A 119,614-nucleotide genomic window follows, 5' to 3' on the forward strand; every position below is an offset into this window, starting at 1 on the left:
TTACAGCAATGATCTTTTTCTTTGCTGCTTTAGCAATGAACATTCCTTTACTCTGTTTACTGTTTATGACCTAAAAGAAATACACAATTGGTTGTACTAAGTACACAACCTTTTACTCAAACTACATTTCTAGCTGAACTAAAGGAGCTTAAATTCTTTATTTTACCAATTATGAAAAGGACTTGTGCTTTAACTAGGGATGCACGATATTGGATTTTTTGCCGATATCCGATAAGCCGATATTTTACAACTCATTTAGCCGATTACCGATACCGATATTTTTTTCCCGCACACGTAATTGCAGAGATCATCAACTCTCTTCTGTATTGGAATTAGCGTACAGTATAATGGTGATACTCTTATCACATTTGTTACAACGGTCGGGGTGACGGGTCTTGAGATGGTTAATCAAGTTTGTAGTGTTGAAAGACTTTGCCTTGGCTCCTCCTCGCATCACCGAAGCCGAGCAGTCATTGCAAACAGCAGTTTTGCTTTCTATTTCGGACACTTTGAAAAACTTCCACACCATGCACATTTTGGCTTCTAACTCTCTCATGCTGCAGGTAGACACACGTGACGTCATCACGCTGCGCCGCGCAGGTCTTCTTTGTGCCGGGGACATTGCGCTGAGGTCGGGCATTTAATCAAGTATGCAGCAGCCCATTATTTTATCGGTTAATTATATCGGCGGATATCGGCGTGTTGGCCGATGTCCGATAACGTGCCGATAATATCGTGCATCCCTAGCTTTAACACTTGAAATTGATGCTAAACATCCTACATCATAAATTGTATTCTTTCCAGTACATGTATGCACAGTTTTTTTTAAGTTATAAAATGGCAGACTTTTAAATAATCCCATTTTTTCTTTATCTTCTCTTCATGAAGTTTGATGCAAATGTTAGAGCTGCATAAATGTTGCTAATAAAACTCCTCCTGCATCAGTGGTATTGATTATAACATATATATTGCACGGCCTCTAAAATGGCACGTATGTTTATTTGTAGAGCAATTTTTCAGAGCCAAACTAACACAAACAAATGAAAGATCTATTAAAACAAGTAGGTCAATCAACAAATCAATCAATTTCTGCGTTCTTAGACTGTTTTATGGAAGGCTCCTGAGTTTATTTAATGAACAAAGGCTCTTCAGGTGGAGGCTGGCTTATAGAAAATCATGCTTTTGGCAGCAAAATAAACGAGCTGGATCAGATTTTTTTTATCTTACACAATACGATGGGAAAAGCTAGACGTGACCCATGATCATGAAGTCACTCAAAGCACTGATTCATTCTCATGTTCACTTTAAATACACTGTAAGTGGTGGGTAACTCCAGCCTGCCAGTCAAACCCAAATCAAGATAAGCGTGTCAAAGATTCTCGTTCTAATAGTGCCACCTTTAACGGAAACTTAATGTTTGTACTTCCTCCCTGGGCATTAGTTGGAAAGGAAAGGAGAGTTCTGAGCAGTAAGAGGTGGAACCCAGAAATACATCAGTGTATTGTTCTATATGCTGAGTCACATCAGGAAATGTTGATAAAGGCGACTGGTTCGGGGTTGTAAAACCCTGGTACATGTTGCGAAACATTACTCGCACGTTTTTCAGGTTAGGAATTAAACGTTTCTCATTAAGCCGAACAGCAGAAGCCAGAAAAATTAACTTCTTAGCAATTACAGTCAGCTGTACTTATGGTGAAGCAATCTCGGATCCCATTGGCTGTAGTCTGACGACGCCTCTGGGCACAACCGTGAACATGCCAGGGCGTGTAGCCAGCAGTTGGCGACAAACAACTTCCAGTCAAGATATCTTTTTCCGCGTGCTGCATAACCCGTTTTTCTTTTGATTGATTTAATTAACGGGTGTTACCTGCTCAAATTTCAACATCATGATGCAGATTAGTAAAAAGTAAAACTGAAGCTTTGTCAGGTCTGTGCTGAGGAGGAGAAGAAAACTACTTTTAAAATGCGAAGCTAAATCGTTATCAGATCATGCTGGTGGGAGCCGGGCTGTCATTGCGGCAGATTACGTTCCGCCTGCTTTTGCTCTCCTCATGAACTGTTGTTCCTGCATACGCTGTAGCCTGCTGATACGTGATTGGTCAATATTACTCTGCAAGCGTAGTACAAACGGAAACCAGAACACTTGCCGCCCCTAATGTCCACACCCCTGCCTACAGATTCTATATTTCTATGTAGAAAAGAGGTTATTGGTGAAGTAACCAACCCCAAGTGGCAGTGGTTCCTAAACTAAAGGAAATATCTGGAGGGACGTTAAACAAATTGGGATATTAGTCAACATTTTTCTTTTTGTTTGTAAAATATTGTACAATTTTTTAGGTTCCCAGAACTCCTTTCAATAAAATGAGGAATAAAAATCCTGAGCTTGAACTACCAAAAACTGTCAGAAGCAGATATTGCTACATTAAACGTTCCACAAGATTAAAATGTTTAAACCCACTGCTTTGTAGAATATTTGATTCACCAAACATAGTATTTACACCTCTATAAGTACCAAAAAGCACTGTTTAATTGCCTCATAAGACATCGTTCGGAAACATATTCCATCCATTTGTAAGTTTTCAACAGGCCTTTTGGCAGAGAGCTCGTAGATGTACCTGGTGAAGCAGTTCCAGTGTCTCCCATTTCAGCCACTAAACCACCAGCTCCACCACAGTTATCACAAATCTCTTTGTGGCACAGACACTGAGTATTATTCTGCAGTTATAAAAACAATGGTAGCAACTATAGTTTGCATTCTATATTTAAACTTTAAATAGGACACAGTATCTGTTATATATTATATGATAAGAGAGATGCAACTCCCATGGGTGTTGTCTGTGTATGTTTTCATACCGCAGCACACCTAACTTCTGATAGGATCTCTGTCGTGCTCAGTTCATAATAAACAGCCAGTTTACACAAGCTATGGCAAAGCTGTAACGTTCTTATTTTCCCATCACAATATGTTTTATAAGCCATGGGCCGACATGGTTCAAGAAGCATGAAGGGCAACTCCCATTGCCCAGTTGCAGAAATAGGCGGTGATATTCACATTGCACTGGCACTGCGCCGCATTTCTGGTCCGTCAACGGCGCGAGCCCTCGCCCACAGGATGCGTGTCTGGTCCGCAGCGCAGCGCTGGCCCAAGCAGCTGGATTCGCGAGATCACAAGATCGCGGGAGAGCTACATTATCGCGCGAGAATTGAGAAAGCACGCAATAACAATGTAATCAATGTTAGCAGAGCAACACGCAAACGACAGTTCAGTTTGCACATCTGCTCATTTGGAAATCATTCCGTGATTTCAAGTAGTACTAGTAGTAGTAGTAGTAGTAGTAGTAGTAGTAGTTCAAGTATCTCAGGGTCTTGTTCACGAGTGAGGGTAAAATGGATCGTGAGATTGACAGGCGTATCGGTGCAGCATCAGCAGTAATGCAGGCATTGTACCGGACTGTGGTGGTGAAGAGGGAGCTGAGCCTGAAGGCAAAGCTTTCGATTTACCAGTCAATCTACGTTCCAACCCTAACCTATGGTCATGAGCTTTGGGTAGTGACCAAAAGAATGAGATCGCGGATACAAGTGGCCGAAATTTTCCTTCGGAGGGTGTCTGGGCTCAGCCTTAGAGATAGGGTCAGGAGCTCGGAGATCCGGGGGGAGCTCGGAGTAGAGCCGCTTCTCCTTCGCGTCGAAAGGAGCCAGTTGAGGTGGTTCGGGCATCTGGTTAGGATGCCTCCTGGGCGCCTCCCTTTGGAGGTTTTCTGGGTATGTCTAACTGGGAGGAGACCCCGGGGCAGACCCAGAGCTCACTGGAGGGATTATATATCCTGTCTGGCCTGGGAATGCCTCGGAATCCCCCAGGAGGAACTGGAAAATGTTGCTGGGGAAAGGGACGCTTGGGTCACCTTGCTGAGTAGGCTGCCACCGCGACCCGGCCCTGGATAAGCGGAAGATAATGGATGGATGGATGGATGGATGGATGGAACTTTGTCCCAAACGGTTGTGTCTATGTCACCAGCAGCTGGCAAGGTCCAGGTGTGAGGGGCACTCACTTTGGCCAGTCATTAAGCTTGGCAGAGGGATCATTAAAGAGCAGAGTCAGGTGTGTGTGTGTGTGCCTGATTGCTCTTGATTGAGAGCAGGTGGTGGGAGCTTAAATATACCCTCTGAATCCAGCACCCAGTGCTGACTCATTGTCTCACCTCCAGAGATAGTGAGAGCTTGTAGAAATCAAAATAGCAAACTTTGTTGGGCTTATTATCTCAAAAGCCTTTGTGCTTCTACCATGGAGGAGTATACTACTTAATTAAAAGTGTTCTTTTTTCCAAGATTTCAGTGTGTTGGTCTTAAAATAAACGGGAAAAAACGGGAGTCTGTACCGGTCTGAACATGGTGTTTTATTTTGAAATGACCGGATGCTGTATGCTGCTTTCGTGTGTGACTTCCTGTTTGGAACGATCTGCTCTGTTGAGCTTGACACGTGTTCCGCGTGCCGGAGACGGACCGCAGCGCGTGCTGTGGAATCACGAGCATTGACTTGAATGGCCGTGAACGACTCCGGAGGTCGCGGCGCAGACGGAACGCGCCAGAGACGGCGCCACAGATCCTGTGGAATCGAAGGGTGATGGCTATCTCTTCAGGAGCAATTTGGGGTTCAGTGTCTTGCCCAAGCACACTTCAACATGTGGACTGTAGCAGTCAGGGATCGAATCAATGCAACCTTCCAATTTAGAGACGACCGGACCTAACACTGAGCCACAGCCACCCCATGTATCACATATTTGTGTAGGTCAGAAATAGCTGAGAATTTACACCTGAAAAAATACATCGCATGTTTGGCACATGAATTCATTCTGAAGTGCAGCTGAGGCATATAAAGCTTCAGCAATCTGAGTTTGAGGAATCATAGTGTTGTGCTCCGTTCCAGCATTGTGTTACTTGCCTCCTGCCATTTGTCTCGCACAGGGGTCAGGAACCTTTTCTATTAAAGGAGCCATTTTTACCCGCCCCTCCCCCCGAAAAATCTGTCTGGAGCTGGAACTTTACACTTTACAATTTTACAATAAAAGTAAAGCAGCCTATTAGGTCTAAGCTTGTTAACATTATAACAGATCTCAATGAGCATTCAAGTTTGACGCCAATTTTATGATTGTTACTTTAACGTGGCATTTCCATTACAAGAACACCATATTTTGTTGCGTTTATGAAATTAGAACTACCATAAAGAAAGCAGTTTACGTGTTTGTTATTTCCATTGGGGAATGCTATTATCAGCATAACACAAAACTGAACATTGGTGAGGGGATAAGTCCACTGGAATGCCTACGATAGATGCACGATAGAACGACAATGAAGAGCTGCATGCATACTTTGGGTTGTCTTTTGTGCAGAAGATAAATAAGATGTAGTTGTTTGCTAATCTCTCGTCGCAGATCTAGCATACCGGTAAGCCAGCAGCGTTGGGGCTAAAAATGAACAAATCTGTTTTCAGTTTTCATATGAGACTTTTCTTTTTTCTTTACTCAAGCTAGTGAGACTCATAACTAGCCACCGGTAAGACTGGAAAGGTGCCAGGATATTACGCACATTAAGGCTGACAAAATATGAATAATTAAGTGTGTAGGCTGCACATGTTAGAGAATGTAAAAACACTTTGCTGCAACACTGACAAATGAAAATGTAAAAAAAGTATTTTTTTTCTGGCAAAGCCACAGGGAGCCTGCGGAGAGGGGCAAAAGAGCTGCGGCTTCCCGACCCCTGGTCTAGCAAGAAAACACTGTCCATTAATTTTGTCTGACATTGCTTAAAAAAAGAATTGTTTTGCAGCCAGAATGGACATTAGCATTTACCCACAAACCGTTTCAATGTGGGCACATGGAGCCATTTTTGTTCTGTTGAGACACACTTCAGTTACTGTCATAATTCACACCTGGTAAAGGGTGTGTCAGTGCAATGAGAACAATGATGACTTACTGGTCACAAGTCCATTCGTCAGTCTATTGTTCGAGTTGCTCAACCTTTTTTTTTTTTACCTTATTGAAAGGAAAGTACCATTTACGTGCTCTCGCTCACAATCCAGTGGAAAGATCTCAAGTTCTTCAAACGCTGTATTAAGAATCAGATAACATAGTGAGGGTAAATAAGGATTTTGGCTAGCTGCCACGGCTTTTTGTCACGTAGCCAAAAACTTGTGTGTATAATCAAGTCGTATTGTCTGAAATGGTTGTTGGCAAAGATGTGACACGGAGGTATTCATGAACCGGGGCTTTGAAAGCCAGACAGGCGCGATTATCAACATTTTTCTGCCATCAGTGCATCACTCTGAGAGCACGAGGTGATCACACTGCAGCAGACCTCAGATGGCCGTCAAAAAACTAAAAGGGGATTTGGCTCTGCTGCTTTGTTAGTTCTGAGGCACTGACACAAAAAAGACAAATATGCACGTGTCACCTTTTATTGCTAAGAAACTTTTTACATTATTACAATAACACTATGGGACTAGCTAAGCACATATCATTAAAATTTCTACTTTAAATAATATAAATATTTAGATTTACAAACAGCTCTTAATAAAAATAAAGTAATTGATCCAGTTCTGCGAAAACTAGAAATAGTTTTTATGTTGTAACAATTAAGACAGTGAGGCTTTGGTTTGGTTTCCTAACCACTGTCCCTCATTCTTCAAGCTCAATAAGTTTCTTCAGATCAGACTTCAACAGCTCTTCATCCACTTCCCCCTCCTCGACCTCCACCTCTACCCCATCCATGGTTTTCTGCAGCTCTTCCTTGATGCGGTTCAGCTCCAGCAGCCCGTCCTGCAGGTCCTTACAAACCTCTCGGATCTTAGCCGCGAACTCTGTCTTTGCTCCCTTTTTGAGCTCCACTGAATCCTTCGCCAGGAAGAAGACGTCCAGAGCGAGGAAGAGACCGGACATGACTCCTGTCGTGATGCTCATCACCTGAACGGCTTTGGCGGCACTCCCTGCAGCGCCGAGGACCTGAACGGTGCCGATCAGGCTCTCGGTGTTGATGACTAAAGCCTTGCCAGCCCGGCCGCCCTCCTTCATCACATGTTTGACGTTTTGGTTCAGGTGCTTCTTGGAGATGCTCTCAGCATACTTCTCAAAGTTCCACTCCTCGAGCGCCTCCATTCCTTCCTGTCAGGTAAGTAAGAGACAGGTTTGGTGCCAAACCACGGCCGTCAGTTTTGAGTGCTAACATGGCTGTGTTTGAAGATTGTCATTTCAAGTTAATGCTGTATATTTTGATTGCCATTAAAATGTGCTATGAGCTATAAAATCAAAAGTTAAATGATCATTAGCTTATCTATAAGTTGTACGTTTTCACTGGTTGAAAACCTGTCTTGCATCTCCTCACCTGCAAAAACTCAAGGCACTCCTTGATGTCCTTCATCTCCTCCTCGTAGTCTTGGATCATCTTCTCCACCTTCTTGCGGTCCGTCTTTGAATGCACCGTGTCTGTGATGTTGGCTGAAGCAGACGTCACCCCTCCTGCTGTAGCTACACCAATGCCTACAGCCACTACGATGAGCGATGTTCCTGCCGTGAAGGGCGCCAGAATGAGGCCTGTGATAGTCGTGATGGACCCTGCAACGCTGGCCACCCCGCCGCCAATACTGGCACTGACTGTTTTCTTATGGAAAACGTCGGCCTGGTCGGCCAAGGAGAGCAGCTCCAGGATACGCTGCTGCAGCGAGGAGCCGCGCTGGTTGAAAAAGCGGACAAAAAGACGAGCGGCCATGAAGACACGGTCAGCTGCTTGTTCCACCACTCTGAGACAAGAAACGAGGAAAATGTTATATTTCAATGCATTGGTTTTTATTCAGAAGTCTGAAGAAAGGAACTGAATAGGTATCAACTAAGAACCATTGATATCAAACTACACTGTCAGGAATGTTAACTTTTAAACTGTGTTGCAGTAATATGGTTGTGTATTTATCGTATTATTTTCCAAGTACTTTGAATAAATATGCTACTTACTCTTCAGCTTCATCATCCTGATTTGCTTCACTCCACTCTTCCCATCCTAACACACAGAAAAGCCACTTTAAAAATACAATAAGCAGCATCAACAACAAACCAACAAAATACAATCCATATCACGCATACCCTCTACTGTTCTCCACCAAGCTACAAGTCCTTCCTCATCCTGGAAGATAACAAGTTCACACAGATTCAAATAAGTATGAGAAACGAGCATCGTGTGACGTAACGTTATAAAACAGATATATGAGCTTACATCTAGAGGGTCCAGTTCTGCTCCTTCACTGGGTACTGGTATGTCGGCCAACTCTAGTGTCTGAACTTCCACTGTTTCCTGCAACAACTGAATAAAAGAAGTAGAGCACACTGTTCACAATCTTTGGACACAATTTCTTCAGAGCCGTTCGATGGCACTACAACGCAAATATAACATGCTGGGAAACAATGGGTGGGACTCGCAGCATCCGTTGGTAGCCTTTAATATGGAAGAGGATTAGGGCCACTGGGGAAAAAAAAAAATTAAGGTCCAATAAAAAAATTTTTTATTTTATTCTGACTTTTCTCAGAATAATTTTTTTTTTTTTTTTTTAAATGTATTGGACCATAATTTTTTTTTTTTTCAGTGGCCCTAATCCTCTTCCATACTTTAACAACAGGAACAACATATTCTACTATTAAACATTCGTAAGGACTACAGATACTGCTTACTGGATTTCAGGCATGTGACATAACTTATTGTACTTTTTACATACTCTTTGGAGTTTTACGTAAGCAGTTAAGATTGGATAATGATCCTCCTCCTGACATAATAAAACATTGAACAACAATTTTCTGACTGTAAAAAATTAAACTGCTTCTTACATCGCCCGTATATAATAAACTTGTAAACATGTCAACATCTATTGTTGGCTTACTAAGTGCAGTTTCAGTGAAATGGAACAACTCCACAGCGGAGGTAATGTAAGGTGTTTACATAAGGGCCTCAAACACACAGGCCTTCCACAGCTGAATGAGAAACGAGGCATTACAACTTTTTAATAACTGACATTACATGTGGTTTGCACACACAGATCCTATTACTAATGGATGGAACACAATTACATGTGTTGGATTTATTGCATTTTAACACAATTAGTCATCTTTGTTTACCAACTTGTATCACCCCTGTGACCTTTGGCCCCGAGGAGTGTAATGATGTTTCCACCTTCTTCATAATGATGACACCCTGAGGTAGCCAACTCTGCAGTAAAGTTTGATAATGAATTGGGCCAAAATGTTTATGAACAAATTCTATTCTTTACCACCATTGGACTTCTTATGCCACACATTATCAAAAGATGTAAACACATTTACTTCCTCTCAATTTACTTCTGACTTTGTAAGATTGTGAGTGAAAATACAAGTTTCATTTGCAACATCGAAAGTCTACAGCAAGCGTTCAGAACAGACTAATCATTGTGGAATGTGTCTTTAAAATTATTTATGATGGCATGAAAAGCAGGCGTAATTTCATACTCCATTGTTCTTTTAAAAGGTTGGCGCGTCATTTAAGGTGACAGTTGCAATGGAAAGTTGATGGGCTTGCCAACAGGAAATTTAGAGAGACGGGAAACCGCACACAAGAATTCACCTGTGGAACCAGAGGATGCTGCGTTACTGCTGGGTTTAAAGGGGACCAGATATTTTCCACAAAGGGACTCTTGCATGAATAGTAATTGCACGGGCAAATATGACCTATCCCATCTCCACACACCTTTTATAAACATGTTAGCCTGCATGGGTTATTAAGAAGCCATGACGTGCCACGTATAGTTTTATTTGCATGGTTTCATAATGCAACAGCAAAGTGACTTGCATGCGAGTAAAAGATTCCTTGACAAGCAGTGGCTGTAAATTGCACTGTGGGAAAAAACAACAATTCTGCAGCTTTTCTTTATTGAATGTGGGTTAATATCAATATATAGACTGTATATTGTGCCTTCTGTTTAGTTAGATTTATTTGACTTTAATCTATTAAAATAGTGCCGTTTGTTTTAGATTAGAGACACCTCATGTTAGAAAAGACTGCTGGCTTTCTGACTCACCTGGGTCTGTGCCTGAGTGTCAGATGATGCAGAGTCCTGTGAAGCAAAAAAAACAGCACATTCAAATAATGACGGAGAAAACAGTCCCATACATAAAAATATATAACCAAAAAGAAGTAAAAATATACTGCTATACAATATTGTACTTTCACAAAGCCATGGCACCTGGTTATAGAATGATTGTTAATAAACTGCTAAATGAAGGAACACAAAATGCAGATGTTGACTGGTACCTTTGTTCCAGACCCAAACAATGCACTGGGCAGAATTCTCTTTATTCTGAAAGTCTAGAGAGGAAATAAAGGATGCAAACATTACTCACATCTGCAACGCAATAAAATAAAACGGTGCTCGTGTAACACAAAAGTTTTAGTAGCATACCATAGTTCTTTTCTTTGGTGCCTCTGCAGGCGGGCTTTTCACCTCACTGCTGGTGTCAGCATCAGTGTACCAAATAGACTGTGGAGACAGGTTAGTTTGACTACAGTTAGAAAGCTGTGATGATGATGCATTTTTAAAATACTGACATGCTGATAAGGTATTAATCTTGTGCCCCAAAATAACTGCAAGTTCTATTTGCTGTTTCCCAGTGAGTCAAAGATCAGAACAAAGATTCTTTTCTTACACTATTTGTTATGATAAAACTGTAATCCGGGGCTAGACTGATACTTTAGATAATCTTTGTCTCAAACTGACTCATGTCAGATGGTGAAAAACAACCTCCAAGAAAAATGAACAATCATTGTGTTCTTGTTTGCACATCATGTGATTCTCCCTTGGCAGTTGGTGTGCGTTTTTCTGGCTGGACTGCATACCTCCTGTGTATGATAAACCTCCTTTAAATCAAAATGGATGTAGAGTCAACTTTCTGTACAGAGAGTCCTTTAAGGCAGCTGGTCTAGCCTCAGTACACTCCACCACCTCCTTAATGACTAATCGCCACCCAAATTTCTGAAACTGTTCAACCGTTCAAATGTATTTAATGAAAAATGGTGCAGTTTGGATCAGAGACAGAACGAAGCATCACGGTATGTCAACAAAACACAACAGAATCTGTGACTAGGGCTGGGTATCAGACAGCTTATGAACTTTTTGTCCAGTTTCAGATTTTAAGTCTGTTTTGATTAAACGAACTGGGGTTCAACTTGCGCAAGATCTAATAGCACAAAGAACAAAACCACACGAGACTAAAGGTGCTTCTCGACCAAAAGTACCAGGAACTTCTCTAAGGAACTAAATGTTTCCTGTGGCCCGTTGTTGTCTGTGTTTCCACAGTGGCCTAAAGTCCCAGGAAGATTATGCAAATCAGGCCAATGGCGTATGCAGATGCAATAAAAGTAACTGCACTACACCGCTAGTTAGGTAGGTGGCGGTAAGAAAAAGATGAAGGCCATACAACAAAAATGACGCCATAAAACGCGACGAAGGGGCAAGTATCATTGTTTTATCAGTGCAATGTTGGCACACACAACATCACGCCCTGTGTGTGCTGCGGGTGTAACAGCTAAAAGCACGCCCGCTCCATGAAGTTTCCTGTAACAGCGGCACCTCGTGCCAGTACCTGTTAATGCTGTGGCTACAAAAACGGACAGTTCACGGAGCGGTGTTTACTCTTAGAGGTTACACCCGCAGCGCACACATGGCGTGAGGTTGTTTATGCCAACAGTTAGTCAGAGACGTTTTCTTAAGTTACTTACCGTACATACATACATAGACATACCGTATAAATAACACAACAGCCGCCCACGGGTCTATTCTTATTTATTTTATAAGGAAACATGTCGCTCCACCTGAACTATCCTACTTTTTCATAAGCGTCTCTGAACTAAGAGTGGTAAAAGTAGAAGGCAGAGTTGTTATGTTAAAGGAAAATAGACTTAAAAGTCCCAAATTATAAGAAATATGTATGTTAATTGTTTATATGGACGTGAAAACACACTGCATTAATCTGGTATAATTTCCTGTATTTTTACCATAAAGATTGCAGAACAAACAAAAGAAATTGCTGTATGTTTTTGTCCAATGTTGTGCATCCCTTGCGGGTGAAATAAAACGCTTCTCGACCAATCAGAAATGATGAGCACCGCAGGCACCGCCCTGAAAGTTCCTGGACCTTTGGAAATTACAACCCCCTGAGGAGGGACTTTTCACGGTGCACTAGCCTAGCCAGAGGGCACGTTTGGTTTTTTAAAGATTTTAGGTAGAAAACTGGATTCATTTAAGAAATTCAGAAGGAATAGTCAACAAAAAGAGTTTTAATAATACATAAGGTGAATCTTACGTGTCTCTCTATGGTGCTGTCATCCAAGCTTTCAGTGCTGGTGGAGCGCTCTCTTCGTATAACTTTTTGTTCCTGAAAAGAAATAAGAAAAGTTTGGTTCAATTCAACAAGACTGCAAGTTAGCTACTGCCATCCAAAGAACAAACAACACTGATGTCATTGTTAGCATTAAGGGATGTGGTACAAGTCTAGCATCTTCAAGCTATGATTAAGAGTGTACTGTTGTTATTCATAGGAGTGAAGCTTCAACAATGAAAAGTAAGACATTATCAAAGGGTTAGATGATGTTGGAGATTATTGAATCCTATGATTTATGCAAAAAAACACCGCACATCTGGGTCACAACATTCCCCTTCCCCCAAAACAAAGCACCTTATTCACCTGCGTCTTCAATGAGGAAGCTGTGTCAGGAACTGTTGAGTCAGTTGGACATTCCACCTCTGGCATCTGTATCAAGACAAAATATAACCATCCAAGTGTAAGTCTCATGAATAGTCCAACATAGACAAGACAGTGATCTCTTTAAGTCTGCGTGTTCAGTTTCAGTCGGCTAAATTAAAGTCATGCTTCTGTACTGTACCTGAGTGTAAGACCTGAAGGGGTTTACTTTCTGCATCATCCCTTTGAACACCCCAGGGTTCTATAAGAAATTACACAAATACAGACCAAAAAAAAGCAAAGAAGTTATTACATTTTCTTCATCAAAGTCTCTTAACTGTGATACAGCAGTAAAGGTATCATTGTATCTAAGAGGGCAAAAGTAGGAGGTTAGGAGGATCAGTCTCATTTCTTATCTCTGGCGCCATCTAGTGGTGGTTGCAAGTATAACATTCTATGCACGTTGCTCAATGTTTTTTCTGTGTGCTGCTATTAGTTACTGTTGTTTGTTCATATAAAAAAAAAGAAGCAAATGCCCTTGCTGCATGCAAATGATGCTGATTTGCACAGAACCTAAATCAGGACTGGTTAACTCCAAGACTTCTGGTCAAGTCTAAGTCTAATAGTAGTGTTCATTACAAAATGTAAGCTAATCAAACGGCTGAGGGTTTGCTTTACTCCACATTAAAGATAAACCTTGAGGTTATATATGGCGTACACTTTTTGACTAAATGATAAGGTGCACAGCTCTACCTGCTTCTCTGGCAAGTTGTTATTGTCTGTCAAGCTTCCAGTGCTGGAGGAGAGGTCACCTTTGAGAGACTGGGTGTCCTTAAAAAGTCAACATGCAAGGCAGAGAAAAACAAATTGAGGATGCAAAGAAAGGAAGAGGTCCAAAACAGTAACAGAACAAGCGCAGATAAGAACGAGCAGTTTTACATTCTGGTACCTTTGGCTGTGAGGATTTGAATGGGTTGACCTTCTGCATCATTCCTGCCATCACCCCTGGATTCTAAATAATAAGAACAAGTGCTCTCTGAACCAGTTGCAGATTTGCAAGTCAGTAGGACTTTATATCTACTCAGAGAAGAGCACGTTTACCTCTTTGGCTTGAGGTTCTTTTCCAGACTGGGGTGGATCTGCAGATTCATTCTGAGCATCACTCTTTGGCACCTGCAGGCGAGGAAGATAGTCAGAGGGAAGCAGGAGTGCCGAGCTAAGCGGCTGCTTTTCCGCTCTCTGCAAGTGTTGCGAGTAAACAGTAATCTACTACGGCTGAACAAACAAAGAAAAGATGGATGACTACAGATACAACTTCTAAAATAAGTGAAAATCCCAAGACAAAGGAACAAATTGGCGCTCAGATGAAGCAAACAGTCTTACAGAGTTACAACCGAAACCAACCTGGGAGCTATGCTCCTGCAATTACCGTAGGTGCCACCAAAGAGAACCAAACTGAGATCTGCAAGATGTTAAATGTGCAACGAAGATACCTGTGTTGAGTGCTTGAATGGGTTGACCTTCTGCATCATTCCTGCAAACGTCCCTGGATTCTAAATAACAAACACAATTGGACAGTTGCTCTCAAACAACTGGCAGATTTGCAAATTTGTATGATCTTAAGATCCATTGAATTTGTACAGTAGAGCAGAGCGTGTTTGCCTCTTTGGCAGGTAGAGGTTCTTTTCCAGTCTCAGGTGGATCTGCAGATTCATTTTGAGCATCGCTTTTTGGCACCTACAGCCAAGAGAATTGTAAGAGAGGGGAGAACATACAAAATGCTCAAAATAAAACTTAATATCAAGTATCTAGAGAGAGAAGATACCTGTGTGAAGGGCTTGAAGGGGTTGACTTTGTGCATCATGTCTTTAAACGTACCAGGATTCTGAAACACACCCCACACACAATAAAGACCTGACGAATTGGCCATGAACATAAAGATGATTCTCAAATCTCTCATCCTCATCTTTGACCCACCTGTTTAGTGTCTGAGACTCGTCCTTGTTCCAGTGACTCTGCAGATGGAGCTTTAGAAACCTGCATTAGAAAACAAGCTGGGTAAACACCTTGCTGTCTGACACAGATCCTCCATGACCATTGTTACTGTTACAACTTGCATACAATGCTGTGGCTACCTGGGAGGTGGACTTGAATGGGTTGACCTTCTGCATGACTCCTCTCAGCACACCAGGATTCTGAGATACAAGTTTCAAACAGAATAAATGGGGTTATTCATCTTCCCAAGTAAACTGTAGCAGCCCTGATCAGTTACCTTGTAGGTAAAGGAATTTAAAGCTGGTTCAGGCCGCTGATCACCTCCGCATGGTGGAAAACCATTCATACTGTGGCATAGTTGGCACGACTAAGACCCTAAAACTTAGTTTCCAAATCTGGCTCTTGAATGCTTCAGGGTGATTTTACACCAAGTTGCGACAGCGACGGCTTCCTGTGTGGGGCTGTCTTTTCCTTTGTTAGGAGAGAACCAGGAAGTGCAATCGGCTAATCATTGCACCTGTGTCTGCTGCTCCTCAGCTATATGAGCTGCTGGATTCAGCCAGTCTCACGCTCTCTTTCTGGGCATATGGTTTGTTGTTTGGGTTTCCTGACCGTTTCCTGATTTAGTTTCTCACATTACATTCACACTCATTCAACACACTAGCCCAAAAATGTTTACTGCCGGCACAGCTGCCGACGGACTTGACCGTCCTGTAGATTCATTTCAATTTTTTTTTTGGATGATTGTTGATAAATTTGTGTGGCTTAGAGTTAAACAGTATGTCTTAAATCTCATCTACACTTCAAGTGTTAATGGGCCTAAAACACAAGCAGCCTTATAACAGCTTCACATGGTGCTGGTTCATGCATTAAACTGAACAGTTCACAGTGCAGTTTAACTAATATATCTTGGCTTTTGCCACTTTTCCTTTAGTTTCCCACTGGAGTCAAATTTTTATTTAAACTGTTATAACATGGTGTGTTGCCTTGTTTAAGGTTTAAATATAAAGAAGCACAAATAAGTGGCTAAATGACAGAAGCATTACCTAAAACATCTCAACACTTCATGTTCAATACAATTTAATCAGGCCTACTTCCTAAAACCAAAGTAAAATTGGGTTGGATAACCCAACAACAACAGTAAGGCAACAATAGTTTTACCAAATGTCCTGTACAGTTCCAGCATGTGTTTATATTTGAGTTGTTATTCTGACTTCTTCTCACCTGTGTGGAGTCTGTTCCCTGTTCCAGTGACTCTGAGGAGGAAGTTTTGCTGACTGTGGAGGGGGCCTGCATTAAGAACGAATCATTAAGTAGCATTATTGTCATTAATTATAATTCATCAAATTTGCTTTTTAATGGTGTCGAGTTTCACCTGTGACGTATACTTGAACGGGTTGACCTTGTTCATAACTCCCATCACGCCGGTCCTCTAATATTTATACAAAACACAGATTAAACATACCAAAACATACAGTCAGTTGTTGAGATATTACCAATTTACTTAGTTCACTTTTGGCCTCACTGTTGTTTTCCTACAAGAAGTAAATACAGTCAAAATTTGGGAGGAGAACTTTTGTTTGTGTAAGTGCAAGTTTGTATATTCACCCGTGAGGCCTCGGCCATTTCTGCATCCTGTCTGCCCAGGCTGTGTGGGATGGGGTTGTCAAGATCCTGGTGATGAATGAAGGCTCAATTAATGGAACAAACACATGTAAACAAACTATAGCTACTCTCTCTTACATTCTTCTTACCTCTTGGCTTGGTCTTGGTGGGACCACTGGAGTTGGGGCTGTTGAGCCCTTATCTCTTCTGAAAATATTCATGCTGAAATACAAGTGTTTTAATAATAAGAAGGTGATTACACTTGAAAAAACAGCTTAAATAAACATAACCTCTGACAGCCACGCGGGCCATGTTTTATGTAGCTGTTTAAAGCCATCATAAGCTACCAAGGTCGTTCCTGTCCTCCTCTTACAATTGACCCACAAACCAAATTCCATTCAAATATTTTACTATTTTAGATGTAATGTGGAAGTGCCACATTACGTACAAACGTCGTTCAGTATGAGTTGGTTGCTTTCGTGATAAATAACCTTTAGTGGGGAAACAAAAGTTTTATTTTAAGAATCGGTTAGTTCCACTTTGTTTACATCACGTCACATGATTACTTACGTCAGTAAAGCCTCCGCGTGAAAGTAGAGCAAGCCAACAAGAAAAGTTACAAGTATCGGTTCAGGTGAAGTTTTGCTGAACATGATGTAGCCGAATTGAAAAATAGGTCCATCTTAGTAGTGGTAAGTCTCGATAGCTTTATACAACGCGTAAGTGTGCTAAAAGACAACACACCTTTAAATCGGCAGAACTTTAAACACAGTTTGGCTTGTGTCGTTCTCGCTCTAAACAACGTCACATACGCTTCCAAAACAGCATCGTTCATTGTGTCAGAGGAATGTTTGACACCACAAAACGCCGGCAACAACACAATGAAATGAGCAGGGTTCCTACCTCAGTGCTGACACAGATAAAAAATGAATTAATGAAAAATAAAACGCCGAACAACAGAAGAGTAAACGAGTATAAAAGTTGTTCGACAGTCCTTCACTTCCCCTTCATCACGGAGAGACGTCAAACTGGTTTGGCCAATATTTAAGCGGACCTCATTGGAGTTAGATCACCGACAATAGTGCCACTCCTGCCTGCCCTGATTTCAGGTGTAGTTTTAGCTGAAAAGCGAACAATGGAGAGTATCTGTGGGAAGTAGTTCTCTCCGCCCTCCAGCCATACAAAGTTTGAGAGAAGAGCGTCCCGTGTCCTCATTTGAATCACCTGCGTTACCTTAAACGGGGCGTGGCCTCTTTCCTCTGGGATTTAATTTGGATCTTGTACTGATGCCAAAGCATACTGTATTGCCTTCCATTTAATCAACACAGCATTATTAAAATTCTGTCATGTAAAAAAAGGCACCAGTGCTAATCTTTAACCCCTTTTTAATATATTCCTTAATATTGTTTATTGACAGGCTTTATATTGTTACTTTAACAAATGGTTACAACAGCATGGAAGCAAAAAAAAAGTAAATAAAAGGCAGTAAAAGCAAGTTACATTTGAGGTTGGGACTGAATAGTTCATGCAGAAACACAATTTAAAATGACACAATGAGATACAAACATTAGAAGTAAATAAAGTGCTTTACATTTTGTAGTATTTAAATTAATCTGTAGTATTTTTCATTTTGGTTTTGCTTTTATTAACGATCCTTTAAATTTCCTTTGTCTTTTAGATCTTGATAATAGTTTTAATTTGAAGGTCAACAACAATATAAAGAGTCTCCTCAGTTTAAAGTGACATAAACAGTCTTTATTCACAGATTCTGTTTGACATTAGAATATCTGAATATACTGAAATACTATATTTTAACAGGTATATTCTGTTCAGGTTAAAATAATGCAGGAGGATATACTGACAGTTTGTCACCTACAAAATAAAGGCATAAGCAGTCAGAGCACAAGAGGTCCCTAAACATTTGATATTTAAGACATATTAATAGAAATCTTTCTGTATTTACATCATATTAACATCTGCATATTTAGCGCTGAGTGTGATTGGTAAATATAATATCACAGATATGATTTATACATGTTAAAATCATTCAGGTTGGCACACCATAACAGTTTCTGCACATATGCATAAACACACGATAAGCGAAAAAGTGTAACAAGTTTGAATAGAGTATAAAATATATTCTTCATGTAACTTTTTATAAAATGTTGTTATACTTCATTCAGGACAGTGACGATGTGTTTTTGTGCAATATTTTTACGTGGTGATGTGCGGCTTTAAACGCCCCACAGATCCACAAACAACAAACTGTGATAGAAACAGTGGAAGCTTCTGTAACTGAAGCGCCATCAAACGACAACCGACAGTTCAACATTAGCAAATCTTTCATTACTCAGGTGTAAAGTGAACTGGTGTTTTGTCATACAGTGATGAAGCAAAAATAAATCACCATACATACATTCGTTTTTGTGAAGATGGAACATCTTATGTTTTATGTTTAAACGGAATATCCTTCTAAGTGAGCAGAAAGTGACTATTTACAAACATAAACCTGTGTAAACTAAATAATGTAACTTTAACTATTTACATGCCAACTTTAACGCATTCAAACTCCCAAAGGTAATTCTGATACTTATTGGCTGCAGAGTTTCCTCTTTTTAAGTCTCATTGTAGATTCACATGTAACATATATACTTACATCCAATACAGGGATAAAGAAATATATACAATATACAAATTGTGTTGAAACCGAGTCAGAACGTTGGTGTGTAACTAGAGAATTAATTTGTAGCATTAGATTGTCAGGTGTTCCTGTTTATAATTTGTCCTCAGTGTTTATATTTGACTCAAAATCTGTTGAAAGTGTCAAAAAGTGTCGAAAGTAATCCAACTTAACAACTTATATTTAAACCTTTACCTAAAGAATAATGCCTGGCCGAACACGGGTGTATGTTTTCCTTTTTTGTAAACAAGTACAACAACACAACGGGCATTAGAAGCCTCACCGTTGTTGCAATTTAGCAGAACTTTTGCAATTTATTGGATCTAATTGACAAGTGCCTAAATTCTTCTAATATCCAGATTCTGTTTGTAGCAAACTGCTGTTTGTAAAAATGTGTCCTACTGTGGCCATGCGTTCCTTTAAACCAACAGTTCCCTTCTTTAGCCAGTAGAGGGGGCTGTTGATCCATGATTGTCAAAGTGGAATCATGCAGGAAGTTGCTCACAAGCTCCCAGTAGCATCCTGCAGCTCCTCTCTGATAGCATTAAGCTCCACTATTCCATCATTGAGCACAGTTGCCACCTCTTTAATCTGAGCCACCACCTCTTTCTTGCATCCTTTCTTCAGCTCTCGGGAGTCCTTGACGAAGTACTTGTCCATGCCTCCGAAGAGTCCTTGGACAGCGGCGACCGCTGTGTCTGTTACGTCCTTCGCTCGCATGATGGGCGAGTCCACCAAGCTGATCATCTGGACGGCCCTGCGGATCTCCCAGTCCTTTGAGTAGTGCTGGGTGCCCGACCGAAGGAAGGGATGGCCACGGAGTTTGTACAAACCCTGGTTGACAAAGTGGAGGATCTTCCCGATGACCAGTAGGTGACCCTCATACTCCTCCAGTACTATCTCCACCTAGACGGGAGAAGGAAAGACCGTAATCTTTGGTTAAACTTGGAAAACGGCAACAGTAAGTTCAAGTATAATACAGGAAAGGATGTCGGCCTAGTCAAAGTGTTTTAAAGAGTTAAACGGAATTCTACAACTATAGAATCTTTCTGCTATTGATTTCAATAACCAATAACAAACTAAGGAAATATTGATCTGTAATATTAGGTGAGGCAAAGTCTGGCAAAGGGTATAAATGAATCTCAGGAGATGAAATCTTAGAGTGAGATGAACTTCAGTACAAGTGTTTATTTTATGGTATTGTCCTCAATTATTTTTATTCAGTTTTAGGCAGAAAAGCTTTTTTTCCTCCTTGATTTTAGCTCATGGCTTAAGCTAGTCTTCAGCCGTTTTCCCACTGGTCAAAAAACCCGCTAACACACGGCTTTTTAGCTTAGTGGGAAAGGTTACAATTGGCATTCAGACCCGGCTCCAATGATTTTGCAGTAGACCCGGGTAATCATCGCCTTGGCTCTGATCGACACAAAACCTTTGTCAACACGATAATCTCCGCCCCCTTTCCGGCTCGATGCTGTGACGCACAGCAACACTGGCAAGACAGCGAGGTGAGAGAGCTTCTTCTATTCTATTCTTCTATTGTTTAGGAATCCTGTTTCCGGCGAGTTTGTGACGTCAGACGGTGACGCAGCAGAAAAGAGACTGAAAGGAGGATACTCCACTGGCAATGGGAAAAGAGACAATCTGCATTTATAATGCACAGTTACGTTATGGCAATTAGATCTACCTCCTGCATGGAAAACAAAAATCGCTAAATAAACCTTCCCATTCTGTATTTGATGTGAACTGTTGCCCGTAAACATCCCTCTCTATAGGAGACATTGCACGCATCGTCATTATTCAGCTTACCTTCTTGCGGTCGTGCATGTTGTTGACGTTATCCGAGATGGCCGCCGAGGCCGAAGCGATCCCGCCAGCCGTTGCCACTCCGACGCCGACAGCGGTTATTACCAGAGAGACACCCAACGTAAGGGGTGCCAGAGCCAGACCGGCGATGGCCGTCACGCCCCCCACAGCTGTGGTGGTGCCACCGGTGATGCCGGCGATCTTTGCCTTGTGGTGGAAAGTGCTGATGTCGTCGGCGATGGTGTTGAGCCTGATGATGGACTGCCACAGGACCTCGGCTCGCTCTGTGAAGACCTTGTTGTAGACGCGTAGGCCGCGGTGAACCTTGTCGGCCAAGATGCTGAATGACCTGCGATTTATTTGGGAGAGAAAGAATGGTAAGTACAATTTGGTTTAATATAGAAAGGGCCAAACAGAGACGTTATGCAGTATTTGGTGTATAAGCAGTAATATGGTGACAAATACAAGCTAAAGTCAAATTGCTTATTTAGTCTAACCAACAGTCCCAAGACCAGGATATACTCAGTTCAGTGTCAGATATGACCAAGAAAAGCATCAAATCCTGCCTCTTGAGGAGCAACAAGTACAAAATGACAGACATACTTAGACTCATCCTCCCTTAAGACTTTGTCCTCTTCGTCTGATGGCACCTCATCCCATTCTGAAACACAGTCAAGCAACAGGTTTAAATAAAGTTTTTAATTCAAAGTGTTTAATTCTGCTACTCAGCTTCAGTCGTTAGAGTTTAGTGTTTGATCTGATTGTGACTCACGTTCCACCGTGTTCCACCACTCCATCAAACTGTCAGTGTCCTGTGACGAAACACAACAAAAGCATGATGGTCCACACCCGAGCAACACATTTTCACTTGCATACAAATGAATGGCATGGTGGGATATTTCAGTTTTAAGAGAAACCGACCCCTTCGTCATCCTCGTCCTCCAGACCTGCTAGAGCTCGCTCGTCCATCTGAGCAGCCAGCCACTCGGCCTGACCGAGAGAGGACAACAACAAGTCAGGAAGTATGTCAGTAGGTCTGTGCTTTTAAATATTCTAACTGTTCATCATCAAAGCGGGTTTTATTTAGCCAAGACCTTTGGATATATTAAGCTTTCTCAGCACTAGCTGGTGTGTCAGCTAGCATGTCTGCTATGCTGCTGAACCGGCTCAGTCACATGTTAAAGGAATGCGTCCCATCAGGAACAAAGACATGGAGATAACTAAGACAACAGTGGAAAACAACAACATTTCGTTAAGTTTCTCGGTTGTCAGTTGAAGTCAACATTGTTCATATTGTATGAATGATGCAGGTTGAGTTTTTTCTGTCAAATCCTTATTAAAATATGACTCTCAGCTTAAACACCAATGCTGATTGAGAACACTAAAATCATGGGTAACGTTAGCATTCTGTGAGTGGACAATAGTAAAATAATAAATGCTAAAGACAGTCACACTAAGCTCAAAATGATCTCAACAAGAAAGGCATCCTTGTTGGACAGGCACTGTAAATAAAACAGTATTATGCTGTAAATTTGATCCATGTTGTAATTTTCCATAAAGCTCGCCAAGTTGAGAACAAAAATATGTGTCACGTTGTCCAACTTCCACGTTGTGTTGCTTCATAATGAGTTACACCTGCATGATTGTTTATGTAAACAAGACCAAGCTGTGGGTTGGACAAATACTGAAATCTGGGTCATTGTCATGTTTGATTACCGGTTTAAGCCAAAGAATTAAAGACATGCCATTTTGATACTCATCACGACCAAAACAATCCATGTTTGATGCCACGTACGCTGAACGCTGACACACTTTGAAAGGTGTGATGTTACCTTGGCTGCCTCTGACATGAAGTCACTCGACGTAGCTCCTGGTGGATCTTCGAACTCAAAAGGGATCTCTTTGCTCTGGCAAGACAAAGACATAATGAAAAGTGAGCGAGCTATCTCTTTTAGAGTTCTGGCAGCAATAAGAGCTAAAGTAAGTTTGAAGGCAGTATTTCACCTTAGCCTTGTGTTTTTTGAAGACTTTCAGTTTCGACGACTTCTTCTGTTAAAAAGAAATCATTTTTGAGATCTGTGTATTGAATATCTTCCAAGCAAAGCAGTAAGTGAACATCCGAGTATGAAAAATACCGGTTTGCAGCTGTCCAGTTCATCTTGGTCACTGGGGTACATCTCTTCGGGACTCATGAAACCACTTCCTGTTTGTGTCACGTCATCCTCATCGAAGGCATACTGCAAAAAAAGTCTAAGTAAGTAAAGAAGCAATACCAGGAGAAAACAATTACAAGTTCATGTGCTGATGTTGTGCATTTTACCAAGGTACAACATACATTGGATGCTTGCTGCTGCATGTGGTAGCCGTGTCCAATCGGTTCACTCTGTCCATTGGCTGTCTTAGATTTGCGCGGGACGGGAACAGGGCCTTTATGTTTGGACTTTTTCTGCCAAAGGAACCAAATATATTGTCTTCAGTAAAGATTTGGACACCATGTGCTGATGGGTTCAATAGAATCAACAGCAAAAACAAGCATTTTGTTGGAGAAGTATCACTTTCTCTCCAGCATACAGTCATTATAATCAACAATTGGGATGCATTGTCTTCCATTATCAGCCTCTTTAAAACGGTCTGATGCAACACCCGTGTTTAGTGAAGTGTTTACTCGTTAATTCAGAGATTCAAAGGGATCATCTGCTGTGAAATTAGACATTCAGCTCAGTGATGCATTCAGCAGCACAAGCAGCTTTGATAACTTCCTCTGTTGTTGCTAATCTAGTCAGTCAAAGCGATCGGTGCCTTGATTGTTAGTTCTCCTGCATCACAGGGTGTTTCTACAAAGAAATCACACTGTGCTTATACAACCAGCTTCTTATTGTTGTCATAGTTACAAAGATACTGGTTTAACATGGAAAAAGTACCAGTTTATCCATCCCGTATAGTTCGTCATCGTCCAACTCCTCTGCGGAGAAGCTGCTCTTCTTTCTCTGAGGACTGGTGTACTCGAGCTTGTCCTCCTAATTAAAAAACAAAACAGATTTACGTTAAACTTCAATTTATTATTTCTCTACCTCTCATCGCCTTGCTTCCAAACATTTCACAACATATTTACCTTAGAGCTTCGACGACCCACGTGCAGCAGTTTCATCTTGGTTGGTTTCTTCTTTAAATTAAGGAAAAAAGACCGTTAAGTGTCAACAGGCGCCAAAATGTTCAATGAAAATTGAGAAAATTGAGATAAAAACAAAAGAAAGTTACAGGTTTGACGTCTTCCATTCCATACGGGTCTATATCCCCATTCAGTTCAGCAGACAGATAGAGTGCTCTCTGTAATTCCTCGTCCTCCATGACATCAGCCTAAGTAGCAAAATAAAAACACGTATTCTAAGAAGGTAAGTCAAGAATGTGCAGACAGGTACGGGGAAAACTAGGTTTTATAAAAGCTGGTAAAAAACATGGATATTTGGTATTTTCAATTCTAAATTAATTCGGCAAAGAAGAATAGTACCTTGCTAGTTGAATGAAGACTTTGGCTTTTCATCTCCTCTACGTCGTCAAAAGTGTCATCCTAAGGATAAAGGTAATAAAACATTAGATGGAGTAATTTTATGTTATGGAAAATTGTTCAGTTTTTATACAAGCAGGTTGTACCAAAATCTATTCTAAAACTGCTACGCTAACTGAAAGCTAAACCTAAAACCAGAAATAAATCAGGTCATTTCCAAAAATAACTTAAACAGGAAACATTCAGACAATTCACTCTTCTATTAGGGAAATGAATGAGTCATTGCCCTACAGCTTACCTGGGACTTCTTACGAGGTGTGTATCCATAAGCACCTAAAACCTCATCTTGGGATTTATCCTGAGTTGGGGGGGGGGGGGGGGGGGGAATTCATCAGACATGTTGCACTTAAAACAAAAACATTGTATGAACAAAAACACAAACACACTGTCCAAACCAGACATATTTGCACATGTATAGTCCTACCTTTGAGCCTTTACGAGCTGTGTAACCATGTGCACCTAAAACCTCATCTTGGGATTTATCCTGAGTTGGGGGGAAAAAATTCCAAACATGTTCCACTGCTTAGACATCATCATACGACATAAACATAGTATGAGCAAAGCACAAACACGCTGTTTAAATGTGTGTAGTCCTACCTTTGAGCCTTTGCGAGATGTGTAACCATGCACTCCCTTCGGTTCATCGTCCTGGAGACAAAAAGTATTAACATGAAACGTGTGTTCATTATGGTGTAAAAATACGCTGTGAAATAGCAAAGCATGAGGTGAAACTGATGCGTGAAACCTTTTCTACAGTGATGGCAAATCCCCTCTGCGGCACAAACTTGATCTTCATCTTCTTTTTCCTCTTCTGGGGAGAGAAAAGGTGAGATTACCCAAATTAGTGCATGTGAGAATATTCACATGTCGACCTTAAAATGCTCAGTCTGAAATCTTACAATGGAAAAGCATTTGAGTCTAGATAATACATCTTTGAAGCTAAATACTCATAAATTGAGCCAAGTTTTCCAACCTCTTGGTGATGGGCGTCCGCTCCCTCCTCTTCCTCACCAGTGCTGCCATCCAAAACTGTCCCCTGTTGACAATAAAAGACTGCTTCAAAAACATAAAATTGAAATTATCTTATGCACCATTTGCTTTCATTCCAGTGCATTTTTGTCAAGGGCTTAGGCACGTAAAAAAGAGAAAATCTTAACCTTCAGGAAGAAAAAAGATTTCCTCTTGCACCTTACTGCAGCAGACAATTTAAGGACAAACTACTTTGAAACATATCGGGGAGACTGCTGGTTTCTTACCTCTGACCATCTGCGTATGATGGAGTTTTTCTTGCTGACACTTTTCTTATCATCATCCTGTTGTGGAATCACAGAAAAGTCAGCAGGATTAATGTTCGAACGAGGATCAACGTCCTTCCGTAAAATTGCACATTTTTACTTCAGATATCTAACCTTTGATTCTTGGGGTAAGTGTCCGTTCATGTGCTTTCCGTCTGGCACAGAGGAATTAGTGGATGCTCTTCTAAGCAGCTGATTGACTTTGGTCTTCAGTTGTTTCTTCTGTTAACAAACGAAGATTTAACCAGCACTGATTTAGTAATACTGTTCATTAATGCACCTAAGATAGTTTTAAAAAAAGAAAACATACTCTGTAGTCCATCCCATTCAGTTCCTCCTCTTCATTCTCTCCTGCTGACATGTTCAATTCTGAAAAATAATCCTGAAACAGAAGCACTCATTTAAACGAAGCGTCATACTAAACTTATTTACAGTTCAAATGTTTTATTACAAATATACATATTGTACACACTTAATTGAGAGACTAGGCTTATTGACACATGCTTATAGGATTTATATGTGATTCTTGCCACCCTGATTGTTACCTTTGAAGATTTTCGTGAAATGGGTAGTGTCTTGCTCTCCCCCTCTTTTGTGTCATCAGGAAACTTATCCTACAAAGAGATCTCCATTACTGATAAGACAAACAATCAAAGCAGTACAACTGTCATTTGAAGTGCTTCATTTACCTTTGACCCTCTTCTGGAAAGTAGAGACATTCTGAGTTTTCTATCCTTTTTCTGTAAGAAGAAAAGAACATCAAAGTATGTACTGAAAAATATATAGATAACCACAGACCACTGCTATGTCATACCTTGGCGTGACTGCCTGAGCCGTCCTGATCTTCACCACTTCCTCCATCAGAGTCCCCCTTCATCTAGATGAAAGGTTAACCTTTATTAGTGTCGTCTTTCTGCTTACAAACAACCAATGCTGACAACTGAATTAACTTGTGTCTTACTTTATATGATTCTCGTCGCAGTCTCAATGTTCCAGACTTGAAGTAATGAGAAAAAAAAGTCATGTTTTTTTATAGTAACCATTGCTTTAGTCTGAAGTATGCCAATATATTTCCAGAAAATGAGGTAAGAGAATTGAGGTTAAATTTAAAAATGTTCTCTTACTGGTTTGAAGTCGGGGTCAAGCTCAGGGCTGTCTTCAGGCCAGTCCTCAACGCACTTTTCCTGTTTGGGGATTAGGTAAAGCAAACATGTATATAAACAGTTATACTTCTCCTAAAATGTCATCATATTGAACTTACTAAGTAAATTAATTATCCCCAGAAAAACCCTTTGTCTTGCGCCAATGCCAGGCACAATATCTGAAAATCTAATCGGCATAATGCCATCACATTTGCTGACGATTCATACACCCAGAGGTAAATTAATTTAAAAGACCACACAGTCTTTTTTTTCACCACTATCCTTAAGTAAAACTGTACATTAGTAGCCTTACATCGCAAAAAATTATGAAACAAATTGAAACAATTTGTATTCAATATTAAAGACCACTTTCCCGTAAAACACACCTGTCCAATAAGCAGGATGTTCTCAAAGACAGCATTGTTTTCAGCGTCTGTCTCTTTGCTTTCCTGTAACGAAAATAAATACTTGAAACATTACAATGGAAAAATGAAGTGTTATGCTGAGTATATCCTAACAGCTATACAAACAACCCAATCACAAAAGGTCATTATAATAAGGCCAAAGTCAACAGCATGCCTACCGGAGTTTTTGGCTTATGCCGAATAACTGGTTTTGGGAGTCCTTTGAGGGATAGTTTGGGAGATGTTTTTGGCACTGGTGGTTCAGGTTCAATCTAAACACAAACCAAAAAAGTAAAACAACCTAATTAACAGTACAGAAGTTGCAGTAGCACATAAATGAGTGAGTTAAACAAGCAGAGTGTGTTCCGCCAAACTGCACTTTGCATACAAGGTTTGCTGGTGTGGGTGGCTTTTCTGGCCTGGGTGGCTTATCTGGTTTTGGTGGCTTTTCTGGCCTGGGTGGCTTTTCGGTCCTCTGTGGTCTTGTTCGAGGAAGCGGCTTTGGTGGACGTTTGAAGGTCTGCACCTGAAAATTTGATTATAAAGGGTTTAAGGTACATTACATGTAAATCAGAATATGTCTTACAGTAATTTGTTGACTACATGCATGTAGCACACTGCACTGGCTTTAAATATTGTTTGCCCAAATATCAAATTGTACATGTTACATACATGAGTCATTTGAGCTTTAGATTGGCTCGGAGACATGGACAGATTCCTAGCCCGACTGAAGGGAGAGGGCTGAAGAATATCATGTTTTGTACCCTCAGGAGTTGTCAAGACAATATCTTGTGGCTGATCTGAAGTCTTTGGTTGGATTAGATTGGATTTGGATGGCATAGCCTTGAAAAGATCTGGCGACGATGTCACATCCAACTTTGTTTCCCATGAACCATTCTTGTCGTTAGCCTTTGAGGGAAGTGGTTGGAAGATGTCTGAAGTACCATTAGAAACATCTTGGAATGGGTCATATTGTTTTGAGGGAGTAGTACCAAAGGGGTCATCAAAACTGTCTTGGAATAAATTCATTGTAATTGGACTTGGGAATGGGTCGTTTGCAGATGTGGATGAAGGTGAAAATACATCCACAACTTCCTTGGAAGACCTTTTAAGATGGTCCTCTTGGTTGGAGAGTTCCCTTCTCTTAGTTGGAATTGGTTGAAAAAAATCAACCTCATTGGTTGTGGCAGTAGAAAAGGGGTTCGCCACCAAAGGCTGAGTAGACTGGAACGGATTATCCTTGTTGTTGGAAGGAGATTTGAATGGGTTATCAGATTTATAACCCACGCTCTTAGATTTATCAGAGACGTTCGACTCCCAACTTCCTTGGGCATGGGGTATATCATGTCCTTTAGCAGCCTGGAGAAGATCAACCCCTTCGTCTTCAAATAGGTCAGACCCTTTTGATTGCAAGCTCTTGGACTGGTTCTGTGTTTGGGTGGACATTGGCTTAAAAAAGTCTGGCGAGCTTGTGGTTACATCATGAAAATGACCATTGGTAGTTGTGTTTTGGGCAAATGTCAGTTCCTGGGAAAGGCCTTGCAGATGATTTGGCTTAATGGCCTTCTGAGGTTTCCAAAATTCAGCTCCATTTTCCACAGACTTAGTTTGTAGATCCAGAGGTGAACTCTGGAAGTCAGGTGGAGGGACAAAGACTGAATCGAGGTTTAGTTCTTCTGGGGATTTCCTCCCTGCGTCCTCCTTTAAATTACCTTTGCTGCCCGATTCCTGATAACAGAACATAGGTCATTAGGAAGATGTTCTATGGAAATGATGGTACTTAAGGTGATACTGGCTTTAGAAACAGAAAGCCTTTCACTCACCAAATAATATGAATAAAAAGGGTTACTTCGGGCCAAATCTCCATTGACTCCATCCTGTTCAAAAAACGGAAGGGAAAGGAGACAGAAGAAGTGTTGGATTTCACTTTTGACCTTCTTACCATACTTGAGGGCCTAAATGGAGCATTTCCCACAGTTCAATCTATAAAAATTGAACAGCGACGCAGCATAAATTTTACATGTTGAACGACTATTGGGAAGGGGGTGCATGTAAATTCACTTTTTGTGTCAAGGACTACTCGAGACAAAATGTCTTCCAATATAATAAACGTTATAATTTTTTAAAACAATAAGCCAACATTTTGAGAACTTTGAACTTTGATTAATACATTCTAATCACTTACAAATAGTACAGGTGCACTGTAAAGACTAAAAAAAGTTTAGAATGACTCCTCAAGTCTTTTTCAGTCAGTTACCAAAAAAGGGGGCAGATGATGCAGCTTTAGAGCACCATTTGTTGATTTAGAACTCATAACTCAGAAAAGCATAGTCCGACTGCCAGACACGCCTACACATTGAGGAGATCTCATGAGAACAGGGAGACATTGTACTTCAAAAAACAAAACAAGATAAGGGTGTGTAACCTGTGCCGCAGCAGGAGAAAGATCATTATCCTCCGTCTTCAAACCGTTCTGAGGACAAAAATAGTTTGTGTTTGAAAACACGAAGAGTAGTTTCTACAAATTTGTTATAAATGTTCGTCTAAACTACCCCTCAAAACTGATCAATTTTATGTGGAGACTTTGAGGCATTTCAGCTAAATTGTGGTAGTAATTTCCTTTAATTGTATCATACACTACCAGTCAAAAGTTAAGACACATTTTCTTATACAAGTGAATGGGAAAGTGTGTCCAAACTTATGTATGTCATCTGAGTTTGCTATGTAGATGTTTATTAACACCTGTGCTCAGTGTAGCTTGTGTCTGTCCGTCACATCTGTAGGATTAACTGAGAGATCGGAACTCCACATCCAGTCAGCGACAAAAAATGCACAACAGAACGTTGGCGTACAGGGAGGGTTAAGCGTGGGAAGTCATGTGTCATGCCTTTATTTGTACTCTGAACAGCTAAGATAAGAAAGTGGCGTCACTTTTCAGAAATGTAAACAAGAATTTGTCAACACCGGATGTTCTTACAAAACAACAAGCATGTTACAGTTGCTGTTGGTTTTTGTTGGTTAATGTTTCTGCTGTTACCTCGGTGGAGACAATAATAGGAGCGTCTCAACAATGCTTTGGGAAATATGCATGTTAAGTTTTTCTTTACAGTTATCTCCAACGTGCATTATTCTGTCCAGCTTAATTCGGCTGTTATCAGCGTTCCCTTACCTGTGTGTGCAGAGACTCGTTCCCACTGGAGTCAGAGGTTGACGAAACAAGAGTCTGAGTAAGAGTTCAGATAAATTACATTAGATTAGAATTGGGAAGCAAATTGCTTATTTAAAAAAAAAAATCATCCACTAATTGGAAAAAAGAGGCATAATTGTTGGAAGGTAAGAAGTTAATAGTAACTCCAATTGTACTTGATGAGGTGGTATTAGTGAAGTGTAGTCACTCACTTGGTATTGATTGTGGAAAGGGCTTTGGGAAACTTTCTTTAGCATATGTTGTAGCTTTACAAGACTCTGAAGAAAAGGCACAAAAAATAATCAACATATTTGCACAGTTTCCTTTGCTGCAAAAAAAAAACATATGTTGTAAAAGTAAACGCCTTAATAAAATGACAATTTTTGGACTGCAGCAAAACTTATGTTGACTACCTCCATAACTCATTCACCAAAATTATATCCAACAGAAATAAATAAAAATGACTGCTTATATTTAGAATGACAAGCTAGGATTGACTCATATATAAATGTAGCTAAAAATAACTCATTATGGAACCAACAACATCAACATGAACTGTAATTCCGCGACAGGGCCTTTTGTGAAATATCTTAAATTAGACATTAATTAGTTTCACTAATTGTGATACTTATTACCTAATCCTGCAACCTAAACTGTTGTTTCTTTGATTGTTCCCTTCTCCAGAGGTGAACACGTACAGTAAGCCTGTTATTTTGAGCCAGAGGTTGTATCCCATTTTGTGACACAGAGTGTCAACCTGTAGTAGTTTTTGTTCAGCTGTATTTATCTGAAGGCTGCGGATCATACTTTCTTTAAGCAGTCTCGTAAAGCCCCAGGATGCAAAGTGTGGTGTGTCAAGAGCAGATTCTTTCTGTTGTACTTGAACAATAACAGCCATCAGTCACAGATATGACAGTGCACAATACATTCAGAACAGCTGACATCATAATACTCTGGGCTTGGCCACCCGGTGTGTTTTCATTGACAAAATACATGCAAGTCATCGATGCCAATAAACAGCAGTACAGGGAAACACACTGTCCCGCATGTCTTGATTACAAGTTTGATGATAGAAGTGATGCATAACAACGTGGACGATTGGAACTAAGGCAGTGATTGCAGAGTTCGCTGGCTTTTTTCTAACACTCAAACGACTAAAGCAACAACACGCCACATTTCTTACTTTATTTAAATAAAAGTACTCACGGGTCGTCTTTCCCCAGATGCAGCGTCTGTTGCTGCTGCATCTTCTCCATTATCGTCCGCCCCCACGTCATTATCCTTAAAAGCATTTAAATTAGACTTACAGCAGAAATAAATGCTAAAAGAAATGTTCAAACTACTTTCACAAGACACTAAAATTAGCTCGCTCCAATCCCGTTGCTCATTCGTGATTAAATTAATAAAGACTTACCGTAGCTGTGTCTCCCCTCATTGCCAGAACATATGTTTTATTTAAGTTTTTTGGATTAATAGCGAGTTACTTTCCCACGGTTGACTGCGCTGAAGTTGCATTGAAACGCGTCGGTGCGTCGGAGGGATTGACAAGACCAACTAATTATCTTATAGCTTGATGCACCTGTGCAAAGTCAGCGACGTCAGTGACGAATACCCAAGCATCCGGATTTCAAAATAAAATAAAAATAAAAGCTTTACGTGCGCATCCTGACGTGAGACGTTGTGATTAGAAGTCTTATGTTGTTTTGGAAATCAGTGCAAACAATCAACACGTATTGATTTCCAATGAAATTGACGCTAAATGACTTATTCATGGAGATGTGTGCAGTTTTGCCAAATTCTAGTCAATATACAGCCCTACTTATGGAACAATAAAAATGACTTATAAAAGGCAGTACAGAACTTCACAACTCACATAACCAGGATAGGATGTCATGGTGCAAATGCAGAATAAAGAAATTTGAAAGTTTCAAAGGGTAATTTCCCAGGAGCTATTTTTATGTAACTAGTTTCACAATAAATAGAAATAGTTACAGTTTATGAGAATGTTATTTGGTTCGGTTTTACAAATCGTCTTTTTTATATTTGTTCATTATTTTCCATTTCTTAGCCTACTTTTACTTTGAAGGCAACTTCCGGACTATTTCCAAATGCGATGCCTTGATGCGAAATTGTTGCCCTTCCACCGACTAACGTCTCAATGCAAACCGACCGGTTGTCCTCGCCCAGCTACACCGGGCGGTGTGGTGCAGGTGTGTTGACGTGCTGAAGCTCTGTGTTGTTGAGAAAACTCTACCAAATAAGTGAAGATATTGGACACATCTTCTTTATTTTAAACACTAACATAAGAAAGAATACAGACTGGAAGATTTCAGTGATCAATTCAGCAATGCAGTGTGCTAAAAAAGTCATCTTTTAGGAAGCACATCCAACAATAAGGCAAAAGTTTGTCCCTTAAATTATTTATTATTATTTACAATCATTTTATCATCCATAATAAAACTAGTGACATAAAAATAATAAATAAAGGAATAAAAATTCCATTTACTAAAGATTAAATTTTATGCCAAAACTGAAAATGATAAACATTCAAGGCAGATGATAATCAAGCAAAGCAAATGAAAGTGAAGTGTACTTGATCAGGTTTATCTCGTTCATACCAGAGGTGTAAGCGTTGGGAGGATCACCTGATGTAGAGCATTTTAAAAACAAGCTTCTATTACAAGCATAAAACATACTTTCATTTTCATGTCCATCTACATTTTCAAGTGTAGATGGACGGCAGGTAGACAGTCAGTTAGAGAAACAAAGCCTGAGTTTATAGTTTAGTTAAACATTCCAGTACACTTAAAGTGAAAGCATATTATAGAAAAATGCTCATAACTTAATAACTGTACCATGCAAACAGTCTTTAAATGTTTTTCACAGCTGCTGACGTCAGTAAAGAGACAGACTTGCAACATTTGTCCAGTAGATGGCACAAGCTCGTCAAAGACTGATTCATCTTTTGGTGGTTACTGTTAAAATATAATACAGTTACTGGTTATAGCACCTCATCAATAATATTTCAAGCAATGCAAACCAATGCTCAACTCTACAATATAGTCGTCATATTTAGATTATTGCATTATCATAAGAAAAATACTTCCCTTACAGACTGTTCAGATAGTTTTATACATAATAGTACATGGTGGAGGTGTATGGGAAAGACTCATTAGATCAGTGCGAAAGGTTCTCAATTCCACCCTCAGTGTGCAAAAAAGTCTTGACGAGGAGGGTCTCCACACAGTTTATGTGAAGCTGAGGCTATTCTCAACAGTTGTTCAATCTGCAAGGCTTCTACAGATCCAAATGACCTTGAAGCACTTCCCCCGAACCACCTTCTGCTTCTTCAGACTAAGCCATTCCTGCCACCAGGATAGTTTCAGAAGGAAGGCATACATGCTCGCCGCAGGTGGAGGCAAGTTTAATATATGACAGATCTGTTCTGGAAAAGATGGATTAAGGAATATCATCCAACTGCAGGAACGACAGAAATGGTCCAACATCAGACGCAACTTTACACCAGGAGACATCATGATCATCGTTAATAATTCAACGCCTCGAAACTCCTGGCCAACTGGAAAAATTGTTGAGACCATCTGGCTTTCTGAACAGCCCCATCAACAAAGTCTGCCTTCTTCAGGAGGCAGAGGTTCTTTGTCAAATCCAAACTGACTTTCTTTAGTTGTTTTTGGCTTTGCCCCTCAACCACTGCACTCATCCAATACTACACAGACTAAGACTTAACTGATCCGGAGTGGTGGTAAAGATCACTCTGTTATTAGACTGAGAAATTAAACTATGCACTGAATAATGAAGGAAGAAGATCTCCGTACTATTGGAATACACTGTGTTTGATTGTCATTAATAATTGTGTAATTATTATTTGAGACGTGATAATTATTACACAAAATACACATTTTGGCTCCTACACATAATATTTGATAGTTTCAGTATTGAAGGAATAAAGTTAAACCTCTTCATATAGTAGAGAGGAATGCTGTTGTGATTCGTGTCGTATACTGTGCAACAGCCTGTGTAAAACTGAGTATGGCGCACACCATAACGCTACCAAGAAATCATGTGACTTTCAAGAAAGGTAAATACTTGGTTCTCTGTTGGTGTAAGATGTAATCTAGGGTGTGACTTTTGCCATACAGCCTTTCGCACGACATTTCTATTCATGGCTGTCTTGTAAAAGTCCAATCCAAGTGCCAAGGTAGAGAGCAATAAGGCTATTTTTACACTGATAACTTTTAAATCTTTGATTCCACACCTTTGTAATCTGATTTCTTTACACACAAAAATTAAAAGGATATATTATCCTACTCTAAAGCAACTACTCTACTTTACCTTTATACTAAATTAATAGAATATAAAGAGTGTATCTATAAAACCCAAAAGTTTTAGACATCTTGAGCTGTTTATTTGAAGATTGTTTTTCTAAATATTGAAATTCTACAACCTACGTTATGGGGATTTTTTGTATCTGTCTACTAATTATATTTAATGAAACAGATAAAATATATATTAAATATAAGGGGAAGTGTAACTGTACCAAATTTGATGAAAAGCTTTGTTCTGTGTGCAAAGCTAGGAGTTACTAATACAGTTAAATACAAGGTGATAAAGTATATTTAGTTTTTTTCTGGTTTGTGGTGCTTTGGGGTTTCAGCATCAATACCCCTATAGGACAGCATTGTTCTCTTTTGTAAGAGAAGCGTAATAATGGGTCACATTGAAAAGGGACATTGAATAAGAAATACTTATCTTTGGAAGGGGGTAATATTAATTGCAATGGAACTGCATATGAGCATAATATTTCATTGCCATCTGCAAGCAAGTCACTCGGTTTACAAGAAGTCAGATGTGTAAATAAAAATGACTGGAGGAATTTCCCTGCGGGCGGAACCTGGGCAAGGCTGACGATAAACAAACAACACCGAAAGATTTAAAAGAAAGATGCCAATGCTCTGGCTGCAGATCATCACAGGTGTGCTTGAGACACACATCACTCCTCATCTTTTTTATTCTGTTAATAGGTGAGTATCAGACGATTATTACTATTCCTATTTATGTGTTTGATGCATTTGTGAACAATTGCTTGAGTATTTCTGTGCCATGTGGAGAATAAAAATTAATTAATATAAATAAGAAAATTACTACAAATATGTTTTGTAGGCAGTAGTTGACTACTACATTCATCATATACAAGGATTTTATACTAATCGCTAAAGGAAGTACACATAAGGTTATGGTCACATTACAAGTGAATTACAGATATTGAACTGTGTACAAATTGTGTAATGGTTGAAAGAAGCAATCTGAAAAAATCCTTATTGTTTGTTTATGTTTTGACCAGATTGACAGTTTTTCCTCAAAATGGATGAATCTGACTCGGACGTCGAAGACTTTTTTAACATCTTTCAAACTTTACTTATTGGTCACAGTCAGCTGACTCCCAACAATAATGAACAGCTTCTTCTCACCAAGCTGCAAGGATTGGTTAAAAACATCAAATGGAGCCCGACAGATGCTGCTGACTTGTTCGAAGCTCTCCTGAAGCGTTTTGAGTCAACAAGAAAAGACCGCTCACATCTCCTCTCATGGATGTTGGAAATAATGCACTGCATTGAGATCAATTATATCAATCCCACATGGAGATGTCAGAACAAAAAGACAGTAATTGAGCTTGTCCAAGACGAGACTGTAACAGGTGAAGAGCTTAAGGCATGTCTAAACAATGACAAAGAAAAGCAACTGGATGAAATTCTTGAGGAAATACGTCAACAAAAGTTAGACCAAATTGATGGACAGCTTTTAGATGACGTGAAAGACATTGTTAAAGCAGTTTGTGAGGCTCTCAAGGACAAGGATGCATCTCTGCCAAATGGCCTTAAAAAAGAACTGCTGAGGCTCTGTCAGGCAGTAGAAAAAACGGGGGAGAAATTCCGACCACGCCTGACCCAGATGGTGAGCTGGTGTATTATGGCTCTTTCCAAAACAGGACAGCTAATTCAGGTTGGCACTGGGGAGGGAAAGTCATGTATCGTGGCGATGTTTGCTGCTTATCGAGCTAGGAGAGGGGAAAAGGTAGACATAATGTCCAGCTCTTCAGTTCTTGCAGAAAGAGATATGAAAGAATGGAAAGACTTTTATAAAGAATTGAATATCAGCGTCAACTGCAACACCAACAAACTAAGCAAAGACTTAAAACCGTGCTATAAGTGTCAGGTTGTTTATGGTACAGTGGAGGAGTTTGCAGGAGACTGGCTTCTTCACCACTTTCACAGGAAGGACATCTTCGGGGAAAGAAAATTTCAATGTGCAATAGTGGATGAAGTAGATTCCTTGATGCTAGATAAAGGTCTTCATGTGGTCTATTTAAGTAGTGACATGCCTGCTTTGCAACACCTCAATCCTCTCCTGGCGTTCATATGGGCAACTGTTAATCAGTACAGTAAGATTGGCAGAGCAACTATGGGGCGGAAATACCCCTTTCATCATGTTGTGCTTGAAAAAATAAAAAAGGGCAAAGATGTTGATGAGTTCACCATCCTTCAAATGGCTGAGGATACAGGTTTACTGGCACAAGGTTCAGTCAGGGACCTTAGAAAGAACATGAGCCTTTTAACCAAAAAAACTACACATGTGACTGTTCATCAGTTGGTCAAGTTCTTTGAGAGAGTAGAGAGGAGATTCCCATCATGCCAGTTTGCTCTGCACTGCATGAATGAAGATGGAGCAATTGAGGAACTGAACAAAGGATCACACACAGAAACTGCTGAAAGACAGAGAGTGCCACTGGTTTTAATCAATGGAGGCTTCTGTCAGTACATGTATCCTGATCAAGAGAGTGTACAGAGAGCTGCAGAAGCAGAAATAGAAAGTGCTCTGCGTTTTACGCCATGTGATCTGAGCCAAGATAAATGTACCTGCTACATTCCAGGCTTCCTCTCCGATCTGGTCAAATCGAAACTCAGAGTTTGGATTGAAAATGCATTCTTGGCACAAACCATGACAACAGATCATGAATATATCATTGAGCAACATGGGGTGGTGCCTGTCGACTACAGCTGCACAGGTGTTGTTGAAAACAACATGAAATGGACGGATGGGCTTCAGCAGTTCCTTGAAATGAAGCACGGGTCCAAGCTGAGTGATATGACAGCTATCACAAACTATATGTCGAATGTTGGCTTGCTTCAAAAGTATGGAGATCAGATCTTTGGAATCTCTGGGACTCTTGGCCAACAAGCAGAAACTGACACCTTGCAAAAAATCTACAAAGGAATCAAGACCTGTCAGATACCATATTTCAAGCGCAGAAAGCTGTTTGAGGTTGAGGGAGTGATTGTAGATCATGAAAAAGAATGGATTGAGAAAATTTGTGATGTTGTCACTACACAAAGCAATCCTACTTTATTTAGGAGTCAAAGAGCTGTGTTGGTCATCTGCGAGACCATCAGCCGAGCAAAGGATCTCTACCATGCTCTCGGAGATCAAGTCCCAAACAAAAAGCTTTACATTAGCAACAACATGGACAATAGGGCAATCTTTGCTCAGAAGCTTGAAGCAGGAGAGGTCATTATAGCAACTAACCTTGCAGGTCGTGGAACAGATCTTCAAGTCTCTGAACCAGTAAAGGCAGCGGGAGGCTTGTTGGTTGTGCAGACCTTCCTGCCCAAAAATGCTCGTGTTGAAGCGCAGGCGTTTGGCCGTACTGCTCGACAAGGAGCTCCAGGGTCTGCTCAGCTGATTGTCTGCTCGAGCCATCTGTCTGAACTACTTCAGTTGCTTATTTTTACACAGGAAGTGCGATCCTTAATGGAGAATATATTAGATGTGACTCCACTTTATCAAAATCTTTTCGTGAGGCAATTGAAGTTGTATCAAAAGAGACACAGGGTTGAACAATCTCAAGTAATGTCTCGAATGCTGTCACGTATTTTGTCTGAAAAATCAGATTCAGGAATAAAGACAGTTAAAAAGATCAGAGATGACTCAGTGGCTAAAAGACTAGCTAGCTTCTTGGAGTGTGACATCCCAGAGATAAAGAAGAAGGAAGAACTCTTCAGTCAGTATCTGGGCATACTTGATGAAGTGTACAAAAGCAGTAACAACAAACCAGATGAGTCATATTTGTCTGCACTGAATGAATTCTGGGGTATGTGGCTCCTCATGAAGTTCAATGCAAGTGAAGCAATCATGGACTTACAAAACAAACTAACTGAAGACCTGAAAACAGCCAGGCAAAAACTCAGACAGAGAGAATCACCCTTATCAAACCTGCACTACTACACTGCAGCTGGCAATGAGCTGCGGGAAAAGGGACATCTTGCACAGAGTATCGAGATGTACACGAAGACCATCGAAGAAGACCCCTGTTGGGCAGCAGTTGCATATTACAACCGTGCTTTTGCATCTTTAACCCAGCAGGACAGGCGTCAGGATCCAAACTGCATCTATCAAGCCCTTCAAGATTTGCAAAATGCATTGAAGTCAGTTGAGCTCTACTGTGAGCAAAATGAGGTCACCTATAGATACTCAAAGCAAACAAGCGAGGACCTCGGCAGCGATTCAGTCACCAGATTTGACTGTCACATGAAAGCCAGAGAAAATGTCTGGTTGTTTTTCAAGGCAAATATTATTGAGGCCATAAAGAAGGTAGACAGGGCCAGAGATTTGGGTGGAACTGTAAAAGTGGAAGAGACTCTTGTCTACTTCCTGGTTCCACTGGTTCACTTTTTGCCCTTGGCAGTACTCTCAACACAATCATTGACTCAAATCCACACCAGAGATCCTTTGATGATCCTAAAGCTCACCAGTCATCCCTTCTTTGACATTTTCATTGAACTTGGATGTCTTGAATCTCTGGGCCTGACTCATGTCTATACTTTAGACACACTGGTCTCTGTGGGTGGCTTTTTTTCAAAGATACATAGGATCATTAGCCGAGCTTTTGATTAGGTGTTCGGTATATAGCACTTCAGGCAACCAGTAGAATAATGTTGTAAGAAAATCTTTTCAGCCACAGACTATCAGTGACAAAGGAACACGAGGTAGTTCCACCATCCTGTGGCTTTATAACTTCATCTTTTTGGTTTTTAAATTGCCTTGTCAGTTTTGGGTAATTTCCTCACCCTTTAGAAAATCACATGATGCCAAATGGACCAAAAAAGAGGAAGAAAAAGTTTAAGGTGCTGCATTTTTTTTATATGATGTCTCTCAGCGCAGGATCTCAGTCTATTTCTGTGGTAAATATAACATATATTTTTAGGAATTGTCAGTTTAAATGAACAATTATTATTCAAATACCTTAATATAGATATGGTTTTTATTGTACTTTTAACATGTATGAATATACTGTGCAATTTTAAATGGTTTCTGCTCTTTTGTGCCAGTTTTTTGTATTTACCTGTATTTTGGTTTTGAAATCCAGTTTGACCAGTTTGGTTTACTTACAGAAAGCATTGCTGTGATACTGACTTTTCACAGATATTGTATCTAAAGTTTAATATTTGGAACATAGACCTTAGAAAACAGTTTCTTTCAAGGAATTAATTTACTGTCTTCACTGATGATTCATGTTTTTGTAGCACTATAAAAACAAATATATTTTTGTAACATGATAAAGGCATTTTGATTCTGTTCAATAAAAATCAAACTAATCTGAAACCATGATAAACCATCGTCATTTGAAATACATATTTCTGCCCCGTATTGAATTATTTATGCAACATAAAAATCAATTGTAAGATAAAACTGATTTGAACCTGAACAAAACATCATAAAGGCTGAGCAGTGGATTAATGTTATCACGTCAATACTGCCACTGTGTGGTGTAATGTGGTAGAAGTCTGTCTGCAATGGAGACTGCAGTCATTTTTGGTTGTTGCAGTCATTTTGTTAACCTTTAAAATATTTTGTAAGTTCTATAGATACTGGAAAACAGTATTTGTAACTGTGTTAATTTAATACCTCTAAACAACAGAGAAAAAATACTTTTTGACGAGTCCATTGTTGGACTCATCAAAAACACTGCATTTCTTCCAGGAGCCTTACATCCTGCAGCACACAGAGGGTTGAGTGTCTAGGGGGGTTCTTCTTGGCTCACTTTGGGTCATCACAACACCTCGTGGATAAGCTCGAAAAATCATAACCTAAAAGTTGTTTACTTACCGAACTTTGCCCTAACCCCAATATTGGAAATACAGTAGAACTTAGCCTACTTTAAACTTTTTAAACAAAGATGATTTTTTTAATGATGTCATTTTAAAGAGATACACTTTGATTTTTTTTTTTTTAAATGACTGTAACTTGACTGCTGTTAAATTCTAAAACACTGTCAATTCATACAACTAAATTGTATTTTAATATGCTAACTTTTAAATGGACTAAATAGGTCAAACAACAAAAATCTACTTAGATGTGGGGCTGTCTTGTGATCATAATGTATTTGGCCTTTAGATTATTGTGAAAGCCAAATCCATGATCCTACTTAACTACCCATGTAAGTTGTTTTGGTGCCAGAACTTAGATTGTTTCACGTTGTTGAAGGACTCAAAGGTGTCCTGCTTGAAAAAAGTACACTGTAGTGGTGCTCAGTAGCATTACACTCAATGCTGCCACTAGTGGTTTGAACCTGTAAACTATCTAATACAGGTTATTTTGTTTCCCCTCAACATGTGCATATTCTGTCATTTATTTAAAAACAATTATGTGCAGGAATGTGGATGGTTTGGGTAAATGAACTAAAATACTGCAGAGACTAAATTTATTAAAATACAGGTAACATACACACCATTCTCTTTACATTAAAACCTCTTGAAAATGCAAGACAGGAGACAGGATTTTTCTCATAAGCTTTTAATTAATATGTAAGTTTCTTTTTTTAGGATGTCCATTGTTTTACACAGAGAAATTAGCCACACAAGTAAATTTGATTGTATTCTCTTTACCTTTTATCTTTTATTGTTAATTATATTATTCTCCCTTATCAGCTCTAATGCTAAAAAAGTTACACAAGAACTATCACACGGTTAACTAACTTGTGAGCACATTGGGACGGTAAAACTAACACTTCACAGAGGTAAAACAAACAACAAAAATAAAATTCCAAAACATAGAGGGCAAAGTAAAATATGATGAAAAAAAAAGAAAGAGACAAACAAAAGACAAGTTGGACAAGCATTTACAATCACACAGCCTCGCTCAACTCTCTACAAAGAAGTACCGCTCCTTTTCCTTATTTGGCCATTTTAATTTCAAGGCTCCACCCATTTTCCCTTATTTGGTAGATGTTCCCATGCCCTATGTTTCAGTTTAAATTTAAGTCTGGTAGGAGCCAAACATTTACATTCTACACTTCAGCTCTCTGGAAAATGACCAGAGTTCCTTAAATATGGCAGCATCTTGGTTTTACATTGCATTTTGCACTTACACCCTAAAGCACAAATCATCGAGACGTCAGGATTTGCCTTATTAAATGCAACAGTTGTTAGCGGTTCAAAGGCTGGTTGTGAATTGCACTATGTGATGGGCCAGAGGGTAACTGACTTAAAACAGATTACTGTTGTCATCATCACTACCATCAGTAATACTTACCAAGAAGCGGCTTATTCAGAAGCTCAAATCAGAGGCTCTCCACCCTACTTTCCTGTCACTGTCGCCAAAATCATAGCTCCATCTCTGCTTCATCAAACAGGTTTGGAAGAGGAGCACCAGACAGCATATGAAAGAAACAGGCAACCTCCAACTAAATTATGATACTGCTTATTAAAGAAAGAAAAAACAGATGCAACGCTGCATCAGAAACAGGTGGCACGCTTACAAACGCACATGCACTCCAAGGATATCAGATTAGGTGCAAATAAGGGTCCTTTTAAAGATGGTCATTCAAATGGCTACATGTTGTAGGGCAGTGGTAAGCTTTGTGTTTATCTGCTTTTGAAATATCAAATAAGGATTTGATTCAGTGAGACACGAAAAATGATGCTAGAAGCCGCAAATTTAGCTCACATCACTCCTATTGGCAGGATTTAGACAAAGGGTCTTAATTTTGGCAGTAAAAAAGCTTAAATTGTCTGCAACTCCAAATTGGCCTTTCATGGCCACGGCTGTACCATGAAGTGCATCCATGGTTGCAGCATTTGTTAACCTCTTTTTCTGAGTGTTATGGCAGTGAAGAGGCTGGTACATTGTCACATCAATAAGTCACAGGGGGTTTTGTAGGTCTCCTAATGAATCAAAACTAAACTTGGGACCCTGGCCCTTTTTGCTGCGTTAATTGTGCTTACAGGATTGAAGCGCTTCCGTACACCTCACATTTACTTCCTTAGACACACACACACACACACTGCAAATATCACATACAACACAATTCTCTTGACCCCCGTTGCTTGAAATAAAGCCGCTTGTTGCTAGCGAGGAGCGTGCTTTCATTTTGTCTCATATCGCACTGGAACTCAAGTATGCTAGCTGGGTTTGGTAGGAGGTATCCATGCGCGGGCAAGGCTAAGAGCTTACAACCCAGATGATAAACACAGTGATCCTTCTGGCCACGCCTAACTCTGAAATGTATTATCCATGCTAGCATGCTACTTCAGTGATGTAATGCTCCCTGTTGAGTAGTACATGTACGTGGATATTAGGTCAAGCTGTGCTAGACTGCCAGCAATGTTGGAAGCACTATTTTTAGAGTGTGACTACTGCTAACAATAGGGTGCTAGCTAGCTAGAGCGCACAAACACCCTCAGTCTTACATATGCTTACCTTCAGATCTCCATGTTAGCTAAACCCTCGAAGCTAACAAAGCAGCACACGTACACGCATACACACCCAAATCCAGAATATAAAAGAAAAATATCCAGTCAATATTCACAGGGGCTGATACCAGGCATGCAATTCCCAAACAGTCCAGAGACGGAAATTAACAAAAAAATAAAAATAAAAAAAAGCTTCCTGCCCACCTCCTCAAATCCAATGGAAAAACAAAACAGTCACTTAAAGACGGGGCAAATGGAAGACATAAACAACCTGGCAACATCAAGGAGGAAGTAGTCACTATAATGGCTCTCATTGGCTGTTACCCCACGACAGGTCAACCAACCAGTAGCTTCAGCCCCTTGCTGAGGCCGGTAACAGTTAAGAAAATAAAATCCGATTATAGAAATCAAAGTTACACAGTAAAAACTAGCTTAAAAAGTAGTAGACACACATTGTTATATCTGCTATAGTATGTTTTTTTTTATCTATGTCATTTTAAACTCATTGCTTAATAAAGAGAAAAGTGTTACTGTTTTTTTTTCTATTACATTATCATCATCATTAGCTTCAATATCATCATCAAGAACATAATCATCAGCATCAACAACATTATCGTTTTCAGGATTATTACTATTGGTTAACGCAAGGTGTGTGGTCTCTATAGGCCTCCTTATCTAAATAAAAGGCTAACAGAGGGTCTAATAGAGGGAGGGAGAGAGGGCTGGTTGCCATTCTTTCCCCGCATCCCCCTTTTTTTATTAATCTCTTTTAGCTCATACTTCGTTAATTCATTTTAGAAGAGCCCAATCCACTTAGTTTTCAGCTGGGAGGGGGGGGGTGAGGAAAAGGAGTGGACTTGTATGTGGTGCAAATATGAAGAAATTTCTCTGAAATCCTTCTTTTTCTCTTTCTCCCTCCCTCGCCACATCTCTTTTCCTACTCTGCTCTTGTGGGGAATGATGGGAGTTGTTTAGTGACAAATAAGTAGCCCATTCGTCTTGTTCCTGCATTACTGTCATGCTTCATCTTTCCCTTCCTTCTGCCCTCTTCTCTCACTCTCTCTCTCTTGCTATCTTTTTTTTTTCTTCAGCAAGAGACCTCCATGGTTTGGGATGGGCTGGGCGGCATCTGGCCACCCTGCGAGCCCTGGGAGAGGGTGCGGGAGCGAGAGCGGGACCCATCCATGGAGTAGGAGGAGGAGAGGGAGGTGGTGCGGGAGCGGGACAGGCGGGTCATGCAAGATGAAGCCACTGTGGAGAGAAAAAAATAGAGACAAAAATTAGCTTAACAAGTTATGAGGCATTGGAAGGATAAGGCTTGCATTTTTCTATGTTTTGCTTATTTTTGACACATTTTTAAAAAAGACCAAAACCAACAATGTGTTAGTCGTCTCTCAAAACTTTCAGATGTCCATCCCATCTCAGGCCATAAATACATAGTTGCTTTTCAAAAGATTACTTTTTCTGAGACAGCCGCACAGTTACGGAAGTGACATGTGAGGCAAGTGAGAAATAAACTCTGTGTTCCTTTTTCTAGATGTGATTTAAACTGTTTCCTCTCCTTTGTCTATGTATAACAAATTGGTTAAAAAAATTAAAGCTAATTGCTAATTAAATACTGGGGGAAAAAATGTATCATGTATTAAATTTAGGTTACTTTTTTTTTTTTCTCAAAGTTTCCCTTGCTGCTGAGGTGCACCACTACCACATTTTCTAAATAGGACTAAGAGTAACGTGTTTTCTTCCAGGTGAGTTTCAATTTCTCCTTACACCTTAAACACCACGTCCACAATGTAAATTTTATACACAATAAAAATACGTTGCATATCTTTAACCGAAACTATGGAAGCATATTCTTGCCACGTTTTAAAAAATGTTTTAGTATCACATTATAACATTATGGTTATAACAATATATTTTCACATTATAGCCTGAAACATGAAACATTTCACAACAAAAATGATAACTTAGCACTTTATAGCGGGAAATGAGACACATTTTTGTCACTCAAACATCGTTTTCATGTTATAACAATATAAGTTATCACGTTATGATAAGTTTTATGTTATAACAGTATGAGTTATGGAGTTATAACGTAATAAGTTTAATGTTATAACAATATAAGTTATGGAGTTGTAACGTAATAAGTTTAATGTTATAACAGTATAAGTATATACATTTTCCTCACTTGCCTCTCAGAGCTTCTGTATACAGTAGTTTTAGGTACACGTCACACATGCAGGAGTAGTCGATGCATTTGTTTTGGACTATGCACATTTGGTACTCTGGAGAGTCTTTACAGCAGCAGGGCGGTGTATGTGGGAATTTTATGATCACAGAGGAACCTTTTTTTTATCGTTTTGGGACAATGGAGCTCTATGTCACAGACAGATTTAACTCCACCAGGACTTGGTGAAACAAGGATGATTGTTAGTAGAATCAATTCAGTGTTGGCTTTGACCTTCTCATGGGATAGTTGAGATAATGATGCACAATATGCACATTTTAAGCAAGACATAAAAATGCATCAAAAGAAATTGCAATTCATGTGAATTAAAGTTTTTGCAATTATTACCTCATGAATAATTTTATATGTAAAATGTACAATTATCTCTTTTCTTATTGGGTGAAGAGAACTTACTGTAGCCCATTCCCTGGATGAAATACTTAAAAGCCTCAGTCAGTTTGGCAGGCTGCAAACAAAGAGAAAACAAATGGTGTTTTACATGTTTTTATTACATCAGAGTGCACTATCACTAACTTATAGTGCAGTTTTAGGACCACATGTGGCAGCCAAGTGAGAAAGCTTCAGTTTAAAACACCCAGAATCTCTACAAAATCAGTACCATTTGCACATTGTAGAATAGTTGCTTGAATTTTGCCAATTTTGAAAATATGTCACTGAAATATATTACAGCAGCTTGATATTTCATTCTTTGTGTGATTGCTGCTGTTTTAGATCAAACAAGAGGCGTACGTTTGAGCGGCAGCATGGCTTGCTCTCTTGAATGCTCTCCTTTTGTTGATTGATTTACAGGTATATTACAATAGAAAAAGACAAAGACTGTTGGTTTGTTGTTACCTGGGTCAGCTGAGGGAGACCACCAGCATCAGCCATCTGTAGAGGAGGGATAGAAGAAGAGTAGAAATGTAAATTAACAAATACATTATGAGTAAGAATGGATAAAAATGTTGGAAACAGACCGGGCAGTTAGTTACCTTTAGGAATGAGGTTGTTGTTGGGTCCATTTTGCTGTTGCACTCCACCTAGTGGTCACAGAAGGAAAGACAATAAACCTCTGCCTTGGAAAATTCTACCTTTAACACATTTTAGACTCAAAGAGAGAAGCTTAAACTTACGGCAGCGTCCTCATACGGAGCTTGATCACCCACCACCAACATCACTGGACACCTAAGGGTGACAGAAGTAGAAATTAGCGGGGTGCCATTTAGATCTAGAAAAATACACAAAATAAAGTATAAAAAAGAAAGTTTAGATGTATTTACTTGAAGGTGCTGTTGCGCTCGATGTTCAGGTCTCTGCGACTGGAGGGAAATGAACAGATAAGATGATGTTGGTTGTTTGATGTGGAGTGTGCTTGTGTTCATGCAGTGATTTCTGTCGGTGTGTTTACCTGTTGTAAGTCTTCCAGAGCAGCTCTATGTTGACCAGGTTAGAAGCTTTGGAGATGCGCTCTCTGTGAGACTGCACTAGATCTGTGTTTGATGACAGCTCCTCCTACAAGAAAAAAATGGTTTTACACATTTTTTCCAACTGTTAATGTTTCAGGAAATGTAGTCGTGTTTTATTACCTGACTGAAGAGGTGGGAGAGGATCTGCTCTGTGAGGGAGGAAGTCACAGAGCTGAGCTGGAAAGGAAGAGAGAGGGAAATCAATATGTTCATCATCAAGTGTAATATGATAGACAACGGCACAATCAATACTACTCTGGGACACAGGCGGTGCAAGCTGCCACATCATTTCATATCCACAGCTTAATTAGAGTTGATAGAGCTCTGAAAGCAGGATTAAAATGACACGTCTCTCTGTGTGGAAGTAAAGAAACGGTACCTTCTGAGCGGCCCAGTCTATCCATCCTCGGGCGTTAGTGTCGATGTTGACCAGAACCAGACCCTCCACTGAATCTGGGTTTGCGAGCTGGAGAGAGACAGGAAGCAAAGCAGAGACAGATGGTGAGATGGACAGAAATGTACTCTTCTTCCTTAAAAATGAAAATAACTGTAACTGATTTACTGCAACATTTCATCGCTGGTGGACCGCAAAAACAATTACTAAAAGAGAAAATCCAACAGAAGATGAGACTCACTGCGAACTTGGAGAGGATGTACGCTCCAGCTCCCACACCCACTCCGATTACTGTACGGAAGCTAAAAAAAGAACAGAACAAATTAAAGTATTGAAACATACAGAGCGCTCACAACACAAATTCTTATTTTCTCACATAAAGATTTTTTTTTGCGATTTTCCAAACGTCCAAGACAGGTTGTCCATTGTTAAAATATATATTATAATAATATTTATCAATTCATGTATTAATCCTCGCAGCCCTACTGAAAAACTGGGCTCACTTGGTGTGCTGGTTGAATCCAAACAATTGGGAACTGCCATTAAATAAAGAAAATAATGTAAATGGTGAAAAATTTGTACCGTCTACTTAAACAATAAGCAAAATTTTGTTGTGTCCTAAAAAATATTATTTCAGCCTAATTTTTCTTTAAAGATTATTTGAAAGCGTTTTGCCTTTATTACACAGGACAGCTGAAGAGAGAGAAATGTGGGGAGTAGAGAGTGGGGGATGACATGCCCCAAATGATCAGCAGACTGGGAGTCGAACCTGACATCAGTCTGCGTCAAGGACTGTGCCTGTACATGGGGTGCCTGCTCTACCAACTGAGCTAAACCGGCGCCCCATGTCTTATTTTGTTTTTTAAATATTATTTTTCGGCCTTTGCCTTCATTGAAAGGATAAAATAAAGAAACTGAAACATTGGACGACAGTGGTGATGACATGCCACAGAGGGTTGAGGGTTGGGGTGGAACCCGGGGTCGCTGCGTCGAGGACTTTGCCTCTATATTAGCGACAGCTTTAACCACTGAGCTAAACTTGTGCCCCTGCCCAATGATTTTTGATGAAGTGTGAATCAATGTGCAAACTATTTTCTTTTGCCTCCAACTCCAAACTAATTGTGTTTGTGTTCGTCGCTCATGGGGAATGCAGGACTTAATACCAATGGACAAACCAAACTTGGTTTACATGTCATTTTTCTTGATGTATTCATTAGGTTAATGTGGCCTAATTCAGGAGTCTCCATGACTCTAAAATGAGTACAATATTAAGAATGGCAACCAGTACACTTTCACATGAAGTGCTCTCCACTCAACCAAATCAAATCATTTGGAAATGTAATGGTTGTGCGCTCACTGGAGGGGGAGTTTCACCACCCTGTATCTCTTTTAAACACTAAGATCCAGTAGCACTGCAGCAGCAACAATACAAAATTATTTTGTGACGAGTTGACGTCAAAATAAATCCTGTTAACTCACTTAAAGAACTGCAGGACGGCAGGGATCATCTCTGCTACGGTGTCCATGGAGGGGTACTGGTACCTGCAACAGAAAACACAAACAGTAACAGGAAGGAAGAGTGACGATTATTTCAAGAGCATACAGTGGCTGGCCGTTTTATCCACAGGGATTTAAAACGAGATGAAAAAAAAGAATAAGCTTAGATTCTTAGAATCACCAGCAGGGGTTAAAGGTCAGAGTTGAGATGCCGCGACAATACATGAGACAAAATCCTCCTGAGCCCCTCTAACTATCACGCAAAGGAAGGGAAGTGATAGAGAAGTGTCGGGGGAAGAAATAAGAAGTGTGCAAAGAGAGAGAAAGGGACGGATTTTATTTAAATCTCCGAAAAGAGCGTATTAGACGAGCGAGATGTGAGAGATGGGACTGTTGAGTATTTTTGGAAGAGATTAGGTTTAAGCCTTCCACAGAGGATTGTCTCCATTTCTGAGAAGTTTACTTAAAAAAAGGAGAGGTTACAGCAGGACATCGAGGGAATACCACAACAGGAATACACGTGTAATCAGTGAGATTTCGTACCCCATGGGGTAGACAGCAGCCCCTTCCTCCTGCCCCGGAGCATCCACGTGGATCAGGGTGAAGTTCTTGACGATCTCCTGCATCTCCTCGAACTTGAACAGAGGGGAGAAGCAGCTCTTACCTGGCAGAGAGAGAGCGAGAGATGAATCACAAACGGGAGGTGAAGTTGAGAAACAAAGAAAAGGCTAATAGAGAGAGTTACTCACTGTCCAGACCCACGTCATGGAAGGTGAGGATGGCAGGCCTGCGGGTGGTCCGTGTGCCGTGCAGGGTCACGTGCAGAACACCGTGAGGGGTCTCGATACTGTGCTCCTGGAGAGAGGAAGAGGAAGCCCAGCCATATTGAATTTTCTGGATTGGTGTTTCATATATTTTACCCCTGTTTTGGTTGTCAATTATTATTGTGTTACCAGTCTCAGAACTCATTGTCTGCCGTGTGACACGGATAGAGCTGCTGGGGGCAAGGGTCAACTATTCCGGGCTTCTGGTTAAGCCAGTGGTTATTCTGTTAAGCGATAAAGGATTTACGGGCCGAGTCTTTCTTTTTCAAATGCTTATTATTGTTCACAGTCGGACAGAATACCGGCGGAGTGTTATCCATACTTTTTATAGAGATTAATTGACAGCTAAGTCGTTGTCACATAAGAGCCGATTGGTTCCGGGATTGCAAAATAGCCGAGGTTCCGCCTCTTTAGGTCTCCACGCCGACTGATTTCCTGCACAGTCGGCTGAGACCTGATTGGTCAATACTACACGGACTACAAACGGAAACCAGAGCGCTTCCAAAAGTGTTTCAAAATCGTGTCCCTCAGCTGCATACTCCTTATTCAGATGCAGAATCTGTTTATAGTATACCATCGGACGTTTGATTGGCCTTCAAAGTAAAATAATCAATGAAACAGTCCTCAATTAGGTCCTCTGGTGGATTTTACATCAAATATATGAACTACAACTGGGTATTTGTTCAGTTCAGACATGATTCAGCAACTTAACCAAACACAGTGCAGCCTTAACTAGCAAATGTTCGAACTAGACTTGTTATTCCAAAAACAGACCTTAATGACTCCTTCAGGTTGTTTCTTAAAAGTGGAGGTACCATGGAGATAAAAACATGCTGTGTATTAAAAGTTACAAACACTTCTTCCCCGTAGGCGTCAAAGGGGGCTGTGAAGTGTTTGTAATTTGCTTTTTAAAAAAGACGATGTGGTTAAAATCCAAATTCTTAAGAGGGGAAAGATGTTAAAATGTCCCTACAAACGTCTCCCGCTGCACACAACGGTACACGCTTCGAACCTTACTCCTGACCTTTATGAGATCTACCTTTAAAAGATAATCAAATTGCAAATCATTAAATTATCGTCCAATGAAAAGCTTAAGACACCATCCGGCCCACTATAGTGTAAAGTGTGTGTTCAGTAGATTTAAGAGCATTGAGGATGTAAAGGATTGGATTGGAATTAAAGGGTTTTGCAGTCGTTTCAATGACAACCACCCTGGAGAAAAAAATCCCATTTTGTTTGAATGTACATCAACATAAAACACATGACCTTTAAACTCATACAACTTAAAGAACCTGAAAGCAAACAGGCCTACCTGTCCTTGGTCCAGGAGTATCCTGGCGGCCAGTTCAGCATCCTGAAATGAAGGAGTGACATTTTATTAGAACAAGGACTGAATATTGGACTTTATTTTTCTTTTGCTTGTTTTTTAAAGATGTTTTTGTTTTGGTCATTTTGCCTTCATTAGATAGGACAGCAGAAGAGAGACAGGAAATATGGGGAGAAGAGAGCCGGGGGGTGACGTGCTGCACAGGGCTGAGGGCGGGAGTTGAACCTGCGGCTGCTGCGTTGAGGACTTTAGCTCTGCATATGGGCGTCTGCTCTACTGACTAAGCTATACAAGCGCCCTGGAGATGCTATTTCAGTGCTTTTCTTTTTGTTACAGATTCCATTTTAATTTTTCTTATGTGCCCATTCTTTTTCCGGGTTATCGTTTGGTCAACCAAACATAAGAAAAGAGTAAAATTAGAGTCTTAAAATGTCTTGTTTTTACCGACTAACGATCCAAAAATAAAAAATAAACAACCAGCAACTTGAAATATTTTTGAACTCAAACCAACAAATGTTTTGTCGTTGTGCATGATAAATGATGTAAAAGACTAACCAAGTAAGCGACTGAGAGTTGAAACACTAATAACAACAGTACCGACTTCCTGTTGGCTTTGACTGTCACATAAAGGGGAAGAGTGTTTGGAAATATAAAACTGGATCTTTTACGGTCCTTTTATAGTGTATATATATGAACAAAAAGCATATGTAAGAGAAGAGTTCTCTTCTGTTCTCCTCTTATGTTAATTTCCGCCTTGTTTCCTAATTAAAACCCACTCAGACACGACGTGCAGCATTCAATCCTGATGCAGCAGCAGGGACTCTTCAGAGGAGCAGGTGGTCGTGTGTTTCTGAGGATTATGTGGAGGAAGTCTGACAGCGGGAGGTTTTAAATGGGGTCTTCAACCTTTGATCCATTTCACCCGCTAATGAATTACTAACATTACAGGCTCTTAGGCAAGTATCATTCTGGGTGCTGAAGTGGAGGAGGGCGTGTGGCCTGTTGATAGTCTGTATTATAAAGGGTCACAAGTGCAATCAATAGAAATGATATGAAAAGTCAGCGTGTGTTTGGTGTGTTCGGATGGATGTCTGCTGGTGGAGACAGGAGGTCACAGAGACCGATGGAGGGCTGGTTAGGATTTAGAAATTCACTTTTTTATTGCTTCTTTGAGTCCTCCTTCAAATTCCTGAGAGTTGTTTTATAGCCAATGTTGCAACTAAGAGGAATCACTACATAGAAGCTGTAACAGATTAAACTCAAAACAAGCCTTTTTTAAGGATGCACATGAGAAAAACGCGTCACTAACTGGGCGCCACTTGTGATTTTTTCAGCAAATGTCGCCACAGACAGCCAGTCTGTAATACTGCAAATGCAGAGGCTTTCATCAGTGGGCCATCGGCTCAATCACCATTGTGTTACCTCATTCGGCGATAGATAGAAACTTAACAGACATTTATTTACATGAAAATCTTAGAGATTATTTCTTTAAATATTCTTGGAACTTCCTGATCCTCTGTTATAAAGCCAGTAATCATATCAGTGTGTTGTTTATGCAACTAACGTCTATGTACCCAAGCCTTCATTAATGTACAGAAACAAAGTAACATACAGAGTGATAAGTTGCCACATGATCAATTATTTCTCCTTTAATACTAGCAAACCAAATGTGTATTCCTCCGCAGCTGAAAATAGTCCCCAGCCAATACTCATTTTCTGCTCGAGTAACATTTTCTAGAAACTACAGTGCCCAGCTGTTTCAGCAGCTGTTACACACAGCAGGAGCCAGTGGGCTTGATGCTGGGTTGAAGGCTAGACACAGGTTGGGGCACTCAGACGTTATTTAGAGGCAGACTCACAGAGTTGATTCTGATTTCTTGACAATAAGAGAGGATAAAAAAACCAACCCCCTTGCATATGATCTCCACTTGCTCTTTAAAGCTGCATCACTGTTTAGTAACATCATTTTCTGAGCTTATTCGAGTGGCCCTTTTGCAAAGCTGTTGTTTTTCACTTCAGTGTTGTAGTTCCCCGTTCGCCCAGCAGGAGTCAGCAGCGAGAAACAATCAGCTCTGCGGCGCTGCGTCTGCACGGCAACATCAGCACAGCAGAGCCGAGGAGCCGCTCTCGCTCCCTTGGGGCTTTTGACGTCAACGCGGCACATCCGAGCCAGCGCTGCAGCTGTGCACTGACACACACACACACACACACACACGGAGTCATGCACACATGTGTTTGAAACACATGTTGTCATGTGTAGGCTTTGCTCAGAATCAGAAGCACGCACACACCGTCATGCACGTATGCATAGCAAGGACGCAAATGCTAACACACACACACAAACCAGCCCTTGTTATTTTGTCTCCTGGGACACACACACACACACTCTGCCATTTCTCTGTGGCTTCATGTTAAGCACGTTACACACTGACGACCATGCAATTTCTGTGTGCTCATGTTCGGTACTTTGAGAGCACTGTGTGTGTTTGCATGCAGCCTGCGTGAAAAGCGTGTGTACTCTTTGTACATGTTGTACGTGTGTGTGCGTTGCATCATCTCTGACCTTTGCCTCGGCCTGACCCGTGAGTAAAGGCTTCTCCTCCGTGATGGCGATCTCCTGCATTTCTGTCGTCATGGTGTCACTTCCTGTTCAGGTAAAAAAAAAAACACAGCATGAAAATCTGTTGAGTCTTCTTCTGTTGTTCTATTCTTTGTAGCGTAACATTGAATATTTTTACAGTCATCCTTACACGAACACCTGACAGTGTGAGGTGGGAACAGGTGTGCCGAACACACACACACACACACACACACACACACACACACACACACACACAGAGGCTCACACATGTGGACGTGAGCGCACACACAAACCAAGTGATTAAATACAGTATGTAGCTGTTCTTCCTCTGGGATTAACATGGAAGTTAATTAGTATTTAACGGCGGCAGAAGTGAGCAGAAAAGGATTGTGGGACGGGAAAAGAAAGAGCTTAACAGGAAGTGCCTGACATATTTCAAAAACACAGACAGCTTTCAGACTAAATTATAATATTACAAAGAGAAAGGGAGTAAAAAAAAAGAGGACTAAAAGGATAAAGAGATGAAGGTGTGTGTAACAGGAAATCAGACACGGCTGTGAGAGATGACAACAGGAGAGGAGGCTGACTGTGACAAATAGGAGGCTGATAAGGACGGAGGAAAGAGAAGAGTTTTATCTGAAGGTTAGTCGAGCGTGCAGCTTATTCTCCGCTAACAGTGTGTGTGCGTTAAGTGTGTGTCTACAGGAGCAGGTGGAGGTTAACTGCTGCACCCAAGGGCAGCAGAAAGGTGGTGGTTCGGTTTGACATGAGTTCATTGAATTGAGCCACATTGATCCCTGCACACGCTGGACAAAAGGGCAGACAAGCCCTCGACTGTCATGAGTTTGGGGGGGCCCGCTGATCAAGCTGCCAGATTTGACGAGTTAAGAGTGAGCAGCTTTGCATTCTGGGAAATAAATCATCTATAGTGGAGGCTTACACTAAGTGACATCGAGAGGGTAAAATACAACACGAGCAGGAATAATAAATAGATGTATGTAAAAGGAGGGCAGGAGAGATGGACGGCAAACAATTGAAGTGATGAGTGTGTGTGTGTGTGTGTGTGTGTGTGTGTGTGGGCCTGGAGGTTGCTTTGGTGATGAATCATTTCCGTTTGAGACCCACTAAGACACAGGTCCCCCGGGGGTTGCTGTTCATTTTCTGATGAGTGCACACACACACACACACACAGAAGAACACACACACATCAACATGCCTCTCCCCCAAATCTGCAGATGGAATACAGTCATCGGTTTATGAGGGCATGAACTGTGCACACGCTCACACACGTAGTAAAAGGTCCCATATTTCATCTTTAAATGTCAGATTGAACGTAACGCCGTCGACTGGACACGCTCGCAACCTGTGCGTCCTCACTTACTATAAATATTCCCTTTGAGCTTCAGGCGTTTTCTGAAATGAAATGTTGGTGTGTAAGAATGAGGATTCTCAGCCAGGGAGATTTTCCAAAATAACAGGATGCGGGATCGGATGTGATGTTTCATTTCGTGCATAACATTTGGCACGAAACATTTAGAAAATAGGACAAAATTAAAATTTAACAAAGCAGCGGGGTGTATGCAAAGCAGAAGGAAGGAGCTGTATGCTGCTTTATTCTGATAAAATATAAAAAAAATGGCTGCCTCGGTCGTCAAGTTGCATCACGTGATAGCTGTTCACAGGGAGGAAATGTTCATGGTTTGGGTGTTAAGAAGTATTAAGTACACTAGTTTCATAACAAGCAAGACATAACTTGCATATCCAAGTTACACTATGAATGCATATCACATAAAAGGCTACCAACTACAACTACTACTAAGCTTTGTCTCAATCCTTCGAAGTACGCGGCCTACCGAGGATGAGTCCTTCGTAGCCTGCTTAGAGGCCGAACTGAAATGAGACGGTCTGGTCTACGGAGGATTTCCTGTTTGCGTCGCCAGCTGTTCCCGCCCTTACCCTTGCGTCACCAAGCCCAGCTCCTGTCGCCTAGCAACAGGTAGCTAGCGGGCTAACTAGCTATCATAACTAACATCCCATAACTTAACCTATTATTAAGATAATTTGTTCCAAAAGTGTATTCCTTGGGCGCGTAAGACTCCGCCATCTCATTTGAATTGGCGTGCAATGAATCTCGGGATAAGTTGGGCTGCGTAGGATGCGCCTGATCGATCCTTCATCAGCTGGGAAACGGAGGACGCATTTGTCGGCCGCATCTGAAGTATGGGACAGCCTTCGACACGCCGCTGTGACGCAATCGGCCTTGAAACACGCCCTTCAAAGGCTGCAGCCCCTGGATTGGGACACAGCTATAGTTTCACAAAATTGAATTCCAGATTAAAGTTTTGTGTTAGACTTTAACACTCTTCATACATCGTCATCTGACTTTAACGCCACATCAAAACAATATGCAAGAGGACAGCATGCAGATAGAGGGGTTCCTAAAGTGGCATGTTTTGACGAATTGGGCCACTGACCTAGCTGTCGCAATTGACCAATTGGGAGTGTGACTGGGCTGGTCCCTACTCAGTCTCGGTCCGGCTGTTAGAGAAAACATGCTGGTCCTTCCCACCAGCACAGAAGAGAGAGTAAAAGGTCCAAAAACTGCTAAATGAATCGTCTAATTGAGCTGGATGACGCCCAAAACTTAATCAGCAGATCTTCAGACCATCAGATCTGTGTCCACCAAATTTCATCCAAATCCATTCAACTATTATTTTCATGGCCAGTTAAAGCAGCCACAGAGGTCCTTTATTAGTCACATCCATGTAAACCACTTACTATATATGTGACACCAGGCGGTCCATATCAACAACTGGCGCCCATTCCATTCACATACCGCACTCTGCCTCCTCACTGCAACACCACAGCCAGCTTTGTTAAAGGGAAACTCCTTCCCTTAGCATTAAATATGATGGTTCTTTGAACATTACCGTGATAGTGTGTGTTTCAAAGTATTGCACAGTTGAAATAAAAGGTTGACACTCGACGTGAGTGTCCTGGCTGAATCATCTTAAAGGCAATTTGCAGCCTAAATTCCCCATCACAATTTTCTAAAGCTCAAAACGACGACTTAAAAATGGAATATCCCATTGTTGCTTGAAGTTGCACAACTTATTGATTCCCTTTGTCTGAGATAATTCACCCTTGAGGAATACTTGTTACTTGCCAAAAATGTCACAATTTCAAATTTCAATATCTGCAAGATTTCTAACTTTTAATAGTCCTAATAAACTGAATATAACTGTAACTTATTTGGGAAAAAACAAGCAACTTGAACCTGAACCTAAATTAATTAGTAAATCCACAATTTATTAATGAATCATGTATAACAATAATCTTTAGTTGAGTTGTAGTAATTACTTAATTCTCTTTCAGGATCTTTGACAAAGATATTACTGCCAATCCCGACCACACGCAGCAACAACAAGGCAACAAATACTAAATCAGTGTCCTCCCGCCCCGCCCCTCCCCCGTCTCCTCCGTGACCAGTGGGCTTATCAAGCCTGTTTCTGGACTGTGGCTTTGCCAAGGACTCTGGCAGCTCCACTGCAGTTAATATGCCTTCAGCGTCTCACAGATACACACATACACAAGAGCAAACGCAGGGAGCAACATACATGCACTGGATCCCCACACACGACAGTTTAAGAACTGACAGCATTTGAACGTAATGTGGGCATAATTAAATGAGTGGCGACTGAAATGAATGACAGAAGAGATGAAGTGTTTGTGGGTCACACCAATCTGTGTGAAAGTAGCTGCCATTTCCTGAAGCACACTACACTACAAGCTGCAGTAAAGTCACGTATATGATACTTAACTAGGAATGTGGAGGGGCGGAGTAGGGGCGTTATTTGTAGATCTTTAAATATCTAGCTTGAGGTTGTAGGTGGGGAACGGGAAACTCCTGGATTGCGAGTACAAATATTTGTTGTTTTTCTGCCATATTTAAGTTAACACATGATAACTGTCAGCTGTGTGATCATTTTGGTCTGATTTCTGACATTATATAATTTCCCCATTATTCCAATAATGCTTTCCAATCTGAATATGCATGTGTTTTAGGTAGATAAGCTTTTGCCTCCTTACAATCTGGGACTTCTATTGTTTTCCAACCTCAACACCAAGCACAGTCAGGCTCAGACGCATAAATAGCTCATCTATGCCTGGTAGGACTTCAGTATCATGCTCAAAGGCATGTTGGCAGCTGCTTAGCCTTAAACCTGAACCCTCTGGCTGACTCTTTCTAATAGTGTAGATGTCCTGCCATAGCCCCTCCCCCACTATTTTTATAGGTCGAGCATGTCCTGACATGACTGCAGAGTAAATTAGTTTAAATGTGTCTCTGTGTATATTAATAAGTCTCTGGTATTTCTCCATGCCGGTGTTTGGAAAGGCAAGGCTCTGCTGCAACCGGATCTCTGTCGTGTTTATGTATGATAAGTGAACCAACAGGAGAATCTGCACAAGATTAAATTCTTTTAGCAAGGCTGCTCTCTGCTTTAATCAGAATAACAAACACAGTGGAATAAGGTTAATAAACACACATTATAGAATAAAAATGTGAGTGAATTCAACTAATTCATCGTTATTTCTAAATAATATCAGAAAAAGTGTAAAATCTCAGTATTAAACTGTTAGCAAAAAGTAAACATGGCATTTTAGCTCTATTTTGGGTCTCAACCAACTCTTTAGCTTTGTAATGTCCTTTGTTTGCTAGCTTCTCCCTTTAGCCTTTTCATGTTCTTCTTTGTTTGCTAGCTTCTTCTCTCTTTAGCTTTTTAATGTCCTTCTTTGTTGGCTAGCTTCTTCTCTCTTTAGCTTTTTAATGTTCTTCTTTGTTGGCTAGCTTCTTCTCTCTTTAGCTTTTTAATGTTCTTTGTTGGCTAGCTTCTTCTCTCTTTAGCTTTTTAATGTTCTTTGTTGGCTAGCTTCTTCTCTCTTTAGCTTTTTAATGTTCTTCTTTGTTGGCTAGCTTCTTCTCTCTTTAGTTTTTTAATGTTCTTTGTTGGCTAGCTTCTTCTCTTTATAGCTGCTTAATGTTCTGCTCTTTGTTAGCTAGCTTCTTCTCTCTTTAGCTTTTTAATGATCTTCGTTAGCTAGCTTCTTCTCTCTTTAGCTTTTTAATGTTCTTCTTTGTTGGCTAGCTTCTTCTCTCTTTAGCTTTTTAATGTTCTTCTTTGTTTGCTGGCTTCTTCTCTCTTTAGCTTTTTAATGTTCTTCTTTGTTGGCTAGCTTCTTCTCTCTTTAGCTTTTTAATGTTCTTCTTTGTTGGCCAGCTTCTTCTCTCTTTAGCTTTTTAATGTTCTTCTTTGTTGGCTAGCTTCTTCTCTTCGCTAAAACAGCTAAATCCTGTTGCTGGGAACCACACTGTTAAAAGCAGCAAGACGTAACCAAATCAGAAAAGTTTGGGGCTGTAAAACCAAAATTATTAGCTTAAAGATGCTAAACTGTATATAAAAAAGTATATTAGTGCTGCTTTAAACAATAAATTGATTAAGTAGACATTCAATTCTCACTTCATAGCACAAGTTAAGAACATCATTATCACAAGTTCTATAGTTGGGTTGGGAATCTTGTTGAAAAATCAAAGTGCTCGATGATATTAGCACATTTATTTACTGTTACCCAACCTTACAAGCAGACAAGGTGGAAGCAAAACGCAATCACATGACCATACCGTGCATTAAGAAGCATCGATTCGGGTCTCGCATAACTCAACCATCATACTTAATCTGCTCTCTTTCCCTAACATACACATACACACTCTCTCCTGATGCCGTAACGTTTTAATCGGCCTAACTCCCTCCATCATCCATCTTTCTTTATCTCCGCCTCGCTCTGAGTCAGTGTGTTTCGGAGCGTGTAATAACTGTTAAACTGCACAGTGGGCACCGTCTGTCACCATTGGAAAGAGAAACAGAGGGATGGAGGGAAAAAGACAGATTTGCATGAAAAGCAGGAAGGGAGAGAGACAGGAAACGAGGGAGGAGAACATGTTCTTAGCAGAGAAAAGGGGAAAAGAACAGAGGAGGGCTTGTTTCTCTTCTTCCTCCACATTTCAGCTGTCAGACAACAGTTGTTCGGTTCATCTGTTGCATCGAACAGGTTCCATGTCTCAGATATCAGTCTGCCTTGAACACTTGCCCCAGCTGAATTAATCCTTGTTTTATGCACTTTCAAAATCATGCAGAGCCATGGCATTTCATTTGTCTGCTGTTAGCAGGCCGTCTCATTCCAGCATGTCACAATCTGTTTCCGTCAATCCTCCCTGTCATCCCTCCTCCCTTCCCCCACTTTTTTCTCCTCCCCATCCTCCCCTCTCCTGCTCTGTCACGCTGACTCCATCTCTTCATCCTTTGATGCAATGTCACCACACAGTAACTCTGGCACCGGGCTGCCAACAGCCGCTGTGAGCTCTCCAGAAGCTGAATTTAGGCTGCGTAAGGCCGTGAGCTGCTGCCTGCAGGACTGGACGTGTTTCACTGGAAAGCCAGCGCAGGATTGGCTGCTGTGGGTGATGACGCTTTAATGTTTGACTCAAGCTGATGTTTTTGGCCACATAAGTTGAGGTTGAGGTAAGATGGTGAAGGTTGTAAGATGGTGAAGGTGAAAAAGTTGAAGTCTTGAAGTGTTGTTTACTGTACACACCCGCCTGAATATTGAAGCCAATTTGACCATTCAGGAAGTAGGTACCAATTTCTAACGAGTCATACTTAATTAAGGGTTTATAAACTGTAACCAAAGGCTTTTATGATTCAACTATATTGTATTGAAGCATTATAGATCTGAAACATAACAACACTAGGTCAAAACCTAGTATGCGGCTGACAGCATCAGGTCCATGTGCGCTTTTGTGGTCAATGTGTTACAAGGACTGTCCTTATGAGACCGATGGCAACGTGTTTGAAAGCAGGTGCGCGCTGCAGACGTAGGTGAGGACAGCGGAGGAGCAGCCCCGCCTACTCCCCAAACAAAGTATCCAGAGCCATATAGACAGAGAGTCGCTTCAGTGGAGTCGCGTCAGTGCTGTATACATCTCTTATAAAATATACCTAATTTCATAGAAAAGCGGGGCAAAAAATGTTCCCTGCAGCTCGAAAAACAACATGACAAAAAAATCATCCCATTAAATGTGTCTCAGCGGAAGACAGGTCACGAAACATCTGGGTGACTCACAAGATTTGGACCAAAATAAAAACCAGTCCAGTGACAATGTGACAATTTGTTGATTTATTTTTACTCCAGTCTGGACGTGATTATCTGAAAGGTCATGTGGAAATTAAACTAAAAGGAAGCGTGCTGAAACATTATTGTGCGATTTTACTCTTTTGGCATTGTTAATAAACGTTTTATTAGCAAAAAAAATAGTGGAACAATCCATGTAGGAAACATTTCAGTGTTTATCTTGTTTGCACTGGCGCCTACAGCTTCCAGGAAATAGCCACAGCCTCCCTCTCTGACATCAACACTGACTAAAAGTCTCGCCAGTGTTTCCGAAGCATTACAACCTCAAAGGGCACAAACACAAACTGTGTGTGGAGTTTGGCTTGCTTGAAGTAGCCCTGGTGCTGACTGACGTGTATAATGTGTTTTGTTAAGGCGGCTCACCATATCCGTGATCTGCTGCGGGGATGATTCCGTACTGTGAACCTGTGTGTGCAAGTCACCTGATACGAGATATAATTCCGACACACGCTAGCTGCAGTGGGAACTCCCTGCACATGCCAAACTACTACCTTTGATTTGTAACTAACCAGAACAGATCAGAAAGAAAGAAACTTTCTGAACACAGAACGGAAACTTTTTGGTGATAATTGAAGCTGCTTGTTACTAATAATCAAATTTGGCCTCTTCTGCTACGTATCTACTGACCATCTCATTAATAAAAATAGGCGCTCGTAGTCTCGCAATGAGAAGCTCCAGCAGGGTTTAAAGCAGAAAAAGGCTGCTATCTGGATCAGCCAACAGCAGTACATTTCTCTATATCAGACGGTCCAGCCTTGCAGGAGGACAAATCTTTATTTTCAGCCAGCAGAATCTGTTGCAAGCAAAGTTATACACATCAGAGCTTGTATTCCTGCCATCACAATGTTACTAGTTTTTCTTGTATAGTTAGAACAACTCTCAAAATATGCAAAATAGACACATAAGTGAGACTTTCTCATCCCCGGTGGGTTAAGTCTTTCACAGCATAGTGCATCTACAATAAAAGCTCTCCGACTTCAAACTGCACTTTTATTTTCCTTTAATCAACCACTACATTGTTGTTCGCAGAGATGATATAACAAGCTGCTGTCAAACAGGAAAAAATTCTCTCCCTCCGTCTCCATCTGCCCTCTTCCTCTTTATTTTTAATCTCTTTCTCACAGCTCTGCACTCTTCCCCGTCTCTCTCCATCCATCTTTTGTCACGCGGATGCCTTTCCATTTGCGTCTCTCTCGATTCCTGCCAGTCTCACTGTCTCACTGCGGGTCTTTGTCTCATTTCTGCCACCCTCTTTCTGTCTCCCGCTCTCTCTTTTTCTCCACCCAACAGCGAGTGAAAAGGAATGAAACAGGCAAACAGTTCTGCTGGCAGACTTCTTTCTTTCGTTTGCTCTCTCTCTCTGCTGCCACCAGTGTTAGCAGCTCTGAACAAAGAGGTGCGGCCAGACACTCAGACACATAAACATTGGGCTAAAGTAGGGCACTGAGCATTAAGGTCACCTATATTGAGAATGTAGGCTGAAGGCTGTAGTGCCGAAAGGTTAAACTTGTGGCATTCAGGGGACAAATGCGAAGCCGCTGATGTCGAGGTGTTTAAAGCTGCAGAACGAGAGGGTGCAGAGCAGAAGAGGACTTGACACCTCATACCTCTTCAAAGTCTGTGACATCATCTTAAAGGACACATGCTGGGGGCTAAGTGTCAGACAGTTCTCCTGTCCTTGGTTAACATCTGACGCCAACATACTCTTTTCATCAACTTCCACTGTCTGTAGGGCCTTCTGGGAATCAATGAGCTATCAACTGACCCTACAAGGGGGTTACAACCAATGTGTCATGGCGTCCATTGTAGCCAGTGTGTTTCCAGATAACTGATATTGGATATCCAGGACAAGACTTTCTCTTCCTTGTGCTGGTCATGGTCCAACCATGGAACCAAGGGACTTGGGACACGAGACTGGAGTTGAGAGTCAAAGAGTCAAAAAAGTTTCTTTGCTTAGTGGGAAAGGTTACAATCGGCATTCAGACCCGGGCCAAATGACTCTGCAGTAGACCCGGATAATTATCACCTCTGATCGGCATTGATGGGAACACAAACCCGTGTCGACACGCTAATCTCCGCCCCCTCTCCGGCGCGATGCTATGCTCCGTCTGTGACTTCTGCGACTCCTTGTCAGCTCAGCTACAAATTACGCCCGTCTCCGTCCGAGCAGCGCTCGAACATCGTTCCAATTATTCGGCGCCGAGTTTGATAAACAGACTGAATGAGTAATAGATCCAATAAAGACCTAACCACCGTAACATCTTCACTGTTTACTAACCCTGTTTCCGGCGCGTTTGTGACGCCAGACGGTGACGCAGCAGAAAAGAGACCGACAGGAGTATACTTCACTGGAAATGGGAAAAGAGACAATCAGTATCTATAAGCAGGTCTTCCTGGGTCTGAAAAACCTTCGGCTAATTTCTGTGGTTAAGGGGTATATATATGTTTGCCACGTTAAAGATAAAGATAATTAGTTTTTGCTACATACTTTTATTTGTATGTCGTATGTTAAAAAAAACATGTTGGCCAATTTTATTACCTTTTGTACTGAAAATCGATACTAGAAGACATACAGCACACGCCATAATAACACTGACATGGCGAATATGCACAACTACATCAAGGAGAAACAGAGGAACATTAGCATTCATTCTGAGATTTCCTTCTGGCCAACCTGATTTATATGGAACCAATATTCACTCCATCTTTTAGCTTCTTTTTGGTCTCCACCAACTCCATAAAAAGGGGGAATAGGACATTCTTAAGTTTATGATTGGTCCTCTATGTTAACAAGTAGTCACTACAATCTGTGCTGTTTGCTGTTGGTAGCGGTGGAGGTGCTATAAGTGTACGGCTGGTTCATCGCAGCTTATTAGCTAAAAACAGCTAGCGGCTGTAGCTTGAAATAAGGTTGATGCAAGCAGTGAGACTGAACCAAAACAGCTGTGAGTCAGGGAATCCAAAGAATCGGAGCGAGTATTCGATGCAAACTTTTATTCATTTTAAGTCTTAGATCATTTGTGTAATGAACATATATTGGATCAAACATTAATGAGGTTCAATATCCAGCCTGACTCTCTTGACTCTCTCCTATTTTGAGATGTCCAATTAAAGAGATAAAAAAGCAATCTTGAGGAAAAAACACCTTAATGTTTAATAAGACAAGTCTGGTAGTTTTTCTCATTTCCAACTAAAGTCATTGGAGATTTACGGTTTCTATTAACCATAGTGAAACCTGCAAGCATCCAACCGCCGCCGTCACAGTTTTATCACCCTGCTGACACACAAACACACATACATGCAAACAGTAAGGAGACCCAGGTGTTCAGGGCATGGACGCTCTCAGGACCGAATCTGTTTCTGTCCTGAAGCAAATCGTGCTCGTCTGCAGAGCGTCACCGCCGTCACACCTGGGTACCACTATGTCAGCTTTATATGCAGCTCTGCCTCAGGCCTGTCTGCTGAGACTGAGATGTCTTTTTTACAATTCAGCACTGTGATATATGGATGCTATACACATGGAAATGAGCAAACGTAAGAGAAAGTCTCTTTACTGCCTGCTTTATAAAGGTCTACTGCCCCTGTGCTCAGATGTACATTTGTCATATTCTCTTTTTAGTCAATAAAAGTTACAAGGAATGTCCCGCCAAGTTTAGTTGTCAAGAGTTTTGGTTGAAGACTGTTAATAATGTTGCCAAAAATTAGGGAAACAGGTGGGATATTTTTGGGGAAAACAGCTTAAGTTCTTTCTTCTAAAAAGTTCAATGAAGAGATCAATACCACTTTCACATCTGTCCATCAATGAAATGAGCAATTCGCCACTTTCAGTCAAAGCTGGTGTTCTCTGTAATCGATAGAAGCAATAATATTTGAAATGGGCGCTATAGCTGAATGAGACATGACATCATAGGCGGGCGTTCTAGATTGACCCCAGATGACTAATTTGCGTCGTTTTCCAGGGCCCATTGGAGAAGCTGATAGCGCCCGCCAAAGGCACAGAGCCAAATTGCATTAGCTCCCCATAATAGCATGATAGGAGTGAGGTTGAAAATCGGCAAACTGGTCCTTTAAGAACATACAGACAGTGGAGGCTTAGCTTAGCTTAGCATAATGGGGTGACAGCTAGCATGGCTCCATTCAAAATCCACCAACCAGGCCCTCTAAAGCTAACTTTTTCATAAGTTTTTTTAATCCATTCAAAAACCAAATTTTACAAACCAATTATGGCAGATTTATGCGGGGATTATTTCTTGGCCGGCGTTAGTGACTTTTGGGAGTACCGTCCAAACCATGTTGTTTTAAACCAAATTTCCTTTCACATCCCTCTGGCACAACTCTGATGGCCTTCATTCCAAGATCTTTCCTTTATTGGACAGTTTGATTTGAAGTAGTTGACAGGAAATTGACGGAGAGCGAGGGTGGTATGACATTCAACCAAACTTGCAGGCCAGATTTGATCCAGAGCCGGTGCACGTTAAGTGTTCTGTAACTTCTTGGCACTCCTCTGGTCTTTGATTTGATTTCATGCCAAAGTTTTAATTCAGTTATTGATCTGCTGCTGTAACCTAATTTCCTTCCACTTTAAGGTGGGGGTTCAAGAGTATTAACTCACTTAAGTGTAAGTTAAAGTGAAGCAAATTTAATTTGTGGTTTGATATGTCTCGAAGAAACAAACCTCACTTTTTATCTCAGGCAGTAATGGCTCATAAAACAAACTGCAGCTCAAATTCACAACGGGTACTGTACATTTCTACGCACATTCATTTTCCAACAGTGAATTTGAACATTGGGGTTTTTGTGAGGGGTCTGTTGCTAGGTGTGTTTAAAAAAACACAGTTTTAGAGCAGAAAAAGAGAGATGAGCGACAAATGTCTGGAGAGAGAGAGAGGAGGCTCAGAAGCAGCCACCATGGAGACCCAGAGTGGGGCCAAAGCTCCCCTGGACTCCCCTCTGAGCCAAGCTTTAGCTCACTCTACCCCCCCTTCAGCTCCCGTGCAGATTCCCACGGCGTTGGATGGGCATACGTGGATCACCTTGGCTCTCCAAAGACCCAAACACAAATGAAAGAGCTGCTTAGAAAAGCCTGTTTTCGCTCTCTTTCTCTCAGCAGATCACTTTGGCCTCTTGTCTCCTCAAATCCTCTATCGTCCATCACTCAGCGGAACAACTCAGTTCTTCTTTTCAGTTATCAGACCGTCTATTATTCCCTCTATCATGATCTCACCTCCACTCAGACATCCAGTCTCCCTCTGTCTGAAAGGTCAGAATGCTCTTTGACAAAGGTTAACTGAAAAAGAGACGATGATCCATTGCATCCTCGAAAAGATTGTTATCCAGTAGGCCTATCAGGGTTGTGAGATATATTCATTACTTTATTATTTGCATCAATATACACTACTTTTTAGATTATGTTGATGTTAGATCTACCTTAATTTCATTGTCCCAATATCTGTGCTTGTGCCCTTATGTTCCAATCGTCGCATGGGTGGCTACGCTGTTAGCTTACGTATTAGCTTTAGTGCTAAGTATGTTTGTCCATGAATCAGTGTGAAGAGTTCTGAGGTTATTTGCTGTCACTATATCCAGACCAATGAAAGAGTAACAGCTAACGCTAGCTAGATTTCTTTCTATCACGTGGGATGAATACAACTATGGGCGTGTTGGGGCTGATGATGACGAAAGTTAAGTCTTATGGGAATCAGTCCAAATGTTAGTAGCTTCCACTTTCCACTTGGTAGCTAATTAGCCTAGCTTGTTAGCATCCATTTTCAAAGTGGTATACAAACGGTTCCTTTCCAATGTTGAGTATTGTAATCAAGCAGGTTAAGGAGGAGCAAGATGACTTAAAACTCAAAGGTATATGGTGATGTATTAGCCAAGAAATAATCCATTAGATTTAGACCAGAAACACGCAAGCAGTCTTAGCATTAGCACTATTTCAGTGTGAGCATTTTTTGTTCATACGTGTGTGTGATTGTGTAGTGCTTTTTACTTGTAACAAACGCACGTCAAGTACATGAAATCTCTACAATTTAAAGTTCCATTAGCCTTGAATGTCTCATGAAAATTAAAAGCTCAATAATCAGACTTGAGATTTTCTGAAACTTTTAAGTATTTTCATTTCCTAAATAATTTAATAGTGACCTTGTACAGAACAAACAAAGGAGAACAAATGCTCTGTATGATAATGAACCAGCATGCGTCTCCGTTTTTCTGCCCTGTTTATCTATGAAATTCAAATTCTCTCTCCTTCGGCGACGTCCGACCCTGAACGTCTAATGGCATTCGACAGATAGGCTTTTATTTTGTTAGCTCAATAGCTGTGAGAATGCATCAGAGTGGAGCATGAAGTGAGACCCGTAGCTTAATAAGCGGGACTAATTATGTAAATGAATAAAAGACAGCGGCTCATTGTCCTTTGTCCATGTCTGATCTGTGAGAGTGCATTCAGCGACATGTACAGAAAATAACCTGAAAGGGACTCAGACAGTTCAATCGATTGTTTCGATTCCGGTCACAAGCCAGCAGATAGCACATGATCACAGCCACACAGAGATCCATGCCCCCCCCCCCACACTCGCACAACACTAACTGACCTTCAAGCTAGGGTAAATTCATTTGTTGGGAGCCATTGGAAAAGAGCTGATACTGAGAAATCACTTATTGATGGTGAGCTGATTCTTGCTGCAGCCAAACATGAAACAGATGTTCTTCAGGCAGCAACTTCAAAAACAGCAGTTTTAAAAATACATCAGTACCTGCATGTGATAAGGTGCTATTCCCATGGGTTTCTTATGTGCATATTTAGAGCCTACATTTACATGAAGCAAATAGTATCTGTACTTTTTAAAATGTGTTGCCAAAAAAGATTAACAGTAACAGATTATCAATCCATTGATCCTGCACTTCAGCCATTGAGCAGGAATGCTGAAGCAGCTAGGGGCCTTGATCAAGGGCCATTCAAGGGTGTTAACTTGACTTCTATGTATAACTGTGTATTCTTTTGTACAACCAATAGTCTAAAACCCAAACCATGATACATTTCCAATTCGCAACATGGCTAATAGCATGTGGACAAGCAAATAAATAGCCGTCATTATGCAGCTATAAAAGTTTCTAAACTTCTTGGTAAGATTTGTTCACGAGTTTGTAGAACCTGTCGGCAGGTAATTGCTCCCATTTAGCCACAAGAGTGAGATCTGTCTGGTTTTAAGGCCCGACCTACAGTTCCACCTCATTCCAAAGCTGTTGGCCGATGTTGAGGTCAACTCTCTGCGCTGACCTACAAAGGAATTTCTCTCAAAATTGGAAAACCCATTTCTTTAGGGATCTAGTTTTAGCTTAAAAACAGAGGGTCAATATTCTTTTGGCTACATAGTGTATAAAAAAGAAAAAAGCATCAAATTCGTACATTTTCAGAAAAAAAAACCTACATTGTTTGAATTGTAGTAGTTGTGGGATTACTGCCTAAGAGTATTGCGATAGTCCAAGGTAAATTGCCCAACCCAAACTGGCAACCTTTGGTGACAAGATTTCCTAGAATTACAGCCACCATGTGTACATTAACTCCCATCTACCGTATGAGTCACGCTGATCCTGGAGATCGATGTTAAATGACGCACATAAAAATGGCCGCCTGCTGCATTATTCAGCATCACTGGTCCACCCTGAAAGTACACATCCTCAGCTGATGAGAGCTGATGGTTATGAGAGGAAAACATTATGAGAACAGGTGCTCTTTTTTAGCTGAAGGGGTTTTTAAATTGACTGGTTTTAAACAGCTAATGATGAGCGTACAGTGTTGGTGGTTGAATATGCAGCTACATGAAATATGTATAAATGACTGACAGTTTAGATGTCCAGACACTAAATCTCCTCCGCTCTGCGACACTGTCTGATTAAGAGCTCAGAAGTGAAGGCATGTAGAGCGAACGATTAGGAGCCGTTTATACAGCAGGCACCTCATTGCTTTGATTACTGTGTTCACTGAACAGTTATTGATGCTAATGCGACTGATTGCTTAAGTTAGCTGTAGAAAACATGCTTCCTCTGGGTGTCTAAATATAACGTTGACTTCTGCCGATATTCCAGTTAAAATAGATTCCTTTAAGGCCGCTATGATACCAGCTTTTTGTTGGAAATGTCTTCAACATTCTACTTAAACTCTTGTCATTAAGCTGGCCATCACTTATATTTATTAGGACTCGCATGTTCTCGATAATTTTGCCTGATGACAAAGTTGTGGTTAACGTGTGGTTTGAGACGTCATATAGGATGAAAATAAGCAGGAGAAAAGCTTAGGGTTTTTATTTTCAAATATTGAACTAGTCTGCTGTTTACTATTCAAATAGTTTCGTGATTAGTCATTTGATCGTTTGGTCGATAAAATATCAAAAAAATGTGCCAAAAACCCCACGTACGGCTCCACTTTTTACGATATTAAATGTGTGAAATCTCGAATATCAAAAAGGTTGGCAAATATTTTGTTTTGATCAACTATTAAAATAATCGATTGATCATTGTCTCTCTGAAAATAGCAGCCTCTTTAGGGTTAGGGTACCTTTTGTTGTCATTTTTGCACTTTGTTATGATCAGTATCATGGTTTAAAGAAACATCTGCTGTTGAAACTAATGTTTAACCCCTCGATTCCACAGGATCCGTCTCCGGCGCGTTCCGTGTGCGCCGCGACCTCCGGAGTCGATCGCGCCCATTCAAGTTAATGCTCGGGATTCCACAGCATGCGCCGCGGTCCGTCTCCGGTGCGTCCCAGAAGCGTGTCTCCACTCTGCTCCGCTAAAGATACGCGCCGGGTCTATTTTGGACGGAGGCCGCTTCAAACACGCGTCAAGCTGAACAGAGCAGATCGTTCCAAACAGGAAGTCACACAGGAAAGCAGCATACAGCATCTGGTCATTTCAAAATAAAACACCATGTTCAGACCGGTACAGACTTCCGTTTTTTCCCGTTTATTTTAAGGTCAACACACTGAAATCTCGAAAAAAGGACACTTTTAATTAAGTCGTGTACTCTTCCATGGTAGAAGCACAAAAATCATGGAATGATTTCCAAATGAGCAGATAATCAACCTTGGATGTGCCAACTGATCTTTAGTTTGTGTGTTTCTCTGCTAACATTGATGTTATCGCGTGATTTCTCAATTCTCCCACGATAATGTAGTTCTCCTGCGATCTTGTGATCTCGCGAATCCAGCTGCTTGGGCCAGTGCTCCGCTGCGCTGCGGACCAGACACGCTTCCTGTGGGCGAGGGTTCGCGCCGTTGACGGATCAGAAACGCGGCGCAGACGGATCCTGTGGGATCGAGGGGTAAGCCTGATGTTTTTGTGTCCAATCCATCCACCCTGACCTCTACAATAACTTAACCCTGCTGCAGTCCAACATCATAATTCCTTTTTACGTGAGGCCATTGGGGCCATTTATCAAACTGTGTTTCTTCTGAAAGTCGAGATTTCAGGTAGCTGTTTTCCTGCTGTTACATATTTATCCAACACTATAGCCTACAGCCATTTTATTCCCAACAAGGCAGCAGCCCTGTTGCTATGAGATCCGTAACACAACTGCTGACAATCTCCTGTAAATATAACAGCACTTCACAAGGATATTGTTGGTACCAGCAGGGGACGAACGTTACTCCTGCTAGCATGTTTTTGCTGTTTATTTTCTGCCCCGCTCGGCTCTTCCTCTGCCTGTGGATCTATTGACAAACACTCCTGATTATGTAACTGTGCGCTGTGGAATGCTAAAACACACACTCACACCGTCGCCTCTGACAGCACCAGACTCCAGGCACATTTGGGCCGTTTTGATTCAAAATCACAGCGTGTAAAAAATGTGCACCACGCAGTTCATCTCTTAGAGAAAAAAAAATACATCTGCACAATCTACTCCACACATCCCACCTGAGAAACATGAATGGAGTTTGTGCCGAGCGTTTGTCTATAAATAGGGTGTTGTGAAGGGCTGTTTGGACTCGTGGGAACAGACAGGGCATTGTGCGGCCTGGCCTATCTGTATCTGGCCTCTAGCCATGCGGCGAAAGACGTGCACCCACAAACACATACACACACTTAAACGCACACACAAACGCTGCCCTAGATGCCAGCATATGACTGTTGTAATCTCGTACACCTACACATCATAAAATCCATACGCACTGACCCAGATGCTGAGAGACTTATGCTCCAGTACACCTACACAGGATATATAAAAATCCACAGTTTTATACACCCAGACTGACATGCACCAGACACTACAACTAGCCAAGACTCCTAATGATCACAGTTCTGATGAAAAACCCACAAATGGGCAAAATATAATAAGACTAGACTGTTCTCAAACACCTACACACTTACCCACCTACACAAATATATGAGCTCACGTTACAACAACCTGGATGCGTGCACACTGCTGCCAAACAGAAAGAGCGGGAGTCACATTAAAATAAGTGCCCCATCTGCAGCGATGTTTAAACACACGAGTGCTTTCATGTCCCCTGAGTGTTTTTGATGCTAAAACTCACAATGAATATCGAGATTTCTAGGAAGCATTCAACAAATGAGAGATTGAGATTTGACTACATTTTCTTCCTCATAAGCTATTACCCAAATGTGATAAAATCCTCTTAATAGAGCCAAAGATGCAGATCCGACTTAAGTGGGAAAAAAAACATTTCAGCTGTGTTTGCTCTGCTTTGGTTTCCATCCAAACGGCTCATTTTTAATAGCCCGTGAGCACAAATTCCAATGTTTGTTTAGCATTCGCTACGGTCTCTCCTGTCGTGTTTGCAGGGGTTTTTAACACACTGAGCTGAATCTACTGTCAACAGAGAAGAATCAATGTTTCTCTTGGTGCCAACAGGCAGAGGTGCAACATTAGACAGTGTTAGTCACAGGAGCTGCACTCAGATGGGTGGTACAGGATACAACTGGAGTGTGTAAATAAAGGACAGGAGGGATTTTCTTCGTGTATAATTCATCAATGGAAATGAAATATAGAGAGAAGTTTTAGAAGCTGACTTCGGTACAATGCAAGTAGTTTGAACTATTTGTATGCAATGGTAAGCTGCTATGGTAAGATTTATAGCTGCATTTAAAGATGTTTTTGGCCACTCGGGAGCATTGCAACAAACTGAAAACACAATATAAAAGGTTATAATGGCCAAAGTGTTAGAAATTACTTGACTATTTACACATCCATGTAGCAATATTAGCATTCATCAGTTGTCTTGTTTTTGGTTACGTGACGATTGAAAATGTTCTCTTCTTTTCACTCCCTTTTGGTCTCCACCAAGAAAAAATATCTGGCTGCTAAATGCTAAATTATGTTCACATGCTAGTTGCTAACATTTTTTCCTTTGATGCTAGACAGAGAATACAGTGGGTATATCAGAGCCTCTTTTTTACTGAAATCAGTGCTCGGCTGCAACTGGTAACTTAAGTTTGTGATCCATTAAACGTTAGCTTATAACATTGATGTAGCAACATTAGCATTCATTTGGAGTCATGTTTTTGGTTACATGATGATTGAAAGTCAAATATTCACTATTCTTTCAGCTCAGTTTTGGTCTCCACCATCGAAAAGAGACAGATATCTAGCTCAGCTGCTAAATGCTAAACTGTGTTCACATGCTAGTCGCTAACTTTGTCTATTTGGTGCTGGATAGGGAACAAACAGTGGGTATATCAGGGCCTCTTTTTCAGTTAATTCTGTGGGCAGCTGCAACTGGTTTATTAGAGCAGAGAGTTAGAAAACGTTAGCTTAAACATTAGCTAAAAGACATTAAAGCTCCTCATTGAGCTGGGAACTGTAGAGTTGGCTGATAATTTACTGGAGTTTTTTTTTCACTATGAGCCACATTTTCATATTACACCGGGTCATTTAATAAACGTCAATGTAGAAATATCAATGTGTAGCTTTAAAACTGTACTTTGTCATTGTGTGTGCTTTTAAATCCTCAGCATTCATGTTTGTTTCAGTGGCACACTAATTGAACTGGCTGCTTCCAGCACTTATCAGCTATAAATGAGCTGCCATAATCAAACTGGACAAAACACGTACTCTAAAAAGGCAATTACACCCACAGACGAGAACACTATCTCACTAACACCACCAACACTGAAACGCTATCAAACACTATAACCCAGTCCACTTACTGCAACAATACTTCACACTCAATCAGAGGCTTGGCGTCGCTGCTGTACGGAGATGCAGTGCTCGTGTCACAACACTGGCAGGTCCGTATTAACCCAACAGCTGGTGTGCACTAAGAATGGACATCATTTCAGTGTCGTCAACACACCAACATAAGGACAAAGACTATTTCTAGATGACAACAGCATTTGATTACATGTTATTCTGGGACCTGAATCCACCTCTGAAGCTGTATTTCCAATAATAGCTGTTTACTGGCCTAGTTTGCCAAATATCCACATATTAATCTACCTTTCAGCTCTGCTGTCATGTAACATCTAATCTGATTAAGCATGTTAACTGTTATTTTAATATATCATTTTTGTTTATATTTATAGTCAGAACATTAATTCCATTCAACAGTTTCATATAATAAACTGTTCTATTGTCAAAAGCAGAATTATCTTGTAAGCAATGACTCATAACTTTTTATTTTACATCTCCCCATGTACATCCACTTTCTCAACACTTAATGTTAAAATTAACTACAGTTTGAACGTTTAATACCTCACCACTGTACAACCAACACCAATGTAGCTCAAGCATATTGTCTTTCCCTGCAGTCAAACCTGATGGATGAGCAAACACTGCGGGAGTAAATGTTAATATTGGGAGAGTCAACAGGTGAGGTGACGCTCAAGTAAGTTACCCCCGTCACACCAATAGCAGAGAAAGTGCATTTGTGCTCTGGCAAATGGAGCAAATATTGCACTGTTTAACATTTAGAATAACAGCGGTTCTGGTGTAAGCGCTCCTGCTTTTAAACACCTACAGGTGCCATTTTCCATAGCTGCTTTAAGTGTCCATAAAACAAATAAGAATAAGTTTGTATACCATTTTCTCTGAGTGAAATGTCAGTCACAACAATATCTAGCTAACGTTTGCTAACATTAGCTTACCTTTCCAGCCATAAGCTAATGGTGAGACCAAGTGAGGCTGTAGCGGAAAAATCTCTGATGTAAGTGAATTGATCAAAAGAAAAACAAACAGTTGGTGTAACATTTCCAGGGCTAAAATATTAGTTACAAAACAATATCTAGCTAATGTTTGCCAACTTAAGCTAACTTTTCCCACCATAAGCTAATGGTCATATAAGAACAAGTGGGGCTTTAGCTGAAGAGTCTCTGATGTAAGGGAATTGATCGAAGGAAAAACAAACAGTTGCTGTAACATTTCCCGGGCAAAAATTGTAGTTACTCAACAATATAAAGCTAACGTTTGTTAACTTAAGCTAACCTTCCCCGCCAAAAGCTAATGGTCGCACAAAAAGAAGTAAGGCCATAGCAGCAACATCTCTGAGGTAAAACAGTCGGTGTAACAATTCCCTGGCTAAAATGTTAGCTTAACCACATTATCTAACCTTTCCCGCCATAAGCTAATGGTCGCACGAAACCAAGTGAGCAGAGAGGTAGTTAATTGCGCAAAGGAAAAACGAACAGTTGGTGTAACATTTCCCTGGCTAAAACTTTAAATACTCAACAATATCAAGCAAACGTTCGCTAACATTAGCTTACGTTTCTCACCATAAGCTAATGATAATACAAAACCAAGTAAAGCTGTAGCAGCATAATCTACAAGAGTGAATTGAGCAAAGGAGTGTTTTAGTGTCTATTAAATCTACTCTGAAATTGTAAGAGGAACCATGTGTTTTTCTTCTTTCAAATACACAAAGTCAGGCCTCAAAATAGTTGATTTGGCAAGAGAGCTAGCGTTAATATAAAAAATAAAACTCTGTGTGGGAGACACTGGGGACATTTGAGTTGACTGCCTGGAGAGCAAAAGGTCAATCTGTCACTGATAATCCAAATGAACACAGGCGATGTCCAATGGTGGTTCAAGTAGTCCGTAATGAGGCCACATTGGTCAATAGCAACCATAGCAACAAGGTCAGTGGTGCTGAGACAATGAAACATGGCCGCCTGGGTTAACAAACAGTGCCATCACCATCTCCAGTTTGTGCAATAAAAAAATGTTTCTGTTCTGACAGGGATTTCAGAAATGTCTGCAAGCTTCAAAGAGATGACTCTGGACTGAAACGTTCCCATGAGCTACAGTTTAATGATGTCAACAAGTTGATCTCCTTGGATTATTGGTCTGGCCAGAACACAAACACTCTGGGATGTAGCATCAGACCAAAAGGAGACTGCTCCAGCTGAAGGGTTTATTTTTGGCGCTGACAAAAAAAAAATATACGACACGACTCCAGAAAAACTTCACAAATCACTTCAGTTACACATCAACAACCCGGTCCTTTCAAAGTCACAGTGTCCTCACTACAACTTAAAGCAAAGCTTGGCAGCTACACACTTTGTGTAGATGACATACAAAAGTCCAAAAACGAATGTTAGCAACTTTTTGGATTTTGTACACCCTAAAATTAAAGTATCTAGAGTTGATGGAAAGCAGTTTTTGGTCCAATTTCACAAAGTTGCGTGGAAGTTAAATGGCAACAAACTTAACTTCAACATTCTCCGACTTAATAAAGTTGGTCTCAGAACATTGATAAATTATACCTCAATGTTTTGAGAGCCCCTAAGTCCATATGAAGACTAGACTTTACCCGTGACTCAGTGTTGCACGGGTTTGGCTCTGCACCTCGTCATCTAATCAAATTATATTAAAATACGCTCAGCAGAACAATTTGTTCTAGTGACCTCTATAAATATCCTATGATTTATTATATCTAATGCTGGAACAGAGTGGAGGGGGAGCCTTTCAAGTGCAGAAGCATGTCCTCCCTCAAAGATGATAAGCTCAGGAGCACGCAGACAACAGACACTGTAAAGATCTAGAGCGTTAACACTGACAGAGCTCTGTTAAGTCAAATAGCCTTTTAAAGTAGTTAAATCCTGCACTCAAGAGTTCTCCTTATAAGTACAGCCCAACACATACCAATGGACTCATGGTTTATAATTAAAAGCATCCATTCAGAGTGTTGAATTATTGATTTCATATTGTGATGCTGCGATACTATCCGACTTACAGCACTTTACTTTTTAAACGGTGTGCATGTCTTACATCATACATGAAACATGGCTGTATTTAGATATATTGACAGGGTAAAAAGGAACAATATACTGTATGTCTTTGCTAGCACTTTTGTTAGCACACTTGTTCCATGTTTTTGCTTGTGCTTAGCATAAGTAATCAGCTAAACTAAATGTGTAAAGACATACTTTCCTTACGCATAGTGAAATCTAACCGTGCAGTTATTTAAGTTTTCCTGCTGTGACATAGTTTTGACATACCTGCCTCCATTCCCAATACAATACAGGTGAATGGAATTACATGTGTGCTGTAAAGGGCACTGAAAGAAGTCTCGTATAATACCACTTTCCCACGGAAATTAGCACGATGACGTGGGTTTTTCAGACCCTCTTACAGATGTCGATTGTCTCTTTTCCCATAGCCAGTGAAGTATCCTGCTTTCGGTCTCATTTCTGCTGCGTCACCGTCTGACATCACAAATGCGCTGGAGACAGGGTTAGTAAACAGTGAAGATTTTATGGTGGTTAGGTCTTTACTGTATCTATTAATCATTCAGTCTGTTAATTAAACTCGCCACCGACAAATTCGGAACGATGTTCAAACGCTGCTTGCATAGAGACGGGCGGAATTTGTCGCTGAGATGACAAGGAGTTGCAGAAGTTACGGAGATTAGCGTGTTGACACAAGTTTTTTGTTCCCATCAATGCCAATCTAAGCCGAGGCGATAATTACCCGGGTCTACTGCAGAGTCATTTGACCCGGGACTGAATACTGATTGTAGCCAACCCGGGTTTTAGCGGGTGTTAGCAGGTGTTAGTGGGTTTTTTGACCAGCGGGTTGGCGGCTTAAGAAGTAAGAAGTCCCAAAGAAAAGTCCACAGTGAGACAAATGTATTTCCTCTGCTACAATTTCATTTAGGTTCAGGCATACATTTCGGTGGCAAATGTCTTAACAAACATCAGTGGATATATTTACAGCTATGTGCTTCTGTGAACTGAAAATTGGGTGAACTGGCCCTTTAATATTCTACTAAAATCCTCACTTTAATGGAAGTTTTCCAATTCTTTAAATAAAATGACACTGAAATACGAAAACAGGATATCTGACACCACGCCCACCAGACATGCCAACCAGCAGATACCAAGTACACAACGTGTGTTTGGTGTCCGTACCATAGACTGACTAAAAAACAAGACAGAAATGCAGCATTTCTGTCTCAACACGCTCTATAATTTCTGACATAGCTCGTGGAGAGCCTGGGCGCGCGTGCGTCCTCGTGCGCCTGTTCTCGTACATTTTGATACACAATCCTGGAACAATGTCTTCTTCACTAGAAGAGCGTAGCCTGTGTGCTCCTCGCGCTGTGTGTGTGCGAGTGCGCGCGCGCGCGTGTTATCAGCAGGGGCTCCACTTCACTCAAAGAGCAGTGAGGCCGCGAGTCTCCAAATGCGGTATGACTCACAGAATCTGCGCGCGAGCTTGCTTGAGTGCGTGCGTGCAGCTTGCAGCATAGTGAAAACCTGTCTGTAGAGCAGTGTGTAGACGGAGGAGAGATGTGTGTGTGTGTGTGTGTGTGTGTGTGTCCTTGGTCTGGCACGACACACAGAAGAAAAACATTTCTCCTTGCGCACCAGGCTATAAGATATTCCATAAGGGAGACTCTTACGAAACGCATCTTTTCAGAGCATTGCTGCGTTTTTTTTGTTTTTTATTTATTTTTCCTTTCACGTTTTTATCCGAGCCAGCGCGGGGCCAGTGAACGCACACACAGGGGACACACCTCCATTTGACATTGACACACATTATACCCCCTCGTCTGGCGCGCCAAGAGCCAAAACACCCCTCTCAACCCCCCCTCGAGCAACCCCAAACTCACTACCTCCTCCTCTTAGGAAAATACCACAATTATATCACGAAACAGAAAAGTGTTTAACCATGAAATTGCTGCGCCTCTGTAGGGACACCCGCTTTAAACACCACAAAGGAAGAGCAATGATGCACCTGCTTGGCTAGAATACAAGACATGGATGGAGGGGAGGATGGGGAGAGGGGGGGTCAGGCTCATGTATGATTCAAGTTCATGCGACGCGAGAATGTCAATATTGACCTATATTCGGTCTGCAGGAGATTTGAGCCATGCCATTGAGCTGTCATGCCTGGGTCGGCTATTAAAGAGGGAGGGGGGAGAAACAAAGAGCCGCTGGCCATGCCACATGTGCGCGTCAATAACACGCACTCTCTCCACCACACTCTTATCCAGGTCATGTGCATGCAAAAAAAATGTTCAAATACATTTTTCTTTGCTTGCAGCCATATTTTGAAATATTAATTTCTTGCACAGTTAAATGCTTTTTTGTTTTTTTTGAGTGGAGCGAGCAGCGTGTTTCTGGATTCAATCAAGGAGGAAAACACGGGGGGTGGGACTGATTACTTTGACATCCGTTTGCATAATGCAAGAGGGTCAACATTGCATCCCTGCACAGTTATTCTTATTCAGAACTCCCTCTCGAAAAACACATTTCTGTCTCGTTTTATTGCCTTGTTGCACGACTGTTGAATGAACAATAAGAAATCTGCACAGGCTACTCCCTGACTTTCTCCAGGAGGACACAAAGAGCTAAAGCGCATGCAAACACATGAAACACAGCCTAATTTAGCTAGAAGAATAAACAAAGCAGAAACTCACCTTTATCAGCGGATAGGAGAAAAAAAATTCACACAAAAGCAAGGACTACTAATAAAAATATATTGCAAGTCTCGTTCTCCACTTGCGCAATGTCTTCTTTCTCTCTTTCCAAACCTGTTCCTCCAATCCCGCTACTCTCCTGTTATTTCACTTTTTCCTCCACCTCCTTTATTTTCCGCTGTTCCTTCTTCCTCTCAGTTTCCCCCAGTCTGTGTTGTTTTTTTCTCCTTTCTCCAGCAGGAGGAAAATTCAGCACAGAGGAAAAAAATATGGAGCGGTCAATCAAAAGGCGAGACGGAGAAAGGGAGTTTTTAGGGGTGGTAAAAAGTTATCTACATATAAATCAACAGCAAACGAGAGTAAAATTGTTTATTTAAATTCTTGTAGGTCAAGAATTGTGTCTGAGAAACGTTGTTGCAGCTCAGGGTTGAAAAAAAAACAATTCAGCTGACGCTATATCAGAAGAAGCTAGCATGTTTCTCTTTCTGGCTCCCCCTCCGCTAAGAATTCTCAATGGTACAGTCCATCCTTGTTCAGCTAGTGGAACTGAGCCGAGCGCGCGAGCTTCCCGCCTGGGCCCAAGCCAGCAGGTAAACAAACGCACCTGGAGTTAAAAAGCGGTCAAAAAAGGGGGAAAGGGAGGGAAAGTTACGACTTCAAGGAGTTTAACAATGAGACAACCATTCTGGGGAGCTCTTGTGGTCCAAACCGTCGCTCTGAGTGGCCTCTACGGGGGTCACCGAGGGGGGTTCAGGTCCACTTGTCCCCTGGAGGAATGTTGATTTACAGTCAGTCACCACCGTTAGTTTGCCAACTTTTCTAGCGGAAATATTCTTAAGAAAAGGCATTTGTGTCCCTCACATGGTCCCATAACAGTAACCTTTTGAGGGCTGTGATTGGAATGAAGGTAGAAAAACAAATAAGGTGATAAAAAAGGGCAGTTAACAGTCTATAAGAAAACGGTGATACATTAATTTAGATGACGGCTACAGTCTGTCAAAAGACTGTATTTAAGTTTGGGGGCAAAACATTGTGTTTGGACATCCATTAATTTCCACAACTAACATTAAAGTCACTCCACACTACACTGAACTTGATTTTGACAAAGATCTACTGTCTTATCCTAACTTGTGGAATCACAGGTACGATAAAGGTTTATGCTACATACTGTTGTTTAAGCTAACCGCATGGTGTATAATGAGACATAAAATAGATACAAGGAAAATTATATTATTTCAGAATTTCTTTTTTCCTCCAGTCCCCAATTGTTCCACATTAACCTTGAAGTACTGAACTTGCAAGAACTGCAGAAATACATAACGAGCTCTTTCATACAGGAACAGGGGGGAAAATAAACATGACACACATAATCCCAGCTGACACTGTCCTGCACTGTATTCCAGATCCAGAGCAGAGCTGCTGAGAACCAGACCATCACTCATCATCTCTGTGGTTACGTAAGTCAGGTCATACTTTCCCCGACTGACACACATACACTCTCATTTGTATCGCCGGTGGATGACCACACGGTTTCCTGTAAGTGCTTCCCAGCCGCATTTAGAATGGAAAAAGAAAACAATATGGGTTTGTAATGAGGCTGTGGTTCTCTGTAACGATTACAGCGACCTTGGCATTTAATCCTCAGTATTATAATACTTACTATTTTTGAATTATGAGGTTTTTGTACCAAAGCCGTCTAAATGCTACAAATATTATCAAATTATTTTCCGAGGATAAGAATCCAGTTTTTGGCCTGCTGGGAGTTGGAATAATACTCACTCAGTATGTTATCTACATCATAGTTGGCAGTTTAAAACCCCTCCATGGTCCTAAATTAACCGCCTTACATAAGGATCCTCCGGCCCTTCCCTTTGTCATGCTGGGGTGAGCCACATATTTGTTTCACCCGGGCACACTGACGCACATTTAAACTACTGTGTCGCTGTGAAATACTCAAGTTTTTGAATTAATTTCAGAGAGAAGTGAAACAGAGATGGTTAAAAAACGTTTTTTTTATTCAGCAGCTTGTAGTTTCAGGATTCTCTTTGACATATTTTCTCCATTAAAAGCAGAAATGTTATGTGCAAAGAGAACTGCAGACATGCACTGCAGCATCTGCTCCAACTGTTACAGTTACATATCATTGTATCATTGGCCTGAGCATTGCAGCCGGGCTGGATTAAAGTGCTTTCAGGCGACGTACCCACTGGCGGCCATATTGGATTCAAAATAAGCCGTAAATTTCCAGCTGAAGTTGTAGCAAGATATGACTCATCCTCTTCATCGGGCAGAGTTGAGTTTGTCGTTTCAAAGTGAAACTGAATCTTTCATTAAATCAGTGCACTTATATGTTAGCATGTTTGCTAGCTCCTCACAGCAATTATACGAGTTTTGACAGACTTAAAGACACACAGACAGACAGAAAATGTAAAACTACCGTCTTTACAGTACTTTAACTTTTCATCTTGTTCTAGGGAAGTACAGGTGTACTCTTGGACCCAGTGATGTCACTGTAGTATGTTGTTACAACTTGAACAGAGTGACACTTCTGGCCACACCAACCAGCAATGCTCGGGTGTTGCTTGAAACTTGGAACCAGTTTTTAGCACCATTTAGCATTTTTAAGGGAGCTTGTAATAGAACAAGGAAACTGTCAACGCCATGTGCAAAAGCCCCAGCAACACCCCATAGGAGTTGTTAGTGAAACTCTTTTGTTACAATTAAAATTAGCAGTGATGCTCAAGTTACCAAAATCAGCCACTTAGCTTAGCTTAGCATAAAGACTGCAGAAAATGGGAAAACAGCTAGCCTGACTAAAGTTAGCAATATCCTCTGCTCAAGCTAACCCATTCACAAGTTAAATGTAGCTTGTATATGGAAAAACCACTGTTTGCCCTCGTGTGAAAGGGTTGATCATCAGCTAAAGGGTTGACATGGATGCAAGAAAAGCAGTATGTCTTTGGAATACTGGAAAGTATAGTATTTTAAATATGTTTGGATTGTGATACAGATTTTAAAGACTTAAAACTAAGCTAAAGGAGAACTAAACAAAATATTCTCTCAACTGAAAGTAATTGTAGTCAGGTTTTAACAAAATAAAACGATGTGAAATGTTCCATTTGGACATTTTAACCTAGTCCTGACCTCTGTGTGACCTGATCAGTCGAGGCCAAGGCTACTGTGTTAGCACTCACTCTGACACAGCCGTGAAGGAGCACCAAACAATGTCCACTCAGGCAGGTTGAATGGTTTACGTAAGTTCATTTTTGTATTATTTCCACTGAATATAAAATGTGCGTGTGCGGTCTGTGGGGAATTTCTGGCCCGCCTGGCGTCAGTCAGCACTGGAACAAACAGATAAATACCTTCAAGTGTAAACATGCCATTTAGAGGTACAGAGGACTGTGTTTTGTACGGCTGCCAATAAAAAGGTTAGCAAAAGGAGCACGTAGAGAACAATCAGCCTGGAAATGTTTGTTTTCTGATAAAACTCTGGCTGCTGTGCTACAAAGGCAAGCCAACAGCTACATGCTGAGCAGGATGTGACATTACAGAGCGTTTCTCTGCTGCTACAGGCAATATAATATTCAAACATGACATTTTAATTTACACCTGAGTCACTTGACAGTATCATTTCAAACTCTGAGTGGGATTTGCTTTTTAGGAAGAATTTACATCATTTGGACTCTTAACTGTGCAGGATACAGCTGCTAGCACCCACCCTGCTATTGTAATCAAGCTAACCCACTGTGTCATTCAAATTCCCGCCTGTGTTCACTATAGTGTGATTAAAATGATGGGAGATGAGCTTAGTCATTACTGACCCTTCAGGACAGAGCTACAGGAGGTTCAGTTATCTGGGCTCATAATCAACCAAAGAGCAGGAAAAGTATCTTTAACACATTTTATTACCGCACAAATACTGGGGTCGACACTTTTGACGAGCCAATTTTACAAATTCATCCCTAAGTATAACACTGAAATGCCGTAGTACATGTTTTTGCCACGTGGGGGCAGCAGAAACAAGCTGTAAACATAACTTATTATCAGATTATATGTGGATATTTTATAAACAAATACTTATTTACACATATACAGAAACAACATCAATCATTTAGAGTCATATTTTTGGCCCCAGGATGAATATATATCCCGAATTTACTTTACTTTAAGCTCTGTTTTGGTCTCCACCGTCTCCTGCAGGAAGTATCTGTTTCTTTAGCTACAAGTTCAATGATAACCAAGTAGTAAGAAACAAAACAGTAAAGTTTGAAGAAATCAATTACCTGAAAGAGCCAATAAACGTCTAAAGATATATATTTCTATAACTTTGCCTAAATATTTTCTTAGAACCTTCACCAAAATCTGTGAAACATTCCTGATCACATGACCGTAATAGTACATATCTGTCTCTTTTAGAAAGCAGCTATGCAAAGATGTTTCTTTCTCCATCCCCAAGAGATGTCTGAGATGGATCCTGCACGTGCTTCCAAGCTTTCATCCACGGAACATCTGAGGCGGCCATGTCCAAATATGTTTATGTTCAATGCTGTCTGTTGTTTAAACAAAGCACCAAAATCATGTAATGGTTCCTAATGATTCTTGAATGTACCTCTTCTGCAGTCCTTTCACATTATCACTGCAAGTTCAAAATCGGAGAACGCTGCGTTCCTGTTCCAAACCACAATCAGAACCACCTTTGGCCTGAGGGTGACGATCACCTTCATCATCATCTTCAGCTCCTCTTGTCCAGCGCTACAGATGCCCTGTGCTCTTTTCAGCTTAACGTGTACAGACACAAAGATGAAAGACCTGCTCCATTACTTTGAAATCTTTCTTACTCTTCTTACAGCGACAGGGAGAACAATCAGCCACGTCGAGCCCTTTGATCCTCCGGATTTTCAGCTTGTTGCGGTCCAGTCAAATGTCCTTGTTAAGTCCCAAATGCATCTGACTGCATGTCTTCATCTCCTCCATGCTGGCTGTTGTGGTGATGCTGAACCAGACCTATGTGGCCTTGAGTTTAACTTTTAGCTCCTCTTTAGCATTTTTGTTATTTTGGCAAAAAGCTCTTTGTGAAAGAAGTTGCTTTGATCTGTCTGCTGGCACCACAGCAGCCGTCGCTTCCTCTTCTCTCTGTGACTTTAGGTCAGACTGGATAATGTGCTGCAGCTCCGGTTAGTCTTTGGTGTCCCTGATCAGGCTCCTTTTAATCACCGCCTTTGAACTCTTGACCCCATGTGCCCTCACACGCGCCCTCTTTTGCCCTCCACGGCCGACCTCCTGCTGGCTGCGGTCCAAAGAGGTTAAGACTGATGGAAAAGTCCGAAAATAAGAGTGGGAAAAAAACCCTTAACCAGGTCTGGCTTTCCTTCTGTTTTCCACATTATGAGCTAACTGGTGCTAAATGACTATAACAGCTCACGCATGGACAGGCATTGCAATGTTCTGCACAGAAAGGACAGAAGTTCCTCTGAGGTTTCACTCATATTTATGCATGTTTACACATTTTTTGTGATTTTTTTTGCACCAAAAAGTCTTTGAGGATAAAAAAAATACCTTGAATTCGGCCAAAAAGCACCATTTGGAATAATTTTATTAATCTGTTGTCTTTTATGTAAACTGGATTCTGTTGATGAATAATTCATGCTTTTATCTGTCTCATATCCACCCGATGCCCTTCAGTTGCACACCACTACACAACCCTCTAATACAGACGCTTCACAACACAACATTTGCTTTTCAGGCGCTGAGCTGACACACTTTTCAGTGATTAACGGCGTCCACATCCACAGACCCACATGCCGGGGAGGACACACGCGTTCTCGCACAACAATGATTATGGTGGTGAGATTATGCTCTTAGCCAGAGTGAGTGTAATTGCAGTAACATATTGTTGCTGTTGTGCAAATATCTCGTAACTCAGATTTTGGCGATTTGACGAGCTTTAACAGACGGATTCCATGTTTATCTCTGGATTAGGAGAAATCCAAAACTCTTTGATACATGGAAGCTGTTCGAGACTTCCCAGAAAAAGGAAATGTGTTTAAAGTAGAACTAGATGTTGCGTGTTTTAATGGACCAACCAGAACCTTACTTTCAGTTCTGATCTAATCTTTTTTTATCAGGGAAGTGTCACTTTAAAGAATGTTACACAAGTTGTAATAAAACTGAAGATAGGAAGATAATGAGTTTGTTTTTAAGGACATTTTGTCTCGGCACATACTCCTCTCTTTCTGCTCTCTGATTGACAACCTGATAGTATTAAGATGGGGACACTGTTACATCTCCAACGTTGTCAAAGGCTACAGATGTATCTCAGTATTATAACCTTTGAATGTTAAACCAGCCAAAAATAAACTATAAACTTTATCTGATGCAAAATAAATTAAAAAATATAAAACCGCAGTAGTGAGTTCGACTGAAAAATATAAACCAAGAAATGCTCCAAATGCTTCACTGCGCTGTTATGTAACAGGATGAATTTGCACTAAATTACTCATGTGACCTAAAAATTATGACTTGTTTGTTTGTCTGTGATTTGTGATTTGCCTGCCGTTTTCCTTTGCAAAATTATGTGCACATATGTGCAGATATTTTATGCACATGTTCACATCCTTACACATGCTTGATCTGGTATAGTAAAAGACGGTTCAAAGGCCTCATTTAATCTGATTCATGACTGTAAAATAAGGGACTTGACCTGGTCGTGAACATTGAAGGGATAGTTTGGATTCTTTTAAAGTGAGGTTATATGGGGTACTTATTAATAGTAAATGTACGTAAAGTAGATAACACATGGCACTTTCCATAATATTGCAATTTCTTTTATTTGTTGTCTCTTCTACAAACCGCTGATCCGATACCGTGCGCTGCATGTGTAGGTGTACAGGGCCGTTGTACAGAGCAAGACATAGTGCTGAGGGAAAAGACTGATGTCAATGTGAATCGGTGACAAGTAAATAAAATATAGTGTACACTTAAAAATGTTTGTTTGAACTCTGGCCGGCTTCTCCTAACAGGGGCCGTGCTGACTGTTATCTACTGTACGTTGTACACAATTAATAAGTACCTCAAACAACCCCACTTCCAAAAACCCGAACTATTCAGAGATATAATTGCTTTTTACTGCCGCGCATTCCCTGCACCTGTTTGGCACGTTGGTTGTGCACGTCCTCAAAAAGCGCAACATGTACGCGAGATGCAGTATGCACATGAACAGTACGGGCAGTGTAGCGGCAGAGGGGATGTGACAGGGTCAACAGAGCCGCAGAGTCAATGGCAGAAAAGTTCTGAAAATGTTTTTTTTTTTTTAGAAAGTTTTGAAGAAGAGCCATTAGATCAAGTCCACAATTATCCACATCTGTACAATGTGTCATTGCCACTGCACACATTAATATGTGATGATTTCACTATTATGTATAGGCCTCTCTCTGATTACACTGTATGCTGATGACATTTGATTAACTGTGTCTGATAATCGCTTACTTTTTAAAACTTTTCTAGTGGAAACCAACCTCACTACCTCTCTCTCCTCAGCATGGGCCATGTGTTCAATTTTATGTCATATTTTTTGTAAGTTAAATAAAAAAATCAAATATATAGATGGCAATTGGTTTGATTGAGACTTCACTACTAAATGTGGTCTTTGAGACTTGAAACAATAGGGCTTGTCAATCAATCCACTCGAGCATCATCTCATTACACATTAGGCATTCAACTAATATTGTTATTTTTAAGCTATACTTTCTCTGCACCTTAACATTGTAAAATGTCTTTGTGGACATAAGGCGATTCCACATATAAGCTTTTACACTGACAAGTTTTTCCAAATTGTTTTAATATTGTGCCTCAGCCTAAGGGTCTATAGATGCTGAGACTCACTGAAACACACACACACACACACATACACTCACACAGTCGTAATGCATTGCTATCAAGTCTTGATGAAGGACAAGAGGATTTGTTTGATGTTAAAAAATCAAAAGAACATCAGAAATAGCTCCACTGTAGTGTGCGGCGCAGACGTCCTCTTTAGAAGCCTCTGAGTGAGCAAAGAGGCTTTGCTGAGAGTTGAGGGTTGTAAGTGGAAGCGGGGGGGGAGAAAGACGAAGACGAGAGGGGGGAAACAAGTTAAAGTTACTGCATCTCCTCTGGGATTATAGTGTTCTACTGTTACTGTCAATGTCAGCCTTTATAGCAGCAGGAATGTATGCATGTGTTCATGACTGGCTGTCTGTGATTTGAGACAGCTGCAGAGAAGGGGGGGTGGCAGTTTATTTCCCTGTGGCTGTGGAAAAAGGGGGTGTGTCCCTGCATGCGATTGGCCCAATGGGCCGTTTCCAGTGTAAGTGACATCACAATTTCGTACCTGACCTACTTAAAGTGGCCGTGACGTCACTGCTGTCTCTTTCGCTCTGTCTCTGTTTTTTCTCTGTCCTCTACCACCATCTCTTATACAACTCCTTTCTTTGGTCTTGGTTCGTTTCCTCCCCTCTTACCAATCCCCATTTTTTTCTCTCTTTTTTTGTGCATTCATCTTCGCCTTTTTTTTCCTTTTCCCCAATCTTCAGATGCAAACACACAAGAATGGAGTCACATGGAAGAGAGGAAAGAGAGCAAAGAGGCAGAATCATCACCCATTGCCAATAACCCAATTTGTGCAGATTAAAGCTATATTGATGAATATTAATGTGTTGGAAAGCAGCACTGGGCCCATGACATAACAAAACGGGAAGGCAAGCTCCCACCATATGGACAAAAAGGCTCCGTGGGATCACAGACACACAAAATGTTACGCTTATCTTGCATTTTCTGTTTAGCATATAGGATACTGTATTTATTCTTTTGCAGTTTTAATTTCATACAAGTACGCAAATGTCTTCGTAAACACAATCCTGGAATGTGGGATTTCTCAAAATTTCAGTAGAGATGCTTATATAATCTGGCACATTGGCTACATGTGGAGAATTACATCATGAGTACAATCAAATTGTGAGATGACTATAGACAGTGGCAGACTCAGACTCCCTGAGGGGCAGGAAAAAAGGCACCATCTGCATGCAATTGGGTGCAGAACATACTGAAGCATTTGTGTCTCCACTGGAAGGGCATCAAATAGGGCACTGCATCGCATTTTATTCATTTTAAGGGCATCCATAAGTACACTGCACTTAGAATTCTTTATAATGGAAGGGTTCTTTACAGACATTGTATTTTGTTTTCTCCAGTAGAAAGGGCACCCTTAATGGCACTGCACTGTGTTTTCTCCACTGGAAGGACACCCTAGAGGCCAATGTGTTACATCTTATTCATATAAAAGGGCACCCATAAGTACAGTGCACCAAAATGTCACTGTTGGAAAGGCACTCGGTAGGGCCAGTATCGCATTTAATCAATTTCAAGGAACCCATGAGTACACTTTATCCGTCCAATTACCCTTCCACGGGAAGGGTACTGCATTGCGTTTTATCAATTTTAAGGGCACCCATAAGTACACTGCACCAAGTTTGCTAGATTCTTTTCAAATTGAAGGGTACTCCAGAGACACTGTTTGGTTTCTCCACTGGAAGGGCACCCTAGAGGGCACTGCGTTCCAATTTATCAATTTAATGGACACCCATAAGTACAGTGAACCAAAATTTCTCAACTGGAAAGGCACTCAGTAGGGCTAGCATTGAGTTTTATCAACTGCATCAAGTTTTCTCCACTGTCTACAATGAAAGAGTTCCCTGAAGATCACTGTACATGTTTTCTTGATTTTTTGAAGGTGCCCATAAGTGCACTGGATCGTGTTTTAGCCATTCGAATGGCACCCTAGAATGCACTGCATTGGCATATTTCCACTGGAAGGACCTCTTAAAGGGCACTGCATTTATCTATTCTAAGGGCACCCATAGATACAGTGCATCAAGTTTTTTCCACTGGAAGGGTACTGTTGAGACACTACATCGTGTGCTCTTCATCAATCATCAAACAGGGCACTGCAAGGCATTTGATCCATTTAAGGACGCCCATAAGTACACTGGACCAAGTTGGCAAGTTATTTTTCAAATGTAAGAGTACTCTGGAGACACTCCATTTGATTTCTCCACTGGAAGGCCTCCCAGTAGGGCACTTCGTTGGGTTTTCTCCACTTGAAGGGCATCTAAGAGGGCACTGCATGGCTTTTAACAATTTTAATGGAAGCCAAATTACATTGCACCAAGATTTCTTCGCAGGAAGGGAACTCGCCAGTATTGTGTTTTATTCATTTCAAGAAAGCCCATGATTACTCGCTCAGAAACTTTGCAGAAGGATTTGCACTTTTCATTTAGTATTTTGCCAAATTCACTCGAGTATTTCTGACATTTTCCAACAGTTTTCTCAGCCACCAGCAGCAGCATCACTGTGCTGTATTTGTGCTGTATGAGTGTATTTGAGGTGAAAACCAGATGTACCAGCAGATTTTTTGTGTTTCTGAACACAAGCAGATTATCTTTGAGAAGCAGGGACGCTGAGGGCTGATTACAGCCACAGGGTCGGATCTAATCTGGGGCTACAGTCGGATCAGACAACAATCACTCCAAAGGGTGAGGAATGGAGAGAAGGAAGGAGGGAAAGAGAGTAATAGTGTCGGGGGAAGTAGATAGAGCGGCAGATGGAAGAGATATGGAAAAGTAATGACGTGTGGTGTAAATGGGAAGATGGAGGGATACAGGGAAACAGTGAGAATGATGAAGGGGTGTAGGGCAAGAGCATAACAAACAGAAACTGAAGGAGAATAGTATATATAGAAAAGACGTTCAACGGTCAGATTACAAAAGATAAAAGAGAACAGCAAGAAGGACATAAAAGCGGAGAAAACAGAGGGAGGGAGATAATCCAATTTTTCCTCCCTTTGGTGAAAATAGCCAAAGGGAAAAAAAGAAACAGCCTGAAGCAACAATTCCTCGTCCTCCTCTTCTTCTCTTCTTTCTCCTTTGTGTTCGGTGGAAACCCTCATTCTCACTCATTTATATTCACACCAGCTATGGGGCTAGTCACAGGGCAACCACTGCACAATGCTGTTCAAAACACACACTCAAACACACGCAGTTACAATCAGGCTCTCCTTTGTAAAGATAAATTAAGTGCAACCAAGTGCAGCCACAACAGGCTGAACCCAGAAGGAGGAACCTTCTTTCATCTGAAACATGCTTGTGTTGAAAAGGTTTGACAGGTGATCTTTTTCGCATCCCTGTTTCCGAATAGAGAATGGGCTGCAAGAAAAAATGTTTTGTTATGTCTAAGAGAACATCAGGGAGAGATTTTCAGGATGCCAAGATTGGCCCAGCAACTGCAGAAATCTGGAAATATTTCTGAAGCACTAAGTCAGTCGGCAGAAACTTAATCATCAGCTATTTTTGAAAGAGCGAAAATGCCAAAACTGCTGTGAACAAGGGCTCTTTATGTTTCATGGGGCGGATGTGGCTCAGTGGTTGAGTCGGTCGTCTCTCAGTTGGAAGGTTGGCGTTTCAATCCCTGACTGCTTGGGGTGTTGGGTGTGACAAAACCAGTAAAGACTTCTTTAGCATGGTAGCTTGTCATGAACATATTTGGCTATTTTTTATAGCACATTTTAGAGTGAATTGTAAATGCATGTATTGGCATTCTAAGAGACTAATCATTAAAAAACCTTGATGTAGTGACAACAATGGCCCACCTGGTTGGATTCATGACGAGCGACTGCACCACAAAAGACGTCAATAGACTCAAACTATTTCCCTATTCCAGAATCTCAAAGCTGATTACGTTCGCATCATTAGAACCAAGCATTGACATAAACATGCTCACATTTGGTTCTATGGCTCCAAAACACAACCAACTGCACAGACAAGGCACCAGACAGATCGGTCTGTTCCATTGGCTCGGAAAACCAGAGTTGCGCTAGCTAGCTCCCTTGCAAATTAGCTGTGAGCCAGTGGGTCATTGTCTGCTCGTTTTGTTTCCAATTAAATCCATTAGATCGAGGTACAAGCAGCTACTATTACTATTTCTATTATGACACCATTCAGTGAGGATACATGATTATTAGGGTAAGTAAAGACAAAAACGTAGAGTTAACAATTCCACACTTACAGGTACCTGTAAGTTGTATTTAATGGTGAGGTGAGGTGACATTGCGAACTCCATATAAACCAACATTCAGTGTAAACTTAAGAAAGAGAAGCAGGCAACTACACCAGAAAAATAACAATTATTATGACTGTGTCAACAGTAATAAGTGGAGTCAATGGGCAGGGAATTAGGTGTAAATTGACATTTAAACAGGTATAAATGACTTTTTTGTTTCTATTGTTGCTTCTTTTACACACATGTAGGCATCCACACACACACACACACACTTGTGCATCACGCTGTTTTGTCTGACACCAGATTGACATATAAAACAGCCGTCACTTTTTTTCACATGCATTCACACAAAGAGCTCCCTGTGACACCCACATATCACCCTGGAGGCTTACAGCTCCATCCCTCCATCTCCCCCTGTCACCTCAACACCCTCCCTCCCCTCCCTGCTTTGTGACCTCTCTGCAGCCCCGTAATACTCTTCCCTTTTATCTCCCCCCTCCTTTTCTTCTCTTTCACACCCTCCACATCCCTCGCTTTCCTTCTTCCACTCTCTTCGTGACCTCTCGGTAGCTCAGATTATTGTGTCGCTTTTATCTTCTCTTCCGCGACTCAATCTTTACCCACCTGCAACACCTTGTAATGTGTCTCTTTTTTTTTTATAGTAGAATGGGTTGAAAAATGTTTATTTAGAAGAAGAAATATATATACCCATAAAAAATAACATGGTTGAGATTGATAACTGGACAGTGACGTATGTTTGGTTAGATATTTAAAGCTAAAAAGTGAACGTTTTGCTCTTGGAAAGGATGTAAAATACAGGATATGTATATTATATATGTGTGTGAGATCTCTACTGAGCCATCAATTCCAATGCATTGAGCAACGTTCAGTGACTACACCACAGTCCGCATGTTAACCTCTAACTGCCCTGTACATACTTTAATTACGTTTCCGTTCATTAAGCAACACTCATGCACATGCACAACATCATACCGTATAGTGCATAGCATGAGGATGAGTGAAAGTCTAAAGGGTCATCTGATATAGTTCGGTTTAGGTCGTTTTTACCTTGCTCCAGAATTATATTTTCTGCCTCGTTGGAGCAGTTGCTAAAGGTTAGCGATGTTTGCTAGGATAAGAGCATGTCGGCCATTTTTTAAGATCCATTCAATGGTGCTTTGATTACAAGCCTGTCTCGTTTTAATTTCAAAACTTAAAAGCTCATCTTTAAGTCTTGAAGGTGTGTTGTGGACTACATTTTTGATCATGTAAATGTATCCAACAACCAGCAGCGCTCAGGGGATGTTTATACTAAAGGTGCTTCTCTGCAAACACTCACTTAAACTGTTACACACCATTTTCTCTTCCTTAAAACCCCCCCGGCGTCGGCCACACAATCTTTTCCGCTCTTCCTGTCATCTTTCCATCTGTCAGCTACTCCTCCATCTGTCTCCATTCTTCTGAGGCCTGTTCATCCATCCATCCCTTCATCACCATTACTCTCATTATCCACCCCCCTCTGTCTGTTCGCTGTCCCCTTGTTAATCACAGTTCACTCTGAGGACTGCTCCGTATTGATTAGTTATCTCTCTTTCCTCTTTGCATTCCTCTTTATTCCTGCCTGCTCTCTGTTCCAGCCTTCATTACCGAGCTCCAAGGCCTCCGCAGACTCCCGGCGGGGTAATGCATATTAATAAGGAAGCTGTGTATCGATGCGTTTTGGACGTTGGTAATAAAGTTGTGGACAAACAAGCTAGATTGATTTTAATTCTTCCTTTCCGTTCCAAGCTCGTAGAGAGAAGGGAAATGTTAATTCTGCCAATCTTTACAGGTTAGAAAGGTTTCAGTAAACAGCCGAATTTTTCAAAAAAGGGCCAATTTAGGTATTTCGTCCGGTTTGCGCAAATTGCGCCAAAATTTGCACTCTTTCTCTGCGTCACAACTCAGTCAAATCTAAACACACAGACGAGATATGGATATTGACGAGATTCAGTGTGACTTACAGTACAAACCATTCGCAAATAAACCATGCATAATTCCGTTTAGAAATCACAGGAAAAAAATGCGCCTTGAAACTTAAGAACTTGGCCAAGAATGTTCACGTTTTTACGTTTTCTTCATTATGAAAGTATTCCAGTGATAGTTGTTGGTACATCCATGGGTACATTGCAAACAGGAAGTGCTTATGGCTAATTTGGCAAACGTTGAACGGTGCCAACATGTCAACAGATGTTGGATAAAACAAACATGGCTCTAGTTGTGGCTCATAGACCGGTTCTATGGCCATCTTTACGTCTCACAATACTTATGGAATCAAATCCAAAATTGGAAGTAGAGGAATAATAATAATGAAATTAGCAAAATCCATTAATAAGGAACTTTTTTTTTCATGACGCTCAATTTAGTCAGGCACTGAAAAACCCTGTTTTGAGATCATCTCTGAGATCATTCTGGGTTTTCCAATGACTACAATCTGTAGTCATCAGTGTGATGTCAGTATTTAAAGGGGCCATATCTTTTGAATGGATATTCTCATATTTTCACGGGTTTCACATGTTTGAGTGTTTTTTGTTCACAGTGAAAAAGTGAAAACTGCTTAATTCAGTGTTTTTCCAGAGTGACATTTTTAAACAGGTCGCCTCTGAAATGGGCCGTTCAGAACAGCTGCAGGTTTCTATGTAGATCTGTGCTTTCGCTGAAATCGACCAATCGTCATTCACCTCAGGCTGCCTTCTTGCACTCGCTTGTAGTCAAGTCGTTCAAATTACCATTCTGATACCTCCTGGTGATTCTGGCTCGTACATATACGGCCGAATAACAGATCCTAGAGCAGCCATGTTTTCTTTGGGTTGACAGTGCAGTACGGCCGCTCGGGGAGGGGCTATGCGGTCACTCCAAATGCTGTCAACCAATTGGGGCTAAAGTCTGACCTTTGAATGACAAAACAGCTTGTTCGTTTCAGGAGGAAGGAAAGGCTCCGAACAGTAATGAAATTAAAATATGTATATCATTTTTATCAACGGGATTCAAAAGAACATTAGAATAATAGAAAATTGATTGCATAGCTTAAATATGATAAAGATGAATAACTCAAACTTAACACAAAAACTACATTCATGGCTTGTTCTAAGCGCGCCGGAGAAAATAACAACCCAGCGTGAGGTGCTAAATAAAAATACTTTAACACATTAACTTGTGTGTCCTTCATCTAAAAGCTACGCCCACCGAACATACATTTTAATCACACTCTCATCACTCTCCATCCGCCATTTTCATCCACCTCAGTGACAACCATACGACCCACATCTTCACCCGGCACCTGAATGCATCACTCTAGGTCGTACCAAAAGCTCGTACACGTTCCAACTTGGAAAACATGTTTATTCACTTTCATCAGTGCGGTCGAATGACAAACAAAACATCAACAGAAACGGACGAACATGGAGTAGCACTGCAGTACACAAGTCAAGGTCAGTTAAGGTCGCAACACCTCTGCGACGAACAAAAGGGTTCCCATAGCAAAGAGGGTTTTGTCTGTTTGTGCAGCCCGACGTGAGTTTTTTTTTTACATGCTCATGTTGTTATCTGACAGCAGAGGATGAAGATTTTCTGTGATCAACAGAATGAAGTCCTTGTGGTGTTTTGTTTGGCCTGTTGTGAGGATACACTGCCACCTGCTGGTTAGGAGGCAGATGTGCAGCAGCTGGATCAGGAATATGGTCAAAATGTATGTTTTTCAAGCCTGTGCTGCAGAACAAGGCCTGGTATTTTTTTAGCTAATTTGCTAATCTTTTTGGCTTTAAGCTCACACATAAATGTTAAAAAAAAAAATGGTAAGAGCTGAGCTTTTTTTCTTCTTTCAATTTTTACGCTGCAGCGGCTAAAGTGGCTTTAGTTCGAACATACAATGTGATAAAATGTTTCTCTTTATGTAACAAATCCACGTTTGCTTTAATGCAAAGGCAAAAAAAAAAAGTCCTTAAAAAGCCAAATAACACCAAAAAAAGCAAAGTAGAGATCATCCAATTACAGACGGGAAAGAAAATCCAGTACTCGACGTATTTATGACCGTTTGTGTTAGAGAGCATATATCTACAATACACTGTATACAGATGTCCAGTCAGTTCAGCAGATATGAGCATGTGATCACTGCGTATGATTGGGAGTGGAGAATCATACACATTTAGTTTCATGTTTGCGTGTGTCGCTCTGCCTGTGTAGTGTTTAGGAGTCGTCTCCGTTGGCGCTGTCGTCGTCCTCTCCTTCCTCCTGCTCGCCATCCTCCTCCTCCTCGTCTTCCTCGTCCTCTTCGTCTCGCCCTCTGCTTTTCATCTGGGAAACAGGATAAAAAAAAGCCTTTTTAAGAAATCACCATGGTGTTTATAGACATAAGTGACTCACTGAATAATCTGGAAATTAATCAACTTTTGCTACAGACGTCACTGATCTCCTCAGCTCTTATTCTGGCTACGCTCCTCACCTCGTCTTCGTCCTCCAGCAGATCTCCCTCCTCCTCAGAGTCCTGGCTCTCTCTGTCCCTCTTCAGGCTGTCGTCTTTCTTGCTGGAGGTGGACGAGTTGAGGGAGGAAACCTCGCCTGGTTCTGGTTTGCAGCTCTTCATCTCTAGATGGGAAAGAAATTGATGGAAAAATGCAACACAAATAATACAGTGTGGCTGAAAATGACCACAAATGCTACCCATGCTAGTTAGCTCAATAGACCAATGTTTCCATATTATTTAGGATGCCAGAAAACGTTCCATCCTTCCATTTCGCAGCTTGCAAGCTCACATGCTTATTTAGGCTGAAGCAGAAGATACGTCACATTGCCTGAGCTGTGCAGAGAGCACAGACGGCTGCTCGGACTGTGACGTATGTATGCATCAAAGTTGAAAGCCCAATATAATGTTAAAGTTGTGTGTCCTAATTGTCTGCATGCTGCACTCTGTACTTTGTTAAGGCAGCTTTGTTAGTCAGAGAAAGTAGAGCAGCGGGGGGTTGAATCGCCCTCGAATGAAAGATTTCAGTCGTTGTCATTGGATGAAATGCTTATTGGAAGACTGAATGTTCCCTTCATGATTCATCCCAGTGCAGTGTGAGTCACAGATTGATCATGTGACCTGTGAAAAATGATCACTACAATTATACATTTGGCATTTGGAGTGATGGGTTTTGCTTTCTTTGGAATCAAGCAGTCACACATTGGCAAATAACTAAACATGAATGTTGGATTGTTTACAGGTTGCTTTCAATGGTGTGGTTTTGATTTATTTTAGGCCTTTTATGTCTTTATTTTAGAGAGAGAGGACAGCGGACAGTGTCAGAAACAGAGGAAGCAAGGGGCTGAGGATGGGAGTCGAGCCCTGGGCTGCCGCATTGAGGACTGTGGCCTCCGTACGGGTGAGCGATTTAACCACTGAGCTGAACCGGGGCCCACATGTAGGTCTTATTTTAATGTTTGGGATCGTCCAAGAATTATGGGGAATTTTTACAAATGTATGCAGTTTTTGCAACACTTTTAAGAGTTTAAGTTATAATCTGAAAGATTTTTCATTTAAATATGTTTGTTAAGTCTCTAGCTATCGCCGAATGAGGTAACACAATGGTGATTGAGCCTATGGCCCACTGATGAAAGCCTTTGCATTTGCAGTATTACAGACTGGGTGTCTGTGGGGACTTTAGCAGAAAGAATCACAAGCGGCGCCCAGTTAGTGACGCGTTTTCCATCACCCAGCAGTGGTTGGTCTGCCAGAGAGGGTAGGCGGAGCTAAGCGGCTGCTTTTCCGCTCTCTGCAAGTGTTGCGAGTAAACAGTAATCTACTATGGCTGAACAAACAAAGAAAAGATGGATGGCAACTTCAAAAATAAGTGTAAATACAAAGAAAAAGAAACAAACTCGACGCTCAAATGAAGGTAAACAGTCTGAAAAGGAAAGCGACCGTCAGCACTGTCTGGATATCTGGGAATTGTGCTCCCGCAATTACCGTTTATCGCCTTAGCTGTCCCCAAAGAGAATGAAACTGAGATCTTCAGGATTATCACTGTAACAGAAAGTGTCCTCATATCCGACTTCCACCTCCCTTTTCCCTCTGGCTCGTCTGTGTTCATCAACCCTGCATAGTTCTTCCTTCTTTTATATGTTACTCTGAAACCATTGCTTTTAAGTCTGCACACCTTCACCACATACTGTGAGCGGTTCGCCAAAATAAAAGTCCTCTGCTACTTACATGTATTTGCACTGAGGGCGAACAGTGCCTTGTTTCTGCAGCATTTGTTTCTTGAATTGTGGGTTTTAACTTTGCGTCAGTTATGTGCAGACTTTTGTACATCTTTTGTAATTGGCTTCTTTTCTTAATTTGCAGCCTTGGCGATGGTAAACGTGCCCCCTGCGTCTCTGCCTCAGAATCTATACTAAAACCGGATTTAACTCTGCACCAAACATCGGCATCTTTGTCTTTCACACTGCATAAACTTTTCATCTCATCAAGGCCCACCTGACTTCTTGCTGTGGTCCTTCTCCATGCGCTCGAGGCTCTCCAGCAGGTAGTCCACCTTGTGTTTGATCTGCGTCAGCTCTCTCTTTATGGTCTGCAGATCATCGGCCTTCACTGTGTGAGGAGAAGGAGAAATCAAACATTACTACGTGTGACGGAGCAGCACTGTGGAGCCGTGTGACCAGGACAGACGCGAGGCACCCACTCGTACGGGACGTCCTCTGGCTGCTCTTGGAGGAGGAGAAGCTGGTTTTGGTTCGTCGGCTCCCCCCTCCGCTCAGGCTGACCCGCGGACGCTTTGAGGGGATGACGGCTCGGGACAGAGGGGGAGGGGGAGGAGGCGCCCGGGACTGGTAGGAGTACATCCTGGAATTTAAAGATGGACATATAAGAATAAGGACAACAAGTTTATGGATACAAACGTATAAAGGTAGAAAGCTTACCTGTCGTAGTAATCTCTTTGAAAGTCGTAGTCCAAATCAATAGATGAACTGTGGAGAGCAGACATTAAGCAGCTGTAAGATGCACTTATCTATACCTTTCTGACTGCAGAATTGCTGGAGTTTAATTCGTGCGTACGCACCTGTACATGTCTCCTGCAGAGCGCTTCACCGTCTTCGATCTGTGAGGTTTCGGCTCGCCGGCCAGGTTGATGTCTGAGGGAGGACAAACACAAAGCGATGGAATAATGGAGTTAGAAGAGTGGTTTCACTCCTCAAAATCCTCCTGTCAGTGTTGTTACTACGTTTTGAGCACTAGAGGGCAGCACAGCGGCTCAGAACAAACAGAAAAAGGGTACTAGGTTTACATTTGAAGGTGGAAGTGTGGGTTTCATTTATTATGTCTCCTTATCAGGACATGTCAGTGTTTCCTTCAGCAACTCCTTGGATCTGAGACCAATTTTGCTTATTGAATAATTCCTTTTGAACCAGCTGTCCTGCTGAGGATTAAGATCAAATCCACTCTCATGTCTGTACGGTCAATCTGCAACCACAGCTAGTTTAGATAACTTAGATTAGCCCAAAGAACTTGCAACTCTCCTAGACTTTGTAGCTCTATCCCTTCATCCTCTTGCATATCCACCACCCTCCTCCTCACCTAGCACCTGTCCCACGATCATGCGTCCGTCCTCGCCTCCCACTGCGGCCCTGGCGTTCCTCTCGTTGGAGTACTGCACGAAGGCGTAGCCCTTGTGGACGGAGCAGCCGACCACCTTGCCGTACTTGGAGAAGATGGCCTCCACGTCGGCCTTGGTGACCAGCAGGGTGTTGAGGTTGCCGATGAAGACGCGGGAGTTGAGGGAGCGAGGGTCCGTCTTGTTGGTGACGTTGCTGCTCGCCATGAGGCTGGAGGCGGAGGAAGACGACCAACTGGACGAGAGATTGGCGGAGAAAGGGAGGAGGAAAGGAAACAAAAAGAGATGGTGACAAAGTTACAGGTGAGTGATGTTTAGGGAAACAGGAAGGGAAAGAATTATGTAAATTGTATACACCTAGCAGATAGGAAACGTAGTAAAAGAGCCTCTGAAAGTAGATATCAGACAGCAGAATAGACAGATAGTGTGATGGGGTCATGAAGCAACCAGCACTCACTCCATTGTGTCTGTACTCGGCTCGGTGGAGGTCTGCCTGCCTGAGTCTGAGTCTGTTGGAGAGAAGAGGGTCGTCGACGAACTATGAGAGATGGAGTCAGTGACTGAGGGAGGACATCTACTACACCTCCAAAAAAAGTTGTTTCTTTTTTTCCCACTTGAATTTTGCCAAACTCAAGAAAAAGGGGACGAGGGGGGCCGGGCAGGAGGTGACAGATAAAATGTTCAAAAAATGGAGGTGGCCAAAAAAAACCTGTGGGTTAAATGGTTGGTGGTTATGACAAAACAAGATGTTGCATTCAAATGAGGAAGCTGCTTTTAACTGGCTGCAATACTTCTAAAGTTATTTATTTTCCATGTTATATGTCGTTACAGAGGGTCAAGATAATAAGAAATACTTAACAGTAGGCCTGCAGTAAACACCACTTTATGATGCTTATAATGCTCCCTTTAAACTAACAACAGTCATACTTTTTGTAGATGTATTTGTAAGAAAGTGGGGCATCCTTGTGGCCTATTTATTACATAACAAAAAGTAGAGCCTGACCGATATGGGATTTTGGACCGATACCAATACCAATATCAGAAAGGAAAATTAGCCGATAACCAATATGGAGAATCTTTGACCTAAAAAGAAAATACACAGTTTTTGTTTATTGCGCCCAGATTTGCACCGATAAAGCTATGCAAAGCTAATCGTAAGGTTGCTTTCTTATACAAAAACTTATTTAAGAATTTGTAACATTATGATAAATTAACAGCAAATAATAGTACCAGTGTCTGCTCAGCTGTGATGCTCTGCTCTGCTCAGTGCCAACAGTGGAGCGCACTCTAATGGACAAACTGTGTAGTGATACCATTCGTAAATCACCCCAGGAGTTGTTTTCTGCATCATTTGTACAATAAAAAATGGTTTCATATCGGCTCATATCAGATGCTGATATGGGTATATCTGTGATAGGCTCATATCAGTATCGGCCAAATGATATATAGGTATCAGTGCATATCAGAAAATATATGTACTGGCACCAAAATATATCTGTGAAAGGCCCATATCAGCTAATATCGCTCATATAAGAAAACATGCACTGATAACAATGTATCTTTTTTAAGCCAATATCGGCCAAGTAATATATCAGTCAGGCTCTACTACATAGCTGTAGCAACCTCAGTTTAATTCTGACCGTAGCAGCATATCATGCCCATTTTCTGCCTTTGATTTCTGTCTGCATTTGAAAAAAGAAAGTATGAAATTTAGAGGAATTCAAGAAGAATATATGACTATGGGCTTTTTCAAGGACCTCTTCCTGGTTGCAGATAACTGCAGAGTGGAATAACAAAAGGTACCCAGACCCAGAAATTGCCTTCCTTAATTAAGTCTACACAATCAACACACAGATTTTGTTTGGGATCTCATTTTGTACCTTTTTTCAAATAATCTAAGCTTTTGGACTGCTGTCTCAACACAGGCAGCACTATCATGTAGTTACACAAGCGTGTCAGACAATTACCAGCGCTAAGTGTGTCAGCTTTAATGTGAGAAGCCGGATTGTCGCTGCTGCTGCATCAGTTACAAACACTGCAAAGTTATATAACATTGCAGGGGGGGAGAACTACTGTAGATAAGTAGACCCTAACCAGCACAGTTTGACGCTTTATTTGATATTTATTTGATGCAATTATTTAACAGGGCTTGAAAAACGACAACTGTGTAGCCCCAGAAATAAGACATTAGCTCCAGGGTCTCATTGGTAGGGGTTTATTATTTTGTGGAAGCACATTAAGATGAATTTGAAAGATTTTGTTGGATTTTCTTTCAGCATAAGAACCCAGAAACCCTCATTAGGAGTAAACCCCATCTTCCCTCATTAACCTTTCTTGTTTCCTCGCTAATTCCCTTTCAATCCTGCGAGCTGTTCATCTCATAATCAACAACTCAAGCCATTACAGAGCCGTATCTCACCTGCCAGAACACAACACTGCTGCCAGCTAGGCTCCACTGTAACCAGCAGCAGCCGCTCCCACGCTGCCCAGTAGCTGCTAGCAGGGGATTACATGATCTGCAGCAGGCCGTCTGGCCAAAGCTTATTGCTCTGCTCTCCTCTACATGATTTGGCTGGGATGTTCCTATTGCTTTGGCAAGCTGACAGGGTGTCCACAGCACCGGGTGTGTTCAGGAAGAGGAGGGGTGAAAAGGGGGGCTATCACAGGCCGCTTAGCAAATGTTGCTAAATCTTTGCGGCATGTTGGGGTTCAACAGGAAAATCCAGGGTTTATATTCAAACACCCTGTGTGGTTTCACACAGCAAATCAGGCTTTGCTGTTGTCTTACATGTAATGTGCTGATTGTTTTCACAATTCATCTTTGAAACAAAATTGAACCCAATTTCTGAGAGCCAATCAACAGTCCGAAACACTTTTAATTTACTGTCATATACAACAAAGAAGAGCAGCAAATCCTCGTATTCAAGAATGTGGAACCAGGAAATGTTTGACATTTTTGCTTGGGAAATGAGTGAAAGAAATCTTTTATCAAACTAGTTGGCGATTCATTTTCTTTCAATCGATCAACCGATTAATCGATTAATCAAAACCACTCTTTATGTAACAGGCTTATAACTATCCTGTCAATTATGTGTCGTTTCTACCTATGAAATCTTCCTGCGTTCAGCACATGCTGTCCACTTTTTTAAAGACATTTCTCCATGTAACATCATTTGACTGAGCAGCATCACAATGAGCTTCCAGTACCGCTCAGCAGAAAGCATTTCACATTTAATTAGTGCGCAGTAACAGCTACTTCCCGGGAGTGAAACAAAGCCAGACAGTCCAATTAATACTCTCAATAAAATGAGCAATATAAGCCTCATGAAGGTGCTGTTATCACATTGCTGCAGTATAACATTGTTCGATTGTGTCTTATCACTTTTTGATGCCTCAGTTAGGGTCATAATGGTTACTGTGGGCCCTAATGTGACATCATTTTGGCAGTTTACACAATAATTAACCGTTCCTATCCTCTGCCTCATCTGGGCTTCTTGTCATTATAGCCTGTCGCAGTTTTAATGGTGTCTGCTGGAAGCTTTAGTTTCATTTTGACTGGGTTCATTAGTTATGTGAGGGAGTGTTGGTTTAATGTTTGTGCTTAGACTGTAAAAGACAACTGCAGCTCAGGACTCGGGCCTGAGGACGGATGCAGCAGGAAGTAGTTTATGTGCATGTAAAAGTGAGAAAGGACATTTTAAACTCCGGTAAAATGTTATCCTCTGAGGCTTTAAATGAAAGGGTTTAAAGCTCAGTGTAACTGATAATGGATTTAGGTTTTTTTCTACTGAAATTGATTAAAAAAAATAAAAAAGGCTACAAAAAAGATCATTGCTTTAATCACTGCTTAAGTTAGTAATTCATGGTATTCAGTAGGCATGCTTTTCATGGTTACAAACCAACTGCTGCGGATGAGAATTGTTAAAAAGAAAAAAAGAGCAGGTGTCTTTCTGCATATGTGAGTTATGGACAAGATTTGACACCCTTAAATGACATGCACACTCAAAAAGAAAATCACATTAAAAAGAAAAAGGCAGCAAAAATCAGTCTCATTTAGCTTTTGTCAGTGCCAATTCAAGGAGTGGAGTTTCTTGTTATCGACTATGAACATTATGCATTTGATTATCAAAAACTGTCAGGAAGAGGACGCCGTAGTGTCAGTCGGTTTGGAAATGAAGCAGCTGATTGGCAGCTTTCACAGCACAAAAAAAAAGAACAACACTACATGCTGCTATCTCTAGAAACTCCAATAGGGTGAGAAAAAGGGGCTAAATCACAAAGGGGTGAAAACAAAAGTGGAATGTAACAAAAAAGAATAATGCAAAAGTTGAGGTAAAAAAAAATAAACCAAAAAAAAAAAAAAAAAGTTGAGACCAACTTACGATTCTCCGCTGTTCAAAAAAGTGGCTTCAAAAACTAAACAGGGGGAAACAAAAACGTGAAATTAGAAAAGAGGAAACTATCAGCACAAGCAGGGAGGACAACGTGTAGACACTAAGTGAAAAAACAAGGATTTGCCAAATGATAACACCCTTTATAGCACTAGCTTAAACATCTACATTAACACTCATCAAATTATATTATTTATATATCAAAATTCAGTTTAATCTTCATCCAGCCACGTGATTATGGTCTTCAAATAAGCACAACAATTGTGTCAAATTGTACATAATGAATGGGACTGATGGACCAATGAATTTATACTTAAATTAATTGAAAAACGTGTTTTTTTACTAATTAATTTTCTCTTTCAATTGAAACAATTAAATCATAGATTCAAGTTTATTGCTTTAAAAAAGGCACATATACTTAGTAATGTTTTTTGTACATAAATAAAGGATGTTTATCACACTTTATCATGCTAGTTTGGTTTGTTTTCTCTCTAATGCTACAACTAAAGATAGAGAGCAAGTTAGAAAAATAAAACAGCTAATGGTCCAGTGAAGAAGTATGCAGGTAAACATGGCTCGGACTTCAGTTGGGAATTCACCTTAACCTGCTTACTTGTGCTCAGACTTCTACACATATGTAAACTGACTCCCTGGCTCTGGCTCCCCACTCTACCCTACTTGTAGGACCCAGAATACAGGGTCAGCGGCAGAACAGCGCCCCTGGAGCCTGACGGACTCCTGCTCAAGGACACATCCAGAGGACAGCTTTGGGCCGAGGAGGGGGTGAGTACAGCAGGGGGTAAAACAGGGATCAGTTTTGGGGCCACTGCCAATTACAAGTCTACCCTGACTTCCTGCTGTTAGTCTTTGTTACAAATTAGTTTTTCATAGAAAAACCCACTGATCAGTCATTAAGCTCATCAATTCAAAGAGCATATTTAAGTAAAGGCCTGTTTACAGGTCATTGCAGGCCCCTCTTTAGGCTTCAATCCTGGGCTAAGCAGCTCCACAGCTCAGAGCATACTGCTACTCAATCTGCAAAAAAACTATCTCACAACAATCCTACAGATATCCCAGGTCCATGACTGCACGCTACATTAAAAATACTGTTGTGTTAATGTTCCTCAAAAAACGCACCCAGTTGTCAATGTGGAAAAAAGATCACCTTGCCTGAAAAATTACATCACTCCTGAGAGATTTGCTGCAGAAAATATTCTGTCTCAGCTCTGCCAAAATCACAAAGAAAACAGCAAAAACTCGTCTCATGAGTCAATGTCAACCACTGCCAGTCACGTTACAGGTGGGGGCAAAACACAGCACGAGAATAAAAAACCTTCTAAAAACATATTTCCAGAAAAAGAGCGACCCGTTCTGAGCACTGTCCAGAAAAGACTGGAGCAATCTTCCATATTTCTTTCCTCGAAAATACGACCACAATCAGATAAGCAGTAAGGTAACACAGCAGCCCTGAAAAATGGAGGTTTTAAAATGTCTTATTCGAAAAACAAAAGCAAAAATCTTGTCGTGGAAGCTACTTAAAACTAGTTTCTGCGCAGCTCATCCTGCCATCACAAAATGTACGCCACTAAAGCCATACACAGTCTCGGGAATACCAGCCAGGAAAAATGCATTAAAAATAAAAACAAAAAGTCCAAAAGACGTTTCAAAGTCAGGAAAAAAAAGTAAAAAAAATAGGGAAAAATCTCTCGGTTAAAAATACTCACCAGGAGCTTAATACTAAAAATGAGTAAAATTCAACGCTGTTTTACTTGAGTGGGTAAAGATCCGCTTACGGTTCTGCAGGCTGATTGTATCACCTTGAAACCAGTAGGCACGAAATGGCGTCGACTCATACACACAACGGAAAGTCCACGCCCACTTCCGCATCTCGCGTTCTGATTGGATACTGAAACCACCCTGTGTAGCTATACCCCTCTATGATTGGTAGATTGCGCTTGTCAGTCCGACTCACTAATGACGACACCCGTACGCTGTACTCAATTGTTATGAATAGAGACTAATCAAAATGAATACTTCCACGGCTGCGTACGCTTTGATTTCGCGGCTTTGTGAAGTTTATATACAATGCTTTATTGTTCTGTCGGCATAAGCAGGGTCACACAGCTGCAGTCAGCCGTTTGCCTGACAGAACGTCCATACGCTCTGTTTGAGCGCGTGCCTGGGCGCGTGTGGGCAGCAGCTGATGGAGAAGAGACAGTCAGGGGAAAGTGGTGTGCCATATCATTAAGTTAAAGTCCCTCCTACAACCGTTAGCGTTCTGGAATACAATGTAACAGACAAAATAATGTAGAAACGAACAGAATGTAATGAAACAAGGTGTTACAAAGTTACATTTTTAATGTAAAGTCACAGAGTGACTAAAATGAGGAGTTATATAACATTCTTAATTAAATGCTTATTGCTGACTAACAAACCAGACCGGCTATTTCACACTGTAACAGGGCCAGATTGTGACAAAGCAGTTTGAGGCTTGTAACAGTAAAGGCCAAGCTTTACATTACCCCTGCAAAGTTTCACAGTGAGTAGAACATTAACTAATTAAGAAGGGGCAAAAAGGTTTTATCTGTAGAGAATACTATGCAAGTACGTACAGGGCAGGATCAGGACAGAGATTTAAAGCAGAGAACTGACCAAAAAAAAAAAAATTAAAATAAAAGTCAACCTTGTTCGGAAAACTTATCCTGAATTTGCCCTCTTCCTCCAAACAGGAACAAGTAATTTGTCTATTTTATTTATGAAACACTTTACGAGACGTGGCAGTGTACAGTTAATGGAGGTCTCGTGGACATTACTGTTAAACAACTGACTTATAACCTAACATTCTTTAGGCTAAACGAGACGTGTCAACGCTATCAAAACACACTACTTGTTTTACTTTTTAACTTTACATTGCCACATACAGCATATAGGCTAAATTACCCCACTGGTACGCTTCTTGCAACAGCTGTTTTCAGAAAAGTAACATATTACAAAATACGTTGCACATCTCTTTCGTTAGCTTACAAAACAAATGTACTTCCTAGCCAGATCAAACTCTTTACACCCGGCCTACTGCATTGTTCATTGTTCACAGGGGGGAACCTAAACAGACAGAACAATTAAAACTGAGCTTTGGATGTTGATGGTTTAATAAAGATGTTTCAACACAGACAAACAGAATCAAAACAGATTTTAATGCATCTTTACTTTAAAACTCAAACATGATTAAGACAGAATGGCGTGTGACATGTCAGGCACTTGTCCAATTTTTTACTGATAAACAACAGTGTGCAACAAAAAAGTGACTTTCAACAAAAATGCCATAAATAGCAACCACAAACAGTTTTTCTATCACACCCGTGACTGAATGGTTTTTGAAAGTGTATTTGCTTTCACCACTTAATTTTCCGAGAGAATGGACCTGCAAAGTAAAAAAATAGTTCATTATAACATGTTTGTTAGATCAAGGTTGAACTTTTGTTTACATGCGTGTGCATCACATAAAGTACCTTGACTGTCAGCCATCCTCCTGCGGTTTCGGGGCAGAGTGACGTCGTGTCTCGGGATGGACTCTGGTGTTCTCAGCACCTCCTCGAGCCTACACTGCTCCTCATTTTCCTGGTGGAACAAAACCACTAGCTCACTTTGTCCACAGCTGAACTTCACTTCCAGAGCAAAGAGAAATACGAACCTGTGTTGGTGGTTGTTGGCGTTTTCTTCTGGCTGCTGGAGTGTTGGGGCCTGGGCTATCAGCTCCACTTCTCTGTCGTTCCCTCTCTCTCTGCAGGAGGATGGACTGCCGTGTGGTCCTGTATTCCAAGGAGAAGTTACTGATGGTTTTACAGAAGTCCTCTGCTTTGGTGTCTCTCACCATAGCTCGGGAGTAGCCTAGGAATAAGAGGAAAGAGTGGAACCTGGAGACACAAGAAAAACAGCAAATTCATAACTTTTACTTTATGTTTGGAAGAACGTTTTGTCTCAGCCTCAAATATTCTACAGGAAAGGGCTTCCTTATTGCTTAGGGACTTGATGTACGACTCAAATTTTAACTTCATGCATCATCAAGGAGCACTAAGCACCAAAAATGTCAACAAAATGTATTCAGATATGACCTTGCGGCACACCTGTTAACAACTCGACGATGGACGGCCTTCAGGACCTTCAGCCTCTCTTCGCACTCTTTCAAAATCTTCGGCAACCTATGACGTATTGAGCCGTCCGCGGCCAAGGCCTCATCTTCTCGACCTCCTCCTTTCCTCTTCTCCATCTTGGCTCCTTTTTTCTTGTCGTCTGCCTTGTCCAAAGTCTTTAGCTGGTCCCATGATGCTTTGCACAGGGCCACCAGCTGGGTAAGGTTGGACTGGACGAGGGAGTAGTCGTACTGTAATGTCAGAAAGAAACAGAAAGTTTTTGCAGTTTGAAGTGAATTCCCTGTGGATTGTTACCTTAAAGTAGTTTATTTTCCATTTAAGATATTACTTTGACTTGGTGTAGACCACCTGCTCTTGAAAAAGGGGTTGAACAATGATCTTTGTGTCAACCTTTTTCTTATATCCAAGTAATCGTCCCTCAGAGTCCCTCAGACTCGTACGCAGTACAACACACACCCTCAGGAGACAAACACACATATACAGACAAAGCTACTCACCTTGCCAGCTTTAGTAACAGCAGTGATGTCAGAGTAGAGGTCAGACGATTGCGGGTAGAGCTGCATCAGGAGCACACAGACATGGTGCAGCAGTGGCTGGCGAGTGTGTGTATCCCTCACCTGGGACAGCTTCCCCAGGTAACTCAGCTCAAAACCACGGGCCTTTGCACATCCAAATGTGTTGTGAGAATTCCGTGGGAAAGAAAAATTATTCACTAATGCTCCAAAGTGCAGCAAAGATGGACAATACATATAGGGATCTCATGGCCTCACCTTGCATCCGTTGAGAAAGTTACCGATCGCTAACACTGTCGCAAGAATACATCTGAAGGTCTGGCTGGCGGAGAGCTGCTCCATGGCCAACTTCAGATGGAAGAGAGGCTCAGCGATTTCCTGTTTAGAGGAGCGATACATTTAGAGGACATAGTGATTCATAGTGGTGACTCTAAATAGCTAGAGATCTAGCAGTTTCTACTGGAAGCTGGCAGACTGAGAAACGTCTGCATAACTTGAGGGCCATGACTTTCCACCTCATTCAATTGCATATCCATTCCACTTTCACTTACCCTTTCTAAAGAGTCATAGTCCAGAGCGAAGGACCACAGCTGAAGCCTGGAGTTCAGATGTGGGATTTCCCCCAAAGTTAGCAAGCAAAGCTCGGCTGGGGCAAGAGGGGACTTGGGGTTCTGGGCCTTGGCCTCCTTGATCAGACAAAGTTCCTCTTCTGTTGGGTTTAGCGCTTGAAGTCGCTGTTGTAGAAAGTGAATTTTGAAAAGAGATTAGCTCAGAACATCTGTATTCAGGACCTTTAATAGGACTCTCTGCCTTTTCCATCCGTATCTGCCCTGGGCTCAGGCTTCATTTTCCCATAATAAAGACATAGAAAGGGCAACAAACTGCCTATCCAACGAAAGCAAACTTTAGAGGTTAAGCAAATGCTGAAGCTCAGATTCTGAAGGACTTGACCTCTACTGTACCTGGACGTCCTCTCTGTCCAGCACACTGCTGTCCATGCTGTAGATCGCAGGGGGGAGGAGGCGGGGAGGGGGCAGGCTACTCAGGGCGATGGTTATGATGTTACTTCTCTTCATACCCAACACCGAGACAGACGCCTGCTTCTGTGTTGGGATGTAGAAAAGGATTCAAGATAGTTTATTCTATACACAAGTTTGTATGTAAGCATTAGGGTTGGTTTTAGCTTACCAAGGAAGGAAACCATTTGTCAGAGAATTTATGAATGTATTTAAAACCCTACATTCGACAATATAAGACCAATCAGGTTAGCAATACATCCAAAGCAACTAATCTAGAGCCACAAGAATTGACCAACAAGAGGGTAAAACTGTGGTTGCTTACAGTTGCATCATAAATCTATTCTTTCCAAATTAGAGAATCAAAAAGGAGAAACAAGTTTGCTGGCACAATCTTGTGATATTCTTCAGGCATCAACCTGTCTCATCCTCCTTACCTGCCTCCCAGAAACCACACTAAAACTGGTGCTACTGCCCTTGGATTCAAACAAGTACTCTAGTCGGTTTGTATCCAAATGGACTGGCTCCAGTCCGGCCCAAATAGTCTGAGTCCCAAAGCGGGTCATCCTTGGAAGTGGAGCCAAACTCTGCAGTTCCCTCCAGTGGAGCTTCAAGGTGCGACATTTGATGGTTGCACCTTTAAGGGAGGCTGAGGGCAAAGGTGAGGCAAGAGGGGGAGGAAGAGGAGGTGGTGCCGGAGGGCCTTGTAGACCAGTTGATGATTCATTGGTAGAACTGGTTCCCTCGTCCTCTGTACTGTCTTCCTCATCCCAGAGGTCTGAAAAATCCAAGGTATTTAAGCAGAGGTGTGCATCAGATTTTAGGAATGAACTCCAAGATTGGTCGAAATCCCAGGTCAGGGGGTTATCCTTATTTTGGTCAGACTCCTTCATTGCTCTTTCAGGGTTGTCCGTGATTTAGAGAAACAGTTACGTTGAAGTTCAGTAGCATTACCTTGACAAACTTAATGATTCCTTTTCTGTGCTGTGACTCCAAAAAGCACTGTCCTTCCTCTTACAAGAAAAAAATAAGCCCTTTTTGGATCAGATCAGATTAAGTTCATATTTGCGTCCTCGGGTTCCACACAGCTGCAAATCTTGATTCCGTCCTTGACTCTTCTTCTCACTGTGCAGTCAGCAAACACTTTGAATATGTATTTGGATCTCTGTGGATGCTCAGTCTCACTTGTCGACCACAGAAGCGCATAACTCGCACAACCAAATCACAATCTTTGAACCACCTCTGGGTGTTCTCAATGCACCGTAACCTGCAATTGCCTTGGGTGCAGTGATTGTCCTTCAAATCTCAAATGACGAGCCGAGTGTGTTGCTTTGATCCAAGAGTCCGCTGTTTTTCTGCGTGCGTGCCAGGAACCTGTAACCTCAGTGAAAGAGAAAGAATTCATGAGTTTTGATGGGTGTGTGTTTAGTCCGGCATCCAATTCTGATGAGAAAATCCACGGAATGCCTTTCTACAGGGCTGCCAGAATATCTAAATGACGTGTTTCTGCAGCTCTCCCTTGACTTTTATCTCTCTCTCTCTCGGTTTCTCTTTCTGCAAGTGACTGCCAGTAAGAGGAGAGGTGCTTTGGTCCGTTGGTACATTAGTCTTGGTTTATTTGAGTTGCACCCTTTCCCTTAATTTCCTTATCAAGCCTGCATCTCCTGTTTGTATTGCTTCTTGTATAAACACAAACCTCTGTATCTGCCACTGTAGATCTGTTACTTCCCTCCAACTCTGCCTCCCCCTTCTTCCCTATGAGTGCATAAAAGAGCCCGATTCACCATTTGAACCTCATCCCTTTTTATCACATGCAACTTTGTGAACAACACATCAGCATAGAGTAACTTCAATAAGAGAAATATTGGCCTAAAACTCTTGTTATACAGCAGGACAAGGAATCTTATTGGCAACATCTATGGAAGGAAAAATCTTTACTAAAACATTAGGGAGTACTACCGCATTTGCAAAAACATCACATCGTAATTGGATGGAACTAAAATATTGTGATAAAGTGTCCGTTGAAGTACTGCAAAACATCCAGAGTACAGTTCCTTTCACAGGGGTCATTTGCATGGTCGACCTGCAGCCATAATGAGGATCCCTCCCTCGCCCATTAGGTCTCCCTATAATTACACCTTATCTCGTTCTTTGGCCCCGAGGCGGCACAGGGACTCATGGGACATTTTGGCCAAACTGAGCTTATATGGGAAGCTTAAACTGTTTGTAACATTTATTTATCAGGGTTTTCAAGCCGACTGCAAAAGAAGATTTAGAAAGTAAACCCTCTTTTTCAGTATCTAATTTTTTTTAGAAGCACACCCGGGAGTTGTGAGGGCTACTAATTATTTCATGAAATACAAACAACTGCGACAAGTTTTGAGTCTTACTAACTATTGTAGTCAGTATGTGTACATGAAAGTGGGACTGGATTTGACCAAGTTCCATGAACTTTCCCAGCAGTGCAGTATGTTGCTGATGATGTGGCACATTAACTAAAACAGATTCTCCATTGCAACAGACAGTCTGGCTGGTTTTCTTTGATGATTCTTGTGTGTGTCTGTGTGGAAGTGGTTGTGTATATAAATGCCTATCTCATTTCATCTGTTTCTTTGCCTGTCCACAATAACCACTGACTGTAGTCCAACTCTCTCAGGGCCTTCACAGTGCAAGATAAAGATCAAAGCAAACATAACTCGTAATTGCTCTCAGTTTGCTTTGAAAATATGAATATTTTTTAAGTTGTAAAGGTCAGGAGCCAGAGCTTGGACTTTGTATTGTAAAAGGCATTTTGAACCAAGACACCAAGTCTTATCAAATAAAAAGGGTGCTTAACAACAGTTCTATATTTAAATGCAAAAGATGAACTGAAATGTGCTGTATGCAAGAAGTTGAATTCAATCTAAACCACTTAATACACACCTTTGGATGTGCCCCATCTTTTTTATAAGCAACTAAACACCTCATTCCTGAAAGACAATTGCACACCAGCATACCACACTGCTATGCACCATGCATTCATTTCAACAATGCAATGGCGGTTATCTACGTGGGCTCCTTTCTTTGGACTTGATGATTGGAGGGTTCACAAAACCACTTTCAGAACATGATCCAAGTGTGAGAACCCTTACAGAGGTAGAAGAACAGAGGTAGGTAGTTTTTCTCTAAGTGGGTTATGCATGTTAGGTTTTTAATTTTAATTTAATTTTGTGAATTTGAACCACTGAAGCATGGTAGGTCATTCTTTTCATGTGGGAATCAATTATTTTGACAAAGATTTAAAAGAAATTCATACATGCAGGCCTAATTATGTATATGATAAAAATACAGATTTGGTTTTTTTATAAAGGTATATAATACAATGTTGTGTCACTGCCTGAATACATGCACATTTACAGTACACTTTCTTCAATACGGTCTTTTATTTTGAAAGTCCCGAGCGGACGTCCTCCGCTTTCCGCGCTCCCGCGATGTTTTGGGAACATTCGGTGCCCCCGTGAGCGCGCGGACTGTAGCTGCCTGTCATCGTTCGGGCTGACATCACACAGAGGATTTGTTACAATGTCAAACACTTACAAGCAGCGCGAGCTCATGGGTTCCCCGCGCCACAATGAGAAACATCGCCGCGTTCTCCTGCTCATCCTTTAAATACAGAACTCCATTCACTTTTTATGGGTTTATTCCATCTTCCTGGACAGGATGCGTTTGAGGTAAGATGGGTTACTCTGTTCTATTTTATAATCGCTCAGAACCAAGTGTTCAGTTCGTTCTTCCACACATTTCTGTATGAGATTACATCAATGTGTTTGTGTATCACCAGATAACACGATATCTTATTGTTGACACCATCTTTTGCTCATAGCATCTTTATCTGAAAAGTTGCCCAGCTCTAACATTGACTGTGGTAGGCTATTACGTAATGGGAGTGCGGCCACTGCCGAGCAGATGTTACACTGAGGTGCTGTGATGAGAAATCTGACAGCAGGACCCAGATGCTTGCGTAAAGACAGCATCATCTGTAACACGAAGTTCAAAGAAAAAAATCACAGTGAACAATAAAAAACTAAATATTATTACTAGCACAGTTATATGGGTATTGTGGGAACGTAAAGTCTATATTACCAGGGAACATTAATTATAATATGACTCAGTCACTTAAACCATTCCGTATGATTTTTATTTGCATTTTTAAAAAATGCTCTCTTGTTTTTTTTTATTATCTTAAAATCAGTAATGTTCTTGGCTTACTTGTATAAAAATGTGTGGCCCCACTTTCCATTTATGTCCCCTTTGTGAAGGGTTTATAATCTGTAAGTAATAGCTCTATTGATTGTGAAAAAAATAATTATTTATTAACCAAATAAAAAGCCATTACATACAACTCAGATTATCATTTATGAAGAGGATTTTTTAAAGAAGTTGTTACAATTTAAATAAACTACAATGTGCTTCATACTATTATTCGGAGAGCAGAATTTGTAAAACAACAATAAAATATGATTGGATAATTATAACCTGATTTCATAGAAATATTTGAGTTATTGCTCAGCTGCAACCTTGTATTGCCTTACAATTTCATACAGTTATTACTAAAATTTCCACTGCAATTGTCGACCTCAATCAAGTAAGGTTACTGAGCTTCTTTCCTCACTGTTTGTGTGCTCCAGCAGGTCTATGTGAGCGTGTGAGCCAGGTCAGAGGTCATGCTGCGGAGGGAATCTGACTCCCACGGCCTGTTTTCCTCTGGAGAGACGTCTGACAATGACTGTGAGGTGAGGTCATTTATTTATACCCGATGCGTATCTGCACACCTAGTGAACCCGTGTATGAAATACAAATAGGCTTTGAATGACATTTTGTTATTGACAAAAACTTACAGTTAACCAGAGCCTGACTGATATATCGGTTGGCCGATGTTATCAGGCTGATATGGGCCTGTCACAGATATATCAGTGTAACAATGTATTACAATGTTAGTTTGTAATACCCTCTGAGTACATTTACATAGTCATATTGATGCAAAATCAGTGCAAGATTCACACAGAAAATGTCTATTTTCATTCAATAATGAAATAATTTACTATGGTAATTCAGCTTTAAAATCAATATTGCATCAGTCTCAATAATCCCATATTTTAACTATATGGATAATACATCCAACTGAAACATCTTAATTAATGGGTATTATTTACACCACCTTAAGAATTTACTTCATCGGTCGCGATATCGGTAATCAGGGATTTTTTCACCTCTAAACCTATATGGGTCTCAAAAATCCCATACTGTAAAAACATAGATTACCAATCTAATGATGCTACAATACATCCAAGTGAAAGATCTGATGAATCAGTATTGATTAACCCTCTAAAATAATTTACTTTATCGGCCATCATATCAGTAATCTGTAAATTTTTAATTTTAAAAATCCGTATTGTATCATTTTATCAGAGCCAATATTTTAACATAATGGAGTAATAATGTAATGATGACACAGTACCAACTGAAATGTCCGATTAGTGGGGATTATTCATTCCACTTAAAGAATTTACTATATCGGCCCCCATATTGGTAATCAGGGAATTTTTCACCTCTAAAATTGGTATCGTATCAGTCTCAAAAAGTGCCTTAATTTTACATGATGGATTAGTAATGTAATGATGATACAGTGCATCCAACTGAAACATCCGATTAATGTGTATAATTCATTCCACTAAAATAAATTACTGTATCTGCCTCCATATCGGTAATTACTGACTTTTTCACCTCCAAAATCAGTATTGTATAAGTCTTAAAAATCACATATTTTAACAATATGGAAGAGTTTTCTAAGATGGTACAATACATCCAATTGACACATCCCATTAATGGGTATTATTCATTCCACTTAAACAATTTACTATATCGGCCTTTGTATCAGCAAACTGTGAATGTTTTACTTCTAAAATCCGTACTGTATCAATTAAAAAATTATTATTTTTTTACCATTATGGATAAGTAACCTAATAATGACACAAAACATCAAACTCAACAATTGATTCATGTATTATTCATTCCACTTAAGTAAATTACTGTATCGCCCTCCATATCGGTAATGAGTGACTTTTTCACCTCCAAAATCAGTATGGTATCAGTTTAAAGAATCCCATATTTTAACTTCAAGGGGAGTTTTTTAATGATAATACAGAACATCCAGCTGAAACATCTAATGAACGGGTATTTTTAGCTTACTAAAATAATTCACTTTATCGGCCCCCATATCCATAAATTAGTGAATTTTTCACCTCCATAATCAGTGTTGTATTAGTCTCAAAAATCCCATATTTTGATATGAGCTCAGGTAACGCTCTGATGTTATTTGCTTCTTTGAATGAATCTAACAAATGTTTCAGCTCTGATAACTCAAATGGAAAAGGTTAAAAGCTCAGAGAAAAATCCTTTTCTCTGAGCCAGTGGCAGGGATACATGAAATGAAAACTTTTGCTCTTTAATGTGACAGTTGAATATCTCCACGCTTATTCAACGTGATTGTACATTATATAACTTTGCATAAATCAAAGCATCTCTCCGTTCCGTTACCTTACTTTGTTAATATGCAGTTGGCTAAAGATAAAAGGTACAAGAGGCTTCTCACAAGTCAACAGATCACAGTTGTTTATCCTCTCTGTCTTTGTCTCTCTGTCTCAGATGGGGGCGAGCTGCGGAGAGGTAGATGTAGTGTGTCTGTGCGAGGCCGGTCCCTGTACACTTTATTCAGAAGCACACACGCCTACGCCGGTGAGTGCTCAGGCTTCCCACTTAAGTGTCCTCGGCCAGCGCTCAGAGTGTTTCTTCATCTGTAATCTAAAAGCATGCCTTTAACTTCCTACTGACCTCTCTATCTGTCTGCTATACTGTTAGTTTAAAGCAACTGCTGTTGCCAGATCTTTTAAAAATACATTTAATTAATAATCTAATTAAGTCTGTTCTGTTCCCAGGACACACAGCTGTGCGAACACTGTGGAAAAAACAGAGTAATGATAACCAGGTACTCTGAGGGATACGGCACAGAGGTAAGGATTTATGCTTCATATAGTTCCATGAATATTTCTATATTCTATATATTATAATATTTTATATATTGTTTATAAAATGATATATATGTTTTTTAGTAGAGAATAGCAAGTGAATCAGTCAGGGAGACTAACCATGTATCTACACAGTTAACGGTTGTCTGTAGATATGAGTCTCGTGAGCATCCAAGCTTCAAAGTAAAATCAGGCATTAGGAAGCAGCCACCAGATTAGACGTTTCATTAGTCATGTGTAGAGGTGTCCGCTGATTCATGCATTATAACAATGGTTATAATAAAAAGTGACGCATGAGGACGCTCACACAGACAAATGCCATCACAATGTGCGGTTTACAAATAGTAATAGTGATGATTCACTGGTGTTTCATCCAACAACTACAAAATAAAAGCCCCCTTAAAGTGAATGTAAAAGGTTGTGTTTCTAAAAGGGTTTCAACTTTTTCTCAAAATAAATTTATTTGTCAGACTTTTTCAACAGTGACATATATTTTCTTCATTCTGTCTTTTCTGTATTTGTATATTTCGATGGTTTAATATGTTTCATTCCTCTGCAGGAGGAGTGTGTATTGTCTGACCCTCAGGGAGAGAGCGATGCAGATGCTGACATAGAGGATACAGATTGCAGGTTTGATGCGCACAAACACACATACACCCTAACACATGGTATCTTTTTGTGTGTAGTTTTCTGACTTTGTTCCTTTAACCCGATTGGTTCAGACTCCAGGAGCCAGGTTCTCTCCAGCGAATCAGCTCGAGGAGACGTAAGCGTCCCCGGGTAGCGAGACAAGACACCACGGAGAGTGAAGACGATGGTGGGCGCAGCCACAGGTCACACCGCTGGAACCTCAGGCTCAGTCCTGACAGAGCACAAAGCAGGACAATACTGGAGGTAGAAAACGCATACATTTTGTCATTTGTGTACATTTGTCCACAGAGGCACAATTTCAACAACAACAATATGGAGGATTTGTAACAGCTGTACTAGCTGGGTTAGGGTTGGGGTTAAGGGAATAGGTTAGGGTTTAGGGTTGGAGTCTGAGGTAAGGGTGTAGGCTTCGGGTTGGGTTGGGTTGGGGGGTCAGGATTAGGGTTTAGAGTGTGGGTAAGTGTGTAGGGTTTGTGTTAGGTTGTGTGGGAGGGTCAGGGTTAGGGTTTAGCCGGGGGTAAGGATTTAGGCTTAGAGTTTAAGGTAGGGGTGTAGGGTTCGGGTCTGGTTGGGTTGGGTTGGGGGGGTCAGCGTTAGGGTTTAGAGTGTGGGTAAGGGTTTACACTCAAAGTTTAAGGTGAGTGTGTAAGGTTTGGGTTGGGTTTGGGGGTCAGGGTTAGGGTTTAGAGTGTGGGTTAGCATTTAGGCTCAGAGTTGAATGTAAGGTTGTAGGGTTCGGGTTGGGATGGGCTGGGGGGTTAGGGTTAGGGTACAGCGTGTCAACAGAAACGTGAAGTCAGTCAAGTTGAAGTATTTTTTGTGCCCAACACAGGTGATTTAAGAAACATATCACATCAGAACATTTTGTCTTCACATTAACAACTCTGCTTCCTCATCCCTCTCTTCTTACTCTTCCAGGAGAGCATATCACAGGTCCGGCCTCTGGTCATCTGCCGGCCAAACGTCGAGCGGCAAAAGAGCCCGGTCGAGCTGCCCCGAGACTCCAGAAGTCTGATGTCTCTGTGGCCTCCTTCCCTCTCTCTCCCTCTGATCCTCCTCCTCTCGCTGCCTCTCTCTCTCTCCCTCGTCATTGTCATCGTGTCTTTCTTTTTACCTTGGGCCAGCGCTTGACAAAACATTTCTGTTCCAAGAAAATAGTTTCCAAAAAATTTACTAAAAGTTCCTCCAACTCGTACAAATCAGTCAATAGCACAAAAGGAAAAAAGAGATGGAGCTTCAAAAAAGATGGCTGACTTACTTTAAATGTTTTTTTAAAGCCCCTCCATATTTATGGGTACACACATTTTTGAAGGATCTTAAAACAAATATTTAGTATTCATTTTGCACCTGTTGCAGTTAAACCTCTCTCTTTCCATCCAGAATCAGTTCAGGATGAAAATATCCACCGAGTGTTTGCTTTTGCCGCATAAAATCTCACCTTCCGTCTCACTTTCTCACCCCCTCGTTGATAAAAATAGACCTCTCATCTCGCTCCTTATTCTAACGAGCCACAGGAGTGATACATTGGGGAAAGGTTTCAGGGCTGCGCAGGTACACTCCAACAGGAAAATTAGCAGGAATAAACAAAAAAGCCAATGCTGCTGAACTATGCAAATCCTCCGTTCCTACAGCGGCATGTTTACCGCTGTTTTAGTACATCTCCTATTTCTTTGGCACTGTTGTCACCTTCTTGGCCCCTTCCCCTTTTCTCTCTGAGAATATACTTAAAGAATGCAGGGACTAATGATTCTAAAATAGCTTGACCTAATTTAAAAAAGCAATAGCAGGAGATCTGATATAGCTCAGATTGCGTTTGATCTACGGCACATCTGTTAGTTTAATGAAGGGATTACATGTATTATTTTACTTGTTGGAGACTGATTTAAAAACAGGTGGTTCCTTCTTCTTCTACTTCTTTTTTTCCTGGCTGCACTTGTGTATGTTTTTAGTAAAATAAGCTGACCTCAAAATAACATGAGCTTTAGTAGATTTAAACTATGTTTATAAAAAAAAAAGTCTTACAGTTGAAAGGTTGTTATCATGTTTAACAATATTTATGTTTATATTTATGAATCATTATTTAAGAAGAAAATAAAGCTTGACAATCAGTCACGCTGAATATTCCAAGCGGAAATAATTGGAAAAAGCCATTACGATGTGGCTTTTCTGCACTGTGTATTTAATGTTATGTTGTTTTTCTATGTTTTTAAAGTTATAGTTGTTTTTTTTCACACCACACTAGGATTATAGAGAAATGTTTATTCAGAGTTAAATCATGTTTAATACCTTTCTTCTCTTCCTCTATTGCCTGTCTTGAATCTTCAATTTTATTTCCATGTGTTTGTTCACTGTGTTCTCTGTGTTTAATGGGGCCATAGAAGTTCAATAAAACTAGATTGTATTTTGACAAAAAAAAGGTTCATTTACTATTTCTTAGCTTGTACTTAAGTAAAAGTAGCAATAACGTGCTGTGAAAATACTCTTCTTCAAGTAAACGTTTTTCGCTGGTTATGAAACTGAAATTAATTCTGATTACTCTATATGACCTACAAAAGCAAACCAAACCAACAGCGGCAAGATTGATTATTTCTATAAAGTTATTTTAATTCCTGAAACAGCTGGTGGGGAGGTAGGTGTCAGACGAAGCGATTAACTGCACGCTGCCTTTGTTTACATTTCCCAGGGCCAATATGTAAAGTGAGTGATACATATGACTGTTAAAGAGAGCAGGTTTTGTTAAAAACCACCACGTAAGCATGTACAGGACAAAATCAGCAGAGATAAGAGGTACGGCTTTGTCAACAGGGGGCGCCAAAATCAACACAAACCAAAAGTTCCTCACGACAGCTTTAATAAATGTATTATTAACAAATCAGTTTAAAAAGTAGAAGTACTCATTATCCAGTAAAATTGTCCCTGTCTGCGCTTTACTATACACATGTACACACACACACACATATATATATATGTATATATACATGTATATATGATAATATGTCTTATATATGGGGTTTTTTTTAAACTGTCTTTTGTTCTAAGTGATAATAGCCTAGCCTAGCAAACAGCTCACAATACCTCAGTTTTATAAAAAAAATCAAAAAAAAAAAGAATTGCAACATCAGAATTTGCATTGTTAAAATGAGCTAAAACAATGTGAAAATCTAAAAGGTAAATAAAACTGTTGGACAAATTTACAAAAATTAATAAATTTCCCTCTAAGTGGAGTACAATTATAAAGTAAAAATTTAAGTACTGAAGTTATATAAAAATGCCTCTAGCTGCTACCGCATTATCTACATTAAGCTAAGCTACCTAAGCTAAACTAAGATAAGCTAATTTGCTCTTAGCTGTAGCTTCATATTAACTGTGCAGATATGAGACTAAATGGTTTTTTATATCTCTCCTTTCAGCAAGAAAAGCAAATGAGCATATTTCTCACAATAACAAACTTCTGTATTACTACAAACACTCATTTT

General features: G+C 40.8%; 7 protein-coding genes across 16 annotated transcripts; 2 read left to right on the top strand and 5 right to left on the bottom strand.

The window, feature by feature from the left end:
- Positions 1-6,493: 6,493 nt before the first annotated feature.
- On the bottom strand, positions 6,494-17,499 carry apold1b (apolipoprotein L domain containing 1b). 4 transcript variants are annotated; one of them, XM_069672843.1, is made up of 24 exons: positions 17,247-17,499; positions 16,493-16,565; positions 16,347-16,412; positions 16,114-16,170; positions 15,963-16,028; positions 14,879-14,938; positions 14,721-14,780; positions 14,569-14,628; positions 14,385-14,480; positions 14,237-14,296; positions 13,845-13,916; positions 13,693-13,755; positions 13,497-13,574; positions 12,946-13,005; positions 12,738-12,812; positions 12,366-12,437; positions 10,466-10,543; positions 10,318-10,371; positions 10,085-10,120; positions 8,257-8,343; positions 8,127-8,166; positions 7,998-8,043; positions 7,375-7,789; positions 6,494-7,154 (listed from the first exon to the last, which is right to left on the bottom strand). In XM_069672843.1, exons 2-24 carry the CDS (start codon positions 16,562-16,564, stop codon positions 6,672-6,674), a joined length of 2,256 nt encoding a protein of 751 aa, XP_069528944.1. In that variant the 5' UTR covers position 16,565; positions 17,247-17,499; the 3' UTR covers positions 6,494-6,671. The 4 variants fall into 4 exon arrangements, with proteins under 4 accessions (XP_069528944.1, XP_069528943.1, XP_069528941.1 ...); XM_069672842.1 differs by lacking the exon at positions 17,247-17,499 and adding an exon at positions 16,914-17,189 and having other exon boundaries at positions 14,406-14,480; XM_069672840.1 differs by lacking the exon at positions 17,247-17,499 and adding an exon at positions 16,914-17,189.
- A 223-nt stretch (positions 17,500-17,722) lies between these two features.
- On the bottom strand, positions 17,723-31,960 carry LOC138600970 (uncharacterized). 2 transcript variants are annotated; one of them, XM_069672538.1, is made up of 36 exons: positions 31,834-31,960; positions 31,626-31,700; positions 30,632-30,697; positions 30,402-30,455; positions 29,658-29,705; positions 29,056-29,109; positions 27,905-28,960; positions 27,621-27,758; positions 27,412-27,504; positions 27,215-27,277; positions 26,811-26,870; positions 26,648-26,683; positions 26,501-26,563; positions 26,376-26,426; positions 26,232-26,300; positions 25,997-26,068; positions 25,801-25,908; positions 25,648-25,704; positions 25,365-25,427; positions 25,137-25,202; positions 24,989-25,039; positions 24,816-24,875; positions 24,630-24,689; positions 24,335-24,394; positions 24,085-24,183; positions 23,939-23,986; positions 23,748-23,843; positions 23,162-23,272; positions 22,962-23,063; positions 22,831-22,875; positions 22,659-22,733; positions 21,748-21,816; positions 21,599-21,638; positions 21,430-21,487; positions 20,830-21,175; positions 17,723-19,929 (listed from the first exon to the last, which is right to left on the bottom strand). In XM_069672538.1, the coding sequence occupies exons 1-36, from the start codon at positions 31,852-31,854 to the stop codon at positions 19,525-19,527; spliced, it is 4,038 nt and encodes a 1,345-aa protein (XP_069528639.1). In that variant the 5' UTR covers positions 31,855-31,960; the 3' UTR covers positions 17,723-19,524. The 2 variants fall into 2 exon arrangements, with proteins under 2 accessions (XP_069528639.1, XP_069528638.1); XM_069672537.1 differs by having other exon boundaries at positions 23,939-23,989.
- A 3,447-nt stretch (positions 31,961-35,407) lies between these two features.
- Positions 35,408-40,052, top strand: LOC138600360 (protein translocase subunit SecA-like). Its single transcript, XM_069671734.1, has 2 exons — positions 35,408-35,461; positions 35,782-40,052. The coding sequence occupies exon 2, from the start codon at positions 35,802-35,804 to the stop codon at positions 39,387-39,389; it is 3,588 nt and encodes a 1,195-aa protein (XP_069527835.1). The 5' UTR covers positions 35,408-35,461; positions 35,782-35,801; the 3' UTR covers positions 39,390-40,052.
- A 1,234-nt stretch (positions 40,053-41,286) lies between these two features.
- Positions 41,287-78,891, bottom strand: ndrg2 (NDRG family member 2). The gene is made up of 16 exons (XM_069671774.1): positions 78,633-78,891; positions 53,485-53,567; positions 50,907-50,948; positions 49,520-49,625; positions 49,314-49,434; positions 48,753-48,815; positions 47,515-47,575; positions 47,259-47,345; positions 47,000-47,056; positions 46,822-46,925; positions 46,694-46,732; positions 46,547-46,598; positions 46,406-46,453; positions 46,269-46,304; positions 45,828-45,879; positions 41,287-44,437 (listed from the first exon to the last, which is right to left on the bottom strand). The coding sequence occupies exons 2-16, from the start codon at positions 53,554-53,556 to the stop codon at positions 44,274-44,276; spliced, it is 1,104 nt and encodes a 367-aa protein (XP_069527875.1). The 5' UTR covers positions 53,557-53,567; positions 78,633-78,891; the 3' UTR covers positions 41,287-44,273.
- A 15,201-nt stretch (positions 78,892-94,092) lies between these two features.
- hnrnpc (heterogeneous nuclear ribonucleoprotein C) lies at positions 94,093-104,567 on the bottom strand. Of its 5 annotated transcripts, none has more exons than XM_069671794.1 (10): positions 104,469-104,567; positions 102,736-102,769; positions 98,811-98,862; positions 98,317-98,588; positions 97,802-97,874; positions 97,662-97,709; positions 97,424-97,584; positions 97,219-97,332; positions 95,206-95,348; positions 94,093-95,057 (listed from the first exon to the last, which is right to left on the bottom strand). In XM_069671794.1, the coding sequence occupies exons 3-10, from the start codon at positions 98,813-98,815 to the stop codon at positions 94,950-94,952; spliced, it is 924 nt and encodes a 307-aa protein (XP_069527895.1). In that variant the 5' UTR covers positions 98,816-98,862; positions 102,736-102,769; positions 104,469-104,567; the 3' UTR covers positions 94,093-94,949. The 5 variants fall into 5 exon arrangements, with proteins under 5 accessions (XP_069527895.1, XP_069527893.1, XP_069527894.1 ...); XM_069671792.1 differs by having other exon boundaries at positions 103,910-104,567; XM_069671793.1 differs by having other exon boundaries at positions 103,882-104,567.
- A 1,350-nt stretch (positions 104,568-105,917) lies between these two features.
- On the bottom strand, positions 105,918-109,970 carry LOC138600390 (FH1/FH2 domain-containing protein 1). The gene is made up of 9 exons (XM_069671790.1): positions 108,861-109,970; positions 108,370-108,510; positions 107,959-108,141; positions 107,666-107,785; positions 107,393-107,554; positions 106,869-107,125; positions 106,436-106,658; positions 106,254-106,362; positions 105,918-106,165 (listed from the first exon to the last, which is right to left on the bottom strand). The coding sequence occupies exons 1-9, from the start codon at positions 109,314-109,316 to the stop codon at positions 106,137-106,139; spliced, it is 1,680 nt and encodes a 559-aa protein (XP_069527891.1). The 5' UTR covers positions 109,317-109,970; the 3' UTR covers positions 105,918-106,136.
- A 1,986-nt stretch (positions 109,971-111,956) lies between these two features.
- LOC138600906 (uncharacterized) lies at positions 111,957-118,977 on the top strand. 2 transcript variants are annotated; one of them, XM_069672446.1, is made up of 7 exons: positions 111,957-112,133; positions 113,091-113,195; positions 115,108-115,197; positions 115,398-115,472; positions 116,047-116,117; positions 116,210-116,381; positions 117,057-118,977. In XM_069672446.1, the coding sequence occupies exons 2-7, from the start codon at positions 113,127-113,129 to the stop codon at positions 117,267-117,269; spliced, it is 690 nt and encodes a 229-aa protein (XP_069528547.1). In that variant the 5' UTR covers positions 111,957-112,133; positions 113,091-113,126; the 3' UTR covers positions 117,270-118,977. The 2 variants fall into 2 exon arrangements, with proteins under 2 accessions (XP_069528547.1, XP_069528548.1); XM_069672447.1 differs by having other exon boundaries at positions 113,094-113,195.
- Positions 118,978-119,614: the final 637 nt, after the last annotated feature.

Source organism: Semicossyphus pulcher, unplaced genomic scaffold, assembly GCF_022749685.1.
Source record: "Semicossyphus pulcher isolate SPU_LCO1_2020_fin unplaced genomic scaffold, fSemPul1.0.p SCAF_21, whole genome shotgun sequence".
Taxonomy (NCBI): Eukaryota; Metazoa; Chordata; class Actinopteri; order Labriformes; family Labridae; genus Semicossyphus; species Semicossyphus pulcher.

Excerpts from the sequence above, each read along its gene's own strand:
- LOC138600390 (XM_069671790.1), bottom strand. The coding sequence starts at position 109,316 with ATGAAGGAGTCTGACCAAAATAAGGATAACCCCCTGACCTGGGATTTC. Across the intron at positions 107,786-107,958 it reads ACTATGACTCTTTAGAAAGG|GAAATCGCTGAGCCTCTCTT; the intron begins GTAAGTGAAAGT and ends TCCTCTAAACAG. Across the intron at positions 107,555-107,665 it reads ACTTTCTCAACGGATGCAAG|GCCCGTGGTTTTGAGCTGAG; the intron begins GTGAGGCCATGA and ends GGATGTGCAAAG.
- LOC138600906 (XM_069672446.1), top strand. The coding sequence starts at position 113,127 with ATGCTGCGGAGGGAATCTGACTCCCACGGCCTGTTTTCCTCTGGAGAG. Across the intron at positions 113,196-115,107 it reads CGTCTGACAATGACTGTGAG|ATGGGGGCGAGCTGCGGAGA; the intron begins GTGAGGTCATTT and ends TCTCTGTCTCAG. Across the intron at positions 115,198-115,397 it reads AAGCACACACGCCTACGCCG|GACACACAGCTGTGCGAACA; the intron begins GTGAGTGCTCAG and ends TTCTGTTCCCAG.
- LOC138600360 (XM_069671734.1), top strand. The coding sequence starts at position 35,802 with ATGGATGAATCTGACTCGGACGTCGAAGACTTTTTTAACATCTTTCAA.
- LOC138600970 (XM_069672537.1), bottom strand. The coding sequence starts at position 31,854 with ATGAGGGGAGACACAGCTACG. Across the intron at positions 24,876-24,988 it reads CATCTCGCAAAGGCTCAAAG|GATAAATCCCAAGATGAGGT; the intron begins GTAGGACTACAC and ends CCCCCAACTCAG. Across the intron at positions 22,876-22,961 it reads AACTGGACAGCTGCAAACCG|AAGAAGTCGTCGAAACTGAA; the intron begins GTATTTTTCATA and ends TCTTTTTAACAG.
- hnrnpc (XM_069671794.1), bottom strand. Across the intron at positions 97,710-97,801 it reads TCTGCAGGAGACATGTACAG|TTCATCTATTGATTTGGACT; the intron begins GTGCGTACGCAC and ends TGCTCTCCACAG. Across the intron at positions 97,585-97,661 it reads CAAAGAGATTACTACGACAG|GATGTACTCCTACCAGTCCC; the intron begins GTAAGCTTTCTA and ends TTTAAATTCCAG.
- ndrg2 (XM_069671774.1), bottom strand. The coding sequence starts at position 53,556 with ATGACGACAGAAATGCAGGAGATCGCCATCACGGAGGAGAAGCCTTTA. Across the intron at positions 49,435-49,519 it reads CCATGACGTGGGTCTGGACA|GTAAGAGCTGCTTCTCCCCT; the intron begins GTGAGTAACTCT and ends TCTCTCTGCCAG. Across the intron at positions 47,346-47,514 it reads ACATCCTCTCCAAGTTCGCA|CTCGCAAACCCAGATTCAGT; the intron begins GTGAGTCTCATC and ends GTCTCTCTCCAG.
- apold1b (XM_069672840.1), bottom strand. The coding sequence starts at position 16,996 with ATGTTCAGCAAAACTTCACCTGAACCGATACTTGTAACTTTTCTTGTT. Across the intron at positions 13,575-13,692 it reads TCAAATCCTCACAGCCAAAG|GACACCCAGTCTCTCAAAGG; the intron begins GTACCAGAATGT and ends TGACTTTTTAAG. Across the intron at positions 7,155-7,374 it reads AGTGCCTTGAGTTTTTGCAG|GAAGGAATGGAGGCGCTCGA; the intron begins GTGAGGAGATGC and ends CTTACCTGACAG.